This window comes from Carcharodon carcharias, chromosome 29 (assembly GCF_017639515.1).
Source record: "Carcharodon carcharias isolate sCarCar2 chromosome 29, sCarCar2.pri, whole genome shotgun sequence".
Classification (NCBI taxonomy): Eukaryota; Metazoa; Chordata; class Chondrichthyes; order Lamniformes; family Lamnidae; genus Carcharodon; species Carcharodon carcharias.
Window position 1 is genome coordinate 920,598 of NC_054495.1, and position 102,418 is coordinate 1,023,015.

At 52.4% G+C, this 102,418-nt stretch overlaps 2 protein-coding genes across 7 annotated transcripts in view; one reads left to right on the forward strand and one right to left on the reverse strand.

Annotated features, from left to right (window-relative positions):
* LOC121271074 overlaps positions 1-10,163 on the forward strand; it is a 17,552-nt gene extending 7,389 nt beyond the window's left edge. Inside the window, exons 3-5 of one of the 2 annotated variants that reach the window (XM_041176797.1) lie at positions 2,038-2,160; positions 4,547-4,684; positions 9,782-10,163. In XM_041176797.1, the coding sequence (XP_041032731.1) occupies positions 2,038-2,160; positions 4,547-4,684; positions 9,782-9,810 (290 nt within the window). In that variant the 3' untranslated portion in view covers positions 9,811-10,163. Of the gene's footprint in view, positions 1-2,037; positions 2,161-4,546; positions 4,685-9,462 lie in introns of both variants that reach the window. The other variant, XM_041176796.1, reaches the window with a different exon arrangement.
* A 12,209-nt stretch (positions 10,164-22,372) lies between these two features.
* Positions 22,373-89,536, reverse strand: LOC121271067 (pleckstrin homology-like domain family B member 2). Of its 5 annotated transcripts, none has more exons than XM_041176772.1 (16): positions 89,404-89,536; positions 62,683-62,975; positions 61,824-61,952; positions 59,706-59,843; positions 56,380-56,508; positions 55,173-55,328; positions 54,628-54,738; positions 52,731-52,820; positions 49,587-49,709; positions 48,424-48,526; positions 42,328-42,529; positions 37,656-37,743; positions 34,236-34,349; positions 28,402-28,621; positions 25,735-25,820; positions 22,373-24,248 (listed from the first exon to the last, which is right to left on the reverse strand). In XM_041176772.1, the coding sequence occupies exons 2-16, from the start codon at positions 62,887-62,889 to the stop codon at positions 24,114-24,116; spliced, it is 2,031 nt and encodes a 676-aa protein (XP_041032706.1). In that variant the 5' UTR covers positions 62,890-62,975; positions 89,404-89,536; the 3' UTR covers positions 22,373-24,113. The 5 variants fall into 5 exon arrangements, with proteins under 5 accessions (XP_041032706.1, XP_041032705.1, XP_041032707.1 ...); XM_041176771.1 differs by having other exon boundaries at positions 62,587-62,975; XM_041176773.1 differs by lacking the exon at positions 54,628-54,738 and having other exon boundaries at positions 62,587-62,975.
* Positions 89,537-102,418: the final 12,882 nt, after the last annotated feature.

Genomic DNA, 102,418 nt, shown 5'->3' on the forward strand with positions numbered 1-102,418 from the left:
GCAGTTAAGAGTCAAACACGTCGCTGTGGGGTCTGGAGTCGCGTGTAGACCAGACTGGGTAAGGAGGGCAGATTCCCTTCCCCAAAGGGGCATTGGTGATCCAGAGGGGTTTTTACAACAGATAGACAGTTTTGTGGTCCCCATGACTGAGACTAGCTTTCAATTGCAGATTTATTAATTGAATCCAAATTCCACAAGTTGAGATCCAAAGCCATGTACCCAGAACATTGGCCTGGGCCTCTGGATTACTGGTCCCGTGACATTCCCACTAAGCCACCATCTTCCCTTAAAAGGGATTGCCCAGGTATTAAGGAATATGGGACAAAGGCGGGTATGTGGTGTTAGGTCACAGACCAGCCATGTTCTCACTGAATGGAGGAACAGGCTCAAGGGGCTGCATGGCCTCCTCCTCTTCCCATGTTCGGACTTTAGTACCTTGAATTCCAACTCTGTCGGAAACTTTGAGCCCCAGAGACTCGAGACCATAATTTAGGCCAACACTCCCAGTGCTGGTACTGAGTAAGTGCTGCACAGTCGGAGGGTCTGAGCACTCCCTCAGGACTGACCCTCCGACAGTGCAGCACTCCCTCAGGACTGACCCTCCGACAGTGCAGCACTCCCTCAGGACTGACCTTCCGACAGTGCAGCACTCCCTCAGTACTGACCCTCCGACAGTGCAGCATTCCCTCAGGACTGACCCTCTGACAGTGCAGCACTCCCTCAGGACTGACCCTCTGTCAGTGCAGCACTCCCTCAGGACTGACCCTTTGTCAGTGCAGCACTCCCTCAGGACTGAGCCACCGACAATGCAGCACTCCATCAGGACTGAGCCTCTGACAGTGCAGCACTCCCTCAGGACTGACCCTCCGACAGTGCAGCACTCCCTCAGGACTGACCCTCCGACAGTGCAGCACTCCCTCAGGACTGACCCTCAAACAGTGCAGTGTTCCCTCAGGACTGACCCTCCGACAGTGCAGCGCTCCCTCAGCACTGACCCTCCGACAGTGCAGCACTCCCTCAGCACTGACCCTCCGACCGTGCAGCGCTCCCTCAGCACTGACCCTCCGACCGTGCAGCGCTCCCTCAGCACTGACCCTCTGACCGTGCAGCGCTCCCTCAGTACTGACCCTCCGACAGGGCAGCACTCCCTCAGTACTGACCCTCCGACAGGACAGCACTCCCTCAGTACTGACCCTCTGACAGTGCAGCACTCCCTCAGCACTGACCTTCCGACAGTGCAGCACTCCCTCAGCACTGACCCTCCGACCGTGCAGCGCTCCCTCAGCACTGACCCTCCGACCGTGCAGCGCTCCCTCAGCACTGACCCTCCGACCATGCAGCGCTCCCTCAGCACTGACCCTCCGACCGTGCAGCGCTCCCTCAGCACTGACCCTCCGACCGTGCAGCGCTCCCTCAGCACTGACCCTCTGACCGTGCAGCGCTCCCTCAGCACTGACCCTCCGACCGTGCAGCCCTCCCTCAGTACTGACGCTCCGACAGTGCAGCACTCCCTCAGCACTGACCCTCCGACTGTGCAGCACTCCCTCAGCACTGACCCTCCGACAGTGCAGCGCTCCCTCAGTACTGACCCTCCGACAGTGCAGCACTCCCTCAGTACTGACCCTCCGACCGTGCAATGAAGGGTGAACATGAGGTTGATCAGTGAGGGTGGGTTAAGAAAACAAGATGGAGCCTGGGGCCTGCAGTTACTGATTGTCTCGCCTCTGCTAATGGGATGGGGTGCGGAGAGAGTGTGAGAGTCTCAGCCCTTCTGCCCGAGTAGCCAATGGAGGAGGAGGATTCCAAGGACGGTCTGATGCATTTGCATAGGCAGGAATGCCATCAGTGTGATGCACCCCATGGCCAATCACTGGGCACTGGTGCCTGTTCATGGGTAGGGGAGGGCTCAGCATTACTCAAGTGGGAGCCTTGTCTGACAGATATGCAAGTATTGAGCTACTCTCTGGGACAGGGTTAGTGACGAGGGTTGGATTTATAATCTTTTATGTTCTTTCTCCCCCCCACCCCGTTTCTCAGTTGGGAAAAAGGTAGTGAAGTCCTGCATCGCTTCCAAGGACTGTACAAATATCAGCCTCAACCTCGGCTCCATTATCACTACAATCAATTGCTGCACCAAGGATTTGTGTAACGGAGAAACAGGTAACATGATCACCACAAATCCATATCTACCTCCATCTCTTTCACTCTGTCTCGCATCTCCCTTGCTCTATGTCTCTCTATCTCAGTTTCTATCTCTCTATCCCTCTATCTCTGTCTCTGGCTGCCTCTCTCATTTCTCTGTCTCTATGTCCCTCTGTCCCTCTTTACCCCTATATCTCTGTCGCTCTCACTCTATCTCATTCACTCTCTCTCTCTCTCTCTCTATCTCCCTCCATCTCACATGCATATATTTCTCAAATTCTCTCTACATCTCTCTATATATCTTCATATATATCATACATAATACAGATCTCTATCTCTCTGCAGCTCACTCTAGCCCCCCTTGCTCTAGCCCCCCTTGCTCTAGCCCCCCTTGCTCTAGCTCCCCTTGCTCTAGCCCCCTTGCTCTAGCCCCTCTCTCTCTCTACCCCCTCTCTCTCTTTACCCCCTCCCTCTCTCTCTACCCTCCTCTCTCTAACCCCCTCTCTCTCCCTCTCCCTCTACCCCCATCTCTCTCTCTACCCCTTCTCTCTCTCTCTCTCTACCCCTTCTCTCTCTACCCTTTCTCTCTCTCTCTCTACCCCTTCTATCTCTCTCTCTCTCTCTACCCCTTCTCTCTCTCTCTCTACCCCTTCTCTCTCTCTCTCTCTCTACCCCTTCTCTCTCTCTCTCTCTACCCCCCCCCCTCTACCCCATCTCTCTCTCCATCCTCCTCTCTCTCTACCCCACTCTCTCTACCCCACCACTTTGTCTCTCTCTCTCTCTCTCTCTCTCCATACCCTTCTCTCTCTCTTTCTACCCCACTGTCTCTACCTCCCTCCTCTCTCTTTCTACCCCCTCTCTCTTTCTCTCCATACACCCTGTCTCTGTCTCTCTCTCTACCTCCCTCCCTCTCTCTCTCTCTGTCTCTCTCTCTACCCTCCCGCTCTCTCTTTCTCTCTCTCTCTACTCTCCCTTTCTCTCTCTGTCTCTTTACCCCCTCCCTCCCTCCTTCTCTGTCCCTTTATCTGTCCATCTAACCATCTTTATTTGTCACTCCCTATGTCCCTCTCTCTTTTTAGCTGCTTTGTTCTGTCTGTGATTTTCTCTCAGATTGCCTCTGCTCTCCAGCGCAATCTTGTTGGGGGACACAGGTCGACAGACACTGACCACGTACCAGACCCCCAACCCTGACTGTCATTCCCGAGTGAGCATCAGCAGCAGCTGGTGGGGTTGATGGGTTGGGAAGCGACTGACCGGGGGTTAGGAGCGGGGGAGGTTTGCTGTTCAGCCTGGGGGACCAACAGGCTTGATCCTAATCTTGATTTGTGTTGGTTTGGAGAGCCATTGCAGTTTTGGCTCAAAGTAAGGGTCAGGGGTTAATATTGTTAAAATTCTGGAAGTTACCACTGATCAGAAACTGAACTGGACCCAGCCATATAAATACTGTGGCTACAAGAGCAGGTCAGAGGCTGGGAATCCTGCGGTGAGTAACTCACCTCCTGACTCCCCAAAGCCTGTCCACCATCTACAAGGCACAAGTCAGGAGTGTGATGGAATACTCCCCACTTGCCTGGATGAGTGCAGCTCCCACAACACTCAAGAAGCTCGACACCGTCCAGGACAAAGCAGCCCCGCTTGATTAGCACCACATCCACAAACATTCACTCCCTCCACCTCCGACGCACAGTAGCAGCAGCGTGTGTACCATCTACAAGATGCACTGCAGGAATTCACCAAGGCTCCTTAGACAGCACCTTCCAAACCCACGACCTCTACCATCTAGAAGGACAAGGGCAGCAGACACATGGGAACACCACCACCTGGAAGTTCCCCTCCAAGTCACTCACCACCTTGACTTGGAAATCTATCAGCCATTCCTTCACTGTCACTGGGTCAAAATCCTGGAACTCCCTCCCTAATAGCACTGTGGGTGTACCTACACCACATGGACTGCAGCGGTTCAAGAAGGTGGCTGAGCACCAGCTTCTCAAGAGGCAATTAGGGATGGGTGACAAATGATGTCCATCCAATGGCGCCCACATCCCGTGAACAAACTGAGGAAAAAAAAAAGGAAATCTTGTTAAACTTTGTTCGCTCCAAATTTTAATTGGCTCTTAGGTTCAAGTAGGTGTCAAAGGACTTCATGACCCCTTCAAAGTTATCGGAAGATTCATTTATTCCTTGGCTGGTATTATGTCGTCGGCTATTGGACCTACTGAATATAATAGCTCGCTTCCTAGCAATTCCCTGAAAAGAATGTGGTTTGAGATCAAGGTTCGTGAGTTCCCCAGTCAAAAAGCCAATGAGAGTCAGTGTCTTGAGGGGGAGCGAGGAGGTCACAGATATAGAGAGAGGGACAGAGTGAGGGGTGATGCACTAAAAACCTCTTGCTCTTGGTTTCCAGTCCAGGAGGAGAAGAATGAACTGCTCTGTATGGGTTGCATGGACATGCTCAGTGACTTCAAGTGTAACAGAACTGGTCCTGTACAATGCAAAGAGAGCCAGACCAAGTGCGGAAATCTTCAAAGCTTCAACTCGCGAGGTACGTCAAAAAGTCTGCTCCTCTTCTGAACCCTCTCAACAACTACAACAACAACACATGGCATTTATATAGCGTCTTGGGGTTGAGAATTGACCTCCAATTCCTTCCACTAAGCCTGATGACAGGCGGTAAGATGGGGACAGTTTTCTGGTCAGCCATATTTCAGAAGGCAAGGGCAAACCACTGCCGCATTTTGCCAAGAAGAATCGTGGACCAATCCAATGGAAGACCGTGTTCACCAACATGTGGTGTAGGTACACCCACAGTGCTGTTACGGAGGGAGTTCCAGGATTTTGACCCAGCGATGGTGGGTCTTAGGGACATGGTACCCGAAGGAGGAGAATAGAATCTTTAACAGAGCAACACATCCTCAAGGAGTGATCGTCAAATGACATTTGACCCCCCCCAAGCCATATCCATCACTAATCCCCCACCACCCACATTCTGGGATTGCCACTGGCCAGAAACTGAACTGGACTAGCCATACAAATTCTGTGGCTATAACAGCAGGTCAGGGGCTGGGAATACTGCAGCGAGTACCTCACCTCCCTGACTCCCCAAAGCCTGTCCACCATCTACAAGGCACAAGTCAGGAGTGTGATGGAATACTCCCCACTTGCCTGGATGAGTGCAGCTCTCACAATACTCAAGAAGCTCGACACCATCCAGGACAAAGCAGCCCCACTTGATTGGCACCACATCCACAAACATTCACTCCCTCCACCACTGACGCACAGTAGCAGCAGTGTGTGTACCATCTACAGGATGCACTGCAGGAATTCACCAAGGCTCCTTAGACAGCACCTTCCAAACCCATGACCTCTACCATCTAGAAGGACAAGGGCAGCAGATACATGGGAACACCGCCACCTGGAAGTTCCCCTCCAAGTCACTCACCATCCTGACTTGGAAATATATCACCGTTCCTTCACTGTCGCTGGGTCAAAATCCTGGAACTCCCTCCCTAACAGCACAGTGGGTGTACCTACACCACATGGACTGCAGCGGTTGAAGAAGGCAGCTCACCACCACCTTCTCAAGGGCAACTAGGGATGGGCAATAAATGCTGGGCCCAGCCAGCGACACCCACAACCCGTGAAGGAATAAAAAAATTAAGGAGATATTAGGGCCAGGTGACCAAAAAATCGGTCAAAGGGGTCGGATTTAAAGAAGCATCTTAAAGGCGATGAGAGAGAGAGAGAGGTGGAGAGGTTTAGGGAGGGAAATCCAGAGCTCAGGGCCCCAGACAGCTGAAGGCACGGCCGCCAATGGTGGAGCGATGGGAATCGGGGGATGGTCAAGAGACCGGAATTGGAGGAGCGAAGAGATTTGGAGGGTTGTAGGGGCTGGAGGAGGTTACAGAGATAGGGAGGGTTGTAGGGGCTGGAGGAGGTTACAGAGATAGGGAGGGTTGTAGGGGCTGGAGGAGGTTACAGAGATAGGGAGTGTTGTAGGGGCTGGAGGAGGTTACAGAGATAGGGAGGGTTTTCGGGGCTGGAGGAGGTTACAGAGATAGGGAGGGTTTTCGGGGCTGGAGGAGGTTACAGAGATAGGGAGGGTTGTAGGGGCTGGAGGAGGTTACAGACATAGGGAGGGTTGTAGAGGCTGGAGGAGGTTACCGAGATAGGGAGGGTTGTAGGGGCTGGAGGAGGTTACAGAGATAGGGAAGGTTGTAGAGGATGGAGAAGGTTACAGAGATAGGGAGGGTTTTCGGGGCTGGAGGAGGTTACAGAGATAGGGAGGGTTTTCGGGGCTGGAGGAGGTTACAGAGATAGGGAGTGTTGTAGGTGCTGGAGGAGGTTACAGAGATAGGGAGGGTTGTAGGTGCTGGAGGAGGTTACAGAGATAGGGAGGGTTGTAGGTGCTGGAGGAGGTTACAGAGATAGGGAGGGTTGTAGGTGCTGGAGGAGGTTACAGAGATAGGGAGGGTTGTAGGTGCTGGAGGAGGTTACAGAGATAGGGAGAGTTGTAGGTGCTGGAGGAGGTTACAGAGATAGGGAGAGTTGTAGGTGCTGGAGGAGGTTACAGAGATAAGGAGGGTTGTAGGTGCTGGAGGAGGTTACAGATATAGGGAGAGTTGTAGGTGCTGGAGGAGGTTACAGAGATAGGGAGGGTTGTAGGTGCTGGAGGAGGTTACAGAGATAGGGAGGGTTGTAGGTGCTGGAGGAGGTTACAGAGATAGGGAGGGTTGTAGGTGCTGGAGGAGGTTACAGAGATAGGGAGGGTTGTAGGTGCTGGAGGAGGTTACAGAGATAGGGAGGGTTGTAGGTGCTGGAGGAGGTTACAGAGATAGGGAGGGTTCTGGTGCTGGAGGAGGTTACAAAGATAGGGAGGGTTGTAGGTGCTGGAGGAGGTTACAGAGATAGGGAGGGTTGTAGGTGCTGGAGGAGGTTACAGAGATAGGGAGGGTTGTAGGTGCTGGAGGAGGTTACAGAGATAGGGAGGGTTGTAGGTGCTGGAGGAGGTTACAGAGATAGGGAGGGTTGTAGGTGCTGGAGGAGGTTACAGAGATAGGGAGGGTTGTAGGTGCTGGAGGAGGTTACAGAGATAGGGAGGGTTGTAGGGGCTGGAGGAGGTTACAGAGATAGGGAGGGTTGTAAGGGCTGGAGGAGGTTACAGAGATAGGGAGGGTTGTAGGGGCTGGAGGAGGTTACAGAGATAGGGAGGGTTGTAGGGGCTGGAGGAGGTTACAGAGATAGGGAGGGTTGTAGGTGCTGGAGGAGGTTAGAGATAGGGAGGGTTGTAGGTGCTGGAGGAGGTTACAGAGATAGGGAGAGTTGTAGGGGCTGGAGGAGGTTACAGAGATAGGGAGGGTTGTAGGTGCTGGAGGAGGTTACAGAGATAGGGAGGGTTGTAGGTGCTGGAGGAGGTTACAGAGATAGGGAGGGTTGTAGGGGCTGGAGGAGGTTACAGAGATGGGGAGGGTTGTAGGTGCTGGAGGAGGTTACAGAGATAGGGAGGGTTGTAGGTGCTGGAGGAGGTTACAGAGATGGGGAGGGTTGTAGGTGCTGGAGGAGGTTACAGAGATAGGGAGGGTTGTAGGGGCTGGAGGAGGTTACAGAGATGGGGAGGGTTGTAGGTGCTGGAGGAGGTTACAGAGATGGGGAGGGTTGTAGGTGCTGGAGGAGGTTACAGAGATAGGGAGAGTTGTAGGTGCTGGAGGAGGTTACAGAGATAGGGAGGGTTGTAGGGGCTGGAGGAGGTTACAGAGATAGGGAGGGTTGTAGGTGCTGGAGGAGGTTACAGTGATAGGGAGGGTTGTAGGATGCTGGAGGAGGTTACAGAGATAGGGAGGGTTGTAGGGGCTGGAGGAGGTTACAGAGATAGGGAGGGTTGTAGGTGCTGGAGGAGGTTACAGAGATAGGGAGGGTTGTAGGATGCTGGAGGAGGTTACAGAGATAGGGAGGGTTGTAGGGGCTGGAGGAGGTTACAGAGATATGGAGGGTTGTAGGGGCTGGAGGAGGTTACCGAGATAGGGAGGGTTGTAGGTGCTGGAGGAGGTTACAGAGATAGGGAGGGTTGTAGGTGCTGGAGGAGGTTACAGAGATAGGGAGGGTTGTAGGTGCTGGAGGAGGTTACAGAGATAGGGAGGGTTGTAGGGGTTGGAGGAGGTTACAGAGATAGGGAGGGTTGTAGGGGTTGGAGGAGGTTACAGAGATAGGGAGGGTTGTAGGGGCTGGAGGAGGTTACAGAGATAGAGAGGCTGAGGAGGGATATGAAAACAAGAATAAGAATTTTAAACTGCAGGCGTTGCCAAGCTGGGAGCGAGTGTAGGTCAGTAAGCGAGAGAAGTTTATGGATGAACAGGTCTTGGTACGAGTTATAATTTGTCTTATTCAGAGTGTTTGGCTACAGAGACCACAGATGGAACAAACCTCCATTTCCCAGCTATGGAATCCAGATGGTTCAAGGTGGCACAGAGATGGTTCAGCTCTCTTGCCTCTGTTAGTTAATGTCGTGTGTTTGAGTCCTCCTTCATAATCCACGCTAACGCTCTACAGCCTCACTGTACTGACCCTCCGACAGTGCAGCACTCCCTCAGTACTGACCCTCCGACAGTGCAGCACTCCCTCAGTACTGACCCTCCGACAGTGCAGCACTCCCTCAGTACTGACCCTCCGACAGTGCAGCACTCCCTCAGTACTGACCCTCCGACAGTGCAGCACTCCCTCAGTACTGACCCTCTGACAGTGCAGCACTCCCTCAGTACTGACACTCTGACAGTGCAGCACTCCCTCAGTACTGACACTCTGACAGTGCAGCACTCCCTCAGTACTGACCCTCTGACAGTGCAGCTCTCCCTCAGTACTGACCCTCCGACAGTGCAGCACTCCCTCAGTACTGACCCTCCGACAATGCAGCACTCCCTCAGTAGTGCCCCTCCGACAGTGCAGCACTCCCTCAGTAGTGACCCCCCGACAGTGCGGCACTCCCTCAGTAGTGACCCTCCGACAGAGCGGCACTCCCTCAGTACTGCCCCTCCGACAGTGCGGCACTCCCTCAGCACTGACCCTCTGACAGAGCAGCGCTCCAGCACCTTCTGCGGTCCCTTCTGAATTCCAGCACCCACAGTATTTTATTCCCATTTATACGTTGTCAGAAGGAGCCTGCCTTGTTGCGTACATCTTATAAACACAGAAATGAATTTGGAGGAGCTGCTTCGAACCCCTCTCCTCTCTTCTGTAGCTGTGTGAGGGGCTTAAACCACATGGTCTGCCTCCTGGAGAAGGATAACAAAGCATTAACATCGAATTTCAATCTGTGGTTCTTTCTGACAGGTGATCGTAATATAATGGTTAATTTCCAAGGATGCGTGTCCAAATCCATTTGTTCCCTGAACTCCACAGAGCTTATCTTTGAGATCAATCTTGGAAATTCCTTTGAGTGCTGTGATGGTAATCTCTGCAATGGAACCTCTAGAACGGTGACAGGAGCTCTGTGTTGGATCATCCTGTGTTTATCTCTCCTTGTCACCAGCAATTGATATGATTATTGTGTGGGAGTGGGGTGGCGTGGCCGACTGTACATATAAGTAGATGAAATTATTATTTATCAGCCTTTTTGACATTATTTATTGGCAATTCCTGCTGCCTTCAGATGTTGCATTAAGGCTAATTGAAAAGTGAACGAGTGGCCGTGGGAACTTGAGGGTGGTTGAGCCAAGACGTTCTCCTCCGGCAGGTTGACGTGTTCACATTAGGCCGCAGGCCCAAAGCCTCGACTCCCATTGCTGTGCCCGGACGTGTAGCCCTCTACATTGGAAACACAGGGACAGGAGGAGGCCATTCAGCCCCTCCAGCCTGTTCCTCCTGTCATAAACGCTTTAATCACAGAAAATAATTCATCTTCAAGGGCTGAGAACATTCCGGAAGGATTTGCGTTTTAAAAGACACTGACTTTTAAAGGTCTCTGACAGCCGCTGTTCCTGGAAAAGACAGCATCTTATAAGAAAAGGTAATTAAGCAGCTTCAAAGAAACTGGAAACCTGTTGACCCCTGTTTATGGCTTCGACAAAAGTTCCCCAGGCCTGGGAAGCTGTGTTTTAAAAGCCTGTAGGCTTTGCAGAAAGAAAGAGCAACTACTTGGGTAGAGGACATACCAGCTCCTGAAGGTCCAGACACTGTCCCAAAGCAGGAAGTGGATGGAAGTTGGCTCCGAAACCGCTTTACGTTTTGAAATTGATTGACTGCAAGTTTTCCTCGAGTCTGCCTGAGGAGTTGCGCAAGATTCATCGATTGTTTCGTAGGCCAGTGCTGAGAAACCAACCGTATAACCTGGACACCATTTCAAGGGCTCCACCATCTATCCTGTTCCTTTTAAGCCACTTGCTTTTAACCTTTTTGCAGATTTCCTCTATTTCATTTTGATTTTTTTTGGAGCGTGTGTGTGCGAGGGAGCGTGTGTGTGTGTGTGTGCGCGCGAGGGAGCGTGTGTGTGTGTGTGTGTGCGCGAGGGAGCGTGTGTGTGTGAGGGAGCGTGTCTGTGTGTGTTGTCTGTGTGTGTGAGGGAGCGTGTCTGTGTGTGTTGTGTGTGTGTGAGGGAGCGTGTCTTTGTGTGTTGTCTGTGTGTGTGAGGGACCGTGTCTGTGTGTGTTGTCTGTGTGTGTGAGGGACCGTGTCTGTGTGTGTTGTCTGTGTGTGTGAGGGAGCGCGACTGTGTGTGTTGTCTGTGTGTGTGAGGGAGCGCGTCTGTGTGTGTTGTCTGTGTGTGTGTGAGGGAGCGCGTCTGTGTGTGTTGTCTGTGTGTGTGTGAGGGAGCGCGTCTGTGTGTGTTGTCTGTGTGTGTGTGAGGGAGCGCGTCTGTGTGTGTTGTCTGTGTGTGTGTGAGGGAGCGCGTCTGTGTGTGTTGTCTGTGTGTGTGAGGGAGCGCGTCTGTGTGTGTGTGTGAGGGAGCGCGTCTGTGTGTTGTCTGTGTGTGTGAGGGAGCGCGTCTGTGTGTGTTGTCTGTGTGTGTGAGGGAGCGCGTCTGTGTGTGTTGTCTGTGTGTGTGAGGGAGCGCGTCTGTGTGTGTTGTCTGTGTGTGTATGTGTGTGCGCAAGGGAGTGTGTCTGTGTGTATTTTTCACACAGTGAATGCTTTGGGTCTGGAATGCACTGCCTGGAAGTGTGGCGGAGGCAGGCTCAATCGAGGCATTCAAGAGGGCATCAGATGATTATTTGTTTCTATTCGATGTGCAGGGGTACAGGGTAAAGGCAGGGCAATGGCACTCGGTCATAATGCTCATTTGGAGAGCTGGTGCAGACACGTTGGGCTGAATGGCCTCCTTCTGCGCCATTAAAAGTGTGTGTTATACTTATTATACTTTCATTTTTCATACTGTATGTTAACAAGCTTTGCGTTTCCACTTGACAAGGCTGGTTTTATGATAAACTAATCATTTTGTAGTTTATTGAAGAAACCTGGCATTGAGTGGTCATTCTGAGACTAATGGGTAAAGCACATATTTGACCATATAGCTAGTTGGAGAAATCACTTAAGTACATGGTGTGACCCGTGGAGTAGTGGACCTAGAGACAGACAGTGCACTCCTCCCATCTCAGTCGTAACACTCCATTCAACGGGAACCTGGCTGACCTGTGACCTAACTTCACATACCCACCTTCGCCCCATATCCCTTAATCCCTTTGGATAACAAAAATCTATCAATCTCTCGGATATAAAATTAACAATTGATCTATTGCCATTTGGGGAAGAGAATTCCAAACTTTCCCCACCCTTTGTGTGTAGAAATGTTTCCTAATTTCAATCCTGAAAGGTCAGCCTCTCATTTTTAGACTCTGCCCCCAAATCCCAGACTCCCCCCCAACCAGGGGAAATAGTTTCTCTCTATCGACCCCGCTCTGTCCCCCTTAATATCTTCAAAACTTTGATCAAATCCCCCCCTTAACCTTCTAAATTCCAGGGTAATACAAGCCGAGTTTGTGTTTAATCTCTCCTCGTAATTTAACCCTCGGAGTCCTGGTCTCATTCTGGTAAATCGACACTGCGCTCCCTCCGAGGTCAGTACATCCTTCCTAAGGTGTGGGGCCCAGAGGGTCTCACAGTGACTCCCAGGTGTGGTCTAACCAGGGCCTTTGTATAGGCTGAAGTGTGACTCCTACCCCCTTGTATTCTAATCCTTGAGACGGAAAGACCAGTGTTCCATTCGTTGTTTTAATTATTATCTGTATCTTTTTGTGATATTGTAATGATTTGTGTAGCTGACCCTCCCCCAAGTCTCTTTGGATCTCCACTGTTTTGAGATTTTCGCCATTTAGAAATGCTTCTGTTCTGTCCTTTTTTGGTTCAAAGTGGATGACCTCAGACTTGCCAACGCTGCAGTCCATTCGTCACAGTCTTGCCCATTCCCTTCGCCTTTCAGTATCTCTTTATCATTCACGCTTCCACCTCTGCCGCTTACAGTGCGGCCTAACATCACTCCCAGGGCCTTCCAAATGCAAGGATCTGATTTCTCCTGGACCCTGGACCGGAGACCTCATCTCCAGCTGGTGCGTTGGGCCCCCACCTCGCAGGCTATTTGACCGAGAAAGGCGTCACAGCCTCCGTCTTATCGAATCCTGGCAGCTGACGGCACGGAGGGAAGGCTATTTTGCCCGTCCTGCCGTCTCCTAGCCCTAATCTGGCTTTCCGGGTCTTGATTGTACTGCCTTGTGGGTTACGATACTCTGGGTGTATATCCGAGTACGTTTTAAACATGATGAGAGTTTCTGCCTCGGACCACCCATTCAGGCCGTGAGTTCCAGATCCCCACCACCCCCCTGAGTGGAAAAAAAACTCCCCTCAATTCCCCCCCAACCTCCTGACCCAAAATCTATCACATCTGGTTACGAACCACACCTCCACCACCCCCCCACCCTCCTCTCTCCCCACCCACCCCCGCCGTGACATGTTGGATCGAGTCAGGAACTCGCTGCGCTAAAGGTTGATGAGGTTAAGAATAAAAAGTGTGGCATTTGGGTTTTCGGATTTAGGGATGAAGCACACTCGACCTTTAGCTGCCCCTTAGCGGCCCACCTGACCAAGACCATCGATACCTTCCTGCAGTCCACAGCTTTCTTCCCCATTGCCTGCAGACACCCCATCAGCTCTCGCGCAATCCTCGCTCACAAACACGTGGAGAGGCACGGGAAGATCGTTACAGAGCGACCGGTTCCCCATAAATATGTCTCTCGCTAAAGGCGGGTGGAAGAACTTCCAATGGGGACACAGGGTGAAGTTAAAATGGGGGCCGAAATTCCTTGGGGCGGCTCACCACTGCCCTCTGACCCCCACTTCACTGAAAAACCATCAGGACCAGACTTCATCGCCCATCCCTAATTGCCCCTTGGGAAGGCAGTGGTGAGCCGCCTTCTTGAACTGCTGCAGTCCATGTGGTGTAGGTACACCCACAGACAGAGAAAGGAGCTGTTCTCTTTGAAAGTGGTCCATTGGGTGAGTAAAGGCATTATCCACCCATGCTCCAATTGTATTTAAGTTGCCATGTTGCATAACTCTGTAAGTATTGAGAAACTTAATGCCTGCAATAAAAATAGGAAAAAAAGGAAGCCTCTGTCTGATTGTTCAATACTCTTACAGCAAGATGTTCTGACTTATGCATCATTCATGTCACACAAGTGCCAGGCAATGACCACATGTCAAAAGAGAATCCAACCATCACCCCTTGGCATTCGATGGCATTACCATCACTGAATCCCCCACTGGGGGTTACCATTGACCAGAACAGTTTCTGGACCAGCCATGTAAATACTGTGGCTACAAGAGCAGGTCAGAGGCTGGGAATCCTGCAGCGAGTAACTCACCTCCTGATTCCCCAAAGCCTGTCCACCATCTACAAGGCACAAGTCAGGAGTGTGATGGAATACTCCCCACTTCCCTGGATGAGTGCAGCTCCCACAACACTCAAGAAGGTCAACACCATCCAGGACAAAGCAGCCCCGCTTGATTGGCATCACATCCACAAACATTCACTCCCTCCACCACCGACGCACAATAGCAGCAGTGTGTGTACCATCTACAAGATGCACTGCAGGAATTCACCAAGGGTCCTTCGACAGCACCTTCCAAACCCACTACCGCTACCATCTAGAAGGACAAGGGCAGCAGACACATGGGAACACCATCATCTGGATGCAGGGATAATATTTCCTCTGGCTGGTGGGGTGGTCTAGAACAAGGGACTAAAGTCGCAGGATAAGAGGTAGATCATTTAGGTCTGAGATGAGGAGAAATTCCACTCAGAGGCTGATGAACCTGTGGAATTCTCTACCACAGAGGCTGTGGAGGCAAAGTCACTGAATATATTTAAGAAGGAAATAGATAGACTTCTGGACTCTAAAGGTATCAAGGGGCCTGGGGAGAGAGCGCAGGAGTCCAGTATTGAGGTAGAGGATCAGCCATGATCATATTCAATGGCAGACCAGGCTCGAAGGGCTGAATGATCTACTCCTGCTCCTATTTTCTATATTTCTATGTTTCTATGAATGGGCCTCCTCCAGTTCCTGAGTAACAGGCTCAAGGGGCTGAATGGGCCTCCTCCTGTTCCTGTGTAACAGGCTCGAGGGGCTGAATAGGCCTCCTCCTGTTACGTGTAACAGACTCGAGGGGGCTGAATGGGCCTCCTCCTGTTCTTGTGTAACAAGCTCGAGGGGCTGAATGGGCCTCCTCCTGTTCCTGTGTAACAGACTCGAGGGGCTGAATGGGCCTCCTCCTGTTCCTGTGTAACAGGCTCGAGGGGGACTGAATGTGCCTCCTCCTGTTCCTGTGTAACAGGCTTGAGGGGGGCTGAATGGACCTCCTCCTGTGCCTGGGTGACAGGCTCGAGGGGCTGAATGGGCCTCCTCCTGTTCCTGTGTAACAGGCTCGAGGGGCTGAATGGGCCTCCTCCTGTTCCTGTGAAACAGGCTCGAGGGGGCCGAATGGACCTCCTCCTGTTCCTGTGAATCAGGCTCGATGGGGCTGAATGGGCCTCCTCCTGTTCCTGTGTAACAGGATCGAGGGGGCTGAATGGGCCTCCTCCTGTTGCTGTGTAACAGGATCGAGGGGGCTGAATGGGCCTCCTCCTGTTCCTGTGTAACAGGCTTGAGGGGGGCTGAATGGGCCTCCTCCTGTTGCTGTGTAACAGGCTTGAGGGGGGCTGAATGGGCCTCCTCCTGTTCCTGTGTAACAGGATCGAGGGGCTGAATGGGCCTCCTCCTGTTCCTGTGAAACCGGCTCAAGGGGGCCGAATGGACCTCCTCCTGTTCCTGTGTAACAGGCTCGAGGGGGGCTGAATGGACCTCCTCCTGTTCCTGTGTAACAGGCTTGAGGGGGGCTGAATGGGCCTCCTCCTGTTCCTGTGTAACAGGATCGAGGGGCTGAATGGGCCTCCTCCTGTTCCTGTGAAACCGGCTCAAGGGGGCCGAATGGACCTCCTCCTGTGCCTGTGTAACAGGCTCGAGGTGGCTGAATGGGCTCCTCCTGTTCCTATGTAACAGGCTCGAGGGGGACTGAATGGGCCTCCTCCTGTTCTTGTGTAACAGGCTCGAGGGGGGCTGAATGGGTCTCCTCCTGTTCCTGTGTAACAGGCTCGAGGGGGGCTGAATGGGCCTCCTCCTGTTCCTGTGTAACAGGCTCGAGGGGGGCTGAATGGGCCTCCTCCTGTTCCTGTGTAAGAGGCTCGAAGGGCTGAATGGGCCTCCTCCTGTTCCTGTGTAACAGGCTCGAGGGGGGCTGAATGGGCCTCCTCCTGTTCCTGTGTAACAGGCTCGAGGGGGGCTGAATGGGCCTCCTCCTGTTCCTGTGTAACAAGCTCGAGGGGCTGAATGAGCCGCCGCCTGTTCTTGTGTAACAAGCTCGAGGGGCTGAATGGGCCTCCTCCTGTGCCTGGGTGACAGGCTCGAGGGGCTGAATGGGCCGCCTCCTGTGCCTGGGTGACAGGCTCGAGGGGCTGAATGGGCCTCCTCCTGTTCCTGTGTAACAGGCTCGAGGGGGCTGAATGGGCCTCCTCCTGTTCCTGTGTAACAGGCTCGAGGAGCTGAATGGGCCTCCTCCTGTTCCTGAGTAACAGGCTCGAGGGGGCTGAATGGGCCTCCTCCTGTTCCTGTGTAACAGGCTCGAGGGGGCTGAATGGGCCTCCTCCTGTTCCTGTGAAACAGGCTCGAGGGGGCCGAATGGACCTCCTCCTGTTCCTGTGAATCAGGCTCGAGGGGGCCGAATGGACCTCCTCCTATTACTGTGTAACAGGCTCGATGGGGCTGAATGGGCCTCCTCCTGTTCCTGTGAATCAGGCTCGAGGGGGCCGAATGGACCTCCTCCTATTACTGTGTAACAGGCTCGATGGGGCTGAATGGGCCTCCTCCTGTTCCTGTGTAACAGGCTCGAGGGGGCTGAATGGGCCTCCTCCTGTTCCTGTGTAACAGGCTCGAGGGAGTTGAATGAGCCTCCTCCTGTTCCTATGTAACAGGCTCGAGGGGGACTGAATGGGCCGCCTCCTGTGCCTGGGTGACAGGCTCGAGGGGCTGAATGGGCCTCCTCCTGTTCCTGTGTAACAGGCTCGAGGGGGCTGAATGGGCCTCCTCCTGTTCCTGTGTAACAGGCTCGAGGGGGCTGAATGGGCCTCCTCCTGTTCCTGTGTAACAGGCTCGAGGGGGGCTGAATGGGCCTCCTCCTGTTCCTGTGTAACAGGCGCGAGGGGGACTGAATGGGCCTCCTCCTGTTGCTGTGTAACAGGATCGAGGGGGCTGAATGGGCCTCCTCCTGTTCCTGTGTAACAGGCTTGAGGGGGGCTGAATGGGCCTCCTCCTGTTGCTGTGTAACAGGCTTGAGGGGGGCTGAATGGGCCTCCTCCTGTTCCTGTGTAACAGGATCGAGGGGCTGAATGGGCCTCCTCCTGTTCCTGTGAAACCGGCTCAAGGGGGCCGAATGGACCTCCTCCTGTTCCTGTGTAACAGGCTCGAGGGGGGCTGAATGGACCTCCTCCTGTTCCTGTGTAACAGGCTTGAGGGGGGCTGAATGGGCCTCCTCCTGTTCCTGTGTAACAGGATCGAGGGGCTGAATGGGCCTCCTCCTGTTCCTGTGAAACCGGCTCAAGGGGGCCGAATGGACCTCCTCCTGTTCCTGTGTAACAGGCTCGAGGGGGCCGAATGGACCTCCTCCTCTCATTGTGTAACAGGCTCGAGGTGGCTGAATGGGCTCCTCCTGTTCCTATGTAACAGGCTCGAGGGGGACTGAATGGGCCTCCTCCTGTTCTTGTGTAACAGGCTCGAGGGGGCTGAATGGGCCTCCTCCTGTTCCTGTGTAACAGGCTCGAGGGGGCTGAATGGGCCTCCTCCTGTTCCTGTATAAGAGGCTCGAAGGGCTGAATGGGCCTCCTCCTGTTCCTGTGTAACAGGCTCGAGGGGGGCTGAATGGGCCGCCTCCTGTTCCTGTGTAACAGGCTCGAGGGGGGCTGAATGGGCCTCCTCCTGTTCCTGTGTAACAAGCTCGAGGGGCTGAATGAGCCGCCGCCTGTTCTTGTGTAACAAGCTCGAGGGGCTGAATGGGCCTCCTCCTGTGCCTGGGTGACAGGCTCGAGGGGCTGAATGGGCCGCCTCCTGTGCCTGGGTGACAGGCTCGAGGGGCTGAATGGGCCTCCTCCTGTGCCTGGGTGACAGGCTCGAGGGGCTGAATGGGCCTCCTCCTGTTCCTGTGTAACAGGCTCGAGGGGGCTGAATGGGCCTCTTCCTGTTCCTGTGTAACAGGCTCGAGGAGCTGAATGGGCCTCCTCCTGTTCCTGTGTAACAGGCTCGAGGGGGCTGAATGGGCCTCCTCCTGTTCCTGTGTAACAGGCTCGAGGGGGCTGAATGGGCCTCCTCCTGTTCCTGTGTAACAGGCTCGAGGAGCTGAATGGGCCTCCTCCTGTTCCTGTGAAACAGGCTCAAGGGGGCCGAATGGACCTCCTCCTGTTCCTGTGAATCAGTCTCGAGGGGGCCGAATGGACCTCCTCCTATTACTGTGTAACAGGCTCGATGGGGCTGAATGGGCCTCCTCCTGTTCCTGTGTAACAGGCTCGAGGGGGCTGAATGGGCCTCCTCCTGTTCCTGTGTAACAGGCTCGAGGGAGTTGAATGAGCCTCCTCCTGTTCCTATGTAACAGGCTCGAGGGGGACTGAATGAGCCTCCTCCTGTTCCTGTGTAACAGGCTCGAGGGGAACTGAATGGGCCTCCATCTGTTCTTGTGTAACAGGCGCGAGGGGGACTGAATGGGCCTCCTCCTGTTCATGTGTAACAGGCTCGAGGGGCTGAAAGGGCCTCCTCCTGTTCCTGTGTAACAGGCTCGAGGGGCTGAATGGGCCTCCTCCTGTTCCTGTCAAACAGGCTCGAGGGGGCCAAATGGACCTCCTCCTGTTCCTGTGTAACAGGCTCGAGGGGGCCGAATGGTCCTCCTCCTGTTCCTGTGTAACAGGCTCGAGGGGGCTGAATGGGCCTCCTCCTGCTCCTGTGTAACAGGCTCGAGGGGGGCTGAATGGGCCTCCTCCTGTTCCTGTATAAGAGGCTCGAAGGGCTGAATGGGCCTCCTCCTGTTCCTGTGTAACAGGCTCGAGGGGGCTGAATGGGCCTCCTCCTGTTCCTGTGAATCAGGCTCGAGGGGGCCGAATGGACCTCCTCCTGTTGCTGTGTAACAGGCTCGATGGGGCTGAATGGGCCTCCTCCTGTTCCTGTGTAACAGGCTCGAGGGAGTTGAATGGGCCTCCTCCTGTTCCTGTATAAGAGGCTCGAAGGGCTGAATGGGCCTCCTCCTGTTCCTGTGTAACAGGCTCGAGGGGGGCTGAATGGGCCTCCTCCTGTTCTTGTGTAACAGGCTCGAGGGGGCTGAATGGGCCTCCTCCTGTTCCTGTGTAACAGGCGCGAGGGGGCTGAATGGGCCTCCTCCTGTTCCTGTATAACAGGCTCAAGGGGGGACTGAATGGGCCTCCTCCTGTTCCCGTGTAACAGACTCGAGGGGGCTGAATGGGCCTCCTCCTGTTCTTGTGTAACAGGCTCAAGGGGGGACTGAATGGGCCTCCTCCTGTTCTTGTGTAACAGGCTCAAGGGGGGACTGAATGGGCCTCCTCCTGGCGTTCCTATGTTTTCAAAGAACAGGCAAAACCTCAGCAGCACTCAGATCTGAGTTGCAAAACGGGTTGTCTGACGCGTGAAATTACCAGCTCAACATGTCACTTTTTCCATTCTTTCCAATTATTTCGCAAGCTTGTGAGCTCACTTTATTTTGACTGAAACCAGCTATGCTGTCCGGATTAGTATATTACTCAAATGTATCAATTAAACATTCATTATTACAGAAGCAAATTTCTCATCGAGGCATCCCAGTCAGAAGCTGTGCAAAACACCGGCTGTTGCTTCCTCTATTGCCAAGGGTTTCCTTATGATTTTCAACATTTACTCCTGTCAAACGAGGTCGCAGCGAGTTTCACTCCAGCCTCCATGGGCTCGAGCCCCTTTCCAAACACTTGAGCCCCAAATCCAGGCTGACACCCACAGTGTCAGTCCCGAGGGAGTGCTGCACTGTCAAAAGGTTAGTCCCGAGGGAGTGCTGCGCTGTCAGAGGGTCAGTACTGAGGGAGTGCTGCACTGTCAGAGGGTCAGTACTGAGGGAGTGCTGCACTGTCAGAGGGTCAGTACTGAGGGAGTGCTGCACTGTCAGAGGGTCAGTACTGAAGGAGTGCTGCACTGTCAGAAAAAGAAGTACCTCACAACCCTCTCTATCTCTGTAACCTCCTCCAGCCTCTACAACCCCCCCTATCTCTGTAATCTCCTCCAGCCCCTACAACCCTCCCTATCTCTGTAACCTCCTCCAGCCCCTACAACCCTCCCTATCTCTGTAATCTCCTCCAGCCCCTACAACCCTCCCTATCTCTGTAATCTCCTCCAGCCCCTACAACCCTCCCTATCTCTGTAACCTCCTCCAGCCCTTACAACACTCCCTATCTCTGTAACCTCCTCCAACCCCTACAACCCTCCCTATCTCTGTAACCTCCTCCAGCCCCTACAACACTCCCTAACTCTGTAAGCTCCTCCAGCCCCTACAGCCCTTCCTATCTCTGTAGCCCCCTCCAGCCCCTATAACCCTCCCTATCTCTGTAACCTCCTCCAGCCCCTATAACCCTCCGAGATCTCTGCGCTCCTCCAATTCCGGCCTCTTGACCATCCCCCGATTCCCATCGTTCCACCATTGGCGGCCATGCCTTCAGCTGCCTGGGGGGCCCTGAGCTCTGGAATTCCGTCCCTAAACCTGGAGCCTCTCTGTGTCTGTGTCTGTCTCTCTCTCTCTCTCTCTCCCCTTCTTAAAAACTGACCTGTTTGATCGAGCTTTTGCCCACCTGTCCCTAATATCCCCTTATGTGCCCTGGGAACAGATTTTGTCCGAATGCTACACCTGTGAATCAGCTTGGGGCTTTTCTCTATGTTACCGGTGCTATATAAATGTCAGTTGTTGTTGTCAATCACCATGCTGTTGTGGGCATTGCTTCAGGGTGTCAGCTAGTTGTAGACCACAGGACACGGCCTCCTCATGGTGAATGCATGCTATTTCAGCATAGTCAGGAAGGGCTCACAAAGAAATCTATGTTTATTGGAATTGGGAACAAATGATTGGTGAGTTAGCATCAGGTCAAATCCTCGGTGACAAATCATTGCTCAGTTTTGAGCTAACTTGTCAGATTTCAGAGAAACAGCTTTAGAAACTCCAAAGCGCTCACAGCTAAAAGCATTTAGCCAGCTTCCGGCAGGTCATGGTTTATTAAATGTGGTCAGTGAGAGAGATAATTGCACAGTAGGATCCAACCATATTAAACCAGTTTACATTCCACCCCCACACTACTCTCCAAGAACATCCATTTCTCACAGTCAGTGAGCCAAGATTGAAAGGATATTTTTCCAAAGCATTCCCATTAGATTGAGTAACATTGTTACTGAGCATCAATACACTGGGTGAATGATACTACCAGAAGTCCAGTTCATCCAATCGATTCCCATTGTGCACAATCCCAATGGACCCAAACCCCTTCCCATTCACTCCCACTGTCCACAATCCCAATGAATCCAAACCCCTTCCCATTCACTTCCACTGTACACAATCCCAATGGATCCAAACCCCTTCCCATTCACTCCCACTGTACACAATCCCAATGGACCCAAACCCCTTCCCATTCGTTCCCACTGTACTCGAGCCCTCTTTCTATTCCACTCCAGTAAAACCCAACTCCAAACATTGATTGGTTTCATCACAAGTCAAACCCATAGTTCATTATCCTCCCCTTTTCACCAAATAAGATTTTCCCAACAAGTCACAGATGCCAACTAACTTCATGACTTATATTTTGTAAAGGTCTAGAACAAGGAGGTCCTCGCTACATAGGGACAATAATAACAATACAGCTACATTCAGCCCCTCTGCAAGTATAGTTCAATCAGGAATGTGTTAGAATTCTGGTTATAAACGCTACCCCTCCTACGCTTGCTGCTAATGATGGACCATCACCTCTCCTGTTCATGGCACCCCTCCCCCTCCCATTGGACCGTCAAGTCTCTCAATTTGGCCTAGGGTCTCCCAGGATTTCCCAGATACAGCCCCCATGCAACATTCAGGAAAGAGAGAAGCCCACAGGGACTGAATCATTTCTCACTGCCAAGATATCAAATGTTGGAGATTTGAGACTTTAAAAAAACAGCCACGTGACCAAGGAGTCAACCACCCGGCCAATTGAGTTCACCAAAGAGTCCACCCAGGCTCCCATTGGTTGTGGGGAAGGCGGGGCCTTGTGAGGATTGGCAGGTCAGGTGACCATTGGTGGAGAAGGGGACTGCTGGGGTGAGGTGGTCTCTTGGGGAAGCCTCCTCAGAGTTGGCTGAAGCAACTGAATGTTTGGCACTGCCGGAGACAGTTGGTAAGGGGAGGGGGGAAAGAGGGTGTCGGGGTAGAGCCATGCCCAGGAGTCTCGTTCGGAAGGGGGGTGGGGGATTCCACGCCCCTCCCCCCAACCCCCACTTCAAAAGGGCACTGAGGCAAATTGGAGAGGCCCCTGTTACCACACTGGCAAAGGGTAATGAGGGGAGGGATAAATTGATCCTGGCACCAAATTTCCTGTAGTTCAAGGACACACTGAGCCAACAGTTGGGGGTTTCCCTTGGCAAACAGGTATAGGAGAGAGTGGATCAGTGATAATACGACCTCGTGTTGATAATCTTAAATATATTAAAAATTAACATCGATCACATAATTTACAGTACAAATTTCAAAGGATACATCAGCAAACTCTTTGAATAACCCTCTCACGCGAGCGTATAATTGCTCTTCAATAGGTACAGCTTTCACCTCAAGCTGAAGTGGGTAGCATCTTCCCAGTGTGTGAAAGGTGGGGTCTGTGAGCCGAACTCCACCCCCACCACAGTTCAAAGCACGAGGTCCGGTTCCAGGTCTTTACAAAGGACACGAGGATACCAGGCTCAAAGTTGTCCGACTGCAATTTAGAGTGGGAAGACCCATTGGATCAGATTGTGCTCCAGGGAAGAGTCCATTCATCACCAAAGCAAACGTGGATAAGGTCCTACCAGAGGGTAGTGTCCACAGCCAGGACAAGTTCCCTCTACACTGTCCCCATCAGACACTCCCAGGACAGGTACAGCACGGGGTTAGATACAGAGTAAAGCTCCCTCTAAACCGTCCCCATCAAACTCTCCCAGGACAGGCGCAGCATGGGGTTAGATACAGAGTAAAGCTCCCTCTACACCATCCCCATCAAACACTCCCAGGGCAGGTACAGCACGGGGTTAGATACAGAGTAAATCTCCCTCTACACTGTCTGGTTAAACATTCCCGGGGCAGGTACAGTTTATGTTTCTTCGTAACTGCCACTGGGTGTATTTCCACAGCAAAAGTCCCTTGTGTTGATTTACACAGAATTTGCTCAAGCAAAATGCAACAGCCACCACCAACCCTATATATAATTGGACAGGAGTGTAACGGTAATATGTGCAACCGGGCAGTTACTACATTCAGGTTGCCTGTTGGCAGACAGGGGAAACAGAAGTCAGTCAGCACAAACGTTCTTCAGCAAAATAAATTCACAATTAAATTTAAAATAACTTTCCTCCCTCAAACCTCACAACACCTTCAAAGAGGGAGTTGAAAGGACTCAGAATTACATTGACGTCAGAGCTTTATCTCAACCTGGAAGTTTGTTGGATCAATTTGATGCAGCACATGAACGATTGGCGATGGTCCTCACAATTTCACATTGAGCCCTGGAACTGCCATCTTGAGCGTACCAGCAGCTGTGCAACAAGGCAGCCACCATCTTGAGTGTACCAGCTCCTATATGGGCCCTAGTTCTTCCGAAGCCACCATGTGTAATATGTGCCTTCGAAGTCACCATCTTGAGTGTATCAGCTCTAATATGGGCACAAACGGAGCTGAGGCAGCCATCTTGAGTGTACCAGATCTTATATGGGGCCCTGGTGCCTACAAAGACACCATCTTGGGTGTACCAGTTCTAAAGTGTGTAAAAGTGCCTTCGAAGCCACCATCTTGAGTGTACCAGCTCTACTTATCAGCACAAATGGAGCTGAGGCCACCATATTGAGTGTACCAGCTCTAATATGGGCACCAATGCCTCCAAGCCACCATCTTGAGTGTACCTGCACCCAATTCCCATTAATATCAGCACTTGAAAGCAGCAGCATTCCTTAAGGAACTTCTGGAAACATCTGAACAGGCCTAGATAGGGATTTATAAAACCTTTTGAATAGATCCATAGTCATTAAAAAATGCACAAAAGGTGTTTTAAAAAAAAAGACTGGCTCCAATCTGAAGATTTGCTGTGGTTGGTATTGAGCGGGCCTTGTCGGGCGAGGTGGGTTGGAGTGTCGGGTAATGCCAGAGATGGAGAGTCATTACCCGAGATGACAGCAAGCCCTTCAAAACGGAATGTGCGGCTCTACAGCCGTGAGGATAACTTCCATCCAGATGCGCAAGGAGACGTCTGTCGGAGCGACCATATAGAAGAGTCTGTCATAGGTCTTCAAGCAGAAGGTCAAAGGTGGGTTCGGACTCTGGGGCGAGGGGGAGAGAAAAGAGAAAAATTAAATTGGGCAACGGAGCCTGGGTTTGTGTTTACCCTAAAGGAAGACAACAACAGCAAGGTTGTGCCGCAAATGTATTCAGAAATGATATCCTTTTCCTCTATTGTTCAAATCGTGCATTGGTTACAGCACAGAAAGAGATCTTTTGGCCCATTGCGTCTGTGCTAGCTCTCTAAAAGAGCAACTCAAGCTAGTTCTACTCCCCTCCCCTTTTCCTTGTAACCCTGCACATTTTTCCCTCTTCAGACAGTGATCCAATTCCCTTCTGAAATCCTCAATTGACCCTGCCTCCCCCACACTCCCGGGCAGCATGTTCCAGGTCATAACCACTCACCGCGTGAAAAAGTTTCTCCTCATGTTGCCTGGATCGCCTGAAATCTGTGTCCCTCCGGTTCTCAACCCTTCCACCAATAGGAACGGCTTCTCCCTATCCACTGTGCCCAGACCCCTCGTGATTTTGAATGCCTCTATCAAATCTCCTCTCAGCCTTCTCCTCTCCAAGGAGAACAGTCCCAACCTCTCCAACCTACCTTCATAACTGAAGTTTCTCGTCCCTGGAACCATTCTCGTAAACCTCTTCTGTACTCTCTGCAATGCGTTCACATCTTTCCTACAGTGTGGCGCCCAGAACTGTACACAATACTCCAGCTGAGGTCTAACTAGTGTCCTGTACAAGTTCATCATAACCTCCCTGCTCTTGTACTCTGTGCCCCTATTAATAAAGCCCAGGACACTGTCTGCTTTATTAACTGCTCTCTACACCTGTCCTGCCACCTTCAATGACTTATGTACACATACCCCAGGTCCCTCTGGTCCTGTACACCCTTTAGAATTGTATATTGTCTCTCCATGGCCCTCCCACCAAAATTAATCACCTAATTCCTGGGGAACTCCACTGTAAAACTTCCTTGAGCCCAAAAGACACCCATTCACCACTCAAGTCATACAGACTCCTGTCTACTCTACTCCTGTAGAAACTTCTTTAGCCAGAGAGTGGTGAATCTATGGAATTCATTGCCACAGAAAGTTGTGGAGGCCAGGTCATTGAGTGTATTTAAGAGTGAGATAAATAGGTTCTTGATTGGTAAGGGGATCAAAGGTTACGGGGAGAAGGCGGGAGAATGGGGTTGAGAAACTTATCAGCCATGATTGAATGGCGGAGCAGACTCGATGGGCCGAATGGCCTAATTTCTGCTCCTATGTCTTACGGTCTTATGGACTTGAAATATTATCTCTGTTTCTCTCTCCACAGAGGCTGCCAAACCTGCTGAGTTGTTCCAGTATTTTCTGTTTTTATTTCATTCACCACTACTCAGCGAACCCCATGTCGCTACTTTCTCTTTTACTCCATGAGCTCGAACTTCACTCTCAAATGTCTGTTGTGTGTCACTTTAGCAAATGATTTTTTAGAAACAGTGAAATGCATCGATTAGGGAGCAGGGCATAAATAGGCTACCTTAGGGGCATTCCGCAAATGGTCAAAATAAACTTCCTCAATGGCCTGGAAGTAAATGACTCCTTTCAGCTTGGTCTCATCTTTGCCTAAAGATAGAATAAAAGAGAGTCAGCGTTGTCCATATAACAGCACCTGAAACAAACACTCATTCCATCCACTGCATTAAATATTCACTGCGCTGCACTGTCGGAGGGTCAGTACTGGGGGAGTGCTGCACTGTCGGAGGGTCAGTACTGGGGGAGTGCTGCACTGTCAGAGGGTCAGTACTGGGGGAGTGCTGCACTGTCGGAGGGTCAGTACTGAGGGAGTGCTGCATTGTCGGAGGGTCAGTACTGGGGGAGTGCAGCACTGTCGGAGGGTCAGTATTGGGGAGTGCTGCACTGTCAGAGGGTCAGTACTGAGGGTGTGCTGCACTGTCGGAGGGTCAGTACTGAGGGAGTGCTGCACTGTCAGAGGGTCAGTACTGAGGGAGTGCTGCACTGTCAGAGGGTCAGTACTGAGGGAGTGCTGCACTGTCGGAGGGTCAGTACTGAGGGAGTGCTGCACTGTCAGAGGGTCAGTACTGAGGGAGTGCTGCACTGTCAGAGGGTCAGTACTGAGGGAGTGCTGCACTGCCAGTGGGTCAGTGCTGAGGGAGTGCTGCACTGTTGGAGGATCAGTACTGAGGGAGTGCTGCACTGTCAGAGGGTCAGTACTGAGGGAGTGCTACACTGTCGGAGGATCAGTACTGAGGGAGTGCTGCACTGTCAGGCGGTCAGTACTGAGGGAGTGCTGCACTGTCAGAGGGTCAGTGCTGAGGGAGTGCTGCAATTTCGGAGGATCAGTACTGAGGGAGTGCTGCACTGTCGGAGGATCAGTACTGAGGGAGTGCTGCACTGTCAGAGGGTCAGTACTGAGGGAGCGCTGTACTGTCAGAGGGTCAGTACTGAGGGAGTGCTGCACTGTCAGAGGGTCAGTACTGAGGAAATGCTGTACTGTCAGAGGGTCAGTATTGAGGGAGTGCTGCACTGTCAGAGGGTCAGTACTGAGGGAGCGCTGCACAGTTGGAGGGTCAGTACTGAGGGAGTGCTGCACTGTCAGAGGGTCAGTACTGAGGGAGTGCTGCACTGTCAGAGGGTCAGTGCTGAGGGAGTGCTGCAATTTCGGAGGATCAGTACTGAGGGAGTGCTGCACTGTCGGAGGATCAGTACTGAGGGAGTGCTGCACTGTCAGAGGGTCAGTACTGAGGGAGCGCTGTACTGTCGGAGGGTCAGTACTGAGGGAGTGCTGCACTGTCAGAGGGTCAGTACTGAGGAATTGCTGTACTGTCGGAGGGTCAGTACTGAGGGAGTGCTGCACTGTCGGAGGGTCAGTACTGAGGGAGCGCTGCACAGTTGGAGGGTCAGTACTGAGGGAGTGCTGCACTGTCAGAGGGTCAGTACTGAGAGAGTGCTGCACTGTCAGAGGTTCAGTACTGAGGGAGCGCTGCACTGTCGGAGGGTCAGTACTGAGGGAGTGCTGCACTGTCGGAGGGTCAGTACTGAGGGAGTGATGCACTGTCGGAGGGTCAGTACTGAGGGAGTGCTGCACTGTCGGAGGGTCAGTACTGAGGGTCTGCTGCACTGTCGGAGGGTCAGTACTGAGGGAGTGCAGCACTGTCGGAGGGTCAGTACTGAGGGAGTGCTGCACTGTCGGAGGGTCAGTACTGAGGGAGTGCTGCACTGTCAGAGGGTCAGTACTGAGGGAGTGCTGCACTGTCGGAGGGTCAGTACTGAGGGAACGCTGCACTGTCGGAGGGTTTCAGTACTGAGGGAGTGCTGCACTGTCAGAGGGTCAGTACTGTGGGAATGCTGCACTGCCGGAGGGTCAGTACTGAGGGAGTGCTGCACAGTCAGAGGGTCAGTACTGAGGGAGAGCTGCATTGTCGGAGGGTCAGTATTGAGGGAACGCTGCACTGTCAGAGGGTCAGTACTGAGGGAGTGCTGCACTGTCGGAGGGTCAGTACTGAGGGAGTGCAGCACTGTCGGAGGGTCAGTACTGAGGGAGTGCTGCACTGTCGGAGGGTCAGTACTGAGGGAGTGCTGCACTGTCAGAGGGTCAGTACTGAGGGAGTGCTGCACTGTCGGAGGGTCAGTACTGAGGGAACGCTGCACTGTCGGAGGGTTTCAGTACTGAGGGAGTGCTGCACTGTCAGAGGGTCAGTACTGTGGGAATGCTGCACTGCCAGAGGGTCAGTACTGAGGGAGTGCTGCACTGTCAGAGGGTCAGTACTGAGGGAGAGCTGCATTGTCGGAGGGTCAGTATTGAGGGCACGCTGCACTGTCAGAGGGTCAGTACTGAGGGAGTGCTGCACTGTCGGAAGGTCAGTACTGAGGGAGTACTGCACTGTCAGAGGGTCAGTACTGTGGGAGTGCTGCACTGTCAGAGGGTCAGTACTGAGGGAGTGCTGCACTGTCAGAGGGTCTGTACTGAGTGAGTGCTGTAGTGTCAGAGGATCAGTACTGAGGGTGCTTGTGGATGGAACCCGAGACCTCTGACCCAGATGCGAGAGGCCAACATCGTCAGGATGGAAGAACATTCTGGAACAGACATGTGCTTGTGTTCAATTCCTGGATGCAGCTGTGAAGGCTGGGCGTCGGGGCGGTATGCTGACTGGAGTGGCTACACAGAGGGGAACATGGTGCGTACCTGCAAAATACGCCAACCGCCTCTTGACACTGTCAAAAACGAACCACCTTTTTCTCCAGGTCTTAATGCGGCCGCCCATCTTGGTCAGAAAGCCCTGGCACACCCTGCTCGTCAGCGTCAGATGGCGGCATGCCTCCACCCCGTGCCCGGAAGCTTCTACGTGGGAGCGGAGGTTAAAGGTTGCCTGAATGATTGGCGCCCGTTGAGTGCTGAGGGCTTTCTGTTTGAGAGAGAGAGAGAGAGAGATGAAAAAACAAAATGGCCGCCGAGCGAACCGCCAACATGCCTCTCATTATTGGGGATGAAGTTGTCCCTCCTAACCAAAGATCATCAGAAACAGGAGCAGGAGGAGGCCAGTCGGTCGCTTGAGCCTCCTCTGCCAGTCAATAAGATCATGGCCGATCTGACTGTGGCCTTAACTCCACTTTCCTTCCTGCTCCCCCACCTCCATAACCCTCGACTCCCATGTCAATCAAAAAAATCTAACTCAGCCCTGAATATATTCAGTGACCCGGCCTCCACTGCTCTCCGGGGAAGAGAATTCCACAGAGGAGAATTCCTCCTCATCTCCGTCTTCAATGGGAGACCCCTTATTTTTAAACTGTGCTCCCGAGTTCTAGGTTCCCTCACGGGGGCAGGGGGGGGGGTGGGGGGCAACATTCTCTCAGCATCCACCCTGTCAAGCGCCCCCCCCCACCTCAGAATCTGATCTGTCTCAATAAGATCGCCTCTCAGTCTTCTAAACTCCAATGGATACGGCCCAGCCTGTCAAACCTTTCCTCCGAAGACAAACCCCCTTCAGCCCAGGAATCAGACGAGTGAACCTTCTCTGAACTGCTTCCAATGCAAGTCTATCCCTCCCTTAGTGAGGAAACCAAAACTGTGTCCAGTACCGCAGGCGTGGTCTCGCCAATATTTTTGTTTTCAAAAAAATATCCTTTATTCATAAAATATCTGAAAGGATGTTGGAAAACATTTCAAAAAGGCCGTCAGAGAAAGTGCAATCAGATTCCAGATTGCATGGATCATGAGGTGCTTTAGTAGAATCAATGAACATTACAGACATTTCAACATGGTCATCACAGACAGTCCCTTGTACAGTTGGAGCAAGACTTCCTGACGTTTAGACGCCATCTCTCTTGCAATAAAGACCAACATTCCTTTTGCTTTCCTCATTATTTGCTGTACCTGCATGCTGACTTGTGGTTTACAATGTTGAATAAATATAAGGTCTAAATTAAATCAAACTCTGGTATGCTTTTAATATGTGGTTTCGGAAAACAAAGATTATATAAGGCCAGTGGGGTTAGAAAAACAAACTCTGACCCCAAGGCACTTAAGGACAGGTGACTAAAAGCTTGGTCAAAACAGGAGCATCTTAAAGGGCAGGGGAGAGAGAGAGAGAGGGAGATAGGCAGAGAGGGGGAGAGGTTTAGAGAGGGAATTCCAGAGATCAGGGCCCCCCAGGCAGCTGAAGGCACAGCCGCCGATGGTGGGGCGATGGGAATTGGGGGATGGTCAAGAGGCCGGAATTGGAGGGGCACAGAGATCTTGGAGGGTTGTAGAGGCGGGAGGAGGTTACAGAGATAGGGATGGTTGTAGGGTCTGGAGGAGGTTACAGATATTGGGAGGGTGGTAGGGGCTGGAGGAGGTTACAGAGATAGGGAGGGTTGTAGGGGCTGGAGGAGGTTACAGAGATAGGGAGGATTGTAGGGGCTGGAGGAGGTTACAGAGATAGGGAGGGTTGTAGGGGTTGGAGGAGGTTACAGAGATAGGGAGGGTGCTAGGGGCTGGAGGAGGTTACAGAGATAGGGAGGGTTGTAGGGGTAAAGGAGGTTACAGAGACAGGGAGGAGTGTAGGGTCCGGAGGAGGTTACAGAGATAGGGAGGGTTGTAGGGGTGGAAGAGGATACAGAGATAGGGAGGGATGTAGGGGCTGGAGGAGGTTACAGAGATAGGGAGGGTTGTAGGGGCTGGAGGAGGTTACAGAGATAGGGAGGGATGTAGGGGCTGGAGGAGGTTACAGAGATAGGGAGGGTTGTAGGGGTGGAAGAGGATACAGAGATAGGGAGGGTTGTAGGGGCTGGAGGAGGTTACAGAGATAGGGAGGGATGTAGGGGCTGGAGGAGGTTACAGAGATAGGGAGGGATGTAGGGGCTGAAGGAGGTTACAGAGATAGGGAGGGATGTAGGGGCTGGAGGAGGTTACAGAGTTAGGGAGGGATGTAGGGGCTGAAGGAGGTTACAGACAGATGCTGGGCGCAGTGGGCTGGGGGCTTGGGCGATGGTGATGCCGGGGGCAGAGGCGGGGGTGGGGATGATGGCGGGGGTGATGGTGGGTGTGGGGGTGGGGGTGGGGGTGGGGACCCGGGCGGGTTCCTGCTGCCACTGGTCCAGTAATCCAGGGGAATGGTCTGGGGCCCCGGTTTTCCCGGGAATCCCACCTCGGTTGTTGATGGAATTTCAATTCAATAAAAATCTGGAATTAAATGTCTAATGATGACCATGAAACCATTGTCGATTGTTGTAAAAACCCATCTGGGTCACTAATGCCCTTTAGGGAGGGAAATCTGCTGTCCTTACCCGGTCTGGCCTACATGTGACTCCTGGCCGACGGCAATGAGGTTGATTCTTAATTTTTTTCATATTATTCACTCACAGGATGTGTCCTCGCTGGGCTGGCCCAGCACTTATTGCCCTTGAGAAGGTGGTGGTGAGCTGCCTTCTTGAACCGCTGCAGTCCCTGTGGTGTAGGTACACCCACAGTGCTGTTAGGGAGGGAGTTCCAGGATTTTGACCCAGCAATAGTGAAGGAACAGCCGATAGATTTCCAAGTCAGGATGGTGAGTGGCTTGGAGGGGAACTTCCAGGTGGCGATGTTCCCAAGTGTCTGCTGCCCTTGTCCTTCTAGATGGTAGAGGTGGTGGGTTTGGAAGGTGCTGTCTAAGGAGCCTTGGTGAGTTGCAGCAGTGCATCTTGTAGATGATACACACTCTGCTGCTACTGTGCGTCGGTGGTGGAGGGAGTGAATGTTTGTGGATGTGGTGCCAATCAAGCGGGGCTGCTTTGTCCTGGATGGTGTTGAGCTTCTTGAGTGTTGTGGGAGCTGCACTCATCCAGGCAAGTGGAGAGTATTCTATAACACTCCTGACTTGTACCTTGTAGATGTGGGTGGACAGGCTTTGGGGAGTCAGGAGGTGAGTTACTCATTGCAGCATTCCCAGCCTCTGACCTGCTCTTGTAGCCACAGTATTTATATGGCTAGTCCAGTTCAGTTTCTGGTCAATGGTAACTCCCAGGATGTTGATAGTGGGGGATTCAGTGATGGTAATGCCATTGAATGTCAAGGTGCAATGGTTACATTCTCTCTTGTTGGAGATGGTCATTGCCTGGCACTTGTGTGGCGTGAATGTTACTTGCCACTTGTCAGCCCCAAGCCTGGATATTGTCCAGGTCTTGCTGCATTTGGACATGGACTGCTTCAGTATCTGAGGAGTCATGAATGGTGCTGAACATTGTGCAATCATCAATGAACATCCCCACCTCTGACCTTATGATGGAAGGAGGGTCATTGATGAAGCAGCTGAAGATGGTTGGGCCGAGGACACTACCCTGAGGAACTCCTGCAGTGATGTCCTGGAGCTGAGATGACTGACCTCCAACAACCACAACCATCTTCCTTTGTGCTCGGTATGACTCCACCCAGTGGAGAGTTTTCCCCCTGATTCCCATTGACTCCAGTTTTGCTGGGTCTCCTTGATGCCACACTTGGTCAAATGCGGCGTTGATGTCAAGGGCAGTCACTCTCACCTCACCTCGGGAATTCAGCTCTTTTGTCCATGTTTGAACCAAGGCTGAAATGAGGTCAGGAGCTGAGTGGCCCTGGCGGAACCCAAACTGAGCATCAGTGAGCAGGTTATTGCTAAGCAAGTGTCACTTGTCAGCACTGTTCATAACCCCTTCCATCACTTTACTGATGATGGAGAGTAGAATGATGGGGCTGTAATTGGCCGGGTTGGATTTGTCCTGCTTTTTGTGTACAGGACATACCTGGGTAATTTTCCACATACCCGGGTAGATGCCGTGTTGTAGCTGTACTGGAGCAGCTTGGCTAGGGGTGCGGCAAGTTCTGGAGTACAAGTCTTCAGTACTACTGACGGAATATTGTCAGGGCCCATAGCCTTTGCAGTATCCAGTGCCTTCAGCCATTTCTTGATATCAAGTGGAGTGAATTGAATTAGCTGAAGACTGGCCTCTGTGATGCTGGGGACCTCTGGAGGCCGAAATGGATCATCCACTCGGCACTTCTGGCTGAAAATTATAGCAAATGCTTTAGTCTTATCTTTTCCACTTACGTGCTGGACTCCCCCATCATTGGGGATGGGAATATTTATGGAGCCTCCTCCTCCAGTGAGTTGTTGGATTCTCCACCATCATTCCCGACTGGATGTGGCAGGACTGCAGAGCTTAGATCTGATCCATTGGTTGTGCAATCACTTAGCTCTGTCTATCATTTGCTGCTTATGCTTTTTGGCAAGTAGTCCTGTGTTGCAGCTTCACCAGGTTGATACCTCATTTTTAGGTATGCCTGGTGCTGCTCCTGGCATGTCCTCCTGCACTCTTCATTGAACCAGGGTTGATCCCCTGGCCTGATGGTAATGGTAGAGTGGGGGATATGCCGGGCCATGAGGTTACAGATTGTGTTCGAGTACAATTCTGCTGCAGCTGATGACCCACAGTGCCTCATGGATGCCCAGACTTGAGTTGCTAGGTTAGTTTAACATCTATCCCATTCAGCACGGTGGTAGTGCCACACAACACGATGGAGGGTATCCTCAATGTGAAGTTGGGACTTCATCTCCACAAGGACTGTGCGGTGGTCACTCCCAACGATACTGTCATGGACAGATGCATCTGTGTCAGGCAGGTTGGTGAGGATGAGGTCAAGTATGTTTTTCCCTCTTGTTGGTTCCCTCGCCACTTGCCACAGACCCAGTCTAGTAGCTATGTCCTTTAGGACTCGGCCAGCTCGGTCAGTAGTGGCGCTACCGAGACACTCTTGGTGATGGACATTGAAGTCCCCCACCCAGAGTACATTCTGTGCCCTTGCCACCCTCAGTGCTCCCTCCAAGTGGTGTTCAATATGGAGGGGCATTGATTCATCAGCTGAGGGAGGGCGGTACGTGGTAATCAGCAGGAGGTTTCCTTGCCCATGTTTGACCTGATGCCATGAGTCTTCACGGGGTCAGGAGATGATGTTGAGGACTCCCAGGGCAACTCGCTGCCGACTGTATCCCACTGTGTCACCACCTCCGCTGGGCCAGTCCTGTCGGTGGGACAGGACATATTCAGGGATGGTGATGCTGGAGTCTGGGACGTTATCTGTAAGGTATGATTCCGTGAGAATGACTATGTCAGGCTGTTTCTTGACTAGTCTGTGAGACAGCTCTCCCAGTTCTGGCACTAGCCCCCAGATGTTAGTGAGGAGGAGTTTGCAGGGTTGACAGGGCTGAGTTTGCCATTGTCGTTTCCGGTGCCGAGGTCGATGCCGGGTAGACCGTCCAGTTTTGTTCCTTCTTTGAGACCTTGTAGCGGTTTGATACAACTGAGGGGCTGGCTTGGCCATTTCAGAGGGGCACTTAAGAGTCAACCACGTGGCCCTCTGAACAAGGGCAATTAGGGATGGGCAACAAATGCTGGCCCAGCTGGGTGATGCCCACATCCCGTGAATTAATTTAAAGATAAGAACGCGGAGAGGGCGAAGGCGCCATTCGGGATTTCCTGTGGAGCCCGAAGCCATTCGTATCCAGAGATACCCAAAAAAAGGTCACATACCCCTGAGTGAACGGGGACTGCTGCGGGCTGAGGCTGGTCATCGCCTATCCCTCGCTCGCCGTTCGACACCTTGTCTTCTTTTCGGGCCTCCTCTGCTGCTTTCCTTTGGGCTTCCTACAGGCAGACAGAATACAGTCATCGAGCACTTCCCAAATGGTACAATCGGTCGGTTATAGCACCTTTAACACAGCAAAGCATCGATTCGCACGCTTGGTGTCACATTGTAGCCCAGCACCAGGTTCCGGCCTCATACTCGCTCCATCATGAAGACTTAACTCTGCCTCAGTCTCAGCTCCCCTCCTACGGGAAGCCGCCAATCGTGCCGATGTTAGCTGCAGCTTTCTCTGTTCTAGCACACTCCTTGCTCATCTCCAATATTCGACCCTCTGGAAACTGCAGCTCATCCAGAACTCTGCTCCCCCCGGGTCCTAACTCGCACTGAGTCCCGTCCCCGTCTCACGCCCTGTGCTCGCTGACCGACACTGGCTCCCGGTCAAGCAATGTCTTCATTTTAAAATCCACATCCTCGTTTACAAATCTCTCTGTAGCCTCGCCCCTCCCTATCTCTGGAACCTCCTCCAGCCTCGACAACCCTCCCTATCTCTGTAACCTCCTCCAGCCTCAACAACCCTCCCTATCTCTGTAACCTCCTCCAGCCTCGACAACCCTCCCTATCTCTGTAACCTCCTCCAGCCTCTACAACCCACCCTATCTCTGTAACCTCCTCCAGCCCCTACAACCCTCCCTATCTCTGTAACCTCCTCAGCCCATACACCCCTCCCTATCTCTGTAACCTCCTCCAGCCCCTACAACTCTCCTTATCTCTGTAACCTCCTCCAGCCCCTACAACCCTCCATATCTCTGTAACCTCCTCCAGCCCCTACAACCCTCCCTATCTCTGTAACCTCCTCCAGCCCCTAAAACCGTCCCTAACTCTGTAACCTCCTCCAGCCCCTACAACCCTCCCTATCTCTGTAACCTCCTCCAGCTCCTACAACCCTCTCTATCTCTGTAACCTCCTCCAGCCCCTACAACCCTCACTATCTCTGTAACCTCCTCCAGCCCCTACAACCCCCCATGTCTGGAACCTTCTCCAGCCCCCACAACTCCCCCTATCTCTGTAACCTCCTCCAGCTCCTACAACCCTCTCTATCTCTGTAACCTCCTCCAACCCCTACAACCCTCCCTATCTATGTAACCTCCTCCAGCCCCTACAACCCTCCCTATCTCTGTAACCTCCTCCAGCCCCTACAACCCTCCCTATCTCTGTTACCTCCTCCAGCCCCTACAACCCTCCCTATCTCTGTAACCTCCTCTAGCCCATACAACCCTCCCTATCTCTGTAACCTCCTCCAGCCCCTACAACCCTCCCTATCTCTGTAATCTCCTCCAGCCCCTACAACCCCCCATGTCTGGAACCTTCTCCAGCCCCCACAACTCCCCCTATCTCTGTAACCTCCTCCAGCTCCTACAACCCTCTCTATCTCTGTAACCTCTTCCAGCCCCTACAACTCCCCCTATCTCTGTAACCTCCTCCAGCTCCTACAACCCTCTCTATCTCTGTAACCTCCTCCAACCCCTACAACTCTCCCTATCTCTGTAACCTCCTCCAGCCCCTACAACCCTCCATATCTCTGTAACCTCCTCCAGCCTCTACAACCCTCCATATCTCTGTAACCTCCTCCAGCCCCTACAACCCTCCCTATCTCTGTAACCTCCTCCAGCCCCTACAACCTTCCGAGATCTCTGCACTCCTCCAATTCCGGCCTCTTGACCACCCCCCGATTCCCATCGCTCCACCATTGGCGGCCGTGCCTTAAGCTGCCTGGGGCCCTAATGTTTGGAATCCCTCCCTAAACCTCTCCTCCTCTCTCTCTCTCACACTCACTCTCTCTCTTTCCTCCTTCAAGACGCTCCTTAAAAACTGGCCTCTTTGACCAAGCTTTTGCTCACCTGTCCCTAATATCCCCTTATGTGGCTTGGGGTCATACTTGGGTTTATAACTCTCAGGTGAAACGGGGTGTATTGTTCTGTCAGAGGTGCTATCTGAGTATAAGTTGTTGTTGCTGACCTGGGATATCAGCCATTTCCCTGCAGCTCAATGGCGCCAAATGCTGTGCAGAAACTTGTTACTACAGAGGGTGCCAATCTGTAGCTTCACCCCTCACCTCAGCACTTTGACACTACTTTCAGGGACAGGTAGCGGCCAACTGGCCCCTCGTGCCTGTATAGGAGGAGGCCCATTCAGCCCCCTCGAGCCTGTTACTCAGGAACAGGAGGAGGCCCATTCAGCCCCCTCGAGCCTGTTACACAGGAACAGGAGGAGGCCCATTCAGCCCCCTCGAGCCTGTTACACAGGAACAGGAGGAGGTCCATTCAGCCCCCTCGAGCTTGTTACACAGGAACAGGAGGAGGTCCATTCAGCCCCTCGATCCTGCCCCACCATTCTACGAGATCTTAGCCGATCTGTATCTTAACTCTATCTACCTACCTCGGTTCCGTAACCCTGAACCCCCTGAACCAACACAAATCTTGGTTTTGAAATTTTCAATTGACCCCTCCCAGCCCCGACAGCTTTTGTGAGGTGGGGGGGAGGACTTCTAGATTTCCACCCCCTCCTTTGTGTGAAGAAATGCTTCCTGACATCACCCCCTGAACGGCCTGGCTCTAATTTTAAGGTTCTTCCCCCTCATTCTGGAATCATGACCCCCCCCCACCGCACCCCCCACCCCTTCCCCACCCCCACTCACTCCCCCTGACCCCAGCTCCCCAACCCCACCAGAGGAAATAGTTTCTCTCTATCGGCCCTATCGAATCCTTGAATCACCTTAAACCCCTCGATTAGATCACCCCGTAATCTTCCAGACTCAAGAGGTGACAAGCCCGATCTGTGGGACCTGTCCTCGGAGTTTAACCCTTTCAGCCCTGGGCGTGGGTGTAAGGTGTTTGGGGGGTGTGGTGATTATTGCTGAAAGAAAAGATCTGCATTTCTCTCACCCCTTTCAACCCCCCCACCAAAATCCCAAAGACATTGAGAAGAAAATTAAATATTTTGTTGTTCAATGTGTCACCAAACAGAGGGAACGCGCCAAAAATCAGCGCACAGCAAGATCCCACGAGCGTGGCAATGAGCCACAGGATCACCACAATATTGCCAAAGTGCAGGGGGAGGCCATTCAGCCTGCTCTGTTCGTGCTGGCTCTCGTGAGCGAGCAGCCCGCCGACCGCCGTTCCCCACGTTGGATGTGGGATAGAGGTTGGCCTCAGGACCCCTCCTCCTCCTCTTCCTCCTGCTGCCGCCTCGCCTTCCTCCCCCCACCACACCCCACCCCCCCCCCACCCTGCCACCCACAGCCCCCAAAAAGTTATGGATGGGACACCAGCCCTCTAACACTAGAGGGCTGACCTTGTGATACTCACCCTGGCCTGCAGGAGTCGCTCTCTCACCTCCATGGCTTCCCTCAGCTTCTTCTCCATTTCAGCCAGTGTCTGCAGTGAACACCCATTACTGCAAAAAAAAGGGAATAGACTTCGGGGTTATATCCTGTCTGCCGCTTAGAAACAGGCCATTCGGCCCCTCTGCTCCGTGCTGGTGTTTCTGCTCCACACGAGCCTCCTCCCACTCCCTCCCCATTTCACCCCATTCCCATATCCTTCTATTCCTCTCTCCCTCATGCGTTTATCCAGCTTCCCCCCTTAAATACATCGACACTATTCACCTCCACCACTCCCTGTGGGAGCGAGTTCCACATTTTCCCCCACTCTCTGGGTAAAGAGGTTTCTCCTGAATTCCCCATTGGGTTTATTAGTGATGATCTTATATCGATGGCCCCTGGTTCTGGTCTCCCCCCAACAAGTGGAAACATCTTCTCTACATCTAACCCATCGAAACCCTTTCATCATTTTAAAGACCTCGATCAGGTCACCCCCTCAGCCTTCTCTGCTCTAGAGACAAGAGCCCCAGCCTGTTCAGTCTTTCTTGATAGTTATAACCTCTCAGTTCTGGTATCATCCTGGATTCTTTCCCCAGAGCCTCTTTATCCTTTTTATAACATGGGGACTGTGCACACTGCTCCAAATGTGGTCTGACCGAGGTTTTTATATTTGTTTACAGGATGTGGGCTTCGCTGGCTGGGTCAGCATTTATTGCCCATCCCTAATTGCCCCTTGAGAAGGTGGTGGTGAGCTGCCTTCTTGAGCCGCTGCAGTCCATGTGGTGTAGGTACACCCACAGTGCTGTTAGGGAGGGAGTTCCAGGATTTTGACCCAGCGGCAGTGAAGGAACAGCCGATATATTTCCAAGTCAGGGTGGTGAGTGGCTTGGAGGGGAACTTCCAGGTGGTAGTGTCCCCATGTGTCTGCTGCCCTTGTCCTTCTAGATGGTAGAGGTGGTGGGTTTGGAAGGTGCTGCCTAAGGAGCCTTGGTGAGTTGCTGCATTGCATCTTGTAGATGGTACACACACTGCTGCTACTGTGCGTCGGTGGTGGAGGGAGTGAATGTTTGTGGATGTGGTGCCAATCAAGCGGGGCTGCTTTGTCCTGGATGGTGTCGAGCTTCTTAAGTGTTGTGGGAGCTGCACTCATCCAGGCAAGTGGAGAGTATTCCATCACATTCCTGACTTGTGCCTTGTAGATGGTGGATAGGCTTTGGGGAGTCAGGAGCTAAGTTACTCACTGCAGGATTCCCAGCCCCTGGCCTGCTCTTGTAGCCACAGTATTTATATGGCTAGTCCAGTTCAGTTTCTGGTCAATGGTAACTCCCAGGATGTTGATAGTGGGGGATTCAGCGATGGTAATGCCATTGAATGTCGAGGGGCGATGACTAGATTCTATCTTGTTGGAGATGATCATTGCCTGGCACTTGTGTGGTGTGAATGTTACTTGCCACTTGTCAGCCCAAGCCTGGATATTGTCCAGGTCTTGCTGCATTTGGACATGGACTGCTTCAGTATCTGAGAGTCACAAATGGTGCTGAACATTGTGCAATCATCAGCGAACATCCCCACTTCTGACCTTATGATGGAAGGAAGGTCATTGATGAAGCAGCTGAAGATGGTTGGGCCGAGGACACTACCCTGAGGAACTCCTGCAGTGATTTCCTGGAACTGAGTTGACTGACCTCCAACAACCACAACCATCTTCCTTTGTGCTCGGTATGACTCCAACCAGTGGAGAGTTTTCCCCCGATTCCCATTGGCTCCAGTTTTGCTAGGGCTCCTTGATGCCACACTCGGTCAAATGCTGCCTTGATGTCAAGGGCAGTCACTCTCGCCTCACCTCGGGAATTCAGCTCTTTTGTCTATGTTTGAACCAAGGCTGTAATGAGGTCAGGAGCTGAGTGACCCTGGCAGAACCCAAACTGAGCATCAGTGAGCAGGTTATTGCTAAGCAAGTGCCACTTGCCAGCACTGTTCATAACCCCTTCCATCACTTTACTGATGATGGAGAGTAGACTGATGGGGCTGTAATTGGCCGGGTTGGATTTTTTCTGTTTTTTGTGTACAGGACATACCTGGGTAATTTTCCACATAGCCGGGTAGATGCCAGTGTTGTAGCTGTACTGGAACAGCTTGGCTAGGGGTGCGGCAAGTTCTGGAGCACAAGTCTTCAGTACAATTGCTGGAATGTTGTCTGAACCCACAGCCTTTGCAGTAAACAGTGCCTTCAGCCATTTCTTGATATCATGTGGAGTGAATCGAATTGGCTGAAGACTGGCCTCTGTGATGCTGGGGACCTCTGGAGGCTGAGATCCACTCGGCACTTCTGGCTGAAGATTGTAGCAAATGCTTCAGCCTTATCTTTTGCACTGATGTGCTGGGCTCCCCCATCACTGAGGATGGGATATTTGTGGAGCCTCTTCCTCCAGTGAGTTGGTTAATCGTCCACCACCATACATGACTGGATGTAGCAGGACTGCAGAGCTTAGATCTGATCCGTTGGTGTGGGATCTCTTTGCCCTGTCAATCACATGCTGCTTATGCTGTTTGGCAAGTAGTCCTGTGTTGCAGCTTCACCAGGTTGACACCACATTTTTAGGTATGCCTGGTCCTGTTCCTGGCATGTCCTCCTGCACTCTCCACTGAACCAGGGTTGATCCCCTGGCCTGATGGTAATGGTAGAGTGGGGGATATGCCGGGCCATGAGATTACAGATTGTGTTCGAGTACAATCCTGCTGCTGCTGATGACCCACAGTGCCTCATGGATGCCCAATCTTGAGTTGCTAGGTTAGTTTAACATCTATCCCATTTAGCATGGTGGTAGTGCCACACAACACGATGGAGGGTATCCTCAATATGAAGGCGGGACTCTGTCTCCACAAGGACTGTGTGGTGGTCACTCCCACCGATACTGTCATGGACAGATGCATCTGTGGCAGGCAGGTTGGTGAGGATGAGGTCAAGTATGTTTTTCCCTCTTGTTGGTTCCCTCACCACCTGCCATAGACCCAGTCTAGTAGCTATGTCCTTTAGGACTCGGCCAGTTCGGTCAGTAGTGGTGCTACCGAGACACTCTTGGTGATGGACATTGAAGTCCCCCACCCAGAGTACATTCTGTGCCCTTACCACACTCAGTGCTTCCTCCAAGTGGTGTTCAACATGGAGGGGCACTGATTCATCAGCTGAGGGAGGGCGGTACGTGGTAAACAGCAGGAGGTTTCCTTGCCCACGTTTGACCTGATGCCATGAGACATCATGGGGTCCGGAGTTGATGTTGAGGACTCCCAGGGCAATTCTCTCCCGACTGTTTACCTCTGTGTCACCACCTCTGCTGGGCCTGTCCTGCTGGTGGGACAGGACATACCCAGGGATGGTTATGCTGGAGTCTGGGACGTTATCTGTAAGGTATGATTCTGTGAGGATGACTATGTCAGGCTGTTGCTTGACTAGTCTGTGAGACAGCTCTCCCAGTTCTGGCACTAGCCCCCGGATGTTAGTGAGGCGAAGTTTGCAGGGTTGACAGGGCTGATTTTGCCATTGTCGTTTCTGGTGCCAAGGTCGATGCCGGGTTGTCCGTCTGGTTAACGTTCCTTTTTTGAGGCTTTGCAGCGGTTTGATACAACTGAGTGGCTGGCTTGGCCATTTCAGAGGGACAGTTCAGAGGGTCTGGAGTCACATGTAGGTCAGACCGGGTAAGGACAGCAGATTTCCCTCCCTAAAGGACCCAGACGGGTTTTTATGACTTTTAATTCTAGACATTTTAACGCCAAGGGCATTACCCTGGATTACTAGTTCAGTGACAATACCATTAGGCCGGACCAGAACTGTGCCCAGTGCTTCAAGTGTGGTCTAACCAAGGGATATGGAGACCAGAACAGTGCACATGCTCCAAGTGCAGTCTAACCAAGAGGATTCCTTGCTTTGTATATTTGGTGTTGCTATTGAATGATGGCTGCTCTCAAGGGAATGTGTTTCATGTCATGTACTGACTTAATAAAGGTGTATTAACTACCTGTTTCTCCATTCCTGAGCGACAATATATAATATCTTCGATCCCTTCCCCCCACCCCACCCCCACTAGGACTATCTGTACCTTGCTTGTCCTGCTTTCCACTCTTAATGTCACCTATTATCACATTCCTTTAGATAATATCACCACGTTCAACACCTCTTTGTCCTTTCGTCTGTGACATCTTTTGGTTATCTACACCTATCACTGACCCTCTATCCAGCTCTACCTGTCCCACCCCCCCTTAAACCAGCTTATATTTCACCTCTTTTCTATTTTAACTTAGTTCTGTTGAAGAGTCATTCGGACTCGAAACGTTAACTGTTTCCCTCTCCGCAGACGCTGTCAGACCTGCTGAGTTTTTCCAGGTATTTTTATTTTTACTTTTGTTTTGGATTTCCAGCATCCGCAGTTATTTTGCTTTTATCTATAATATCTTCGAGTCAGGTTGACAGAAGGTGATATCCCACAGAAACCCAGCCCTGTTAGAATATCCATCAGGCGTTGGTTATTGTCATCGTGAGGCTCAGTAGCGCTGCCCGTGATTCTGCAGCCCTCGTACAAACCTCGGGAGCCCCAAGGGAGCGAGGGTCTCCATACCCACCCCACCCTACACCGCAGGCTGGCTGACCTTTGACCCCTTACCTGCGGAGGCTGGCTGTCCGAGAGAGGGTGACGCTGCCCCCGGTCTGAGCTCGCTGGCGGCCATGTTCACTCTCCGGCCCTGGCGGTGTGGTGTTCCGGGGTGAGGGCGGGGGGCAGGAGAGGGCGTGCTTGCGTGTTCCGAAGCTGTTGCTCCGATGGAGGGCGACCAGGGACAGGAGCTGCACGGGGGCGAGGGTGAGGCCTGAAAATCACAAGCAGGACCCTCAAAAATACAATCCGAGATCCGCCTGCATTTCTATAGCACCTATAACATCCTGAAATGCTACGTGCATACGCGACGCGAGGACCCGGGGCCACTAGAGGTATTCGGCATTAGCGGCAAAACATGAGGTCAAAGAGAAAGATTTTAAGGAGGGTCTTAAAGGAGGAGGAGAGAGAGGGACAGAGAGCAAGGCTTAGGGAGCAAATTCCAGAGCTTAGGGCCCCATCAAACACTCCCAGGACAGGTACAGCACAGGGTTAGATACAGAGTAAAGCTCCCACTACACTGCCCCATCAAACACTCACAGTACAGGCACAGCAACGGGTTAGATACAGATTAAGACCCCTCTACACTGTCCCCATCAAACACTCCCAGGACAGGTACAGCACAGGGTTAGATACAGAGTAAAGCTCCCCCTACACTGCCCCATCAAACACTCACAGTACAGGCACAGCAACGGGTTAGATACAGATTAAGACCCCTCTACACTGTCCCCATCAAACACTCCCAGGACATGTACGGCACGGGGTTAGATACAGAGTAAAGCTCCCTCTACACTGTCCCCATCAAACACTCCCAGGACAGGTACAGCATGGGGTTAGATACAGAGTAAAGCTCCCTCTAAACTGTCCCTATCAAACACTCGGAGGACAGGTACACCATGGAGTTAAATACAGAGTAAAGCTCCGTCTACACTGTCCCCATCAAACACTCCCAGGACACGTACAGCACGGCGTTAGATACAGAGTAAAGCTCCCTCTGCACCATCCCCCTCAAACACACCCAGAACAGGTACAACACAGGGGTAGATTCAGAGTAAATCTCCCTCTACACTGTCCCCATCAAACACTCCCAGGACAGGTACAGCACAGGGGTAGATACAGAGGAAAGCTCCTTCTACACTGTACCCATAAAATACTCCCAGGGAACGTACAGCATGGGGCTATTTACAGGGTAAAGCTGCCTCTACATTGTCCCTATCAAACACTCCCAGGAACGGTACAGCATGGGGTTAGATACAGAGTAAATCTCCCTCTAACTGTCCCCCATCAAACACTCCCAGGACAAGTTCAGCATGGGTTAGATACAGAGTAAAGCTCCCTCTACACAGTCCCCATCAATCAGTCCCAGGAAAGGTACAGCATGGGTTAGAAACACAGTAAACATTCCTCAACACTGTCCCCATCAAACACTCCCAGGACAGGTACAGCACGGGGTTAGATACAGAGTAAAGCTCGCTCTAACTGTCGCCATCAAACACGCCCATGACAGGTTCGGTATGGGCTTAGATACACAGAAAAGCTCCCTCTGCACCGTCCCCCTCAAACACTCCCAGAACAGGTACAACACAGGGGTAGATACAGAGTAAAGCTCCCTCTACACTGTCCCCAACAAACACTCCCAGGGCAGGTACAGAAAAGGTATAGATACAGATTAAGCTCTCTGTACATTGTCGACATCAAACACTCCCAGGACAGGTACAGCACGGGGGTAGATACAGAGTAAAGACCCCTCTACACTGTCCCCATCAAACACTCGCAGGACAGATACAGCACGGGGATAGATACAGAGTAAAGACCCCACTACACTGTACATATGAAACACTCACAGGACAGGTACAGCACAGGGGTTGATACAGAGGAAAGCTCCTTCTACACTATACTCATAAAATACTCCCAGGGAAGGTACAGCATGGGGCTATTTACAGGGTAAAGCTCCCTCTACATTGTCCCCATCAACCACTCCCAGGACAGGTACAGCACAGGGTTAGATACAGAGTAAAGACCCCTCTACACGGTCCCATTCAAACACTCCCAGGACCGGTACAGCATGGGCTTAGATACAGAGTAAAGCTCAATCTACACTGTCCCCATCAAACATTCCCAAGGCAGGTACAGCATGGTGTTAGGTACGGAGTAAAGACCCCTCTACACTGTCCCCATCAAACACTCCCAGGACAGGTACAGCACAGGGGTAGATACAGAGTAAAGCTCCCTCTACACTGTCCCCATGAAACTCTCCCAGGACAGGGACAGCACAGGGTTAGATACACATTAAGTTCCCTCTACACTGTCCCCATCGAACACTCCCAGGACAGGTACAGCACAGGGTTAGTTACAGAGTAAAGCTCCTTCTGCACAGTCCCCATCAAACATTCCCAGGATAAGTAAAGCACGGAGTTAGATAAGGAGTAAAGCTCCCTCTACACAGACCCCATCAATCAGTCCCAGAAAAGGTACAGCATGGGTTAGGTACACAGTAAACATCCCTCAACACTGTCCCCATCAAACACTCCCAGGACAGGTACAGCACAGGGTTAGATACAGAGTAAAGACCCCTCTACACGGTCCCATTCAAACACTCCCAGGACCGGTACAGCATGGGCTTAGATACAGAGTAAAGCTCAATCTACACTGTCCCCATCAAACATTCCCAAGGCAGGTACAGCATGGTGTTAGATACAGAGTAAAGACCCCTCTACACTGTCCCCATCAAACACTCCCAGGACAGGTACAGCACGGGGTTAAATACAGAGTAAAGCTCAATCTACACTGTCCCCATGAAACTCTCCCAGGACAGGGACAGCACAGGGTTAGATACACATTAAGTTCCCTCTACACTGTCCCCATCAAACACTCCCAGGACAGGTACAGCACGGGGTTAGATACAGAGTAAAGCTCCCTCTACACTGTCCCCATCAAACACTCCCAGGACAGGTACAGCACGGCGTTAGATACAGAGTAAAGCTCCCTCTACACTGTCCCTAACAAACACTCCCAGGACAGGTACAGCACGGAGTTAGATACAGATTAACCTCCCTCTACACTGTCCCCATCACACACTCACAGGAGAGGTACAGCACTGGATTAGATGCAGTGTAAAGCTCCCTCTACACTGTCCCCATCAAACACTCCCAGGACATGTACGGCACGGGGTTAGATACAGAGTAAAGCTCCCTCTACACTGTCCCCATCAAACACTCCCAGGACAGGTACAGCACGGGGTTAGATACAGAGTAAAGCTCCCTCTACACTGTCCCCATCAAACACTCCCAGGACAGGTACAGCACAGGGTTTGATACAGAGTAAAGACCCCTCTACACGGTCCCCATCAAACACTCCCAGGGCAGGTACAGCACAGGGTTAGATACAGATTAACCTCCCTCTACACTGTCCCCATCAAACAACCCCAGGAGAGGTACAGCACTGGATTAGATGCAGTGTAAAGCTCCCTCTACACAGTCCCCGTCAAACACTCCCAGGACAGGTACAGCATGGAGTTAGATACAGCGTAAAGTTCCCTCTTCACTGTACCCATCAAGTCTCCCAGGGCAGGTACAGCACGGGGTTGGATACAGAGTAAAGCTCCCTCTAACCTGTCCAAATCAAACATTCCCAGGATAAGTAAAGCACAGAGTTAGATAAGGAGTAAAGCTCCCTCTACACTGTCCCCATCAAACACTCCCAGGACAGATACAGCACGGGGTTAGATACAGAGTAAAGACCCCTCTACACTGTCCCCATCAAACACTCCCAGGACAGATACAGCACGGGGTTAGATACAGAGTAAAGACCCCTCTACACTGTCCCCATCAAACACTCCCAGGACAGGTACAGCATGGGTTTAGATACACAGTATAGCTCCTTCTACACTGTCCCCCTCAAACAATCCTAGGACAGGTACAGCACAGGGGTAGATACAGAGTAAAGCTCCTTCTACACTATCCCCATCAAACACTCCCAGGAAAGGTACAGAACAGGGGTAGATACAGAGTAAAGACCCCTCTACACTGTCCCCATCAAACACTCCCAGGACAGGTACAGCACGGGGTTAAATACAGAGTAAAGCTCAATCTACACTGTCCCCATGAAACTCTCCCAGGACAGGGACAGCACAGGGTTAGATACACATTAAGTTCCCTCTACACTGTCCCCATCAAACACTGCCAGGACAGGTACAGCACGGGGTTAGATACAGAGTAAAGCTCCCTCTACACTGTACCCATCACACAGTCCCAAGAAAGGTACAGCACGGAGTTAGATACACAGTAAAACTCCCTCTACACAGTCCCCAACAAGCACTCCCAGGACAGGTACAGCACGCGTTTAGATACAGAGTAAAGCTCCCTCTACACTGTCCCCATCAAACACTCCCAGGACAGGTACAGCACGGGGTTAGATACAGAGTAAAGCTCCCTCTACACTGTCCCCATCAAACACTCCCAGGACAGGTACAGCACGGGGTTAGATGCAGATTAACCTCCCTCTACACTGTCCCCATCAAACACTCCCAGGACAGGTACAGCATGGGTTTAGATACAGAGTAAAGCTCTCTATACACTATTCCCATCAAACACTCCCAGGACAGCTACAGCACGGGCTTAGATACAGAATAAATCTCCCTCTACACTGTCCCCCTCAAACACACCCAGAACAGGTACAGCACAGGGGACGATACAGAGTAAAAACCCTCTACACTGTCCCCATCAAACACTCCCTGGACAGGTACAGCATGGGGTTAGATACAGAGTAAATCTCCCTCTACACTGTCCCCATCAAACACTCCCAGGACAGGTACAGCACGGGGTTAGATACAGAGTAAAGCTCCCTCTACACTGTCCCCATCAAACACTCACAGTACAGGCACAGCAAGGGGTTAGATACAGATTAAGCTCCTTCTACATTGTCGCCATCAAACACTCCCAGGGCAGGTACAGCATGGGTTAGATACACAGTAAAGCTCCCTCTACACAGTCCCCATCAAACAGTCCCAGGACAGGTAGAGCACAGGGTTAGATACAGAGTAAAGACCCCTCTACACTGTCCCCATCAAACACTCCCAGGACAGGTACAGCATGGGCTTAGATACAGAGTAAAGCTCAATCTGCACTGTCCCCATCAAACATTCCCAAGGCAGGTACAGTATGGGGTTAGATACCGAGTAAAGACCCCTCTACACTGTCCCCATCAAACACTCCCAGGACAGGTACAGCACAGGGGACGATACAGAGTAAAAACCCTCTACACTGTCCCCATCAAACACTCCCAGGACAGTTACAGCACGGGGTTAGATACAGAGTAAAGCTCCCTCTACACTGTCCCCATCAAACACTCCCAGGACAGGTACAGCACGGGGTTAGATGCAGATTAACCTCCCTCTACACTGTCCCCATCAAACACTCCCAGGAGAGGTACAGCACTGGATTAGATACAGTGTAAAGCTCCCTCTACACAGTCCCCGTCAAACACTCCCAGGACAGGTACAGCATGGGTTTAGATACAGAGTAAAGCTCTCTATACACTATTCCCATCAAACACTCCCAGTACAGCTACAGCATGGGCTTAGATACAGAATAAATCTCCCTCTACACTGTCCCCCTCAAACACACCCAGAACAGGTACAGCACAGGGGAAGATACAGAGTAAAAACCCTCTACACTGTCCCCATCAAACACTCCCAGGACAGGTACAGCATGGGCTTAGATACAGAGTAAAGACCCCTCTACACTGTCCCCATCAAACATTCCCAGGTCAGGTACAGCATGCGGTTAGATACACAGTAAATATCCCTCAACACTGTCCCCATCAAACAGTCCCACGACAGGTACAGCACAGGGTTAGATACAGAGTAAAGACCCCTCTACACGGTCCCATTCAAACACTCCCAGGACCGGTACAGCACAGGGTTAGATACAGAGTAAAGCTCCTTCTACACTGTCCCCATCAAACTCTCCCAGGACAGCTACAGCACAGGGTTAGATTGAATGGCTACACAGTTGATGACACTTGGAGGGTTCATTCTCCTGTAACCTTTGCCCTCTCCGCTTTTGTGCTCCTTTGGGATTCCCGCATTTTCCCTCTCTGTCCACTTACCTTTCTCATGCAGGGAGATGGGTCTTTCCGAATCCTTGTTCCTGGGACACTGAGGCCGCCTCCGTGGTAAAGTTCCAAAACTATTCCCGTAAAGAGAGGGATCCTGTGGAGGGAGAGGCGAGGGGGAGTCAAATCATCACATTGTCAGTCTGGTGAATACTCATGGGGTCGTCGGGGAGAGAGAGTGGGGGCGCGGAGTGAGCAAGGGGGGATAGAGCGAGGGGGTGTGAGTGAGGGGGGAGAGATCAAGGGCGGATGGGTGAAGAGAGCAAGGGGGGAGGGGGGAGAGAGAGAGAGGGGGTGGGGGGGGGAGAGGAGGTAGGGGGAGAGAGAGGTGGGAGGGTGAGAGAGAGAGAGTGGTGAGGGGAGAGCGAGAGGGGCGAAGAGAAGGGGGAGAGGGGGAGAGCACGAGGGGGGGGAAGAGAGAGGAGGGAGAGGGGGGGTGAGAGAGGAGGGGGGAGAGAGGTGGGGAGAGAGAGGGTGAGAGGGGAGAGAGAGAGGGGGGAGGGGGAGAGAGAGATTCGGAGGGGGTGAGAGGGTGGAGGGGGGTGAGAGAGAGGGAGAGTGAGGGGGAGGGGCAGGGAGGGAGGAGGGGGAGGTGGGAGAGGGATGATAGAGCGAGATAGCGGCGTGAGGGAGATCGGAGGAGAGAAGGGGAGAGAGGAGTTGGTGAGGGAGACTGATGCGGAGGGTAGTTGCAGAAAAAGCGAGGGAGAGGGGGACGGGAAGGGAGGGGGGAGGTGCTGGGGGAGGGTGAAGGTGGCGGGGTGAGGTGGAGAGTGGGGGGAGGGGAGAGGAGAGGCAAGGTCGAGGGAGTGGGTAAGGGGGAAGAGAGAGATGGCAAAGGGGAATTGGGAAAGGATGAAGGGGAGAGAGAGGGGGTGAGGGAGTGAGAATGTGTGGCGCAGGGCGGGCGAGGGGCAGGGAGGGAGGAGGGTGCGAGGGGGAGGGAGGGAGGGGGAGGGTGGGGGAAGGAGGGATTGAGGCGGAGGGAGGGAATGAGAGGGTGGGAGGGCAGGCGAGGGGGAGGGAGGGAGGGCGAGGGTGGACGAGGGTGGGAGGGAGGGAGGGTGAGGAGGGAGGGCACAGCAAGGACGCAGGGAGTGGGTGAAGGAAGTGGGCCATCGGGGTGTGGCTGGGGGGAGATGCTGGGACGTACTCACCCTGAGGAAAGCGTTGCTTGCAGAGATCTGGGTAAGAGAGAGCACACATGGTGTGGAGCCGCAGAGGTCACAGCATGGCCTGGCCGCTAACACCTGTCCTGTCTTCCTCACAAAATCCAGAGCCTGACAAAACAGACAGCAATGGGCCAAAGTTCCAGCTCCGACCCTGCCCAATCCCCCAAGCCGGCCTAGAAACTCCACCGACAGAGCAGCCTCTGAAAATTAACCCTGAGCCACAGCAGATAATAGGTACAGGGGACCGAAGAGCTCACTCTATGATGGGCGTCTTAAAGGAGGAGAGAGAGAGAGATAGAGGTGGAGAGGTTGAGGGAGGGATTCCAGACATTAGGGCCCCCCAGGCAGCTGAAGGCACGGCCGCCAATGGTGGAGCGATGGGAATCGGGGGATGGTCAAGTGGCCGGAATTGGAGGAGCGCAGAGATCTCGGAGGGTTGTAGGGGCTGGAGGAGGTTACAGAGATAGGGAGGGTTGTAGGGGCTGGAGGAGGTTACAGAGATAGGGAGGGGTGTAGGGGCTGGAGGAGGTTACAGAGATAGGGAGGGGTGTAGGGGCTGGAGGAGGTTACAGTGATAGGGAGGGTTGTAGGAGCTGGAGGAGGTTACAGAGATAGGGAGGGCTGTAGGGGCTGGAGGAGGTTACAGTGATAGGTAGGGTTGTAAGGGCTGGAGGATGTTTCAGAGATAGGGAGGGTTGTAGGGGGAGGAGGTTACAGTGATAGGAAGGGTTGTAAGGGCTGGAGGAGGTTACAGAGATAGGGAGGGTTGTAGGGGCTGGAGGAGGTTACAGATATAGGGAGGGTTGTAGGGGCTGGAGGAGGTTACAGAGATAGGGAGGGGTGTAGGGGCTGGAGGATGTTACAGTGATAGGGAGGGTTGTAGGAGCTGGAGGAGGTTACAGAGATAGGGAGGGTTGTAGGGGCTGGAGGAGGTTACAGAGATAGGGAGGGTTGTAGGGGCTGGAGGAGGTTACAGAGATAGGGAGGGGTGTAGGGGCTGGAGGAGGTTACAGTGATAGGGAGGGTTGTAGGAGCTGGAGGAGGTTACAGAGATAGGGAGGGTTGTAGGGGCTGGAGGAGGTTACAGAGATAGGGAGGGCTGTAGGGGCTGGAGGAGGTTACAGTGATAGGGAGGGTTGTAGGAGCTGGAGGAGGTTACAGAGATAGGGAGGGTTGTAGGGGCTGGAGGAGGTTACAGAGATAGGGAGGGCTGTAGGGGCTGGAGGAGGTTACAGTGATAGGTAGGGTTGTAAGGGCTGGAGGATGTTACAGAGATAGGGAGGGTTGTAGGGGGAGGAGGTTACAGTGATAGGAAGGGTTGTAAGGGCTGGAGGAGGTTACAGAGATAGGGAGGGTTGTAGGGGCTGGAGGATGTTACAGTGATAGGGAGGGTTGTAGGGGCTGGAGGAGGTTACAGTGATAGGGAGGGTTGTAGGGGCTGGAGGAAGTTACAGAGATAGGGAGGGTTGTAGGAGCTGGAGGAGGTTACAGTGATAGGGAGGGTTGTAGGGGCTGGAGGAGGTTACAGAGATAGGGAATGTTGTAGGGGCTGGAGGAGGTTACAGTGATAGGGAGGGTTGTAGGGGCTGGAGGAGGTTACAGTGATAGGGAGGGTTGTAGGGGCTGGAGGAGGTTACAGAGATAGGGAGGGTTGTAGGGACTGGAGGAGGTTACAGAGATAGGGAGGGTTGTAGGGGTTGGAGGAGGTTACAGAGATAGGGAGGGTTGTAGGGGCTGGAGGAGGTTACAGTGATAGGGAGGGTTGTAGGGGCTGGAGGAGGTTACAGAGGTAGGGAGGGTTGTAGGGGCTGGAGGAGGTTACAGAGATAGGGAGGGTTTGTAGGGGCTGGAGGAGGTTACAGAGATAGGGAGGGTTGTAGGGGCTGGAGGAAGTTACAGAGGTAGGGAGGGTTGTAGGGGCTGGAGGAGGTTACAGAGATAGGGAGGGTTGTAGGGGCTGGAGGAGGTTACCGAGATAGGGAGGGTTGTAGGGACTGGAGGAGGTTACAGAGATAGGGAGGATTGTAGGGGTTGGAGGAGGTTACAGAGATAGGGAGGGTTGTAGGGGCTGGAGGAGGTTACAGAGATAAGGAAGGTTGTAGGGGCTGGAGGAGGTTACAGAGATAGGGAGGATTGTAGGGATTGGAGGAGGTTACAGAGATAGGGAGAGTTGTAGAGGCTGGAGGAGGTTACAGAGATAGGGAGGGTTGTAGGGGCTGGAGGAGGTTACAGAGATAGGGAGGGTTGTAGGGGCTGGAGGAGGTTACAGAGATAGGGAGGGTTGTAGGGGCTGGAGGAGGTTACAGAGATAGGGAGGGTTATAGGGGCTGGAGGAGGTTACAGAGATAGGGAGGGTTGTAGGGGCTGGAGGAGGTTACAGAGATAGGGAATGTTGTAGGGGCTGGAGGAGGTTACAGAGATAGGGCGGGTTGTAGGGGTGGAGGAGGTTACAGGGATAGGGAGGGTTGTAGGGGCTGGAGGAGGTTACAGAGATAGGGAGGGTTATAGGGGCTGGAGGAGGTTACAGAGATAGGGAGGGTTGTAGGGGCTGGAGGAGGTTACAGAGATAGGGAATGTTGTAGGGGCTGGAGGAGGTTACAGAGATAGGGAGGGTTATAGGGGCTGGAGGAGGTTACAGATATAGGGAGGGTTGTAGGGGCTGGAGGAGGTTACAGAGATAGGGAATGTTGTAGGGGCTGGAGGAGGTTACAGAGATAGGGAATGTTGTAGGGGCTGGAGGAGGTTACAGAGATAGGGAGGGTTGTAGGGGCTGGAGGAGGTTACAGAGATAGGGAATGTTGTAGGGGCTGGAGGAGGTTACAGAGATAGGGAGGGGTATTTGAAAGCAAGGAGGAGAACATTAACATGGAGGTGTTGCTGGACTGGGAGACTGTGTAGGTCAGCAGACGACAGGGGTGATGGGTGTGGGTTAGGACACGAGGGTACCAATATCATGAGCAGAATTGGAGAACATTCTCACCCATCACCACCTCCCCTTTCGTTTGGGGCATCAGGAGTTAAGCGTTCACGCATGGCGAGAGTGGAGGGGGTACATCCCCATATTCCCCTCCCTCTTGTCCCACAAAGACTGTCTCAGTGATCCCAAGGAATCAGAGATGCTCCCGTTACCTGCTTCATCCTCTCGTTTCCATTCGGGAACATTCCGGAACGACCTCCTGCGGAATTCAACTTGCCCAAAGAGCAAACCGTTCCTTCTTCCTGTAGTTAAAAAGGGGCAGATGAAGGAGGGAAGGCCAGGCTGAGATTGGACAGAGATATTTAAAATCACCAAGGGTTCCAGATTGACTGAAACATCGATCAGAGACTCTCCCGGCACAAGAGACCACCATTGGGCCCATCAGGCCTGTGCTGGCTCTTTGAATGATCTATTCAATTAGTCCCCACTCTGCACCCCCCTCGCTCTTTCCCCCATATCCCTGCAAATTTTCCCCCTTCCAGTATTTCTCCAATTCCCCCCCTTTTGAAAGTTCCTATTGAATCTGCTTCCACCGCCCTTTCAGGCAGCGCCTTCCAGATCACAACAACTCGCTGTGTCAAAATAAAATTCCCCTCATCTCCCCCTCTGGGTCTTTTCCCGATTCTCTTCAATCTGAGTCCCTCTGGTTACCGACCCTCCTGCCGCTGGAAACAGTTTCTCCTCATTGACTCTATCCAAACCCCTCATGATCCCAAACACCTCGATTCAATCTGTCCCTTATCCATCTCTGCTCTGAAGAGAACAATATGGGAGGCGATGGAGTCGTGGTATTGTCACTGGACTAGTGAATGACCCAGGGTAATGCTCCAGAGACCCAGGTTCAAATCCCAGCGTGGTAGGTGGTGAAATTTGAATCCCATAAATATCTAGAACTAAAAGTCTATAACAATGATCATGGAACCATCGTCGATTGTTGTAAAAACCCATCTGGTTCACTAATGTCCTTTAGGGAAGGGAAACCAGACCCACACCAATGTGGTAGACTCCAAAAAGCCCTCTGGTATCCATTGTTCAGGATGTGAGTGTAGCTGGCCCCTCGAGTCTGTTACACAGGAACAGGAGGAGGCCCATTCAGCCCCTTGAGCCTGTTACTCAGGAACAGGAGGAGGCTCATTCAGCCCCTCGAGCCTGTTACACAGGAACAGGAGGAGGCCCCATTCAGCCCCTTGAGCCTGTTGCACAGGAACAGGAGGAGGCCCATTCAGCCCCCTGGAGCCTGTTACACAGGAACAGGAGGAGGCCCATTCAGCCCCCTGGAGCCTGTTACACAGAAACAGGAGGAGGCCCGTTCAGCCCCTCGAGCCTGTTACACAGGAACAGGAGGAGGCCCCATTCAGCCCCTTGAGCCTGTTACACAGGAACAGGAGGAGGCCCATTCAGCCCCCTCAAGCCTGTTACACAGGGACAGGAGGAGGCCCATTCAGCCCCCTCAAGCCTGTTACACAGGAACAGGAGGAGGTCATTCAGCCCCTCGAGCCTGTTCCTCCATTCTGTGAAATCCTGGCTGATCCGTGACCTAACTCCACATACCCGCCTTTGCCCCGTATCCCTTAATCCCTTTGGATAACAAAAATCTATCAATCTCTCCAATTTAAAATGAACATTTGCCGTTTGGGGAAGAGAATTCCAAACTTTCCCCACCCTTTGTGTGTAGAAATGTTTCCTCATTTCACTCCTGAAATGTCGGCCTCTCATTTTTAGGCTCTGCCCCCAAATCCCAGAATCCCCCCCAACCAGGGGAAATAGTTTCTCTCTATCGACCCTGCTCTGTCCCCCTTAATATCTTCAAAACTTTGATCAAATCCCCCCCTTTAACCCTCTAAATTCCAGGGTAATACAAGCCGAGTTTGTGTTTAATCTCTCCTCGTAATTTAACCCTGGAAATTGGTTCATCCCTGAGAACGCCAACGTCACTGTTGTCCATGGGTCCCCCAGTCCTCTAGGGCAGGGGGGGAGGAAGGGCGATGGTGGTGGAAGGATGGGGCGGGGTTCAAGGGTTGGGGGCGGTCAAGGCGGGGGTCATCTCACCGAACTGAAGGCCGTGAGTGCCTCTTCCCAGCGCTGAGTCAGCCGCCAACTCTCGCTCTGGGCCTGCTCCTTAATCTGGGCCGTCTGCTCCTCTAGCCGCCTCACTCGCTCCTGCCAACACAAGGAAGGAAGATGCTCCATTTACCGGTGGGCTTCTATAGTCACCACCCCCTCCCCCCACCGCACCCAGCCCGCCTCAACCCCCCCCAAAGGGCAAGGGGCAAAGGTCAGAAGGCCTTTGTTAAAGGCATCACCTCTCAGCCCTCACCCCACCCCTTCATGACCAACCAGCCCTCACGTACGCCTTGGAGCACCCCCATTCCTGGGACTACCCTAGGGCGTCTCTTCCGCACCTTCTCCAAGGCTTTGACGTTCCCCCGATAATGGCGGCCACGGTTCTCCAGTTGAGGCCTAACTCGGCACTTGTAAAGGGCTCAGCAAGAACCTCCTGGCCTGCGCGCTCGAGGCCTCCACGAATGCAGCCCAAGGAGCCCCCTTACGTGTTAGACAGCGCTCGCAAACCGTCCCGCTGTTCTCACACCCACCTTCCTGTCGGCCTGTTGTCTCCTGCTCTGCGTCAGGTCACGGTTGAGTCGCAGGCTCTGTGTCTCCCTCTCCTCCTCCAGACTGCTCACCTTCTCCAGCCACTGAAACTCCAGGTCCTCAAAACTCCTCTGGGCCAAATCCAGAGTTTCCATCTCCTACACAGAAAGAGCCCAGCCAGAGAAGGGTTAACGCCGCCAGCAATCCAACTCAAAAAGCACTGGGTTAAACCCGTTCAACCTGCCGAGCACCTTTGGTTAGGCCACACTCGGAGCATTGTGCACAGTCCTGGTCTCCATATCCCCTGGTTAGACCACACCTGGAGCACTGTGCACAGTTCCAGTCTCCATATCCCCTGGTTAGACCACACTTGGAGCACTGTGCACAGTCCTGGTCTCCATATCCCCTGGTTAGACCACACTTGGAGCACTGTGCACAGTTCCAGTCTCCGTATTCCTTGGTTAGACCACACTTAGAGCACTGTGCACAGTTCCAGTCTCCGTATCCCTTGGTTAGACCACACTTGGAGCACTGTACACAGTTCCAGTCTCCGTATCCCTTGGTTAGACCACACTGGGAGTACTGTGCACAGTTCCAGTCTCCATATTATAGAAAGGATACAGAGGCAATGGAGAAGGTGCAAAACAAGATTCACAAGGATGATACCAGATCTGAGAGGTTATAACTATCAGAAAAGGCTGAACAGGCTGGGGCTCTTTTGTCTAGAATAGAGAAGGCTGAGGGGTGACCTGATCGAGGTCTTTAAAATGATGAAAGGGTTTCGATAGGGTAGACATAGAGAAGACGTTTCCACTTGTCGGGGAGAGACCAGGACTAGCGGCCATTGATATAAGATCATCACTAATAAATCCAATGGGGAATTCAGGAGAAACCTCTTCACCCAGAGAGTGGGGGAGAATGTGGGACTCGTTCCCACAGGGAGTGGTGGAGGTGAATAGTGTCGATGTATTTAAGGGGGGAAGCTGGATAAACACATGAGGGAGAGAGGATGAGAAGGATAGGGTGAGCGGGTGAGGTGGAGAGGGGGTGGGAGGAGGCTCGTGTGGAGCAGGAACGCCAGCACGGAGCAGAGGGCCGAATGGCCTGTTTCTGTGGTGGAAATTCTATGTAATTCGTCATATTTAACGTAATAATTCTACCTAACCCATGGGGGGAGTGGAAGGAGTTTAGAAGCTGGAACATGCTCACCTCTTGCAGTCGCTCCCTCAGCTGCTCCTTGGCAGATTCTGGCTGATCCTCAAACCGTCGCTGTGAAGCTCGGAGGCGAATTCGGGCCTCCTCCATCTTCTGTCTCGCGCTCTCCACCTTTGCCTTTTCCTGCAAAGTGGAATTGAACGTAAATGAAAGGTAAGGGAAAGCCCTTAGTGGGGTGGTGAACTTTCACCCCCAGTTGCCCTTTAACCACCACCCCCTCCCCACCTCCTCCCCTCCGCCCTCCTCTCAATCCCTGGAAGCGGAAGGTCAAAGTTCAACCCAGGCCTTTCGGCCTGCATGACCAGAGGGCTTGTGAGGGAAGGACAGGGCGCTAGGCCGCAAACCCCTCCGCCCGCTCCCTGATGGGAGATCCCAGAGATTGCCGGAGTGCAACGGACTGTGCCATCTACCAGTTTTAGGTAGGCAAAGGTGGTGGGGGGGGTGGTACGGCCTAGTCAGGCTAAACGTGCGCAGACTGCGCTGTCCATTATCCAATTCAGCTCCAAGAAATGCACAAAAATAAAAAAAAAATAATAAAAAAATTGAAGAATTCTTTGTGGCCAGGAAAAGGAAACTGTGGCCAGTTGAGAGATGTAGGAGCTCAAAGTATGCAAGTCACGAGCTACCACTGACCACGGACAAAAAGTTATTCCAAAAAAGCAATTGGATAAAGTTGGCCTTTATCTCAATGGAACTGGGTTCCAAAGGGATGGGAGCGATGCTTCGGTTCACACGAAGCTCTGCTTAGCACCCCACCCGCCCCCCCCCCCCACCCCTCCCACCACCAACCCCCCCACCCCCACCCCACCCGCCCGCCCCCGCCCCCCGCGCCACCCCCCCCCCCCCCCCCCCCCCCCCCCACCCCCCAACCCCCCAACCCCAAACCAGTCTGGAGACACTGGGATCAGTCCTGGGCCTCGCACCTCAGGAGGGAGACGCTGGACTCGGAGGGGGTGCAGCGCAGAGTCACCAGAACGATCCCCGGGGCTGAAAGGGTTAAACTCCGAGGGCAGGTTACACAGGCCAGGCTTGTGTCCCCTCGGGGGCAGAAGGTTAAGGGGTGGTCTAACCGAGGGGTTGAAGATGATTAAAGAATTTGACACGGGCGGCGGAGAGAAACTGTTTCCTCTGATTTGGAGGCATTGGAAGGGGAGGGTGTGGGGAGGGGAAAGGGGGGGGGGGGGGGTGGGGTTGTCCAGAACGAGGGCTAAAATTGGAGCCAGGCCGTTCAGGGGGTGATGTCAGGAAGCATTTCTTCACACAAAGGGGGGGCGGGGTGGAAATCTGGAACTCTCTCTCCCCCACCAGGGAGGGGGTCAATTGAAAAATTTTAAAACTGAGATTGATGGATTTGTATTGGGTTGGGGGGGGGGTTAAGGGTTACGGAACCGAGGTGGGTAGATGGAGATAAGATACAGATCAACCATGATCTGATTGAATGGTGGGACAGGATCAAAGGGCTGAATGGGCCTCCTCCTGTTCCTGTGTAACAGGCTCCAGGGGGCTGAATGGGGCCTCCTCCTGTTCCTGTGTAACAGGCTCCAGGGGGCTGAATGGGCCTCCTCCTGTTCCTGTGTAACAGGCTCCAGGGGGCTGAATGGGCCTCCTCCTGTTCCTGTGTAACAGGCTCCAGGGGGCTGAATGGGGCCTCCTCCTGTTCCTGTGTAACAGGCTCCAGGGGGCTGAATGGGCCTCCTCCTGTTCCTGTGTAACAGGCTCCAGGGGGCTGAATGGGCCTCCTCCTGTTCCTGTGTAACAGGCTCCAGGGGGCTGAATGGGCCTCCTCCTGTTCCTGTGTAACAGGCTCCAGGGGGCTGAATGGGCCTCCTCCTGTTCCTGTGTAACAGGCTCGAGGGGCTGAATGGCCTCCTCCTGTTCCTGTGTAACAGGCTCGAGGGGGCTGAATGGGCCTCCTCCTGTTCCTGTGTAACAGGCTCGAGGGGGCTGAATGGGCCTCCTCCTGTTCCTGTGTAACAGGCTCGAGGGGGCTGAATGGGCCTCCTCCTGTTCCTGTGTAACAGGCTCCAGGGGGCTGAATGGGCCTCCTCCTGTTCCTGTGTAACAGGCTCCAGGGGGCTGAATGGGCCTCCTCCTGTTCCTGTGTAACAGGCTCCAGGGGGCTGAATGGGCCTCCTCCTGTTCCTGTGTAACAGGCTCCAGGGGGCTGAATGGGCCTCCTCCTGTTCCTGTGTAACAGGCTCCAGGGGGCTGAATGGGCCTCCTCCTGTTCCTGTGTAACAGGCTCGAGGGGGCTGAATGGGCCTCCTCCTGTTCCTGTGTAACAGGCTCGAGGGGGCTGAATGGGCCTCCTCCTGTTCCTGTGTAACAGGCTCCAGGGGGCTGAATGGGGCCTCCTCCTGTTCCTGTGTAACAGGCTCCAGGGGGCTGAATGGGGCCTCCTCCTGTTCCTGTGTAACAGGCTCCAGGGGGCTGAATGGGCCTCCTCCTGTTCCTGTGTAACAGGCTCCAGGGGGCTGAATGGGCCTCCTCCTGTTCCTGAGTAACAGGCTCGAGGGGGCTGAATGGGCCTCCTCCTGTTCCTGTGTAACAGGCTCGAGGGGCCGAATGGACCTCCTGCTGTTTAACAGGAGTAAATACAACGAGGCAGTAACTCAAAGAGCTAACTTGGCAAATAACCATTCTAACAATGTCAACTGATATTTCTCCCACATTTATAAAGGCTGTAGGTATAGGAAGCAATTTATACAAGAACAGCTGATAAGTTCCTTCCAGAGCCAGCACAGACACATGCTGAATGGCCTCTTCAGCTCTCTGACAACAACTCATTGTGAGCTGCCCACTGGGTCTGCAATACTTTGAGCTGCCACAGGAATGCAGTGTGGCAGTACCCGGGTAGGCCACCAGATGGCGAGGGACGATCATTGAACACAGAGCAGGTCGCACAAGACGAAATATCAGTTCTTGCCAAGCACATAAAACTATAGAAGCCCTTTCCGGATGTTGAATTGGCAGAAACTGCTTTAAAGCAGAATCCAGATCACTGAGCAAAGGAGCAAAAATATATCATCCATTTACAGAGGTGTTTATAATAGGAAGATAAACTCCCTCTACACTGTCCCCATCAAACTCTCCCAGGACTGGCACAGCACGGGGTTAGATGCAGAGTAAAGCCCCCTCTACACTGTCCCCATCAAACACTCCCAGGACAGGTACAGCACGGGGTTAGATGCAGAGTAAAGCTCCCTCTACACTGTCCCCATCAGACACCCCAGAAAACAGCCAAGCCTCTAGAGATTAGTGAGTGAGGGAAGATGGGGAAAGTGGGAGAGAAATTCTCCCTTTTCCCTGGATATTCCTACCTTGTTTTTCTCGGCCTGCAGTTTCTGGCTGAGGCCTGCAATGTGGGTATGAAGCTCCTGCTCGATCTGCTGCTCTCTCTCCAGCTCCTTCCGCTCAGCCTCGAGCTCGCCCTGGACAAGAGCGAGTTCCATCTCCATCTGGTGGTAAAAAGCTGGTGATGACTGATGGGTGCCTTTAAATCAGAGCTACAGCTCTGAACTGACCCAACGATTAACCCCCTACCCACTACCAGACACGACTCCCACCCCTCACTCACCTCAGACTCCTCATCCCTACCCGAACAGAAATCTCTCTCCGCACTGTCAGAGGGTCAGTACTGAGGGAGTGCTGCACTGTCGGAGGGTCAATACTGAGGGAATACTGCACTGTCAGAGTGTCAGTACTGAGGGAGTGCTGCACTGTCGCAGGGTCAGTACTGAGGGAGTGTTGCACTGTCGGAGGGTCAGTACTGAGGGAGTGCTGCACTGTCAGAGGGTCAGTACTGAGGGAGTGCTGCACTGTCAGAGGGTCAATACTGAGGGAATACTGCACTGTCAGAGTGTCAGTACTGAGGGAGTGCTGCACTGTCGCAGGGTCAGTACTGAGGGAGTGTTGCACTGTCGGAGGGTCAGTACTGAGAGAGTGCTGCACTGTCGGAGGGTCAGTACTGAGGGAGTGCTGCACTGTCAGAAGGTCAGTACTGAGGGAGTGCTGCACTGTCAGAGTGTCAGTACTGAGGGAGTGCTGTCCTGTCGGAGGGTCAGTCTGAGGGAACGTGGCACTGTCGGAGGGTCAGTACTGAGGGAGTGCTGCACTGTCAGAGGGTCAGTACTGAGGGAGTGAGGCACTGTCGGAGGGTCAGTACTGAGGGAGTGTTGCACTGTCGGAGGGTCAGTACTGAGGGAGTGCTGCACTGTCAGCGGGTCAGTACTGAGGGAGTGCTGCACTATCAGAGGGTCAGTACTGAGGGAGAGCTGTCCTGTCGGAGGGTCAGTCTGAGGGAGTGCTTCACTGTCGGAGGGTCAGTCTGAGGGAGCGCGGCACTGTCGGAGGGTCAGTACTGAGGGAGTGCTGCACTGTCAGAAGGTCAGTACTGAGGGAGTGCTGCACTGTCAGATGGTCAGTACTGAGAGAGTGCTGCATTATCAGAGTGTCAGTACTGAGGGAGTGCTGTCCTGTCGGAGGGTCAGTCTGAGGGAGCATGGCACTGTCCGAGGGTCAGTACTGAGGGAGAGCTGCACTGTCAGAGGGTCAGTACTGAGAGACTGCTGCACTGTGAAAGGATCAGTTTGAGAGAGAAGGTTACCCGGACTAATACCAGGAATTGGGTGGGTTGTTTTATGAGGAAACGTTGGGCAAGTTAGGCCTGTATCCACTGGAGTTTAGAAGTGAAAGAGGCAACTGGATCGAAACCTTTAAGATCCTGAGGGGGTCTCGACAGGGTGGGTGTGGTGAGGACATTTCCTCTTGTGGGAGAATCTAGAAAGAGGGGGGGTCACTGTTTAAAAATAAAGGGGTCGCTCATTTAAGACAGAGATGGGGAGAAATTTTTATCTCTCAGAGGGATGCGAGTCTTTTGGAACTCTCTTCCTCAAGAGGCGGTGGGAGCAGAGTCTGAATATTTTTAAAGCAGAGTTGGATAGATTCTTGATTAACAAGGGGGGTGGGGGGTGAAATGTCATCAGAGGGGTAGATGGGATGTGGCATTGAGGTTATTATCAGGTCTGCCATGATCCTGTTGTATCGCGAGGCAGCCCCTCACTCCAAATTCGTGTGCTCGTACCCGCCAGCGAAGGGCATTGTCTGCAGAGCCATCACGGCTGCAACCCGAGCACAGCAAGATCCCAGGAGAAGTGAGGGACGAAGTGTTACAGAACCAGAAGGCGGGCGCGTCGAGCGCTCAGAAAGGGCTCAGCCCTGAACGGATAGAACAGCGGGACAGGTCCAGAGGGGCTGAATGGCCCTCTCCTGCTGCCAGGTCTGCTGACAGAGCGTTGGCATTCTGGTCTCACACGCGAGGCGTTACCTGACAGCTCACGGCTCATACTGCCCCACCCCCTCGCCCGCTTGGTGCCGCCAATTGCTGGGGCGCAGAGACGAAGAGGGGAGGTCGCCAATCGTGCCCTCTGCACCTGTACCTCCTGGTTGAGATCTTCCTTCTGCCGCTCCAGGTCTCTCAGATACAGACTCGTCTGAGTCTTCCAGGACGCCGTCTGGTACGGGCTACTGTCTAGCCGGCTGGTGTCCGTCCCCGAGGGGGGCAGGTCCTTCAAAAAGACAAGACATTGACGGAAAAGCATGTTAGAATGAGCCTCCAAGTCACCATGAATCCCCTGTTTCCCAATTCACAGCCTAAACACATAACCTAGTCCTTACCAAATTATTACCAACACAACTCCGCTTGACATTCAATGGCAGTACCATCACTGAATCCCCCACTATCAACATCCTGGGGGTTACCATTGACCAGAAACTGAACTGGACGAGCCATATAAATACTGTGGCCACAAGAGCAGGTCAGAGGCTGGGAATCCTGCGGAGAGTAACTCACCTCCTGACTCCCCAAAGCTGTGCACCATCTACAAGGCACAAGTCAGGAGTGTGATGGAATACTCCCCACTTGCTTGGATGAGTGCAGCTCCCACAACACTCAAGAAGCTCGACACCATCCAGGACAAAGCAGCCCCGCTTGATTAGCACCCCTTCCACAAACATTCACTCCCTCCACCACCGACACACAGTAGCAGCAGTGTGTGTACCATCTACAAGATGCACTGCAGGAATTCACCAAGGCTCCTTAGACAGCACCTTCCAAACCCATGGCCACTACCATCTAGAAGGACAAGGGCAGCAGATAGATGGGAACACCACCACCTGGAAGTTCCCCTCCAAGCCACTCACCATCCTGACTTGGAAATCTATCGGCCGTTCCTTCACTGTCGCTGGGTCAAAATGCTGGAACTCTCTACAGAGAGACAGAGAGGGATAATGCTGTACCTCGCTAATTCTATCGGACGCGCCATTCAATATGTTTTTGATGTTCTTGTCCCCATTCCGAGAGATTTCATCATCGTCGCTCGACACTGAAACACTGGCGATGGATCTACAGTCGGTTGATGCTGTCTCCCGGGATCCGGTCACTGCAGGAAGCCGATCCTCCTGTCCATCCAAATCAGCGCCCAATCCCATCGGCAGGTCGATCATTCTCACCCCTGGGGAAGGTCGTCAACTCTGTCCTCTGACCCCTCTCTGAAGCTGGCTGCAGGGCAGATGTCACTTCCTCAGGGAATCTGGGAACAACACAGGGTGGCCCAGGTTAAGCACAATCCAACAGTGCGGCACTCCCTCAGTACTGACCCTCCGACAGTGCGGCACCCCCTCGGTACTGACCCTCCGACAGTGCGGCACCCCCTAAGTACTGACCCTCCGACAGTGCAGCACTCCCTCGGTACTGACCCTCCGACAGTGTAGCACCCCCTAAGTACTGACCCTCTGACAGTGCAGCACTCCCTCAGTACTGACCCTCCGACAGTGTAGCGCTCCCTCGGTACTGACCCTCCCACAGTGCAGCACTCCCTCAGTACTGACCCTCCGACAGTGCAGCACTCCCTCGGTACTGACCCTCCGACAGTGCAGCACCCCCTAAGTACTGACCCTCTGACAGTGCAGCACTCCCTCAGGACTGACCCTCCGACAGTGTAGCGCTCCCTCGGTACTGACCCTCCCACAGTGCAGCACTCCCTCAGTACTGACCCTCCAACAGTGCAGCACCTGCTAAGTACTGACCCTCTGACAGTGCACCACTCCCTCAGTACTGACCCTTTGACAGTACAGCACTCCCTCAGGACTGAACCTCTGACAGTGCAGCACTCCCTCAGTACTGACCCTCTGACAGTGCAGTGCTCTCTCGGTACTGACCCTCTGACAGTGCAGTGCTCCCTCAGTACTGATCCATTGACACTGCAGCACTCCCTCAGTACTGACCCTCCGACAGTGCAGCACTCCCTCAGTACTGACCCTCTGACAGTGCAGCATTCCCTCAGTACTGACCCTCTGACAGTGCAGCACTCCCTCAGTACTGACCCTCCGACAGTGCAGCACTCCCTCAGTACTGACCCTCTGACAGTGCAGCATTCCCTCAGTACTGACCCTCTGACAGTGCAGCACTCCCTCAGTACTGACCCTCCGACAGTGCAGCACTCCCTCAGTACTGACCCTCTGACAGTGCAGCACTCCCTCAGTACTGACCCTCTGACAGTGCAGTACTCTCTCGGTGTGGGGTAGAAGCGTTTGCACTGAGCTGCCTGTCACTGGTCCCTGAGAAGTTGAGTGGAAGCAGAGTTCAGGGCTGATCTCAGCATAGCCGAGAAGTGGCACTGGAACAGATGCAAACACAAACCGGACCCAGGCTGGGGGAGTGCAGCCGCCCTCGCTATTCTTGCCGAAACACGGGCTACACATCTGGAGCAGCCAGCGGTGGCAGTGAACATGTTATTTGCAAAACAAATTCTGCAGAGCCAGCCAGATGCATCCCTGCCCTTTTAAACCCCATCTCCACACAACCAGCGCATTTGCTTTGCAAATATAAACTCTCGGCTTCCTGTGCAACAGCTGTGGGTTCTGACATAATGAGGCTTCTCAGTTCTCAGGCCACTTTGGGAATGCAACTACAGGAGGCATCATCAGCAGCAGAAAGTTCTGGTGTGTCTGGGGATGTCAGTTGAACTTGCAGTGAATGCCGCCCATCCACCCACCATCACTCGCTGACCTACACTGGCTCCATTTTAAAATTCTCACCCCTGTTTTCAAATCCCTCCTTGAGCCTTCCCGATCTGTGTAACCTCCTACAGCCACTACAACCCTCCCTATCTCTGTAACTTCCTCCAGCCCCTACAACCCTCCCTATCTGTGTAACCTCCTCCAGCCCCTACGACCCTCCCTATCTGTGTAACCTCCTCCAGCAGCTACGACCCTCCCTATCTGTGTAACCACCTCCAGCCCCTACAACCCTCCCTATCTGTGTAACCTCCTCCAGCCCCTACGACCCTCCCTATCTGTATAACCTCCTCCAGCACCTACGAACCTCCCTATCTGTGTAACCACCTCCAGCCCCTACAACCCTCCCTATCTCTGTAACCTCCTCCAGCCCCTACAACCCTCCCTATCTCTGTAACCTCCTCCAGCCCCTACAACCCTCCCTATCTCTGTAACCTCCTCCAGCCCCTACAACCCTCCCTATCGGTGTAACCTCCTTCAGCCCCTAAGACCCTCCCTATCTGTGTAACCTCCTCCAGCCCCTACGACCCTCCCTATCTGTGTAACCTCCTCCAGCCCCTATGACCCTCCCTATCTAGGTAACCTCCTTCAGCCCCTATGACCCTACCTATCTGTGTAACCTCCTCCAGCCCTACGACCCTCACTCTCTCTGTAACCTCCTTCAGCCCCTACGACCCTCCCTATCTGTGTAACCTCCTCCAGCCCCTACGACCCTCCCTATCTGTGTAACCTCCTCCAGCCCCTACGACCCTCCCTATCTGTGTAACCTCCTCCAGCCCCTACGACCCTCCCTATCTGTGTAACATCCTCCAGCCTCTACAATGCTCCCTATCTCTGTAACCTCCTCCAGCCCCTACACCCCACCCTATCTCTGTAACCTCCTCCAGCTCTGACAGCCCTCCCTATCTCTTTAATCTCCTCCAGCCCCTACAACACCCCCCAACTCTGTAACCTCCTCCAGCCCCTACAACCCTACCTAACTCTGTAACGTCCTCCAGCCCCTACAACCCTCCCTATCTCTGTAACCTCCTCTAGTCCCTACAACACTCCCTATCTCTGTAACCTCACCCAGCCCCCACAACCCTCCCTATCTCTGTAACCTCCTCCAGCCCCTACAACCCTCTATATCTCTGTAACCTCCTCCAGCTCCTACAGCCCACCCTATCTCTGTAACCTCCTCCAGCCCTTACAACCCTCCCTAACTCTGTAACCTCCTCCACGCCCTACAACTCTCCCTATATCTGTAACCTCCTCCAGTCCCTACAACACTCCATATCTCTGTAACCTCATCCAGCCCCTACAACCCTCCCTATCTCTGTAACTTCCTCCAGCCCCTTCAACCCTCCTTATCTCTGTAACCTCCTCCAGCCCCCTACAAACCTCCCTATCCCTGAAACCTCCTTCAGCCTCTACAACACTCCCTATCTCTGTAACCTCATCCAGCCCCTACAATACTCCCTATCTCTGTAACCTCCTCCAGCGCTGACAGCCCTCCCTATCTCTGTAAACTCCTCCAGTCCCTACAACACTCCCTAACGCTGTAACCTCCTGCAGCCCCTAAAACCCTCCCTATCTCTCTAACCTCCTCCAGCACCAGCAACATTCCATATCCATGTAACCCCTCCTCCAGCCCCTACAACCTTCCTACCTCTGTAACCTCCTCCAGCACCTACAACTTTCCCTATCTCTGTAACCTGCACCAGCCCCTACAACCCTCCCGATCTCTGTAACCTCCTCCAGCCCCTACAACCCTCTAGATGTCTGTAACCACCTCCAGCCCCTACAACCCTCCCTATCACTGTAACTTCCTCCAGCCTCAACAACCCTCCCTATCCCTGGAACCTCCTCCAGCCCCTACATCCCTCTCTATCTGTGTAACCTCCTCCAGCACCTACAACTCCGCCAGCTCTGTAACCACCTGCAGCCCCTACAACCCTCCATCTCTCATTATCCTCCGCCAGCCCCTACAAACCTAACTAACTCTGTAACCTGCTCCAGCTCATACAACGCTCCCTATCTCTGTAACCTTCTCCAGCCCCTACACCTCACCCTATCTCTGTAACCTCCTCCAGCTCTGACAGCCCTCCCTATCTCTGTAATCTCCTCCAGCCCCTACAACAACCCCCTACTCTGTAACCTCCTCCAGCCCCCACAACCCTCCCTATCTCTATAACCTCCTCCAGCCCCTACAACCCTACCTAACTCTGTAACGTCCTCCAGCCCCTACAACCCTCCCTAGCTCTGTAACCTCCTCTTGCCCCTACAACACTCCCTAACGCTGTAACCTCCTCCAGCCCCTACAACCTTCCCTATATCTGTAACCTCCTCCAGCCCCTACAACCCTCCCTATCTCTGTAACCTCCTCCAGCCCTTACAAACTGCCTATCTCTACAAAATCCTCCAGCCCCTACAACTCTACCTAACTCTTTAACCTCCTCCAGACCCTACAACCCTCTATATCTCTGTAACCTCCTCCAGCTCCTAAAACCCTCCCTATCTCTGTAACCTCCTCCAGCCCCTACAACCCTCCCTATCTCTGTAACCTCCTCCAGCACCCAACAACCCTTCCTATCTCTTTAACTTCCTCCAGCCCCTACATCCCTCCTTATCTGTGTAACCTCCTCCAGCACCTACAACTCCCCCAACTCTGTAACCTCCTGCAGCCCCTACAACTCTCCATCTCTCTATAACCTCCTCCAACCCCTACAACCCTAACGAACTCTGGAACCTGCTCCAGCCCCTACAACACTCCCTATCTCTGTAACCTCCTCCAGCCCCCTACAACCCTCCCTATCTCTGTAACCTCCTCCAGCCCCTACAACCCTCCCTATCTCTGTAACCTCCTCCAGCCCTTACAAACTGCCTATCTCTACAAAATCCTCCAGCCCCTACAACTCTACCTAACTCTTTAACCTCCTCCAGACCCTACAACCCTCTATATCTCTGTAACCTCCTCCAGCTCCTAAAACCCTCCCTATCTCTGTAACCTCCTCCAGCCCCTACAACCCTCCCTATCTCTGTAACCTCCTCCAGCCCCCAACAACCCTTCCTATCTCTTTAACTTCCTCCAGCCCCTACATCCCTCCTTATCTGTGTAACCTCCTCCAGCACCTACAACTCCCCCAACTCTGTAACCTCCTGCAGCCCCTACAACCCTCCATCTCTCTATAACCTCCTCCAACCCCTACAACCCTAACGAACTCTGGAACCTGCTCCAGCCCCTACAACACTCCCTATCTCTGTAACCTCCTCCAGCCCCTACACCTCACCCTATCTCTGTAACCTCCTCCAGCTCTGACAGCCCTCCCTATCTCTTTAATCCCCTCCAGCCCCTACAACCCCCCCCAACTCTGTAACCTCCTCCAGCCCCTACAACCCTACCTAACTCTGTAACGTCCTCCAGCCCCTACAACCCTCCCTATCTCTGTAACCTCCTCCAGCCCCTACAACACTCCCTAACGCTGTAACCTGCTCCAGCCCCTACAACCTTCCTTATATCTGTTACCTCCTCCAGCCCCTACAACCCTGCCTATCTCTGTAACCTCCCCCAGCCACTACAACCCTCCCTACCTCTGCAACCTCCTCCAGCCCCTACAAATCTACCTATCTCTTTAACCTCCTCCTGCCCCTACAACCCTCTATATCTCTGTAACCCCCTCCAGCTCCTACAACCCTCCCTATCTCTGTAACCACCTCCAGCCCCTACAACCCCCACATCTCTGTACCTTCCTCCAGCCCCTACAACCCTCCCTATCTCTGAAACCGCCTCCAGCCCCTACAACACTCCCTATCTCTGTAAACTCCTCCAGCCCCCTACAACCCTCCCTATCTCTGAAAACTCCTCCAGCCCCTACAACAGCCCCTATCTCTGTAACCTCCTCCAGCCCCCAAAACCTTTCCTATCTCTGTAACTTCCTCCAGCCCCTACAACCCTCCCTATCTCTGTAACCTCCTCCAGCCCCTACAACCCTCTCCATATCTGTAACCTCCTCCAGCCCCTACAAACCCCCAACCTTGTAACCTCCCCCAGCCCCTACAACACTCCCTATCTCTGCCACCTCTTCCAGCCCCTACAACTCTACCTAACTCGGTAACTTCCTCCAGCCCCTACAACCCTCTATATCTCTGTAACCTCCTCCAGCTCCTACAGCCCTCCCTATCTCTGTAACCTCCTCCAGCTCCTAAAACCCTCCCTATCTCTGTAACCTCCTCCAGCCCCTACAACCCCCCCATCTCTGTACCCTCCTCCAGCCCCTACAATCCTCCTTATCTCTGAAACCTCCTCCAGCCCCTACAACACTCCCTATCTCTGTAACCTCCTCCAGCCCCCTACAACGCTCACTATCTCTGAAACCTCCTCCAGCCCCTACAACACTCCCTATCTCTGTAACCTCCTCCAGCCCCCTACAACGCTCACTATCTCTGAAACCTCCTCCAGCCCCTACAACACTCCCTATCTCTGCAACCTCCTCCAGCCCCCTAAAACGGTCACTATCTCTGAAACCTCCTCCAGCCCCAACAACACTCCCTATCTCTGTAACCTCCTCCAGCCCCCAACAACCCTTCCTATCTCTTTAACTTCCTCCAGCCCCTACATCCCTACCTATCTGTGTAACCTCCTCCAGCACCTACAACTCCCCCAACTCTGTAACCTCCTGCAGTCCCTACAACCCTCCATCTCTCTATAACCTCCTCCAACCCCTACAACCCTACCTAACTCTGGAACCTGCTCCAGCCCCTACAACACTCCCTAACTCTGTAACCTCCTCCAGCCCCTACACCTCACCCTATCTCTGTAACCTCCTCCAGCTCTGACAGCCCTCCCTATCTCTTTAATCCCCTCCAGCCCCTAAAACCCCCCCCAACTCTGTAACCTCCTCCAGCCCCTACAACCCTACCTAACTCTGTAACGTCCTCCAGCCCCTACAACCCTCCCTATCTCTGTAACCTCCTCCAGCCCCTAAAACACTCCCTAACGCTGTAACCTGCTCCAGCCCCTACAACCTTCCCTATATCTGTTACCTCCTCCAGCCCCTACAACCCTCCCTATCTCTGTAACCTCCCCCAGCCACTACAACCCTCCCTACCTCTGCAACCTCCTCCAGCCCCTACAAATCTACCTATCTCTTTAACCTCCTCCTGCCCCTACAACCCTCTATATCTCTGTAACCCCCTCCAGCTCCTACAACCCTCCCTATCTCTGTAACCACCACCAGCCCCTACAACCCCCACATCTCTGTACCTTCCTCCAGCCCCTACAACCCTCCCTATCTCTGAAACCTCCTCCAGCCCCTACAACACTCCCTATCTCTGTAACCTCCTCCAGCCCCCTACAACCCTCCCTATCTCTGAAAACGCCTCCAGCCCCTACAACAGCCCCTATCTCTGTAACCTCCTCCAGCCCCCAAAACCTTTCCTATCTCTGTAACTTCCTCCAGCCCCTACAACCCTCCCTATCTCTGTAACCTCCTCCAGCCCCTACAACCCTCTCCATATCTGTAACCTCCTCCAGCCCCTACAAACCCCCAACCTTGTAACCTCCCCCAGCCCCTACAACACTCCCTATCTCTGCCACCTCTTCCAGCCCCTAGAACTCTACCTAACTCTGTAACCTCCTCCAGCCCCTACAACCCTCTATATCTCTGTAACCTCCTCCAGCTCCTACAGCCCTCCCTATCTCTGTAACCTCCTCCAGCCCCTACAACCCCCCCATCTCTGTACACTCCTCCAGCCCCTACAACCCTCCTTATCTCTGAAACCTCCTCCAGCCCCTACAACACTCCCTATCTCTGTAACCTCCTCCAGCCCCCTACAACGCTCACTATCTCTGAAACCTCCTCCAGCCCCTACAACACTCCCTATCTCTGTAACCTCCTCCAGCCCCCTACAACGCTCACTATCTCTGAAACCTCCTCCAGCCCCTACAACACTCCCTATCTCTGCAACCTCCTCCAGCCCCCTAAAACGGTCACTATCTCTGAAACCTCCTCCAGCCCCAACAACACTCCCTATCTCTGTAACCTCCTCCAGCCCCCAACAACCCTTCCTATCTCTTTAACTTCCTCCAGCCCCTACATCCCTACCTATCTGTGTAACCTCCTCCAGCACCTACAACTCCCCCAACTCTGTAACCTCCTGCAGTCCCTACAACCCTCCATCTCTCTATAACCTCCTCCAACCCCTACAACCCTACCTAACTCTGGAACCTGCTCCAGCCCCTACAACACTCCCTAACTCTGTAACCTCCTCCAGCCCCTACACCTCACCCTATCTCTGTAACCTCCTCCAGCTCTGACAGCCCTCCCTATCTCTTTAATCCCCTCCAGCCCCTAAAACCCCCCCCAACTCTGTAACCTCCTCCAGCCCCTACAACCCTACCTAACTCTGTAACGTCCTCCAGCCCCTACAACCCTCCCTATCTCTGTAACCTCCTCCAGCCCCTAAAACACTCCCTAACGCTGTAACCTGCTCCAGCCCCTACAACCTTCCCTATATCTGTTACCTCCTCCAGCCCCTACAACCCTCCCTATCTCTGTAACCTCCCCCAGCCACTACAACCCTCCCTACCTCTGCAACCTCCTCCAGCCCCTACAAATCTACCTATCTCTTTAACCTCCTCCTGCCCCTACAACCCTCTATATCTCTGTAACCCCCTCCAGCTCCTACAACCCTCCCTATCTCTGTAACCACCACCAGCCCCTACAACCCCCACATCTCTGTACCTTCCTCCAGCCCCTACAACCCTCCCTATCTCTGAAACCTCCTCCAGCCCCTACAACACTCCCTATCTCTGTAACCTCCTCCAGCCCCCTACAACCCTCCCTATCTCTGAAAACGCCTCCAGCCCCTACAACAGCCCCTATCTCTGTAACCTCCTCCAGCCCCCAAAACCTTTCCTATCTCTGTAACTTCCTCCAGCCCCTACAACCCTCCCTATCTCTGTAACCTCCTCCAGCCCCTACAACCCTCTCCATATCTGTAACCTCCTCCAGCCCCTACAAACCCCCAACCTTGTAACCTCCCCCAGCCCCTACAACACTCCCTATCTCTGCCACCTCTTCCAGCCCCTAGAACTCTACCTAACTCTGTAACCTCCTCCAGCCCCTACAACCCTCTATATCTCTGTAACCTCCTCCAGCTCCTACAGCCCTCCCTATCTCTGTAACCTCCTCCAGCCCCTACAACCCCCCCATCTCTGTACACTCCTCCAGCCCCTACAACCCTCCTTATCTCTGAAACCTCCTCCAGCCCCTACAACACTCCCTATCTCTGTAACCTCCTCCAGCCCCCTACAACGCTCACTATCTCTGAAACCTCCTCCAGCCCCTACAACACTCCCTATCTCTGTAACCTCCTCCAGCCCCCTAAAACGGTCACTATCTCTGAAAACTCCTCCAGCCCCAACAACACTCCCTATCTCTGTAACCTCCTCCAGCCCCCAACAACCCTTCCTATCTCTTTAACTTCCTCCAGCCCCTACATCCCTACCTATCTGTGCAACCTCCTCCAGCACCTACAACTCCCCCAACTCTGTAACCTCCTGCAGCCCCTACAACCCTCCATCTCTCTATAACCTCCTCCAACCCCTACAACCCTACCTAACTCTGGAACCTGCTCCAGCCCCTACAACACTCCCTATCTCTGTAACCTCCTCCAGCCCCTACACCTCACCCTATCTCTGTAACCTCCTCCAGCTCTGACAGCCCTCCCTATCTCTTTAATCCCCTCCAGCCCCTAAAACCCCCCCAACTCTGTAACCTCCTCCAGCCCCTACAACCCTACCTAACTCTGTAACGTCCTCCAGCCCCTACAACCCTCCCTATCTCTGTAACCTCCTCCAGCCCCTACAACACTCCCTAACGCTGTAACCTGCTCCAGCCCCTACAACCTTCCCTATATCTGTTACCTCCTCCAGCCCATACAACCCTCCCTATCTCTGTAACCTCCCCCAGCCACTACAACCCTCCCTACCTCTGCAACCTCCTCCAGCCCCTACAAATCTACCTATCTCTTTAACCTCCTCCTGCCCCTACAACCCTCTATATCTCTGTAACCCGCTCCAGCTCCTACAACCCTCCCTATCTCTGTAACCACCACCAGCCCCTACAACCCCCACATCTCTGTACCTTCCTCCAGCCCCTACAACCCTCCCTATCTCTGAAACCTCCTCCAGCCCCTACAACACTCCCTATCTCTGTAACCTCCTCCAGCCCCCTACAACCCTCCCTATCTCTGAAAACGCCTCCAGCCCCTACAACAGCCCCTATCTCTGTAACCTCCTCCAGCCCCCAAAACCTTTCCTATCTCTGTAACTTCCTCCAGCCCCTACAACCCTCCCTATCTCTGTAACCTCCTCCAGCTCCTAAAACCCTCCCTATCTCTGTAACCTCCTCCAGCCCCTACAACCCCCCCATCTCTGTACCCTCCTCCAGCCCCTACAACCCTCCTTATCTCTGAAACCTCCTCCAGCCCCTACAACACTCCCTATCTCTGTAACCTCCTCCAGCCCCCTACAACGCTCACTATCTCTGAAACCTCCTCCAGCCCGTACAACACTCCCTATCTCTGTAACCTCCTCCAGCCCCCTACAACGCTCACTATCTCTGAAACCTCCTCCAGCCCCAACAACACTCCCTATCTCTGTAACCTCCTCCAGCCCCCAACAACCCTTCTCTTTAACTTCCTCTAGCCCCTACATCCCTCCCTATCTGTGTAACCTCCTCCAGCACCTACAACTCCCCCAACTCTGTAACCTCCTGCAGCCCCTACAACACTCCATCTCTCTATAACCTCCTCCAACCCCTACAACCCTACCTAACTCTGGAACCTGCTCCAGCCCCTACAACACTCCCTATCTCTGTAACCTCCTCCAGCCCCTACACCTCACCCTATCTCTGTAACCTCCTCCAGCTCTGACAGCCCTCCCTATCTCTTTAATCTCCTTCAGCCCCTACAACCCTACCTAACTCTGTAACGTCCTCCAGCCCCTACAACCCTCCCTATCTCTGTAACCTCCTCCAGCCCCTACAACACTCCCTAACGCTGTAACCTCCTCCAGCCCCTACAACCTTCCCTATATCTGTTACCTCCTCCAGCCCCTACAACCCTCCCTATCTCTGTAAACTCCCCCAGCCACTACAACCCTTCCTATCTCTGCAACCTCCTCCTGCCCCTACAACCCTCTATATCTCTGTAACCCCCTCCAGCTCCTACAACCCTCCCTATCTCTGTAACCACCTCCAGCCCCTACAACCCCCACATCTCTGTACCTTCCTCCAGCCCCTACAACCCTCCCTATCTCTGAAACCTCCTCCAGCCCCTACAACACTCCCTATCTCTGTAACCTCCTCTAGCCCCCTACAACCCTCCCTATCTCTGAAAGCTCCTCCAGCCACTACAACAGCCCCTATCTCTGTAACCTCCTCCAGCCCCCACAACCTTTCCTATCTCTGTAACTTCCTCCAGCCCCTACAATCCTCCCTATCTCTGTAACCTCCTCCAGCCCCTACAACGCTCTCTATATCTGTAACCTCCTCCAGCCCCTACAAACCCCCAACCTTGTAGCCTCCCCCAGCCCCTACAACACTCCCTATCTCTGCCACCTCTTCCAGCCCCTACAACTCTACCTAACTCTGTAACTTCCTCCAGCCCCTACAACCCTCTATATCTCTGTAACCTCCTCCAGCTCCTACAGCCCTCCCTATCTCTGTAACCTCCTCCAGCCCCTACAACCCTACCTAACTCTGTAACGTCCTCCAGCCCCTACAACCCTCCCTATCTCTGTAACCTCCTCCAGCCCCGACAACACTCCCTAACGCTGTAATCTCCTCCAGCCCCTACAACCTTCCCTATATCTGTAACCTCCTCCAGCCCCTACAACCCTCCCTAGCTCTGTAACCGCCCCCAGCCCCTACAACAGTCCCTATATCTGCAACCTCCTCCAGCCCCTACAACTCTACCTAACTCTTTAACCTAATCCAGCCCCTACAACCCTGTATTTCTCTGTAACCCCCGCCAGCTCCTACAACCCTCCCTATCTCTGTAACCTCCTCCAGCCCCTACAACCCCCCCATCTCTGGACCTTCCTCAAGCCCCTACAACCCTCCCTATCTCTGAAACCTCCTCCAGCCCCTACAACACTCCCTATCTCTGCAATCTCTTCCAGCCCCTACAACTCTACCTAACTCTGTAACTTCCTCCAGCCCCTACAACCCTCTATATCTCTGTAACCTCCTCCAGCTCCTACAGACCTCCCTATCTCTGTAACCTACTCCAGTCCCTACAACGCTCCCTATCTCTGTATCCTCCTCCAGCCCCTACAACCCTACCTAACTCTGTAACGTCCTCCAGCCCCTACAACCCTCCCTATCTCTGTAACCTCCTCTAGTCCCTACAACACTCCCTATCTCTGTAACCTCACCCAGCCCCCACAACCCTCCCTATCTCTGTAACCTCCTCCAGCCCCCTACAATGCTCCCTATCTCTGAAACCTCCTCCAGCCCCTACAACACTCCCTATCTCTGTAACCTCCTCCAGCCCCCAACAACCCTTCCTATCTCTTTAACTTCCTCCAGCCCCTACATCCCTCCCTATCTGTGTAACCTCCTCCAACACCTACAACTCCCCCAACTCTGCAACCTCCTGCATCCCCTACAACCCTCCATCTCTCTATAACCTCCTCCAGCCCCTACAACCCTACCTAACTCTGGAACCTGCTCCAGCCCCTACAACGCTCCCTATCTCTGTAAACTCCTCCAGCCCATACACCTCACCCTATCTCTGTAACCTCCTCCAGCTCTGACAGCCCTCCCTATCTCTTCAATCTCCTCCAGCCCCTACAACCACCCCCAACTCTGTAACCTCCTCCAGCCCCTACAACCCTACCTAACTCTGTAACGTCCTCCAGCCCCTACAACCCTCCATATCTCTGTAACCTCCTCCAGCCCCTTCAACACTCCCTAACGCTGTAACCTCCTCCAGCCCCTACAACCTTCCCTATATCTGTTACCTCCTCCAGCCCCTACAACCCTCCCTATCTCTGTAAACTCCCCCAGCCCCTACAACCCTCCCTATCTCTGCAACCTCCTCCAGCCCCTACAAATCTTCGTATCTCTTTAACCTCCTCCTGCCCCTACAACCCTCCCTATCTCTGTAACCTCTTCCAGCCGCTACAACCCCCACATCTCTGTACCTTCCTCCAGCCCCTACAACCCTCCCTATCTCTGAAACCTCCTCCAGCCCCCTACAACCCTCCCTATCTCTGAAAACTTCTCCAGCCCCTACAACAGCCCCTATCTCTGTAACCTCCTCCAGCCCAGACAACCTTTCCTATCTCTGTAACTTCCTCCAGCCCCTACAACCCTCACTATCTCTGTGACCTCCTCCAGCCCCTATAAACCCCCAACTCTGTAACCTCCCCCAGCCCCTACAACACTCCCTATCTCAGCAAACCCCTCCAGCCCCTACAACTCTACCTAACTCTGTAACTTCCTCCAGCCCCTACAACCCTCTATATCTCTGTAACCTCCTCCAGCTTCTACAGCCCTCCCTATCTCTGTAACCTCCTCCAGTCCCTACAACCCTCCCTATCTCTGTAACCTCCTCCAGCCCCTACAACCCTACCTCACTCTGTAACGTCCTCCAGCCCCTACAACACTCCCTAACGCTGTAACCTCCTCCAGCCCCTACAATCCACCCTAGCTCTGTAAACTCCCCCAGCCCCTACAACAGTCCTTATCTCTGCAACCTCCTCCAGCCCCTACAACTCTACCTAACTCTTTAACCTCCTCCAGCCCCTACAACCCTCCCTATCTCTGTAACCTCCTCCAGCCCCTACAACACCCCCATCTCTGTACCCTCCTCCAGCACCTACAACCCTCCCTATCTCTGAAACCTCCTCCAGCCCCTACAACATTCCCTATCTCTGTAACCTCCTCAAGCCCCCTACAACCCTCCCTATCTCTGAAACCTCCTCCAGCCCCTACAACACTCCCTATCTCTGTAACCTCCTCCAGCCCCCACAACTCTTCCTATCTCTGTAACTTCCTCCAGCCCCTACATCCCTCCCTAGCTGTGTAACCTCCTCCTGCACCTACAACTCCCCCAACTCTGTAACCTCCTGCAGCACCTACAACCCTCCATCTCTCTATAACCTCCTCCAACTCCTTCAACCCTACTTAACTCTGTAACCTGCTCCAGCCCCTACAACACTCCCTAGCTCTGTAAACTCCTCCAGCCCCTACACCTCACCCTAGCTCTGTAACCTCCTCCAGCTCTGACAGCCCTCCCTATCTCTTTAATCTCCTCCAGCCCCTACAACCCCCCCCCAACTCTGTAACCTCCTCCAGCCCCTACAACCCTCCCTATCTCTTTAACCTCCTCCAGCTCCTACAACCCTCCCTATCTCTGCAACCTCCTCCAGCCCCTACAACACCCCCATCTCTGTACCCTCCTCCAGCCCCTACAACCCTCCCTATCTCTGCAACCTCCTCCAGCCCCTACAAATCTTCGTATCTCTTTAACCTCCTCCTGCCCCTACAACCCTCCCTATCTCTGTAACCTCTTCCAGCCGCTACAACCCCCACATCTCTGTACCTTCCTCCAGCCTCTACAACCCTCCCTATCTCTGTAACCTCCTCCAGCTCCTAGACCACTCCCTATCTCTGTAACCTCCTGCAGCTCCTGCACCACTCCCTATCTCTGTAACCTCCTCCAGCCCCTACAACCCTCCCTATCTCTGTAACCTCCTCCAACCCCTACAACTCTCCCTATCTCTGCAACCTCCTCCAGCCCCTACAACACCCCCATCTCTGTACCCTCCTCCAGGCCCTACAACCCTCCCTATCTCTGAAACCTACTCCAGCCCCTACAACACTCCCTATCTCTGTAACCTCTTCAGCCCCCTACAACCCTCCCCATTCCTGAAACCTCCTCCAACCCCTACAACAGTCCCTATCTCTATAACCTCCTCCAGCCCCTACAACCCTCCCTATCTCTTTAACCTCCTCCAGCTCCTACAACCCTCCCTATCTCTGCAACCTCCTCCAGCCCCTACAACACCCCCATCTCTGTACCCTCCTCTAGCCCCTACAACCCTCCCTATCTCTGAAACCTACTCCAGCCCCTACAACACTCCCTATCTCTGTAACCTCCTCAGCCCCCTACAACCCTCCCCATTCCTGAAACCTCCTCCAGCCCCTACAACAGACCCTATCTCTGTAACCTCCTCCAGCCCCTACAACCCTCCCTATATTTGTAACCTCCTCCAGCCCCGACAACACTCCCTAACGCTGTAACCTCCTCCAGCCCCTACAACATTCCCTATATTTGTAACCTCCTCCAGCCCCTACAACCCTCCCTAGCTCTGTAACTTCCTCCAGCCCCTACAACCTTCCCTATATCTGTAACCTCCTCCAGCCCCTACAATCCTCCCTAGCTCTGTAAACTCCCCCAGCCCCTACAACAGTCCCTATCTCTGCAACCTCCTCCAGCCCCTACAACTCTACCTAACTCTTTAATCTCCTCCAGCCCCTACAACCCTCTATATCTCTGTAACCTCCTCCAGCTCCTACAACCCTCCCTATCTCTGTAACCTCCTCCAGCCCCTACAACCCCCCCATCTCTGTACCCTCCTCCAGCCCCTACAACCCTCCCTATCTCTGAAACCTCCTCCAGCTCCTACAACACTCCCTATCCCTGTAACCTCCTCCAGCCCCTACAACTTTCCCTATATCTGTAACGTCCTACAGCCCCTACAACCCTCCCTATCTCTGCAACCTCCTCCTGCCCATAATACTCTACCTAACTCTTTAACCTCCTCCAGCTCCTACAACCCTCCCTATCTCTGTAACCTTCTCCAGCTCCTACAACCGTCCCTATCTCTGTAACCTCCTCCAGCCCCTACAACCCCCCCATCTCTGTACCCTCCTCCAGCCCCTACAACCTTCCCTATCTCTGAAACCTCCTCCAGCCCCTACAACACTCCCTATCTCTGTAACCTCCTCCAGCCCCCTACAGCCCTCCCTATCTCTGAAACCTCTTCCAGCCCCTACAACAGTCCCTTTCTCTGTAACCTCCTCCAGCCCCCACAACCTTTCCTATCTCTGTAACCTCCTCCAGCCCCTACAAGCCTACCTAACTCTGTAATCTTCTCCAGCCCCTACAACCACCCTATCTCTGTAACCTCCTCCAGCCGCTACAACACTCCCTAACCCTGTAACCTCCTCCAGCCCCTACAACCTTCCCTATATCTGTAACCTCCTCCAGCCCCTACAACCCTCCCTATCTCTGTAAACTCCCCCAGCCCCTAAACCCTCGCTATCTCTGCAACCTCCTCCAGCCCCTACAACTCTACCTAACTCTTTAACCTCCCCCAGCACCTACAACCCTCTATATCTCTGTAACCTCCTCCAGCCCCTACAACCCCCTCATCTCTGTACCCTACTCCAGCCCCTACAACCCTCCCTATCTCTGAAACCTCCTCCAGCCCCTGCAACACTCCCTATCTCTGTAACCTCCTCCAGCCCCCTACAACCCTCCCTATCTCTGAAACCTCCTCCAGCCCCTATAACACTCCCTATCTCTGTAACCTCCTCCAGCCCCCACAACCCTTCCTATCTCTGTAAATTCCTCCAGCCCCTACATCCCTCTCTCTCTGTGTAACCTCCTCCAGACCCTACAACCCCCCCTATCTCTGTAACCTCCTCCAGCCCCTACAACCCTCCCTATCTCTGAAACCTCCTCCAGCCCCTACAACCCTCCCTATCTCTGTAACTTCCTCCAGCCCCCATAACCCTCCCTATCTCTGTAACCTCCTCCAGCCCCCTACAACCCTCCCTATCTCTGAAACCTCCTCCAGCCCCTACAACACTCCCTATCTCTGTAACCTCATCCAGCCCCCACAACCCTCCCTATCTCTGAAACCTCCTCCAGCCCCTACAACACTCCCTATCTCTGTAACCTCCTCCAGCCCCTACAACCCTCCCTATCTCTGTAACCTCCTCCAGCCCCTACAATCCTCCGAGATCTCTGCGCTCCTCCAATTCCGGTCTCTTGACCATCCCCCGATTCCCATCGCTCCACCACTGGCGGCCGTGCCTTCAGCTGCCTGGGGGCCCTCGGCTCTGGGATTCCCTCCCTAAACCTCTCCCCCTCTCTCTCTCACTCTCTCTCTCTCTCACTGCTTTAAGATGCTTGTTAAAAACCAACCTCTTTGATTGAGATTTCACCTAACCTCATTTCTTCTAATGTGGTTGGTTGCTAATTTTGGTTTGGTGGATCACGTTGGGACATTTTACTCGGTAGGCACTAGATAAATGAACCTTGTTTCCAGAGAAGAGGGCCAGTGAAAATCAAAGTCTGGAGGGATCTCAGTTATTGCCCCGAAATTGGTCTAACACAGGTCAAATGGGACTAGGCCTCATTTGTTGACCTTTGACCTACGAACTTGCCGCTTCATCCCCTCCCCTTCCCAAGAGTCTAAATGAACGCTTCCAGAAATTTACCAAAGCTCCTCCAATCTCCAAATTATACCGCTGCCTGCTACCCCCAGCCTTGGCACTGTCTGCACTCAAGTTGGCCAAGATCCTTGAAATCCAAGTGAAGGTTCATTAACCTCCCCTCTCCCAATCACAAACCTTCCTTCTGCAATGCTGGCTGTGTGGCAGTGAAAATCTCTCTCTCTCTCTCTCTCTCGTCGCCTCTCAGTCAGGTTCCAATTTCTCACTTCAGAGTCTTGCGAACAAAAATTGACACAAACACTCCCAATACCGAGGGAGTGCTGCACTGTCGGAGGGTCAGCGCCGAGGGAGCACTGCACTGTCGGAGGATCAGCACGGAGGGAATGTTGCACTGTGGTCAGTACTGAGGACAGACACTGAATTCTTGAATTTGAACAGTGGTCTGGTGAGGGGCGGGACAGTAGACCTGGGAGATTTCTCCTCTGCTACCTGTGGAACGAATCATGTCACTGCTGACTGATAACTATCTATTGTTTACTCAGAACTGGATCTTGTCTCTTCCTCCCTCTGACTCAATTAACCTGCTAAACGAGATTTCATTCACTGATTTTGTCAACTTTCCTCCAATTGTCTGAAGGCCATTCAGCCCATCTAAGTCCTTCATTCTGCTTAACAGTCTCCAGCACTCTGGGGAGTCAGGTGGGGTGGGGGGTGGGGGGGGTGGTTAGCAGGAATACATGGCTTCAAGGGCATTTCCAGATCTCCGGATCCTGTTCTGCTTTCTGATCCCCCAGGCCAATATTGTCACAACACTGAGATAAAAACAAAAAAAACTGCGGATGCTGGAAATCCAAAACAAAAACAGAATTACCTGGAAAAACTCAGCAGGTCTGGCAGCATCTTCTCCGCCGATGCTGCCAGACCTGCTGAGTTTTTCCAGGTAATTCTGTTTTTGTTTTGTCACAACACTTCTGCATGGAACATTCTTAGTCATTGGACACACCCCCAGGAATTCAGGTAGATGTCAAGGTGTGTCTTTTGATTCTAGTCTGGGATCTTTCTATTCATGATGCTGAGTAAGTGCCTGCAGGGCGGAGGAGAGACTGATCGAAACTGAATGTTGTCAGTGGGGTGTGAACCGACCCAGCGGAGATGCACTGTCCCTTTAAGAATACTAGGGTGGGATGAACCACTTTTTGAGGGAGGGGGTGTGAGCCTCAAATAACTGCCACCGCCCCCCCCCCCCCCCCCCCACCTTGGCTCCCCTCTGGGTAATAATTGAACTGAGGGCCCGAGAGGAATGACTCGCACTCGATCGCCTCTGAGTCAAAAGGTCAGGGGTTCAATTCTCCACTGAGACTGAAACACATAATCCAGGCTGACAATCCCCAAACTTTCAATGCTGCACTGTCGGAGGGTCAGTACTGAGGGAGTGCTGCACTGTCAGAGCGTCGGTACTGAGGGAGTGCCGCACTGTCGGAGGGTCGGTACTGAGAGAGTGCTGCACTGTCAGAGGGTCGGTACTGAGGGAGTGCTGCACTGTCAGAGGGTCAGTACTGAGGGAGTGCTGCACTGTCAGAGGGTCGGTACTGAGGGAGTGCTGCACTGTCGGAGGGTCGGTACTGAGAGAGTGCTGCACTGTCAGAGGGTCGGTACTGAGGGAGTGCTGCACTATCAGAGGGTCGGTACTGAGGGAGTGCTGCACTGTCAGAGGGTCGGTACTGAGGGAGTGCTGCACTGTCGGAGGGTCGGTACTGAGGGAGTGCTGCACTGTCGGAGGGTCAGTACTGAGGGAGTGCTGCACTGTCGGAGGGTCAGTACTGAGGGAGTGCTGCACTGTCGGAGGGTCAGTACTGAGGGAGTGCTGCACTGTCAGAGGGGCAGTACTGAGGGAGTGCTGCACTGTCAGAGGGTCGGTACTGAGGGAGTGCTGCACTGTCGGAGGGTCGGTACTGAGAGAGTGCTGCACTGTCAGAGGGTCAGTACTGAGGGAGTGCTGCACTGTCAGAGGGTCAGTACTGAGGGAGTGCTGCACTGTCAGAGGGTCGGTACTGAGGGAGTGCTGCACTGTCGGAGGGTCGGTACTGAGGGAGTGCTGCACTGTCGGAGGGTCAGTACTGAGGGAGTGCTGCACTGTCGGAGGGTCAGTATTGAGGGAGTGCTGCACTGTCGGAGGGTCAGTACTGAGGGAGTGCTGCACTGTCAGAGGGGCAGTACTGAGGGAGTGCTGCACTGTCAGACGGTCAGTACTGAGGGAGTGCTGCACTGTCAGAGGGTCAGTACTGAGGGAGCGCTGCACTGTCGGAGGGTCAGTACTGAGGGAGTGCTGCACTGTCAGAGGGGCAGTACTAAGGGAGTGCTGCACTGTCAGAGGGTCAGTACTGAGGGAGCGCTGCACTGTCGGAGGGTCAGTACTGAGGGAGCGCTGCACTGTCGGAGGATCAGTACTGAGGGAGTCCTGCACTGTTGGAGGGTCAGTACTGAGGGAGTGCTGCACTGTTGGGAGGGTCAGTGCTGAGGGAGCGCCGCAATATCGGAGGGTCAGTGCTGAGGGAGTGCTGCACTGTTGGAGGGTCAGTGCTGAGGGAGTGCTGCACTGTCAGAGGGTCATACTGAGGGAGGGCGGCACTGTCGGAGGGTCAGTGCTGAGGGAGTACTGCACTGTCGGAGGGTCAGTACTGAGGGAGTGCTGCACTGTCGGAGGGTCGGTATTGAGGGAGCGCTGCACTGTCGGAGGGTCGGTACTGAGAGAGTGCTGCACTGTCGGAGGGGGCTATTTTGGGACTGATACAGGGTTATGAGGAGAGAGCAGGGCAGTGGGAGTTGGGGGGTTGGTGTAGCAAAGGGTGAGTACAGGCTTGATGGGCCGAATGGCACCCTTTTGCGCTGTAACCACAGATAGTTTGCTCTAAGCTCCCTGTTTTTGCTCATCCAGTTTGTTCAGTGGTCACACCTTTCGAAGCTTATTTACATCAAAGTGAGTGATTGTTCCAGCTGCCTCCTGCTAGAACTGCCTCCAGCAATGCTACTTTATTCTGACAGAATTATTCTATTTATAAACAAATGGGCAGGTGCCTGGATAAACCTTGTCTACTGGCTGCAGCAGACAGCCTCACAGCCTCTCCTCATTTGGAAAGATCCCATTGACCTATCGGTTGACATGGAGGGCTCCATTTTAAAGACACTGGCCCGGATAGGTCACCGGATCATCGGAGACCCGAGGTGGTGCATCGGGACCCACTGACCTCCGTGGGAACTCCCGGGAATTTTGACTGTCTGCTGGACAACTCCCCTGCTCCCGGGACACTCTGCGAATGTCTCTGACTCCGAGCGAGAGTCAGAGACTTTGGACAGTTCCGGCTTACTTCGCTTGCGCCTCTTTCAATATTGGTCTACCGCATTTGTTGCTCCCAGTGAGTTCCCCTCTACATTGTGGGGACACAAGACACTTGGGGAACACCTCCGCTCAGTCCGCAAGCATGACCCCTGACCTGCCCGCGGCTTGCCTTTTCAATTCACCCCTTTGCTCTCACGCTCACATCTCTGTCCTTGGCTTGCTGCATTGTTCCAGTGAAGCCCAACGCAAACTGGAGGAACAGCACCTCATCTTCCGACTAGGCACTTTACAGCCTTGCGGACTGAATATTGGGTTCAACAGTTTCAGGCCGTGAACTCTTGTCCTCCATTTCTAATCTTCTCTTTTTCCAACCCTCTCCCCATCTGTAACTTGTCCTTATGTTTTGCTTTCAGATAGGGCTGACCCTTGTTCTGCTATTAACACATTCTACTATCTCACCTTTATGCCACTATTAGCACCTTCCCTACTCTTTAACACTATCATTAACACTCCCTTTGTTGTGACCATGACGTCCTTGTCAATCTCTCCTGAGCTCCCACCAATCCCTGATCTTCTATTTTGCTCACCTGCTCCACCCCCTTGTCAACAGCATAAAATCTATCACATTTATGCCTCTCTTTAGCTCTGAAGAAGAGTCATACGGACTCGAAACACCAACTCCGTTTTTCTCTCCACATGTGCTGCCAGACCTGCTGAGTTTTTCCAGCATTTTCTGCTTTTATTTCCGACTTAACTTGCCTGGATAGTTACCCAGGAAAGCTAGGAAAAGGTGGTGGGGTAGCTCTGTTAATCAAGGATGTCTCTAGTACAGTAGTGAGAGATGACCTTGGCTCGAAAGAACACAATGTTGAATACGTTTGGGTAGAGATATGAAGTAGTAAAGCTAAGAGGTCATTTGTGGGAGTAATTTATAGGCCCCCTAACAGTTGTTACACTGTAAGACAGATCATACAGGAAAAAATAAATGGGGCTTGTAAGAAAGGTACTGCAATAATTTTGGGTGACTTTAACCTACAGATAAATTGGGCAAATCAGATTGGCAAGTGTGGTCTGGAAAATTGAGTTCATAGAGTGTGTTATCAGGCTAATTTCTTAGGGCAGTGAGCCCTTAGAGCCAACCAGGGAGCAGTCTATCCGAGACCTGGTAATGTGCAAAGAGACAGGATTTATCAATAACCTCCTGGTAAAGGAGCCTCTAGGTGATAGCGATCACGATATGATGGAATTTCCCATTCAGTTTGAAGGGGAGAAGTGTGGGTCTAAGACTTGTGTGTTAAACCTGAATAAAGGTAATTCTAAGGGTATGAAAGCAGAGCTGGCTAAAATAAATTGGGAAACTGGGTTAAAAGGTAGGACAGAAGAGATGCAATGACAGACTTTTAAGGAGACACCCATAGCTGAATAAAGAAGTTCAGGATTGTATCAAATTGAAAAAAAAAGTGTCCAAATCTTCCAAGGATAGTGGTAGGCCAGGAGATTGGTCAAATTTTAAGAGCCAGCAATGGATGACTAAACAAAAAGCAGGGAGGGGGGGCTTGGAAAGAAGAGTATGAGAGGAAAGCTAGCTAGTAATATAAAATCAGACAGGAAGAGTTTCTACAAGTATGTAAACAGGAAAAGAGTAACTAAAGCGAGTGTTGGTCCTCTAGAGAGTTGGCCTGGGAATTGAGAATAGAAAACAAGGAAATAGAGGAGGCGTTTAACAGGTATTTTGTGTCTGTCTTTACTGTAGAAGATTAGAAAACTTCCCAAACATACTTGTAAATCAAGAGGTCAATGGGAGGGAGGAACCTAAAACATTAGCAGTGAAAGGGTGCCCTTAAAACTATTAGGCCTAAAGGCTGATGAGTCCCAGAACCCGATGGCCTGCATCCTAGGGCCTTAAAATAAGTGGCTGTGGAGAAAGTAGAGGCATTTGTTATAACCTAACAAAATTCCTTAGATTCTGCTTGGATCCCAGTGGATTGGAAAACAGCTAACCTATCACCTTCATTCAAGAAAGGAGGGAGGCAGGAGTCAGGAAACTACAGGCCAGATGGCCTAACATCTGTCATAGGGAAACTCCTAGAATCCATTATCGAGGTGGTTTTAGCAGGATACTTTGAAAATCATAACTTGATCAGGCAGGGTCAACATGGGTTTGTGAAAGGGAAATCATGTCGGACTAATTTGTTAGAGTTTTTTTTAAGGAAGTATCAAACAAGACGGGTAAAGGGGAACCTGTGGATGTGGTATACTTAGATTTCCGGAAGGCATTTGATGAAGTACCACGTCAAAGGTCATTACACAAGATCACATAGTGTAGGGGGCAACAAATGAGCATGGATAAAGGATTGGTTAGCTAACAGTAAGCAGAGAGTAGGGATAAATGGGTATTTTTCAGATTGGCAAGATGTAACTAGTGGAGTTCTACAGGGTTCAGTGCTGGGCCCTCAAGCATTTACAATCTGCATCAATGAGTTGGATGAAGGGACCGAATGTCTGGTGGCTAAATTTGCCGATGACACCAAGGTCGGCAGGAAAGTAAGTTATGAAGATGAGGTAGGGAGCCTGCAAAGGGATATACTCAGGGTTAAGTGAATGGGCAAAAAAATTAGCAGATGGAGTATAATGTGGGAAAACCTAAACTTGCCCACTTTGGCAGGAAGACAGGAAAAGCAGCATCTTATCTAAACAGGGAGAGACTGCAGAACTCGGTGGCACAGAGGGATCTGGGTGTCCTGGTGCGTGAATCTCAAAAGATTAGTCTGCAGCTACAGCAAGTGATTCGGAAAGCTAATGGAACGCTGGTGCTTATTTGTAAGGGGAATAGTGGGGAAGGTTACTATAGCTGGACAGGGCCTTGGTGAGACCACATCTGGGATATTGTGCACAGTTTGGTCTCCTTATTTGAAAAACATATATAATTGTGTCAGACGCAGTTCAGAGAACACAGGAACAGGAGGAGGCCATTCGGCCTGCTCCAACATTCAATTAGATCATGGCCGATCATCTAACCTCCACGCCACTTTCCCGCGCTATGTCCATATCCCTGGATGTCAAGGTTCACTCGGCTGATTGCTGGGATGAAGGGGGTTTGTCTTATGAGGAAAGGTTGAAAACCTTGGGCCTCTACCCATTGGAGTTTCGAAGAACGAGAGGTGATCTTGATGAAACATATAAGATCCTGAGGGGACTTGGCAAGATGGATGCCAAGAGGATGTTTCACCTTGTGGGAGAGACTAGAATCAGGGGACACAGTTTAAGAATAAGAGGGTCTACCGTTTAAGACGGAGATGAGGGAAGATTTTTTTCCCTCCAGAGGGTTGTTAGTCTGTGGAATTCTCTTCCCCAGGCAGCACTGGAGGCCGGGCCAATGAATTCAAGGCTGAGTTAGACAGCTTGTTGATCGACAAGGGGTAGGGAGGGGCAGGTGGAAAAGTAGAGTTGAGGCCACAACCAGATCAGCCGTGATCTTATTGAATGACAGAGCAGGCTCGAAGGGCTCCTGCTCCCAAGTCCTATGTTCCTAATAAACATTAGACAGAAAAATCCTGGTCCAAATCCTAGAATTGAACCCCCAGTCACTCACACCCTGACACCCCTTGAGACACCCATCTACCCCCTCGACCACCTGTCTATCCCCCAACCCAAACTGACTGCTCCTCCTGACAATGCTAACCCCAACCATCTGACCACTCCCCACCCGGCCGACTACCCAGTGAGCCCCCTGCCACTGTACCCGCTCTACCCACTTACCAGCCTCACCCGACCCACTCACACACTTAGCCGCCCATTCATTCCCTCCCCTACTCGGCCATTCACTAACAGTCGCGCTGGACAGTTAAGTAACCGTACGGCAGGCAGTGTCGTTAAAAAGCAGGCTTGTCCTGTCTTCCCCTCACCCCCATCTCCCAATGCTACTCCGCTGTGATGAATATCTCCAAGGGACACTGCGATCCACATTTTTGGAAAAGCCAGGCTCAGAAGATCCGGCTAGAAATTTGGAGCAGAATGGAGGCATGGAAAACTCCGAGCAGATGGGCAGTCTGACAATGATTGCCGGTCCGGTGAAGGTTCAGGTCATTATTTATGCTTAAAAGGAAAAGCTGAGGCCAACAGGAAGAAAGTCAGCCAGTACTGACCCCCCGACAGTGCGGCACTCCCTCAGTATTGACCCTCCGACAGTGCGGCACTCCCTCAGTACTCACCCTCCGACAGTGCAGCACTCCCTCAGTACTGACCCTCCGACAGTGCAGCACTCCCTCAGTACTGACCCTCCGACAGTGCAGAACTCCCTCAGTACTGACCCTCTGACAGTGCAGCACTCCCTCAGCACTGACCCTCCGACAGTGCAGCACTCCCTCAGCACTGACCCTCCGACAGTGCAGCGCTCCCTCAGTACTGACCCTCCGACAGTGCAGCGCTCCCTCAGCGCTGACCCTCTGACAGTGCAGCACTCCCTCAGTACTGACCCTCCGACAGTGCAGTGCTCCCTCAGTACTGACCCTCCGACAGCGCAATGCTCTCTCAGTACTGAACGTCCGACCATGCAGTGCTCCCTCAGTACTGACCCTCCAACAGTGCAGCACTCCCTCAGTACTGACCTCTTTTACCCTGTTGACTTGAATGTGGATACAGTCTGATCAAAGAGTCAGAGAGCCGGAAGGAGAGGAGAAACAAGAGAATGTGTGTTGGAGAGAGAGACAGCGAAAGAGCAAGAGTAACATCATCAGGCTGATGGCAGATGTGAGAGTGTGAAAGAGAGGAAGGGAAGAGAAGGAGAGGGAGAGAGAGGAAGATGTTGTGGAGAGATGGAAGAAGAGAGAGTGGTGGAAAGGAGAACAAAAAGAGTATGGGAGAGAGGAAGGTAAAGAGGGGGAGGGAAAGAGGGGGAAAGAGGGGGAGAGCAGGGGAGGAAGAGAGAGGAGAGAGAAAGGGAGAGAGAAAAAGCAAGAGCGAGAGAGAAAGAGAGAGAGACAACGAGGGAGCGAAGAGGAGAGAAGATGAAAGAAAGGGAGAATGAGGGTAAGATTGGGAGCGAGTGAGAGAAAGCGAGTGTGTGAGTGTAATGGACAAAGAGGAAATAAGTGAGAGAGAGGGAGAGAGGGAAGGTGTGTGTGTGTACGACAGAGAGAGAGAGAGGGGGAAGAGGGGAAGAAAGTGAGTGTGAGAGAGTTAGAGTTGGACAAAGAGGGAAAGAGAGAGAGGGGGGAGAGAGAAAGTGAACATTTGTGAGAGAGAGGGGAACAGAAGGAGAGAGAGAGTGAGTGTGACAGAGAAGTGGAGAGAGCTTGAGAGAGGGAAAGAGTTAGAGAGGGAGAGAGTGATTAAGAGAAGGGGAGAGAGTTTGAGAGAGGGAAAGAGTTAGAGAGGGAGAGAGTGATTAAGAGAAGGGGAGAGAGTTTGAGAGAGGGAAAGAGTTAGAGAGGGAGAGAGTGATTAAGAGAAGGGGAGAGAGTTTGAGAGAGGGAAAGAGTTAGAGAGGGAGAGAGTGATTAAGAGAAGGGGAGAGAGTTTGAGAGAGGGAAAGAGTTAGAGAGGGAGAGAGTGATTAAGAGAAGGGGAGAGAGTTTGAGAGAGGGAAAGAGTTAGAGAGGGAGAGAGTGATTAAGAGAAGGGGAGAGAGTTTGAGAGAGGGAAAGAGTTAGAGAGGGAGAGAGTGATTAAGAGAAGGGGAGAGAGTTTGAGAGAGGGAAAGAGTTAGAGAGGGAGAGAGTGATTAAGAGAAGGGGAGAGAGTTTGAGAGAGGGGGAGAGAGTTTGAGAGAGGGGGAGAGAGTTTGAGAGAGGGGCAGAGAGTTTGAGGGAGGGGGAGAGAGTTTGAGGGAGGGGGAGATTGTTTGAGAGAGGGGGAGAGGGTTTGTGTTTGAGAGAGGGAGAGAGTGTTTGAGAGTGTTTGAGAGAGAGTTTGAGAGAGGGAGAGTGTGTTTCAGAGAGGGAGAGTGTGTTTCAGAGAGGGAGAGAGAGAGAGTTTGAGATATACTCCCCTGTTCCCTCATGTGTGTCAGTCACTGTAAGTAATCACTGTCCTGACCTTCACCACCGGGAGCTGTTCATTTCCAGCGGGAGGGCAGAATATGGCGCTGGACCTCCCCTTTAAATCTTATACAACCAAAAAAGTGGTAACACAAAACAAGCTACTTACCTTGTGACCTGAAGCGGATTTAACTGCTGAACACTGGTGCCTGGGTTACACAGCTCTCCCCCTGGGCAGCATTGCACTCGTTCCTGTTTCACTGCAGGAGGTCGCCGTATGGTTCTGTTTATTTGGGAATTCCTCTTCCCCCCGCCGAACCCCCCTGGTGAATTTCAGAGCCCCCCCCCCCCCCCCACCCCCCGGCTTGTCTGTTTCGATTGAGTTTCTGGGAGGCAGTGAGCGGAACTGCCACTCACTGAGACTGAGACACAGATAGAGAAGGAGGAGGAGCTGCTGCTGTGTGTTAATCCCAAAATAGAGGAGGAACCAGAAAACTGGTCCGGACAAACTGGCTGGTTTAGCAACGCTGACAGGTGTTTGACAAGCCAGCTTCAGGCAAACAATGAGAGATGAGGGAGATAGAAAGACAATGGAGAAAGAGAGAGATAAGGGAGAAAGAGAGAGAGAGAGACAGACAGAGAGGGGGAGGGCAGTGGGGGGGGGGAGAGAGAGATTAAGGGAGAAGCAGAGACAAAGAGTGGAACAAGGTAGAGAGAAAGAGAAGGAGAAAGGAGGGGGGAGAAAGAGAGAGAGAGAGACAAGGGAGAGAGGGGGGAGACAGAGAGAGGGGAGACGGAGAGAGGGGAGACAGACAGAGAGAGAGACAGAGAGACAGAGAGAGGGGAGAAAGAGAGTGGAGACGGACAGAGGGAGAGGGGAGACAGAGCGAGAGAGGGGAGAAAGAGGGAGAGGGAGACAGAGAGAGAGGGGGAGACAGAGAGAGAGGGGGAGAGACAGAGAGGGGGAGAGAGAGAGAGAGAGGGGGGAGACAGAGAGAGAGAGAGAGAGAGGGGGAACAGAGAGAAAGCGGGGAGACATACACACACAGAGAAAGGGGAGAGACAGAGAGAGGGGGCAGACAGAGAGAGAGGGGGGAGACAGAGAGAGGGGGCAGACAGAGAGAGGGGGGGCAGACAGAGAGAGATGGGGGCAGACAGATAGAGAGAGGGGGTAGAGAGAGAGAGGGGGGCAGACAGAGAGAGAGGGGGTGAGACAGAGAGAGAGGGGGAGCCAGAGAGAGAGAGAGAGGGGGCGAACAGAGAGAGAGAGGGGGGAGACAGAGAGAGAGAGAAAGGGGGCGGACAGAGAGAGAGAGAGGGGGGAGACAGAGAGAGAGAGGGGGGGAACAGAGAGAAAGCAGGGAGACACAGTGAGAGAGAGAAAGCGGGGAGACAGATAGAGAGAGGAGGGAGACAGAGAGAGAGAGGGGGTGACAGAGAGAGAGAGAGAGGGGGGCGACAGAAAGAGGGAGAGAGGGTGGGACAGAGAGAGAGAGAGAAAGAGAGGGGAGATAGACAGAGAGAGAGAGGGGGAGACAGAGAGAGAGAGGGGTGAGACAGACAGAGAGAGAGAGAGAGAGGGGGGGAGACAGAGAGAGGGGGGAGACAGAGTGATGGGGGAGACAGAGAGAGAGGGGTGGAGGTTGAGAGGGAAGGGGATAGAGAGGAGATAGAGACGGAAATAGAGGGGGTGAGAAAAAGAGGGCAGACAGAGAAGGGGGAAGAGAGAGAGGGGAGATAGATCGGGAGAGGCAGAGAAAGAGAGAGGGAGAGAGAGAGGGCAGATAAAGAGAGGGGGGAGATGGAGAGAGGAGAAAGACGGGAGATTGATATGAAGGCGGAGAAAGAGAGTGGGGAGATAGATAAGGGAACAGAGAAAGTTAGAGAGCGGAGATAGAGAGAGAGGGAGAATGGACCGAGAGAGAGAAAAGGGGAAATAGAGAGACAGAGAGAGAGTGAGAAAAGGGAGATAGATAGGGAGAGGCAGAGAAAGAGAGGGGAGACATAGAGAGGAGACAGTGCAGAGAGAAAGAGGGAGATTGAGAGAGAGGGCAGACAGACAGAGTGGGAGATAGAGAGGGAGGGAGAGAGGTGGGGAGATAGATAGGGGAGGGGGAGATAGGTAGGGAGGGGCAGAGAAAGAAAGAGTGGAGAAAGGGAGAGGGGGAGATAGAGAGGAGATAGAGAGAAGGGGAAGAGAAGGGAGATAGAGAGAGAGGGGGGAAGATCGGGAGATAGATAAGGAGAGGCAGAGAAAGAGAGAGAGGAGATAGAGAGAGGGGGATAGAGAGAGAGAGGGGAGAGATAGATAAGGAGAGGCAGAGAAAGAGAGAGGGGAGATAGAGAGAGAGGAGGGAGAGAGAGCAGGAGATAGAGAGGAGATGGAAAGGGAGATATAGAGAGGGAGAGAGAGAGGGGAGGGAGAGAGAAAGATGGAGAGAGAGGGGGGAGAGGGAGGGGGAGATAGAGAGAGAGGGGATGTAATGACGATGTCAGCAAGAAACGGATAAATTTTATCGCAGAGAGCTTTACAAAAGCTGCAAGCTTGAAAAGTGATCCTCGACAGGAAAGCTCCACCCCCCCGGATTACCCGCGCTTAGGGCTCATTGGTGAGAGCCTCCAAGGACATCACCTGACTGCTGATAGACAGTTGGAGAGGCTATACCTTGTTAATAATTTCCTCCCCCTTTAGTTTTTTTACACTTTCTATTTACAGAAAATCATTGAATATCCAACAACATATATATATGTACAACTCAGGTGATCAAAGATTAAGTCTCTGTGGTGGTTTCCTTATTCAGTTAGAGCAGCATGCCTCTACCACTTTAGGCTCTATCACTTTAGGTTCTTCCACTGGATCAACATGATCAGGAACTACAGCACCAGACACATCAGCAGAAAGTGGCCATTCAAAGTTAGGCCACTCTACAGAGACATTGGGCATGTTTATTCTAGGTCAATCTTTCACCTCAGGGATTAATGGTTTGATGTTAAACACAGGCTGGGTAGCTGGTTGTTGGAATGTCTTTCTTCTCCGTGTGTTTTCGAACAATTCGGTCTTCCACTTCCACCTGGAAGGACAAGGGACCAGTTTCGGAGACAATTGTACCAGGAACCCAACAAAGTCCACTTCCAAAATTCCACATGGGAACTGTGTCTCTTACAGTGAATCTTCAAGCTTTGCTATGAACAATCATGATTCAATTTTTGATTCCTCTGATCCTTCTCTGCCTTCCCCTCTAAGATTGGAGACGCCAGAGTTGACCTTGTTCGTAGGTGGGGTTTCATCGGTAATTCAGATGGTGCTGAACCCATAGTCTAATGAGACACCGTACGATAGCTGAGAGGGAAACAGAAAATCGAGTTTCTAGTACACCTTCTGATAACCTCTTCACTCCCGATTTGAAAGTTTGCCTGGCTCTCTCGGCTAAACCATTTGATGAGGGATGATTAGGGGCTGTTTTAATACAAAAACAGAATTACCTGGAAAAACTCAGCAGGTCTGGCAGCATCGGCGGAGAAGAAAAGAGTTGACGTTTCGAGTCCTCATGACGCTGTTTTAATATGTCTGATTCTCTGAATCTCTGAAACTCTGTGCTGGTGAAGACTGTACCATTACCAGAAACGATGACATCCGGGCAGGCCATGTATACTAAAACATTGACGCAGCTTTTCGATAGTTGCACTCAGTGTCAGTGATCTGACTTCATACACATCCATCCACCTGCAGCCTGCATCTGTGATCGATAAAAACATGGTACATGGGCCTACATGATCAATATGTAGTCTAACCCAGGGTCTAACTCTCACGGATGCAGTGGAGCTGAAACAGGCAACTTCTGTTGCTGCTGACAGTACTTGACCAAGCTTTCAAAGCCTAGCCACCAGACTAGCTTCACACAAATATTTTCATTTTGGACATGCCTGGACGCGCTCTGTGAATCTCCATCACGAGTGGTTCTCTACCTTGTGAAGGGAGGATGACTCTCACTCCTCACGACAAGATTCCATCTTGGCAACTTTACTCTGTGTTTCGAGCATGGAATGGCCTCATCTCTTCAGACCCTGGTGAATTTGACCACTCTTGCAATACAAGGTCTCTGACTTTCGACAATATTGGTTCGTCTAATTTCGTCTAGTTTCCAGGAAATTCAACAGGAGCACAGCTTCTTGTGGCACTGGAGCATGTTCAACGCTATCTGGTAACGGGAGACGACTGAGTGCGTCCGCATCTGAGATATGTAAGCCAGGACGGTACATTATACTCACGCAGATAATATCAAAGCCCACTGTTGTGTTCTTGCTGAGGCTATTGGAGGAATGGCCTTATCCTCACTGAATAAACCCTTTGAAAGTGAAAGTCACCAAAATCCCGGAGGACCATAGGCTGCTCTGTGATCAGAGAGAGACGACTGGGGGCGAGTTTAACCTGAGGGTCACCATGCCTCAAGTGAGGGGTGAGGTTGAGAAGGTGTGACTTTCATGGTGACCTCAGCTGACACAGGAACTGAACCCATGCAGCTGGCATCACTCCGCATCACAAAGCAGTCATCCAGCCAACTGAGCTAACCCATCCCCAATAAACCCATTAATAGCTTATGGTCCAACACTATAGTGAAATGTCATCCATGTAGATACTGGTGGAATTTCTTCACTCCGAATATCACTGATAAACCTTTTTCTAGCTGGGAATAACCCTTCTCGGCTGTGGAGAGGGTTCGTGAGATGTAGCCAATGGGTCTTTCTGATCCATTTTCCATTCTATGTGATAACACAGCTCCTACACCATAAGGAGAGGCATCACATGTTAATACCAACCCTCTTGATGGGTGGTAGTGCACCAATAAACACGGGGAATGTAATAGCTTCTTAACTTTCACAAAGGCTTCTTCCTGTTGTGAATTCCACGACCAACCATGATTCTTTTTTAACAACCAGTGTAATGATGCTAACACAGTTAATAAGCTTGGCAAGAAGCGGCTGTAGGAGTTGATCATACCCAGGAAGGACTTGAGTTCGGTTACATTGGATGGTGAGGGAGCATCTATTATTGCCTGAACTTTCTCTTCTACTGGATGTAAACCCACGGCATCCACCCTGTGACCCAGGTAAATAATTTCTGATGCTTGGAATGTACATTTCTCTTTCTTTAATCATACCCGGCTTCCAAGAATCTCCTTAGCGCCTCCTCCAGGTTGGCCAAGTGTTTGGTCTCAGTTAACCCTGTGATCAGAACATCGTTTAGGTGTACTACCTCTCGGGGAAGCCCCTTGCAAAAGTGTCTCCATTATCCTCTGGAAGATAGCACACGCGATGACACTCCAAAGGGTAGGCGATTGTACTGATAAAGAGCCTTGTGCTTGTTTATATTCACATATCCTCTCGACACGCTTTCCAGTTCTAACTGATGGTCAGCGTGACCCATGTCCAATTTTGTATAGGACTTGCCTCCAGCCAACTTTGCATATAAGTCGTTTATCCTTGGAATTGGTTATTTATCTAGTTTTGTTGCCTTATTAACAGTTAATTTACAGTCCCCACAAGTCGGTCAGACTTAACCACTGGGACTATGGGTGCTGCCCATTCCGGGAATTGAACAGGTTGGGTGATGCCCCAGCTTTTCTAACCAGCTCAGTTCTGCATCCACCTTCTCCTTTAACACGTGAGGCGCAGGCCTGACCTTAATGAAATGTGGTGTCGCCTGAGAATCCCCATATATTTTTTGCTTGCAAGCCTTTTAACTTCCCTTATTCGTCTCGAAATACCCGGTCGTATTGCCTCAGCCATCCAGGAACTTTTCTTCTTCTCCAGTAAAATATTTCAGACCAGTCAAGCCTTGATTTTCTGTAACCAGTCTCAGCCCAGAAGACCAGGTCCTTCTCCTGTCGCTATCATCACTGGAAGCTGGGCTGTCTAATGCCTATAAGACACTGGTACTGTGGCGATGCCCTTTACCTGAATAGATTCTCCAGCATATGTCTTCAATTTAGCGGTCGCCTGCTCCAGATTCAGTGGCTGGGGACCTTCATTTAGCTATTTAAATGGGTTCTCTCCACCCACTGCAGCTGAGATTCCCATCTCCACTGCCATTATTAGTGGCTTCCCATTAACTTGGATTGTGACGGTGATAGGTTCGGTTTTTACAGCGGTTTACGTTACACAGGGGATAGATGTCGGTGTCGGCAGCTTCAGGCTCTGCTGTAACACGTTGGTTTGCTGCTTTACAGCCTATTTCGACTTTGCCCTGCATTGCCTTACTAGGTGACCTTTCTTACGGCAGCAATGGTATTCAGCCTCCTTGAATCTGTAGGTGTCCGGTGTGTAGTCACCCCCCTATATCTATAACAGTTTAGCCTGGGAGTTATTGCTGAAGTCTTTCTACCGGGCCTTTTAGTGTTTGTAACAGCAGGCGTTGTCTCTCATTGCTGCTGTGTCTCTGGGTTTTTTTTGTCACGCCCAGCGGCACATTCCTGTCTCACACAAAGAACAGTGCCATGTTGCTTCTGTTGTAAATCCCGCCAATCTCTCGCAGCACTTTCCACGCCTGGTGCTATTTCCATGGCGCGCTTCAAATCGACGTCGGCTTCTGCGAGTAAACGGCTTTGAATGGCATCGGGGTGAACGACACAAACCAATTGGCCCTGCAACGTGTCATTGAGTGTGTCTGTGAGGTCCCAGTGCTCAGTCACCTGCTTCCACTTCACTGTATAGGTTGCGATGGACTCTCTCGGGGCCCTTACTCAGGAGTTATACTTAAACCTCTGCATTATTACCCACGGCTTCGGCTGGAAATGAGCTTTCACAACGTCCACTGATTAATTAAAGGACTTGGAATGTGGGGCCATCAGGCTGTGGATGGGACTCGTGTTTTCCATAGACATGTCATGATGATCGGATCGATTCGGCCGAAGGGTTGCATGACTGGTAAGTCGTCGTTTCTTTTTTCTTAAGGTTCGATGTACTCAAGGTAACAAGGTGAGGGACAGCGTCAGAGCCATATTACCCTCATTGCCAAATGTAATGGCTTGGTGTACTGGACAGGTTTCAACAAGAAACAGATAAACTTCATTACATAGAGCGTTTCAGAAGCTACATGCATGAACAGAATCTTTAACAGGAAAGCTTCCCAGGTGCCCACCAAACCTCTGGATTACCTGCACTTAGGTCTCATTGGTCAGAGTCTCCAAGAACATCACGTGACCTCCGATAGACAGTAGGAGAGGCTATACCTTCAGTTAGTACGGGGGAGGGGGTGGAGAGAGAGGGGGGAGAGAGAGAAGGGGGGTAGCTAGAGAGAGGGCAGAAAGAGAGGGAGGGGAGAGAGAGAAAGAGGGTAGAGAGATGGGGAGCAGAGAGATGGGGAGAGAGAGAGGGCAGAGAGGGACGGGGAGAGAGAGACGAGGGAGGGGGAAAGAGAGAGAGAGGGTAGAGAGAGAAGGGAGTAGAGAGAGTGCAGAAAGAGAGAGGGGGAGAGAGAGACAGAGAGGGGAGAGAGACAGAGGGAGAGAAAGAGAGAGTGGAGAAGGGGGAGAGAGAAGGGGGAGAAGGGGGAGAGAGAGAAAGACGGGAGAGAGAGATGGGGAGAGAGAGAGGGTAGAGAGTGGGGAGAGAGAGATGGAGAGAGAGATGGGGTGAGATAGAGATGGTGAGAGAGAGGGGAGAGGGAGAAAAGGCAGAGAGATATGGAGAGAGAGAGGGGAGAGAGAGAGGGGAGAGAGAGGGGAAAGAGAGAAAGAAGAGAGAGATGAGGGAGAGGGGGGAAGAGAGAGAGAGTGGAGAGAGGGTGGGAGAGAGATGGGGAGAGCACGGGGAGAGAAAGGGAGTAGAGAGAGATGGAGAGAGAGGGGGAGAGGGTAGATAGAGAAGGGAGAGAGAGAGCGATGGGGAGAGAGGGGGAGAGGGAGATGGATAGAGGCAATGAGAGGGGGAGCAGAATACAGAGAGAACATATAGGATAGAGAGAATGAGGGGCAGAGGGAGAGCATCTACAGGATTTTGCTTTTATTTTACTGCTATCTTTCATGATTTGTATACATTCACCCCCAGCTCTTTCTCTGTTCCTTCACTATCTTAAAGTTGCACCATGAGTTCATATTGCTTCACTTCATTCTTCCTTCAAAATGTCCAGTAATCCAGAGTCCTGGTTTAATAATCCAGGGAGTGTGAGTTTAAGTCCCACCATGGATACCGTGGCAACTTGAATCTCATGAAAGATATAAGGGACTATAAATATGGCCTCTGTCTATCATTAGGTGTGATTTGGTGATTGGACAGCACTTGCTGACCAATCCTGAGTATGATAATAACTACACTAACAACCAGTTTAAGATAATCAGTTGAATGTGGCTCACTTATGCTTGCTAGAAGCAACATGCATTCATGAACAGGGACCTGTTCTCTGCAAACAAAAGGAACACGATCAAGCCTTGCACCTTTTGTTAAATACCTGGGAGCTTGGGGAGCCTACAGTTCCCTGTTGCTTTCTCCATGGTAGCGCCTTGGCCAATCAGAGGTGATTTGCCAACTGATCAGCAGCCTTTTCTCCTGTAGTATAAATTGTTGTGATCGTTTGAAATTTAGCATTCTTGCATTTGTCCTGATGAGTGCAAGATGAAAAGCTTCAGCAACATGCCTCTCCTTTCAGCCCACGCAACTGGTCTCTCCACAAGTGACCATATCGGATCACTGTAAAACCCCAACTGGCTCCCTAATATCCCTCTGGGGAAGGAAATCTGCCATCCTTAACCTCGGTCCGGTCTCTATGTGACTCCAGTCCCACATTAGCCCGGTTGACTTGTAACTGCTCTCAGAAGAGCCTTCATAAACCCCTTGGTTGTATCATGTGGGATGGACAATAAATTCTGGCCTCGCCAGAGATGAACCACTTTCGGAGATGTAATGCTTAATAATAATTAAATTATATTTGTTAATATTTAGGAGTCAGCTAAAAACTTGTACAGATAAAGATGAGGAGAGATTAGCTGTCAGGTGGGAGAGGATAGATTTATCAAGTGTTTACAGTACACTCTGCTCCAACCCCTCTTCATCTCACCCCATAACCATATCCTTCCATTCCTTTCTTCCTCGTGTGTTTACCCAGCCTAAGAACATAAGATGATAAGATTTAGGAGCAGGAGTAGACCATTCGGCCCGTCGAGCCTGCTCCAGCATTCACTGCAATCGTGACCGACCTTGGACTTCAACTGCATTTTCCCGCCTGCTCCTCCATGTCCATTGGTTCCCTGAGAGACCAAAAATCTGCCTGTCCTAGCCTGAAATGTGTTCACCGATGGAGCATCCACAACCCCCTGGGGTAGAGAATTCCAAAGATTCACAACCCTCTGAGTGAAGTCGTTTGTCCTCATCTCAGTCCTAAATGATCGGCCCCTTATCCTGAGACTGTGCCCCTGAGTTTTAGATTCTCTGACCAGCGGAGACAATATCTCAGCGTCCACACTGTCAAACCCCCTCACAATCTTGTAGGTTACAACGAGATCGTCTCTCATTCTTCTAAACTCCAGAGAATATGGACCCAAGTTACTCAGCTGCTCATCACAGGACAAACCCCCTTAATCCAGGGACCAATCTAGTGAACCTTCGCTGTAACCCTTTAGTGAATTTCTAGATTTCTACAACCCTCAATTTCTCTGTAACCTCCTCTAGCCCCTACAACCCTCCTTATCTCTGTAACCTCTGCCAGCCCCTATGACCCTCCCTATCTCTGTAACCTCCTCCAGCCCTTATGACCCTCCTTATCTCTGTAACCACCTCGTACCCCTACGACCCTATCTCTGTAACCTCCTCCAGCCCCTACGGCTCTCCCTATCTCTGGAACCTATTCCAGCCCCTACGACCCTCGCAATCTCTGTAACCTCCTCCAGCCTCTACAACCCTCCCTATCTCTGTAACCTCCTCCAGCCCCTACAACCCTCCCTATCTCTGTAACCTCCTCCAGCCTCTACAACCCTCCCTATCTCTGTAACCTCCTCCAGCCCCTACAACCCTCCCTATCTCTGTAACCTCCTCCAGCCCCTACAACCCTCCGAGATCTCTGCACTCCCTCAATTCCTCAATTCCAGCCTCTTGACCATCCCCCGATTCCCATCGCTCCACCATCGGTGGCCGTGCCTTCAGCTGCCTGGGGGCCCTAATGTCTGGAAGCCCTCCCTAAACCTCTCCGCCTCCCTCCCTCTCTCTCTCTCTGCGCCTTTAAGACCCTCCTTAAAAACCGACCTCTTTGACCTAACTTTCAGTCACCTGCCCCTAACATCTCCTCATGTGGCTCGGGGTCAAATTTTGTTTGATAATTGCTTTTGTGAAGCACCCTGGGATGCTTAAGGCGCTATTTAAATGCAAGTTGTCGACGTTGCTATTTTCAAAGTTCAATGATCAGAAAGCTGTGAACAAAGCAAATATTCATGGAAATTCTTAAATGAACCCAGTGGAACGATACATATTCTCTTACCAAACACCGACCAAGGGGGTGGTGCTGTGACATTAAAGCATGCTGTGACACTCTTGCCCCTAGCCTGGATGTGTCACAGCAGGACAACAGTGTGTCAGAAACCTGAAAGCTCTGGGCCTGATATGTGTGGCACTGGGTAAAGGCTCTCTGTGTGTGTGAACAACTCCTTCCAGTTCAGACATGTCGTGCCGTTCCACTTCTGCTTTACGCTATAGTGAACTAATCGCTTTCCCTTCCGCTTTTTGTGCTGAGCAGTGACATTCCTTAAAGGAGTAAGAGAAAGTCAGGGGACAGAATATCAGCTTGGGATAGAAACAGGACACGTATGAGTCAAGGGCACTTCACAACGTCTCGCGAAAGGAGGTCACTGTCAGGATTCAAATATCATTTTTCATGGCACAATGAATTGATCCGCCCTGACTGGTTAACTCAGCAAACATTTTGAACATTGCATTTGTGTGTTTGTGTGTGTGAGAGTGTGAGCGAGTGCGTGACTGTGTGGGTGTGACTGTGTGGGAGTGAGTGAGTGTGTGACTGTGTGAGTGTGAGTGTGTGTGTGTGTGTGTGTGTGTGTGAGAGTGTGATTGTGTGAGTGTGTGAGAGTGTGAGCGAGTGTGTGAATGTATGAGTGAGTGTGTGACTGTTTGTGTGTGACTGTGTGGGAGTGAGTGAGTGTGTGACTGTTTGAGTGTGTGTGTGACTGTATGAGCGTGTGTAAGAGTGTGAGTGTGTGACAGTGTGAGTGAGTGTGTGACTATTTGTGTGAGACTGTGTGGGAGTGAGTGAGTGTGTGACTGTGTGAGTGTGTGTGAGAGTGTGACTGTGTGAGTGTGTGTGTGACTGTGTGAGTGTGTGTGTGAGAGTGTGACTGTGTGTGTGTGTGTGAGAGAGAGAGAGTCTGGATGAGTGTCACTGTGTGTGTGAATGTAAGTGTGCGTGAGTGTGTGTGCGAGAGTATTTCTGAGTGTGTGTGTGGCAGAGAGAGTATGTTTGAGTGAGAACGTTTGTGTGTGAGAGAGTGTGTCATTTGAGTGAGTCTGAGTGTGATTCTGAATGTGTATATGTGTGTGTGCATGAATGTGAACACCTCAGTGTATGTGTGAGAGTGTGTTTGAGAGAGAGAGAGTGTGCGTGAGTGAAAATGTGATTGTGTGTGTGTATATGAATGCCTGTATGAGAGTGTGTGTGAGCGAGCCTGTGTTGTGTTTGTGGGTTTGTGTGAGTGCGTTTGTGTGTGTCAGTGTTTGTGTGTGAGTGTGTGTGTCAATGTTTGTGTGTGTGTGTCAGTGTTTGTGGGTGTGTGAGTGTGTGTTTGTGGGTTTGTGTGAGTACGTTTGTGGGTTTGTGTGTGTGTGTCAGTGTTTGTGTGTGTGTGTCAGTGTTTGTGTGAGTGTGTGTCAGTGTTTGTGTGTGTGTGTGTCAGTGTTTGTGTGTGTGTGTCAGTGTTTGTGTGAGTGTGTGTGTCAGTGTTTGTGTGTGTGTGTCAGTGTTTGTGTGTGTGTGTGTGTGTGTGTGTTTGTCAGTGTTTGTGTGAGTGTGTGTCAGTGTTTGTGGGTGTGCGAGTGTGTGTGAGTGAGTGTGTTGGCAAGATGAGAGATGCCAGGGTTGGGCAGGATGAGCACTTGACACTTCCCTGTATGAAGGCTCGCAGCTAACAGATCCTGTCTTAGCACAATGACTATTTATTCTTTATTCTTTCACAGGATGTGGGTGTCGCTGGCTGGGCCAGCATTTATTGCCCTTCACTAGTTACCCCTTGAGAAGGTGGTGGTGAGCTGCCTTCTTGAACCGCTGCAGTCCCTGTGGTGTAGTTACACCCACAGTGCTGTTAGGGGGGGGGAGTTCCAGGGTTTTGACCCAGCGACAATTGGGAAAGAGAGGACCTGGAAGTCTGCCAACGTGTCATCTTCCAGTTAATTGTGAGAGTGAGTTCACACGGCCTGTTCTGTTTCTGCCTGCAAAATATTCTTTCCAATTGTATCTGGTGTCAATCAGGCCTGAGTGGGAAACTCTATCCCTACGCTCGAGTCAGAGGCACATGGGTTCAGGCTCCAACCCCAGAGGTTTGACCAATAATCCGATAACCCAGACTGACACTCCCTGGGGCAGGACTGAGGGAGTGCTGCACTGTCGGAGGGTCAGTACTGAGGGAGCGCTGCACTGTCGGAGGGTCAGTACTGAGGGAGCGCTGCACTGTCGGAGGGTCAGCACAGAGGGAATGCTGCACTGTCAGAGAGTCGGTACTGAAGGGGTGCTAATTGTTGGAGGGTCAGAACAGAGGGAGTGCTGCATTGTCGGAGGGTCAGTACTAAGGGAGTGCTGCACTGTCGGAGGGTAGGTATTGAGGGGGTGCTCATTGTCAGAGGGTCAGTACTGAGGGAGTGCTGCACTGTCAGAGGGTCAGTACTGAGGGGGTGCTAATTGTTGGGGGGTCAATACTGAGGGAGTGCTGCACTGTCGGAGGGTCAGTACTGAGGGAGTGCTGCACTGTCGGAGGGTCAGTACTGAGGGAGTGCTCATTGTTGGAGGGTCAGTACTGAGGGAGTGCTGCACTGTCAGAGGGTCAGTACTGAGGGAGTGCTGCACTGTCGGAGGGTCAGTACTGAGGGAGTGCTGCACTGTCAGAGGGTCAGTACTGAGGGAGTGCTGCACTGTCAGCGGGTCAGTACTGAGGGAGCGCTGCACTGTCAGAGGGTCAGTACTGAGGGAGTGCTGCACT

Bases quoted from the DNA above. Each gene is read 5' to 3' on its own strand.
- LOC121271067 (XM_041176771.1), bottom strand. From the start codon at position 62,889: ATGATCGACCTGCCGATGGGATTGGGCGCTGATTTGGATGGACAGGAG. The intron at 59,844-61,823 runs GTACAGGTGCAG...TTTTACCACCAG, and splicing joins AGGAAGATCTCAACCAGGAG to ATGGAGATGGAACTCGCTCT. The intron at 25,821-28,401 runs GTACGCACCATG...TTCTATCTTTAG, and splicing joins GCGGTTGGCGTATTTTGCAG to GCAAAGATGAGACCAAGCTG.